The 144,179-nt window shown below is 33.3% G+C and overlaps 2 protein-coding genes across 2 annotated transcripts; one reads left to right on the top strand and one right to left on the bottom strand.

Moving 5' to 3' along the window:
* Nucleotides 1–63,299: 63,299 nt before the first annotated feature.
* Nucleotides 63,300–125,803, bottom strand: LOC126888570 (dnaJ homolog subfamily C member 2-like). Its single transcript, XM_050656919.1, has 3 exons — nt 125,785–125,803; nt 101,985–102,618; nt 63,300–63,510 (listed from the first exon to the last, which is right to left on the bottom strand). Exons 1-3 carry the CDS (start codon nt 125,801–125,803, stop codon nt 63,300–63,302), a joined length of 864 nt encoding a protein of 287 aa, XP_050512876.1.
* Nucleotides 125,804–130,135: 4,332 nt separating this feature from the next.
* Nucleotides 130,136–130,412, top strand: LOC114333785 (40S ribosomal protein S12-like). The gene has a single exon (XM_028283790.2). The coding sequence runs from the start codon at nt 130,191–130,193 to the stop codon at nt 130,410–130,412; it is 222 nt and encodes a 73-aa protein (XP_028139591.1). The 5' UTR covers nt 130,136–130,190.
* Nucleotides 130,413–144,179: the final 13,767 nt, after the last annotated feature.

The raw sequence follows: 144,179 nt of genomic DNA, 5'->3' as shown, positions 1-144,179 counted from the left end.
CTCCTAATCCTATTACAAAGTCATTTGTATTTGAACGGCGTCCTTCAGTTTTGAGATTTAATATACTGATTAAGAGGTATATTAATTAAAGGGACAAGAGATTAAAATTTATTAATCGCCACCTGCAGTGCTGCATTATAAATATAACTAAAAATTCTCTAAAATATTTCTAGTGGCTCCCCTTAATTGCTGGCGCCTGTGTGCACCGCACACATTGCACACGTGGACTGGCTACCTGTGCCGAAAACTTAATTACACCATTCAAATACAAATGACTTTGTAATAGGATTAAGATTAAGATTTTCTAAAATAACTTTGTAAGTATACTTTACATTTTGTAGTTATCTAAAGGCGGGCTCAAACGTGTGTCGTGTATTTGGCTAGTACAAAATTATTCGCCTACTTCGCAAGTATATAAGTTTGCGATTGCCATGGCAAGCAGGGCACTCACACGACGTGTACAATTTACAATTTGGCTAAACGACCTTGACAAATGAATCAGTGGTGTGATTAATAATAGATAGACCAGGACATTTAGGAAAAAATAAATCGATTTTTAAATACAGCACCTAGACAGTTACAACTTTTCTCATTGTGTTCAGGATGCCATGAAAAAATCTAGAATAGAAAAATGGGTGGAAATGCATACTTGCAGTTTAAAGTGCATAATATACATCCAAGAGTGCATAAACATATCAAAATAAGTGTATTAAGGCCAGATTTTGTTACTCAGTGGTTTTTGGGGCCGCTTAGGACAAATACGTTCGGGGGTGACACCCGAGAGACCAGATCACAACAGAGTGAATCGCTAATTTGTAGCTTTACTCACTTTACAATCAAAATACAATTCGATATTATTTTGTGAACACACGAAATCGAGAAAAGTCGAGGTCAAAGAGGCATTTCTTGGATTTTTTCCGTTAAAAGGAAAAAATCGGTTGATCTAAGTAACGAAATTCTCAATAAGCTTGAAATTGATGGTTTAAATGTGAAGGTCCATTCACAGAAATAGCTGTTATGAGCCGCATACATGGAGGAATACAAGATATTATTAAAGCAAAACACAAAAAGGCTATTTTCGTTGGATGTATTGATCATTTAATTAATTTATGTGGCCAGCACTCTTTTGCATAAAATACATCTTATGTAACATTTTTTGGAACTGCAGAGGCAATTTTAATTGTTTTCCTGTTTCCACTAGCTGCTGGGAAGTGCTTATTAAACACAGCAAAGCATCTGTCAAACGACTTTCCACAACGCGTTTTAGTGCTCACTATGCTGCAGTTAAAGTACTGGTAGATCATGTTGATGGTGATGTTGCTGCAATTGAGGAATTATGTCATCAACCAGAAAATTTAGACATCAGAGATGCTGCACAGTATCTTATGTCCGCTGTATGTAATTTCACATTTCGTTTCTTTTAGAACGATGTAGGTACTAAGAAAAATAAATTTTGCTCAAATTGAATTGCAAAGTAAAGGCAGAATCGTTGATCAATCAGCGACCAAAAGAGGGGCACGTCGTCTTTATATTGAAGAAAAATGTGGTCATATTATACTTAGATGAAGCAAAAGATTTTGCCATAAAAAATATGGGGACGACGACATTCCCACCGAAAAACGAATTAGACGTCAAAAACGAATGGATGGTGAGTTAGCTACCGATATAAGGCTCACACTTCGAGCCGAACTTCAAAAGGATATGTTGGAATGTTTTGACCGATTCACTGTTGGACTCGAAATCAGATCAAAGTTCATTCATGATGTGGTTTCATTGTTCTAGGTTGTACAGACACACACTTTGCTTTTCACGAACAGTGAACAGTTGAAATTAGCTGTTTCAACATTTTGTGACTTTTACCAAGAAGGGGTATCAGAAACAGACCTCTTGCTAGAAATACCAAGTCTCAGTTTCAATACAAGCGGCCAGTAATACAGCCTCTAAATAGTTAGCTGTAAACATTTTAAAATTCATTGTGAAATAGGATTTCATGGAATCGCTCCCAAACTTAATAGTCACATTAAAATAATTGATAATGACCATTTGTGTCTCGGTTGCTTCATGTGAGACAAGTTTTAGTAAGCTAAAATTAATCAACAATTACTTGAGAGCAACAATGGTGCAAATAATAAGGCTAAATAACCTCGGTTTATTAACTATCGAACATGAAGCAACACTAAAAATACATCCTATAGAAAATCTGATTTCATAGTTTGCAGCTAGTAAAGCTAGAAAAAAAAATAGTTTAATTCATTCATATAATGTAAAACAAAAAATAAATAAACTGCTTTATCCTATTTACTTCAATTTCATTAACTAAAGCTCTTAATTTTTCCATTATTCAGAATATACGTTTATCGGATTTTCGTTGAATTTAACAATCTTTATTTTTAGGATTTGGGGTGACACCTTCGATTACCGCCCCGGGTGTCAACCATTCTAGCTACGCCACTGAAGGCAAGTAAACTCTTCCACTCTGTCAAAACTGTATATGTAATCTTTCTCCCCTTGTATTTTTATAAACTCTTCATTGTCTTGCTGTGTATCACCCATTATCATGTATTTAGTTTTCTTCAGAAGATAACGTGCTATTATAGCAGTGACACTGGGCACGGTGCTCCGGGGGTCGGTTCTGATGGCGTAGTCGTATTCAGAGACTCCACAAACCTCCAAGTAAACTGATTGCATCAATTTAGTGCAGATAGCCCTCGAATTTCCATATGACGTGCCTTAGGGGATAGGTTCTCATGGTTTTAGTCATGTTCAGCGACCCCAAAAGCCCCCCCGAGTAACAAAATTTTGCCCTTAATATGCTTATTTTGACATGTTTATGCACTTTTGGATGCATGTTATGAATTTTAAAATGTAGATATTTCCACCCATTTTTATATTGTAGACTTTTGCCCTGACATCATCCTGAACACAATGCAAAAATTTCCAAGTCTCTAGGTAGTGTATTTAAAAATCGATTTATTCCGGTATTTTTAGTTCTAAATGCACTGATCTAAATGAATAGTCGCAGTAAATGCCAATTATTTATACATTTCGTTTGAGCACCTTTGCAATTATAGACAGGTATGTACGTGAGAAGTGTACGAATCATCGTGATCACTTTGACTCGGGTCATTTTAACCGACAAGAAATGGAAAACCAACGAGTGGCAACGAGTGATAAATAATTTTATTATAAGTAACCCACTCACACGTCATGGCAAGTACACGCAAGTGACGATTATTCGTCAAGTACACGAGTCGTTTGAGCCCGGCTTAAGGAAGATACATTTTGAATAGTCAAATATGTGAGCTAGGAGATAAGCTATATATATATTTAAACTTCAGTTCCTTCGTATTGATTTCGTTAACTTCGGGTAGTTTTCTGTGTTAACACAGCGGGATCTATTGAAATTTAGAATGAGATTGAGGAAATCCATTTGCGATTTGTGCTCATTTCCCGTCTTTTGAATTTTTTACACCCTTATTGAAGCATACCCAATTTTGCACTTAGTAAAATTCGACAGGAAGCTAGTGGGGAAAACTTAAGTGTTATTAACCATGTAAGTCTGAGGAAGTACAATGTACAGATAAATAAATAAATCACCAAACATTACAAACTTTATTGAAAATTTCATACAGCGTTTTCAATATTTACACATATTTAACAAGGAAAGTGGTTAATACTTTTTGTAACTACTCACAATATACATATCCGTTATCATTAAAATAAAAATTACACTTTGAAAACGTAATAGTCGAGTGGTCAAAAAATTGTTATAAACAATTTAATTGTTTATAAAACTCTGGCTCATAAACTAAAAGAGATAAAAATGTTTCAAATAAAATTTGTTCCTTAATAAAAACCGAAGAAAGAAACGTTTCTTCATCATCATCATCATTTGGCTCTACAACTCTATGTGAGTCTTGGCCGCGTTTACTACTTCCCTCCATTGTTGTCGGTCCTGAGCAGCTATTTCCCATTGCTGTACTCCCATTTTGCGTAGATCGCTGGCTACTGCGTCCTTCCATCTCTTTCTTGGGCGACCAACTGACCTTTTTCCATCGGGCCTTTCCCAGAATGTGGCGTTTAGAAGTCTTTCGTCACTTGATCTTAGTACGTGACCCGCCCATCGTATTCTGTTTGATTTAATGTAGCGTACTATGTTTTCATCTCCGTATATTTTCTGGAGTTCATCATTGTGTCTTCTTCTCCATTCTCCTGTTGTCTCTTCTCTGCAAGGCCCATAGATAGTTCGCAGTATCTTTCTTTCAAGTACCAGTAATTTTGTTGTTTCCCGCTGATTCAGAGTCCAGGTTTCGCCTCCGTACGTTATTGTGGGACGAATTATTGTCTTATATACTCTTATTTTTGCTGGTCTTGACAGTATTTTTGATTTAAGTAGGGTCCTTAACGAGTAATATGCCCTGTTTCCTGCAATAATCCTGGCTGCCACGTCCTTTTCATAGTTATTTTCAGATGTTATGATCGCTCCCAAGTACTTAAATTCTTTGACGACTTCAAAATTGTATTCATTAATTGTTACGTTTTGTCTAACCCTTGGTCTTGGGTTCTTCGTAACCACCATGTACTTGGTCTTGTCCTCGTTGACCTTAAGACCAACTTCCTTGGCTCCGTTCTCGAATAGGGTGAAAACTTCTTTTGCATCTCTGGTGGATTGTGCAATTGTGTCCACGTCATCCGCAAAGGCTAATAGTATTTTTGATCCTTGGGCGGCAAATCCGTTTGTCAGTTGTGGCTGAGCTTTCCTTACTGCATGTTCCAGTGCGAAGTTAAACAGCAGGGGGGCGAGAGAATCTCCTTGTCTAAGTCCTGTGTCAATGAGGAATTCCTCCGACGTGTTGCTGCCAACTCTGATTCGTGCGGAAGCGTTCTCCGTGCTCACCTTTGCTAATCGTACCAGTTTTCCAGGTACTCCCATTTCTACCATAGTCTCCCACAATGCTTCTCTGCTAACAGAATCGTAAGCTTGTTTGAAGTCCACGAAGATTTGGTGTACATCGCGGTTGAATTCCCAGTTTTTTTCCAACACCTGGCGTAGGACGAAGATCTGGTCTATAGTCGACCTTCCCGGTCTGAATCCGCTTTGGTAGTCGCCTATTATTTCCTCTGCGTATAGAGTTAATCTTCTAAACAGTATTATGGATATAATCTTGTATGTTGTATTAATTAACGATATTCCTCTATAGTTCCTCTATAGTAAAGAAACGTTTACTAAACTTAAATCCAACAATTAGAACTCAAAATATTGTAAAATTAGTGCACAATGCACAATGAAATGGCAGCTAATCTGGAAAGCTCAACGTAGGTGGCGCTTGTGTAGTTGGAGGTCACGTCAACTTTTACTGGAGTATTTGAATTTAATTTGAGAAAATAAAATGCCTCAATGTTGTGCTGTGCCTTATTTGAGCTTATCGAGAACATCAGGATACAGGTTTCCCAAAGATATTCTGATAAGAAAAAAAGTGGATGGTAGCAACAAGACGGGATAAATATCTGCCGACAATAAATGCACGTATCTGCAATAGACATTTTGTTGAAAGAGATTATACTTATTGCCCCTGGATTCGACTGTAAAAAATCGAATACTTCACTATACAGGGTGTAACAAAAATACAGGTCATAAATTAAATCGCATATTCTGGGACCAAAACTAGTTCGATTGAACCTTACCTTAGTATAAATATGCACATAAAAAAAGTTACAACCCTTTGAAGTTTCAAAATGAAAATCGATTTTTTCCAATATATCGAAAATTCCTAGAGATTTTTTATTGAAACTAGACATGTGGTACTTTTATGGCAGGAGCATCTTACAAAAAAATTATAGTAAAATTTTGACACCCCATACAAATTTTATGGGGGTTTTGTTCTTTAAAACCCCACCAAACTTTTGTGTACGTTCTGTTTTTAAAACTTTTTTGCCTCTTAGTACTTTTTCGGAAAGTCAGTTTTTATTGAGATATTTTGAATATTAGTCAAATCCACCACATATTTTTAAATGGTTAAGTACGATTATGGAGACTTGGTAATCGTATGAAAGTTTATTTATAATTTACATTTTTAGGCATATTTTGAACCATATTAAAAAAGAAGCCACATCTTGATAAAAGGTGCCTTATGGAAAAAATACTAGGAGGCAAAAAAGTTTTAAAAATAGTGAGTTTAACTAATGGTACCACAATAATAATTTAATTGGAACGTACACAAAAGTTTGGGGGGTTTAAGGGAACAAAACCCCCATAAAATTTTATGGGGTGCACAAATTTCACTATAATTTTTCTTTAACAGATTCTTGCCATAAGAATACCACACGTCCATTTTCAATAAAAAATCTCGAATAGTTTTCGATATATTGGAAAAAATCGATTTTCATTTTATAATTTCAAAGGGCTATAACTTTTTTTAGGTGCACATTTGTACTAAGGTAAGTTAGGTCCAATCAATCTATTTTTGGTCCCAGAATAAGCGATTTAATTTATGACCTGTATTTTTGTTACACCCTGTATAAAACTCAGATCAACATAAATATTTTTATTTTAATCTGAGCTATAGAAATAACATATTAAGACGATGATTAATATAGCTTACCCTTCGATACGGGCTTCCTTTTTCCAGTAATTCTCGCATTCCAGCAAAAATAATATCGAAAGAAAGTGGAAGAACTGAAACTTATTAATGAAAAGGCGCTTCAAGATATTAACCAATTACGAAATGAATTAAAGATCTCCAACGAAAGAATACAATAATTAGAAAAAGAGGGAAAAAGGAAAAATATTGTGATTCAAGGACTGCAGATTGACACCGATCAACCACTCTTGCTAGGAAATGAAGTAGAAAAATTCATAGAAAAGGAAATGCGAGTAAAAGTAAACGTTAATGAAGCAAGAAAGCTGGGAGACAAAATATATTTGGTAGAGATGGATAGCAAGACAGAAAAGACCAAAGTAATGCAAAAGATGAAACTCAAACAACTGAGAGAAAGAATATACATAAATGATGATCTGACGAAGGGCGAAAAGGGAAATAATGCCCAAAATTAAAAAAATTGCTAAAGAAGAGAAAATCAAAGGAAATAGCACAAAAACAGGGTACCAAAGACTGACAATAAACAATGAATTATGGAAATGGAAAAAAGGAAAAGGAGCAGCTGGAAAGAATAGAGGGAAACAGCAAAATACCAGAATTGAATGCAGTATTAGGAGACCCAACAATGATGACCTGGCAAAGAAAACGGAAACGAGAATCGAAAAATAATAAACGAGATAATGGTAATAAAGAAAAAGAACTAGCTAAAATAGCGACGTGGAATATAAGAGGATCATCCAAGGAAGGAAAACTGAAGCATCTAGTAAACGAAGCCAAACAATATAAATTTGATCTTGTGGCAACAAGAGACTAAGAAACTGGGACAGGGCAGTTAGGAAATAAATATGGCTATATAAACAGTGGAGGCTGTTAAAGGGCTTCCTTTTTTCCAGTAACTCTCGCACGCCTTCTCCTCAATTCGTTTGTCAACGTACAAACAGCCCAAGATCCGTATTTTTGCTATAATTTATTATTTATTAAATCGTAAACAAAAACACCATATACAAACTTCACGAATTGTCAAAACGTTGACCCCCAACTACACTAGCGCCGCCAAGCGGGAGCAACGGCTTACATAGCTGCCATTGCAAATTGCAAAATAAGTATTTTTCGAAGGTTTATCGATTGTAACTCGGCCTCCACGCATGCAAATGAGCCTTTGAGGATCTTATTTTAAAGCTTAATTAATATACTTACAAACAAAGTTTATTATATTACTTTGTCTTCATTTGTTTTAAAGTTATACCCGTTGGAAGTTATAGTTTTCTTAAAAAAATTGTACAATAATTTGTTTATAAGGGTTTCAAGCAAATTTGAGTTATAAACATTTATACTTTAATTAACAATAATGATAGAAGAACTCAAAAGAAACATTTTGAGATTAGAAAAATGTTCGTAGATTTATTTTTGGCCAACATATTCGTATTTTAATAGCGCGCTCTTAGCCCAAGATCGGCTCACAGTTTTTAAAAGTTCACGCGCTAACTTCTCGATGCAAATTATAATTTCTATGTATATATACGTTATCTTCACTTTTCATTTTTGAAGATCCTAATAAAATGTTATCATATAATTCTTATAATTAAATCATCATACTGTACCTCGTTTCACCTTTCGTTCTATTTACTTTGTGTTCTATTTTTTGTACTACTTAAATGAGAAAAAAAAAACATTAAAAACTACTATATCAGAAATATAACTAAAAAGTCAGTTGATATTATTTATTAATACTATTTTTTTCTACGAGCGTGCAAAAATGTCTACTTTCGCGCACGCATTTTAGTTTAGAAAATATGAAAATAATATTTAGATATTATTTACTAATTTATTTCAAATATATTATTGTGTTCATGTTTTAATGAAATTAACGCGAGAATTCGATGAAATAAAATAATTTTGGCAAAGTCAAATCAGTAGACAATAACAGTGGTTTTGAATCGTCGTTATGGAAACCAAGATCGTCGTCATGCTAACCAGTTATGCTGAAACTTTGGTTTTGACAACCTTGTCAAAGAATTAATTTGTGTATGTATTTTCATATTAATTAAATTAATTGATTAAGATTTGGTCATTTTTTAAAGACTCATAGAAAAAATATTGTTCCTAACTCTTGCAGAAAGTCATACTTGTCCGCACCCGACTGCTTGCCGAACTCCCGCTTCGCGTCGTTCAGCAAACTGCAGTCGCGTGCGGAAAAGTATGACTTTCTGCACTTGTTAGGAAAATAACTATTACAAACATTTTCTTTCACGCATCTTCATCGAGATATACAGGGAATCTCAGCTTTTTTACATCTGCATAAGTTCTTAGAGCAATTTTTACAGATGCATGGTGGTACTAAATCTGATCTTGAAGGCATTAAAATTAAAACTTTTTGGGGCTTCAGAGTTTCCTTATCTATATGATATCCATATACAAGTGGATCCAGTTTTTTTGCAGTATCTTCGAGGCACGTTAATTGTGTGTACACCACATAAAATGCTCGTTTTATATGCAATTGGATTGAGTTCGAAGTTGTTGGCATATCCTCAACAAGAGAGACGCCCCATGGTCATATAAACAAAAGCGTAATTCATCAAAAGTTTTCACGTTTTATAAGTTATTCAGAACATTTACCAAAAATTTTTCCGCTAGTTTAAGGTTTATTTTAAATAGATAACTCTGAGCGATATATAAATGAATTTTGTAAAAATGTAATTAACTAATAAAAACGTATCAGTATCACAAAATGCTTCCTCAAAATGTACTATAATATAACAGTTTTATTATGTTGTAAAAAACCTCTTTTAAAATATTGAAGATTATTGAAAATTGATAAATTATACTTTTCTCAAAATGTTGTAAATATTTTTCAGGGTCTGCTTTTAATGCTTTAGCCTTTGCACCAGTAAGATGGTGCAAAGCTGGTAGTACTTGACATAGTTCTTCACCATAAAATGAAGCCAAAAAATGAATTGGTATATTTCTTGTAGTTTTACCAGTTCCCGCGCGAACCCGTAAGGTCCGAAATAAAGTACCTAGCTTATGTTTATTTTTTAAGGAAATTATAACTTCAAACGAGTATAACTTTAAATCACATAAGATAAAGTAAGTTGACAAACTTTGTTTGGAAGTCTATTAATTAAGCTTTAAAATGTGACCTTGAAAAGCTCATTTGCATGCGTAGAAGCCGAGTTACGATCGATTAAGCGTCGAAAAATAATTAAGCACATTTTCATACGCTCAAATTGTTCCTCTTGTGTTATTCTATCATTATTGTTAATTAAAGTATAAATGTTTATAGCTCAAATTTGCTTGAAACAATTATACAAAAATTAATGTACAATTTTTTTAAGAAAATTATAATTTCAAACGCGTATAACTTTCAAACAAATAAAGATAAAGCAATTTAAAAACCTTCATTTGGAAGCCTATTAATTATGCTTTAAAATAAGACCTTCAAAGACGTAGAAGACGAGTTATAATCGATAAAGCTTGGAAAAATACTTATTTTGCAATATGCAATTTGCATTGTGCACTAATTTTACTATTTAACATCTTGAGTTCTAATTATTATTGGATTTAAGTTTAGTAAACGTTTTTTCTTCGTCTTTTATTAAGGAACAAATTTTATTTGAAATATTTTTGCCATCTCTTTTAGTTTATGAGCCATAAACAATTAAATTGTTTACAACAATTTTTTGACCACTCGTATCGAAATCCACCCTACAAATTCGTAATAAGCAGCCAAAAATCCATAATAAACCGTTGAGTTTGTCCATCAGAATTGAAAAGGACACGGTGACCCCTCTGGCGCCTAGACTATAAATGGCGATAGAGTGGCCACGTATTAAGTAAATCAATATCAACTATTGCAAGGCAGGCTCCTCATTACAAGTCTCTAGGAAAAAGAACAAGAGGAGTCCGGTAAACACAATTAAAAGATCATATGAAATAAAAATATAGAGACCAGACTTAGTAAAACGCAAGATTAATTCAAATATAAATATATTTAAATAAAGAACAAAACTAAAATCAACTTCTGTACAATACGTAAAATAAAAACAATTTCAAGTAAAACAAATGGACTATGGTCCTCATCGTTGATGCCGGCGAATGGAAAATAAATATTAGCGGCGCTCGGATTAGCAGCATGAAGGAATATCTTTAGTCAACTGCCAAAGACCGGAGATTAGGAGATCAATACTCATCCAAGGAGTGGTCTATTATGGAAGCGATCAATAAATACTCGATTCCAGAGACGGGAAAGGTCGGTGGACGTTGATCACTACTCAAAGACCGGAGTTAAAGATCTTCACGGCATTTTATACTTTGGCCAGAGACTCACTTCCAGCGCACGTCGGTGGTAGTGGTTGGTTGTTTATGGGAGTCGGAGGCGCCGTATCCCCAAATGGGGATCATGGTACATAATGGGTTAAATTCATTTCTTTTTTTCTTATTTAAATGTATCATATGTGAAGTAGACATTTAAGAGAGAAATCAAAAAAATTAATAGTCCGATTAAATCAGGATTTGTTACCATAAAAAGATATACGTAAGAAAAAATAAAAAAAAATGATCATAATTGTAAAAATAAATAAATGGATCTGTAAGAACAAAGAAATATCCGTGCTATGTACCTATCCCTGACGAATGTTGGCGATATTATGCAATCTTTATCTTACCTGCAGCAGCGCGAAAAAGCTGCACAGTTGTGGTTTTGAACCAGGTTCTAAGGTTCTTCAACCAGGACGTTCTTCTTTTTCCTGGACTTTTCTTTTCACATAGTTCTTCTTGCAGGATCGCTTATACTATTGTGAATTGGATGGATAAAATTTGTCTGAAGTATTGTAACTGTCGAAATTTGGTGGTGGTCAGTACCTCTCGGTTCTTCTTCATTCTTCTGAGAATTTTAAGTATACTCTACTTTAAGTATACATACTTTAATATTTAAGAGTTTAGTTCTAGCAGCCGTAGATTTAACATGGTTAATAGTCGCTTGTGAATTCAAACAATATAAGTTAAAAGTTGAACAGTTTTTGCTATAAATACAACTGTAAGTAGAAAAACTTAATTTTTAAACAAGAAATACAATTTACATTTCTACGATCTACTTAATCGAAACTTGAATATTCCCTTAGACAAAAAGTTAAGCAATTAGTGGTACCTATAACAGTACGGTTAATATTATTATAATAGATTTAAATTGTCAGGCATGCCGCAAAATTATAACACCGACAGATTGTAGCAAACTGGAATGTTCTGGATGCAAAACAATATGGCACAGTGTTTGTGCTCAACCCCAACCCTTAAATTTTTCACCTGCAACCTTGTTGATATGGAAGTGTAAAAATTGTACCACAGAAGCAGATGCTAGCACAATGCACTTCAACGCAATTATGGCTCAGCTTTCTAATTTGAGTAACGCTATTGCTACATGTAACACTCAAATGTCTAACTTACATAATTTAGTAAATTCTCAGTCGACAAAAATTGACGCTTGCATCTCGGAAATAGCAGTTCTAAGAAGAGAAAACGAACAACTAAAAATTAAAAACCAGAAAATAGAATCTACTCCTTCCGAAAATATCCTTATAGAGCTGGCTGATAGGAAACAAAGGGAAAAAAAATGTTTTGCTAATGGGTGTTCCAGAAAATAATACAGAACCCGATGAAGTTATTGCACAACAAATATTGAAGCAGGTAGCTCCTAACTTACAAATAGTTTCGCATCGCCGGCTTGGATATCCTCGCCAAGATATGAAACCAAGACCGCTGAAAATCACTATGATGTCCAGTGAAGACGTCCTTTTTGTTCTTAAAAATAAATCTAAACTAAATCAAAACTCAAACTCCAACATATATATAAAACAAGATCTGACACCCTGCCAATCAAAATATATGGCTGAATTACGAACAGAGCTGCAAAGTCGTATAGATAATGGGGAGAAAAACTTAACGATTAGATACATAAACAAAATAACTAGAATTACTACCAGAGGAACAACAAAACGTGGTAGAGAGGAACAGGAAGGGCCCAAACGTGAAATGGGACTCAAGACTTCAAAGCCTGATGTATATGGCGCAAACTCATCTGGACCTGGATAACAATCATTCAAAGTTTTATTTTGGAACTGTCGAGGATGTGCTATTTTCAATTTCATGGTTTGTTTCCGTTTGTACTTCGTTCTTATTTAGCAGTCCTGTAAAATAATTTTGCCAGTTTCTCATTATTTTTTCTGGCTCATTTAGCAGTATCCCTTTATCATCTCTCATGTATGGGTTGTTTTTCTGATATCCTCTTTCCTTTAATGATCTTATTTTATTTTATTTTTAACTTTCCTTCTATTTATTTCAGTTTTTTCTCGTTTTGCTTCTTTTCATGATTATTTCAATTCTCTGTATTCTTCTCTATTGCTATCATCGTTATTAGTGAGATTTTTGGATCTTGCCTTTCTTATTGACTCTGCTACTTCTTGACATTCTTCATCATACCAATATGGCATGTTTTAGAATAACTATGGCATTTGTACCTATCTATGTCCAAACCCTGTATAACTATATTTTCTCGCCTTTTTTCATTTTCCAAACTTTCCAGCCCTTCTTCTATTTGAAAAAGTGCCTGTTTTAGTTTTGTGTTTTCTTGTCTTAATGTTATATTATCTTGTCTTAATCCTCTTATTTCTTCTCTATATTATTTCTGTTCTCTGCGAATCTTACTGAGTTCTCCTGATTGTTCTTCTACCTTTAAACTTACTCCTGCCATCATTTCCATAACTTTTTGTACATTTTATTCCATTTTCTCCCTTCTACAGGTAGGAGATCTGCCTATTATTCCACTTTTGTTAAAAGCCCGTTGCAATTCTCTCTCTTGGTCTCCTTTTCTCTTCTTGTCGTTTTTCGTCTGTCGTAGTACAGTCACTTTATATTCGAAATTGATCTTCGTATTTCAGTTCTCCATTTCAGTTAGTGATAGCGCTTAACTTTTTGTTAAATTTATTATTACTTATGTACTAGACTATTTATTATTACTTATGTACTAGATTAATTATAACCTATGCTTATTAAACTCATTGTTATAAAACTGTAGTATTTAAAAACAATAAATGTCTATCTATCATCTATCTACTCCGATATAACCATATCTCAAATACTTCCAATTTTCTGCACATATCTTCTTCAAGGTCCACGGTTCATCATCATCACCATCATCATCATGCAAACTCGTCTATCCCATTTTGCACCACTCTCGACGGTTCTGTGCGTCTTGTTGCCATTTCTTGGATATCCGTTGAATCTCGTCCATCCAGCGTGTTGCTGGTCGTCCTCTGCTGCGTTTATTTTCCCTTGGGCGCCAGTCAATTAGTTTTCTGGTTCATCTTGAGTCTTTTAGTCTCGATATGTGACCTGCCCAAGTCCATTTCAGCCTGGCTATACGTTCGACGACATCAGTGATACCTGTTCTTTTCTTTAGGTCTTGGTTCCTTATTTTGTCTTTTTTTGTCATGCCAAAAATTGATTTTTCCATGCGCTTTTAGGCCAGTCGCATTTTTAGTGCTGTTGTTTTTGTGAGCGTGAGAGTTTCTGCTCCGTATACATAGCACTGGACGAATATCTTCCGTTTCATGGCTATCAGGATGTTGCTCTTAAATATATCTCTTAGAGGTAACACAGACGGGGCGGCGTACGTCGACTGAACCCCCGCTGAGATGTCGACAGCGACGCATCCCTTACTATACTTTGATGCAGTAACACACACCAGACGCTCTTAAAATTTTCGATGCAGCGGCTTACTGGCGACATATCCTGGAACCCAATCACCGCCAATCGGTTTTATGACTTCGACGGCATATCATAAGGGCAAGGACACACCAGGCGGCGCACGTCGAATCGACGTCGAGGCAGCGTAAAACACATGGCGCGGTATAACAGCGGCAGCTATGCTACGATTTAAAGTATTTGTATTTCGTTGTTGCCAAATTTAGTCGCGTGTTGGCTGCTGTACGATACGATATCTGAAAGTTATGACGATTTGTCTTTTGTAATAAATACAAGTTTATTTTATCTTAGATTAAAGAAAAAAAGAAACGCAGATATTGGATACATCCGATAATAAAGGAACGAAATTATAAGGGATTTTTTACACATTATATTAACTAAATTAATATAATAAAGGCCCAGAGATGTTTTTTAATTTTACACGAATGTCTAAATAATCTTTTCAGGAGTATTAGTGAGTATTAATAAGCCGTGTTCAAGAAATAACACCGTTATGAGGGAAAGCATATCACCTAATAAAAACTATTTATAACGCTAAGAGGCATTCCATTCTATGGTACGCCACTGAGCAAATACAGGTGTTAAATTGATTAAAAAAATTATTCAAATTAAAGCCAAAGTACGTATCAAGAAAGACGAAAACCAGAATATACAAAACCGTAATAAGAGCAACAGCCACCTACGGATGTGAGACATGGGTGCTAAATAAAACAGAAGAAAAAAAGATATAGAGTTGAGAACGAAACGTTCTAAGAGCTATTTTCAGGAGAAAGAATACAGATACAGAAGACGGCTGGCATAGAAGCACCAATCAAGAATTAAGGATGCTTTACAAGGAACCAAGTGTAACAAGATACACAAAGTCATAAAGAATCAGCTGGGCAGGTCATATCGAGGGGATGGATAAAGGAAGAATGCCAAAGATGGTACTGCACAGAAGACCAGTTGGGACTAGGAGACGAGGTAGACCAAGAAAAAGACGGCAAGAAAGTTTCAGGAAGGTGTAATATCGATGGAAATTACACACTGGAAAGAGGAGGTGAAAAACAGGATATAGTGGAGAACCATAGTTCCGCAATTTTTACATAGACATCAAATAAAATTATATATAAATTATTAGCATAAACTGTATTATCTAAAATTGTAAATACAAGGCCTGTAGAGCATAATAAATAAAATAATAAATAAATAAATAAAATAATACATAAGGTTTTTTTATTATTTTGTTTGAATATTCATCAATGCGCATATCCCAAATAGCTGGTCTCATCTGAATTTCATTAATTAATTTTTCTACTGTGTATTTCCCATCCCAAAAACACGATCTGACAACACTCACTACAGAATTCGCTAGAAAACAGCTCAAACGTCTGTGTTGCAGCACGATACACGCATTTATGATATGCCGTCGAAGTCATAAAACCGATTGGCGGTGGATGGGTTCCAGGATATGTCGCCAGAAAGCCGCTGCATCGAAAATTTTAAGAGCGTCTGGTGTGTGTTACTGCATCAAATTATAGTAAGGGATGCGTCGCTATCAACATCTCAGCGGGGTTCAGTCGACGTACGCCGCCCCGTCTGTGTTACCTCTACTGCGTCTATCGTTGTATGACACACACGTTTGAGCTGTTTTCTAGCGAATTGTGTAGTGAGTGTTGTCAGATCGTGTTTTTGTGATGGGAAATACACATGTAGAAAAATTAATTAATGAAATTCAGATGAGACCAGCTATTTGGGATATGCGCATTGAATACTCAAACAAAATAATACAAAACCTTATTTATTATTATTTATTATTTTATTTATTTATTTATTATTTTATTTATTATGCTCTACAGGCCTTGTATTTACAATTTTAGATAATACAGTTTATGCTAATAATTTATATATAATTTTATTTGATGTCTATGTAAAAATTGCTGAACTATGGTTCTCCACTATATCCTATTTTTCACCTCCTCTTTCCAGTGTGTAATTTCCATCGATACTACACCTTCCTGAAACTTTCTTGCCGTCTTTTTCTTGGTCTACCTCGTCTCCTAGTCCCAACTGGTCTTCTGTGCAGTACCATCTTTGGCATTCTTCCTTTATCCATCCCCTCGACATGACCTGCCCAGCTGATTCTTTATGACTTTGTGTATCTTGTTACACTTGGTTCCTTGTAAAGCATCCTTAATTCTTGATTGGTGTTTCTATGCCAGCCGTCTTCTGTATCTGGATTCTTTCTCCTGAAAATAGCTCTTAGAACGTTCCGTTCTCAACTCTATATCTTTTTTTCTTCTGTTTTATTTAGCACCCATGTCTCACATCCGTAGGTGGCTGTTGCTCTTATTACGGTTTTGTATATTCTGGTTTTCGTCTTTCTCGATACGTACTTTGGCTTTAATTTGAATAATTTTTTTAATCAATTTAACACCTGTATTTGCTCAGTGGCGTACCATAGAATGGAATGCCTCTTAGCGTTATAAATAGTTTTTCTTAGGTGATATGCTTTCCCTCATAACGGTGTTATTTCTTGAACACGGCTTTTTAATACTCACTAATAATTATTTTATTAATGTTAATATAATGTGTATAAAATCCCTTATAATTTCGTTCCTTTATGATCGGATGTATCCAATATCTGCGTTTCTTTTTTTCTTTAATCTAAGATAAAATACACTTGTATTTATTACAAAAGACAAATCGTCATAACTTTCAGACATCTTATCGTACAGCAGCCAACACGCGACTAAATTTGGCAACAACGAAATACAAATACTTTAAATCGTAGCATAGCTGCCGCTGTTATACCGCGCCATGTGTTTTACGCTGCCTCGACGTCGATTCGACGCGTGCCGCCTGGTGTGTCCTTGCTCTTAGTGAACCATACGCTGCCCAAGCAAGTGTTAAGGTCAGGACACACATATCCGCACCGAGTCAGCTCCGCGTCCGTACCGCGTCCGCACCGAGCAGGCTGGCCAATGGCCATGCTGTCACTGCAAGGCTGGCCAATGGCCATGCTGGCTCGAAAGCGGTGCGGATATGTGTGTCCTGACCTTTAGTCGTCGTCCATGATTTAACACCTTAAAAAAGAACAGAGACGACGTAGCATCACAGTATTCTTACTTTAATATATAATATCAAGAGAGAGGTTATGGCTTTGAAGAAGGCCTCAATCTGGTTGAAGGTAAATCTAGCTTTTCCGATATACTTATCTTTTGGTTGTTGGCCATTCTTCATTTATCATACCGCCGAGGTAGTTGTAGTGCTTACTCTTTCTATAGGGGTTTTGTTAACGTAGAGAGGACCTTCTCGTATCTTTTTCTTGCTAATGATCATAAGCTTTGTCTTCTTTACGTTTTTATTGAGTTCATATTGTTGACTGTAATACGTGATTTTGTTCCTACGGACCTGCAGGTCTTCTTGGTTATCCTCAAATACTGTGGTGTCATCTATATATGATGTTGTTTAGCCGGTACCCGTGTAGTAGAATACCTTTTTCAGTTTCGTGCAAAACTTCGATAAATATTTTTTCGATAAATATAAAGATTAAAGAAGACAAAAGTATTGCCTCACTCCACGCATGATTTTCACATTTTCTGTGTGTTCACCTTCAACTCTGGGTTGAAAGGTTTCTAGTTATGTTCAGATCTTGGTTGTTAATTCTTGCTTATTTTAGTATTTGCATCATCTTGGCGTGCTGTACTGGATCAAGCGCTTTCTCGTAATCAACCAGAAATGTACAGACGTCGTAATTATTAACGTCTCTGCAACTTTGGAATAAGACTTGTATTGGGAACAAAATAACAACAGAATATGAACCTGAACTAGTTGGGTAAATTCGACTTCTGCACAATATGTAAATATTCTCTTATGGATTATCTTTAGGAACAATTCTAGGAGATGACACACGAGGCTTAACGTACGATATTCTTCGCATTTTTTGGTTTTCAGTTTTTTTGGGAATGAAATGAACTCATACTTCAGCCATTCTGTTTGTGTTTCTTAAGAGTTGTATATTTTGTTGAGTATCTATGTGATTATTGCTATTGATTTGTTGTCCATTAGTTTGAGAAATTCTGGGTGTAGGTACATTATTTGGGCCTGCTACTTTGCCGTCCTTTAGCTGTGTTATTGCAAAATAAATTTCTTACGAAAAACTTAAAAAAGTAGTCTTGGTCCATTGTTTAAATCTTCTTCTAGCTAAAAGGTGTGATCTCTTTTGTCTTCAAATAATTTCTCTGGGTATTCTTCTCATGTTTTATTTTACTCTGTAAAAACAACCAGTAAATAAAATGTAAAAGAAAAAATGCAATATTATTATGGCCTTGTAAATATCTTTTTAACATTTGTACAATATATTCTTATTCATTAAATATTCAATAAATTTTTATATAGAGAAACATTGTTTAGTCATTTCACTCGTGGCGCTATCTGACATCTGGATATAATACAACGAAATATTACAATTCTTTCATCTCCGTTGTGATTATTTCGTCACGTACCCTACTGTTTCCACATGATCAAATCCTAAATACTGTCACAAAATATTCAAAACTAATTCTCTTTTCTCGTTCATATATTGCAGTTTTGTGTGTCATAGAAAATGATTGACACTATTTGGTCAGTGAAAGGCGAGATTAGACCTACACCGTACTATTATAACAAGCCCTAAGCAAACATCTTTTCTGTGTGAAATACTCGAAAACATGCATGTTTCAACATAAGGTTTCACTGGTATTAGGATGCACAAGCAGCTTGTTCTATTCAAGTTTACAGGAAATGGAAAGTGGTAGGATATTTATTATAAAAGTCATAACATCCTGTATTATATTATGGTATTATATTTTTAGGTGTGAGAATGAATTTTGATTAGATATTTTAGGAATTCCTTTGGGGAATGATTGGTAGAAAAATATTTCTTATAAAAGACAAGTTTTTATATAACATATATTATAACGTATATTAAGGAAGAACTGCTTAAATAAATATTTGGAATAAAATTCATCACAAATTAAGAATGCTATTATATACCATCATCCTCTTACTTTACATTCCAGAAATCCCATTGTCCAGTGTTATACTCAATTATTACATCTGTTCTTTACATCCCAAACAATTTGTTTTGCTTATAATGTCTTCATTTTCTTTACTTTTTGCCCTGTTTTTTTTTTAATTTTCTTATATATTTTTTATTTATAATTGTTAAGGTTTCCAGCTCTTAAATCATTTTCAAAATGTATGTTTTTGAGTTAAAAATGTGATTTTGTCTTTTAGTAGTGAGAAATCAATGTTTTCTTATAGTTCAGTTTTTTGGGCATTACTTACAATAATAATCAAGTATATTCAAATGGGAAATAAGCCACAATTTTACCTAAAAATGATTTTATTAACGTTTCGACGCCCAAGTCGGGTGTCGTTGTCAAAATACAAAATAATACTAAATAAACTTGTTATATTAATAAATATGTTACCCATATTAAAGGAGGAAGTCAATAGAAAGAAAATACCACAATTAGTAAATCAGTAACATATCGAGTTAGTACATATTTAGTATTTTAGTATTATTTAAAATTTAAAATATCAAGTCAGAATTTGGTATTAGTTTGAGAGTAAACTAAATGTAAACCCAAATACTTACGATGTCGGGATAGTATCACGAGGTTTTTCCTGGTTTTCCCTCGTGATTTACTATGGAATCTCTAACGCGAGAGTTTCAGTGCCACCGTTGCATTTGGTTGTCTTTTTAAAGACAGATCACATGCTATGATTTTTTGTGGCGGATATTCTTGAGTTGGGATTGATTTCATGTAATCGAATGAACTATCTTTTAGTAAAGTCGTCCCAGGAACGCAACTCATCAATATTGGCAATATCATTTTAAAGTCGTCTACTTTAAAATGTATAATTCGTGTCTGAATTGCCGATATAAATGAGTCAGATTAAATAAATTATTAGAAGAATTTTTTACTAAGCAACAACATTTTTGTTTATTTAGCATTATTTTTTATTTTGACAACGACACCCGACTTGGGCGTCGAAACGTTAATAAAATCATTTTTAGGTAAAATTGTGGCTTATTTCCCATTTGAATATACTTGATTATAAAAATGCCACAAGAAAATAGCTTCAGAACAACATTACAATAATAAGTTGGATAAAATATTATAATGTAGAAGAATTTAGAAGACATTGGCGAAAATGGACTGGAACTGCGGACTACAACACGCCTCTGGTAACAGCGGCAAACTATCTTTTAAGGCTAGTTAAAGTACCATAGCATGTGTTTACTGTGTGTCAAGTTTGAACAAAAAATATTAAAAGGTGCTTTAACTTAACCATGGGCTAAAATCATTTTAGAACATTTGTAATAAAACACTCTGTATCTCGGTACGGAAGAATATTTTATTTAAGTGTTTTGGGGTAAATCTTCGTGTTTTGTGCTAAGGTTTCTCCAGCTGCGATATGGGCAATTGTTAATGAAACACCCTGTATAAATAAATTCACAAACAAATAAGAAGACAGATGGTGCAAGTACATTTGAAATAGCAGAAACATGTGAAAAGAGACAGAACGGAAGACTAACAAAGAAAACAAAATGACAAACTTCTCCACAAGAAAATAAAGGATTTAACTGGAAATAGAAATAATAGACGGTGTGGTATACTAACGAGCATAGATGATTGGGCCCTGAATGTACATCCTGAACTGATTTCAGTAAAAAAATAGACTCCTGTGAAAATTCTCCAATTCTAAACAGACGGTTCTGTTTAGAATTGGAGAGGTTACAAGTTATCTTTAAAGCGTCGACAAAATATAAAGAAAAAACTTCAAGTTTTGCATCTTTTTTCCCAATTAGTGCTAGATTTTAAACAATAAACATTAAATTTTCAAATTCTAGCTATAATTTTTTTTTATAGAAACAATATATTTTGGCAATATCTACAAGCGAAAATATAGACGCCAAACGCAAAAATTTGCGATTTTTTTCAGATTTTGTTAAATAAAAAATTAAGCACAAGTCTGCTTTTCGATAGATACCGCCTGGACTATGGATTACTGATAAAATACAGTGGACTCTCTCTATAACGCACACGAATATTACGAGGTTTTACGTATAACGAGGTACATTAGGTGTCCCATAAAATTCCTATTGAACTATAACCATAAAAATAAAATAAAAATTCCATTTTTATTCAGTTGCAATGCGAAGGCAAAACAATCTTATTTTTCAATTAGAATACGGAGCGCAGTCCAGCTTTCTGAATCAACGATTTTCGACTCTTGTTGGAGTCTCATTGGAGAGAACGTAGACCTGCTACTCCATACTCCAGTTGACCAACACCAAGAGTTTATCCCCCACACCGCAACTGACGTGAATGGACTAGGTGACTAGCGTCATCTGGCAATTGAGAGATGAAGTAGTTTTCAATCCTAACAGCAATATTAATAATATTTAAAAAATATTAAAATTTTACTAAAAGATTTTTAAATTGAAAACCTATTGGTCCATTTTCTTGGTAACGCCTCCAAGGCTTCTAAAATTTGCAATCCAGGTGGATGCTGAAGCGAAGAAGACAAGAGGGAATTCAAAAACTTACAATTCACGACCCCGTCTGTTCAGCTGGTAAATTCCAACAGAAAATGGACCTAGTTACTCTAAGAAGTAACGACCAATATAAAAATAAAATAAAAATTCCATTTTTATTCAGTTGCAATGCGAAGGCAAAACAATCGTATTTTTCAATTAGAATACGGAGCGCAGTCCAGCCCTCTGAATCGACGATTTTTGACTCTTGTTGGAGTCTCATCGGAGAGAACGTAGGCCTGCTACTCCTTACTCCAATTGACCAACACCGAGAGTTTATCCCCCACACCGCAACTGACATGAATGGACTAGGTGACTAGCGTCATCTGGCAATTGAAACATGAAGTAGTTTTCGATCCTAATAGCAATATTAATAATATTTAAAATATATTAAAATATTACTAAAAGATTTTTAAATTGAAAACTTATTGGTCCATTTTCTTGGTAACACCTCCAAGGCTTCTAAAATTTGGAAGCCAGATGGATGTTGAAACGAAGAAGACAAGAGGGAATTCAAAAACTTACAATTCACGACCCCGTCTGTTCAGCTGGTAAATTCCAACAGAAAACATTATTAGGATTGAAAACTACTTCATCTTTCAATTGCCAGATGACGCTAGTCACCTAGTCCATTCACGTCAGTTGCGGTATGGGGGATAAACTCTCGGTGTTGGTCAATTGGAGTATGGAGTAGCAGGCCTACGTTCTCTCCGATGAGACTCCAACAAGAGTCGAAAATCGTCGATTCAGAGGGCTGGACTGCGCTCCGTATTCTAATTGAAAAATAAGATTGTTTGCCTTCGCATTGTAACTGAATAAAAATGGAATTTTATTTTATTTTATTTTATTTTTATATTGGTCGTTACTTCTTTGAGTAACTAGGTCCATTTTCTGTTGGAATTTACCAGCTGAACAGACGGGGTCGTGAATTGTAAGTTTTTGAATTCCCTCTTGTCTTCTTCGCTTCAGCATCCATCTGGCTTGCAAATTTTAGAAGCCTTGGAGGTGTTACCAAGAAAATGGACCAATAAATTTTCAATTTAAAAATCTTTTAGTAATATTTTAATATTTTTTAAATATTATCAATATTGCTATTAGGATTGAAAACTACTTCATCTTTCAATTGCCAGATGACGCTAGTCACCTAGTCCATTCACGTCAGTTGCGGTGTGGAGGATAAACTCTCGGTGTTGGTCAATTGGAGTATAGAGTAGCAGGCCTACGTTCTCTCCGATGAAAATCCAACAAGAGTCGAAAATCGTCGATTCAGAGGGCTAGACTGCGCTCCGTATTGTAATTGAAAAATAAGATTGTTTTGCCTTCGCATTGCAACTGAATAAAAATGGAATTTTATTTTATTTTATTTTTATATTGGACGTTACTTCATTGAGTAGCTAGGTCCATTTTCTGTTGGAATTTACCAGCTGAACAGACAGGGTCGTGAATTGTAAGTTTTTGAATTCCCTCTTGTCTTCTTCGCTTCAGCATCCATCTGGCTTGCAAATTTTAGAAGCCTTGGAGGTGTTACCAAGAAAATGGACCAATAAGTTTTCAATTTAAAAATCTTTTAGTAATATTTTAATATTTTTTAAATATTATTAATATTGCTATTAGGATTGGAAACTACTTCATCTTTGAACTGTAACGCTCTATAACGACGAATATTTGGTTATAACGAGGAAAAATTAAACCGAAAAATATGTTTTTTACCTGTTTTTAGGGCAGTAATGGCTATAAATAAACACCCCAGCTGCCTGTATACAGAAATTCCCAACATCTGTGCTATTATCGAGGCAAGTGGTATCGAATATTGTAGAAAATTTACAATTTACGATGGCGAGGTCTCATTGTTCACCATCGACCCCTAATAAACTACGTAAGAGGCATCAAAAGATTTCAATATTATTGTTGTCTGATATAACGAGATCCACTTATGACGAGGTATTTAGGCCGCCATTTCAGTTCTCGTTATCGAGGGAGTCTACTATATTACAAATGATGAATTTGAGAAAACACAGGAGTAAGGATAACAGCAAATATAAAAAAATTCACAAAAAAATAAGAAGACCGATAGTGCATGCACAGGTGAAGTGGCTTGCAAAAACATGTGAAGAGATACAGAGCAGAAGACTTACAGAAAAAACACGATGACAAAGTTCTCCACAAGAAAATAAAGGAACTAACTGGAACTACAAATAATAGACAGTGTGGCATACTAACAAGCATAGGTGATAGGGTCTTGAGCACATTAGAAAACATAAACAAATGAAAAACATAGACACAAAACCTATTCTTAGATAACACGGAACAAGATATCAAATGATGTTTAAACATAATAATTTACCCATTATCAGAAACAGGACTCTCATTGAAAACTGGAAAAGCACCTAGTTCCGATAACATTCACAATGAAATAATTGTAAAGCGCTTACAAGATGAAATCTTAACTTTGCTTTCAAAAATCTTTAATAATATAAATAAAATTTCTTTATCTTAGTCGGGCAGTTTATTTCAAGGATGTTTACTATATTAATATCCCAAATATTTACAATTAATCATATTCGGCTATGTGTTCGAAACCTGTGTTACCTAAATATTCCTTCATATATTTTAATTAATGCATAATTACTTTTCTATCTTAACCCGGCACCTGCAATGTGGGGTGCTACTAGCACCCCATAACACATTTTTATCAAATATTTGTTATTTCAAGTTTGGTAACCGTGCTGTGCGTCATAGTAGCTTTCCTTAATATTATATAGCATAGATGTGTTAACGTTTAAAGTGGTTATTTTGTGTCATTCTGAACTTGTAGCTCTAAAGTCGAATTGGGGTGTTATCATCTGACATTTTAAGTTTTAATTGTTTTTTTGAATTTTTGATAAACAGGTCAAATTTACATTTTTTATTGAAATAACTTATTTAAATTATTAATATAGACTCTATACTCCAGTGGCGGCTCGTGGAATTTGAGCAGGGAGGGCGCAGATAATATCAATTGCACACAAAAATTTGCCCTCAGGGATTTAGTAGGAATTTGATCAGGGGCAGCGGGTTTTCATTTTTCTATCGGGTGCAAAGTGGATTTCCATTTACTATTTGAACGGTGTCTTTGCAATTTTTTCCCTAGAATGTTTGCTGAGAACTATTGTAGGTTTATATACGCAGATGGGCAAATATGACGGCAAAGCTTTTGACGCGGCAAACGGTTTCAAGTTCGTAGAAAACATTAAATTGGCGTTACGCAGGTAAACGCAATGAAGGGCAATACTCAAATAGGGGCAATAATTTTTACGATGGGCTGGTCGGCAAATTTCTCAAATTATGGGAAAAACCAACTTTACCGACTTTCGGCTCTGGTCAAAATAAAATAGTTAGGTACAACTTACAGGAACTAGGTACCTACTACATATTTAAATTTTCAAATACAAACAAATTTGATTTATAATAGTTTAATAGTTCTATTCAAGAAATACACTACGACATTGCGTTCATAATAATTAATACATTACAATTACTTTTTAAAATTAAAATCGGCTCTACGGTCTTTCATAGCAATAAATTTTTCCATAACTTTTTCCTCGAAATCATTGATCCCATCATGAAGTAAATTTCGGTTTATGGACATCATAGCTAGGGCATTTAGTCGATCATTAAGCATTGTGTTTCGCAAAAATGCTTTTATGCGCTTAAGGGTTGAAAAACAACGTTCCGATTCTGCAGTTGTCATTGGAGTTGTCACAATAATTTTTAACACCATTATTGTTTCTGCAAAGGTTTCGGCAAGATTATTCTCTAACATAAACGTGAGAATGTTCATAGCTCCAACAATTTCTTTTAAGTCTGGCCTCGAATATATTACTTCTAATTCAGTCTTTAATCTGGTCTTGCATAACACGGGATAACAAGTAGTTACAGCATCTAGAATATTAACTGGAAAAGTTTTCGAATATTTTGAGTACATGTCTTTGTTGAATAGTTCAGCCGCTTGCAAATGGCCCCGATAAGAGAACCTTTCCTTCATTTGTGTTGTTATTACATCACACACCTCCTTGGCAATAACACTTCGCATATTATCATCAGTTCTTCTTCTTTTAGCACTTTCAAAATTTGATTCAACATTTTCTTTAATTTCATCAGTATCATTTCGAATGTTGGTAATACTTTGCTCAAAAATTTCTAAGTCCTTCTTCAATTCAACACTGTCCTTATTTCTTGATTGAAGTTGATTATAAAGTATATCGACTTGCGGCAAGACTTTATGGAAAATCGTTAACCAAAACATAAATTCTGGATCTTCTAACGCTCGCCTCAAGCCAGAAGCCTCATTGGAAGTAACACTCTTTTCACATCTGTGTTCGACCTCTTCAAAAACTTCTATAAGTTTCTCACGATTTTCATATACAGAATTAACCGTACGAATATTATAGTTCCATCTAGTGACGGCCACTCTCGGTAATCTTTTATTTACTATTTCTTCTAAAATATCGCATCGATGGGAAGAATTTGAAAAAAACGCTGGGATAGCTGATAGATTATTAAAAAACACTCGCACTTTAGGGTTTTGCGATGCGGCTTTCTGCATAATTAGGTTTAATTGATGGGCATAGCAATGTATAAAATGTGCACTGGGATATTTCTGTTTAATTTGGATTTGAACACCGCTGGTAGAACCGCTCATAACATTTGCACCATCATAAGTTTGCGCTATTAGTTTTTGAGGAGTTTTTAAAATTAACGGATCTATTTCGTTTTCAATGCAGGTTTTTAACCCAGCTGCTGTTTTATCCATAACCCTTAAAAAGCCCCAAAAATTTTCATAAATGGAATCTTCGTAGAAATACCGTAATATCAATACCATTTGACAATTATTTGAGACATCGGTGGTTTCATCGCATTGGATAGATAAAAAGTCGGCCTTTTCAATTTGATGGGAAATTTCTTCCCGACAAACTAGTAGCAAACAGTCCAAAATATCATTTTGTATGGTCTTGGAGGTTACTTTAAACACAGTTGCTTTCTGTAAATGTTCTTTAAGTGTAGCATCCAACTCTGCAGTAAAATCTATCAACTCTCTAAATATTCCTCGATTTTCAGATCCCTCGCTTTCGTCATGACCTCTAAGTGCTAGTTCAAAAGAACCGCAAAATTTTACACAGCTAATAATTCTTTTCAAAATGTGTCGGTTTTTTCTGACTTTATTATTGTGTAGTACTAAAGACTCCCTGTATGCAGAACTCAATTGTGTTAAAATATTGACTTTGCCAAGCAATGCGAACCCTGTGCATAAATTAATATGACCACGAGACGATTCATGTTTTTTTATTTTTGCAGGAAGGTGGTGAAGATCTTTTATCCCTGTTCTTGCCCAATTTCGGTCCATCCCTGATCCGGCATTGTAAAGTAATAAACACGGGAAACAGTACAATAAATTCGAAACGTCACAACCACAAATCCAATTATTTCTTGTATAAATGTCTCTTGAAAAATGGCGGGTGAAACTTCTGTTTTCTGCTTTGCGTTCACTAATTTGCGTTAACTTCAAATTTGGCAACGGCCTGCCCAATTCTTTAATTTTTAACTTATCTTCAAGTGGCAGATTGGAAAAGTTCGTATTTAATATATTATGAACAGTATTCATGATGCTAAAATAAATTCGTTCTAATTAGCCCATGTGTTATAATATGAAAAATATGTGTACTTACGTAATAAGAATAAGTGAAACTTTAAACACTACTACTGCAAACTTTTCCACTGCTTTCGCTTTATTGTTGTCAGAGATAACTGCTTGCAAAGCTTCTTGCCGCGTGCTTTCTTGCTCACTGAGGCCGCTAAAGAAGTGCGGCCAAAATGCAACATCACGCAACGTCTGAAGATGAGTGGGAGTGTTGGTCGACCGTCCTCGATTGCTATGGTTACGTGGCCGCACTTCTCTTGCGCCCAAATATCGTGCGTGCCCTCTCAACGTGGTCTCAACCATCGCCTACGTCCTATAAAGCTATTACAAGCTGGTTGAGCGTCGGAAAAATATCAGACAGTGTTTTTATGTGAATTTCAACAAATTAAAATTAGAATAGAAAATGTTGAAGTTGGTTGTATCAGAATTTTTTAACCAACATTATATCTGGGAGGGCGCGCGGCCATGCGGCCTCAAAGAGGAGCCGCCACTGCTATACTCACTAAATCTTAATTTTTTTAGATATTTTACTTCACTTCATTTGCTACGTCTTGGTACTTGCTAATTTGCTGATAACACCTTTTTCAGTTTATTTTTTAACTTTTAGAACATATATTAGTGGCTAATAAGTTAATAAAACATGTTTTTTTATATTCTTGTGTTACTTAACACATTATTTTGTTTTTTAAACAAGTAGATCACAGAAAACTTTTAAGGGGTGCTGTGAGCACACTACGTGGCGGGTGCCGGGTTAATTTTCTAATACTCATTTACTGATAGTTTTCTTTAAGACTCATTTGATAATACAGTGGAACCTGCTTAATTCAAACTTCCATAATTCGAAATCTTCTTTAATTCGAATTTTTATTCTGGTCCCTAGCATTTCCTATAAAAGTAACGGTAAAAAGTCGTGAATAATTCGAAATTTTCTGCTATCTTTTCTGAATATCTTAGAATCTATTGTCATTATTGAGAAGCTAAATTCTAAAAAGCAGCTAAAAATTTCGGATCTCTGGAAAAAAATAAAGTCGGTCTTTTTTATAGCTTGCAAATGTTTTAATTGGTATTTTTGGCCGATTTTTGTTAGCCAATTTTTTTAGGTTTACAAAGCTCGGGCAAGAATAGGAACAAAAACATCTCCAAGCGATAAAAATGATCAACTACTGTTTTTTTGCTGATCAACTACTGATATTTATCATTTGCAGATGTTTTTGTAGGTAATCCTTGTTTTTATAGATATATTTTTTAATTCGAATTTTTGGATAATTCGAATTTTTTTAACGGTCCCCTGAGATTCGAATTTTCCAAGTTTCACTGTATTTTAAGTTTCACCTTTTTCGGTACTAAATTATGATTATATTAAATTAATAATATTAAACAATTATACTGGACTACTGCTGCGACCTAACCCCCAAAGAAAGCCGAATTAACAAAACTGATGAATTAAGAATATCACAGGGGTAGCGGTATCTGACCAAAGAGTATCATCAAGAGAGTGATGGCATCAGAGACATCAGGACACAAGGATATCGACCAACATATCGGTTAGCGTCGTTAACGGCAGCTGACTAATGACGGAAGCATTAGCCACTATCAGTACTAAATAAAGGCGATCACGCCGTATAATAGCCACTTTTCCGGTCGTCTTCTTTTCTATTCCCGTTTCAATTATAGGCCAGCCAAAGGGAGGTCTCGACGAATATTGGAGACATCATCAAAATATACTATTTAATCATTAATAAAATATCGGATTGAAAAATTAAAGTTGCAGAATAATAAAGAACTAAAATATTACAAGAATAAAACAATATGCGACATGTAAAGCATTTTTATCAGACAAAGATGGATTAAAGATAAGATTTTGGTGTAAAAAATGTATACATCTACATTATACAGTGAGGACGTTTGAGTTGGAGTAAATTCATTATCTCGAGAATGAGCAAATTGGGAGAGAAATACTGAGACAGGTCGATTTTTATTTTTAAATTATGACTTTTTGACATATATATCATACTAGTTACGTCATCCATCTGAGCGTGATGACGTAATCGATGATGTTTTTAAATGAGAGTGGAGGTCATGTGATAGCTCATTTGAAAGGTTATTTTATTCTCTATACACGTAAATATAATTATTTAGACAGGGTGTCGAAAAAAATTATTTTTGAATTAAATTAATTGAGAAGAATGTATGTAATGTATTTAATTCAAAATATATTTTCATGCTGCCAGAAGACAGACAGAAATGTTTATTTGACAAAAAAATATTGTTTTCACTTAAACTCAATGTTAAAGCTGCAACCCACTTGTGTCTTAGCAGTTTGAACATTGAACTTAAGCAAAAAGCAACGTTTATTTGTGAAATAAACGTCTTTATCAATCTGTTTTCCGACAGCAGTAACATGTATTTTGAAATAAATAAATTGCTTACATTCTTCTTTTTGTGTCAATTAATTTAATAAAAAAATATTTTTTGGCCACCCTGTATAAATAATTAAGTTAGTGTTTATATTACTGTATAGAGAATTTAATAACCTTTCAAATAAGCTATCACACGACCCCTACTCTCATTTAAAAAAAATCATCGATTACGTGATCACGCCCATATGGATGACGTCACTAGTATGATATATATGCCAAAAAGTCATAATCTAAAAATAAAAATCGACCTGTCTCAGCATTTTTTTCTAAATTCACCCATTCTCGAAATAATGAATTTATTCCAACTCAAAAGTCCTTACTGTATATACAGGATTCAGATAATACAGATAAATAAAAAACGAAGAATCATGCTCTAGGTATACTCTTCACTCTTTTTCTTTTTTCCTTGGGATTTTTCATGAAGCATAGGGCCCTCATATTTATATCGCAGTAGTCGGTGTAATATTGGCTTTGTTTGCTATTCATTCGCAGTAGTAGTAATTTATCAACTAGGTACTTTCTATATTTCCTGTCCTTTGCTAACCAGCACCATTCTCTATGTTTTTTCTTCCTTTCCAGCTTTCTCTGTGTAGTGCTTCAATTTGTTTAGTGTTTACCCACTTTAATCTCTTCTTTGCTATTTCAAAATTCAGGGCTTATCTCGACATGTTTTTTTGGTCGTATGAATGTGTGAAATTCGAAACAAAGGATAGTGATTTTCGAGGGTAAACTATTATAGATGTATGTATTGTCGGAATAAAAGGTTATTCCTAAACTTCTTCTAATAGTTTCTACTAGACTTGGATTTGCTGTTCTCCTGACTAGCTATCGAAAATAAATATTTTTCATGTCTTATATGTATTATGAAGTTGATACTGAATTGTTCCCTAGATTTTGTACTCCCTATTTGCACATTTTATATATCATAGCTTTTGCTGCACATAATTTGAAAATTATCAATAATTAATGTAGTCAGGCAGGAGTTAATGGTTTAGGTGAAAACATGTCCCAATCCTGTTCTCCACCTAATCTCCATATAATATATCCTGCCTTCCCATACCTTGACCGGAAGGTAGTTAAATATTGCGACCGATAGTGCCTAGATAAGGGGACATCCATAAACTACGTCGTTGAGAAGAAGGTGGGGGGGGGGGGGGCTTGCTTATTTCGATGAAATACGACAGGGGGGTGGGGGGTATGAGTGCACATTCGACGTCGTTTAATATATTGGTATATTTAAATTTGTCGCTATTGTCTCTATAAATATAATTTTTTACTAGCTTTTACCAGCATTAAAGTATCAGATATTCATATAAAAACGTATAGTTTTTGAAATGAAATTGAAAATAAAACAAAACGTTTACGAATAAATACACTTTTGTCAAAAATTAAAAAGAATTCTCTTATAGATACTTTTATCGCATAAATTTCGTTTTTATCAGTCACAGCCTTAAAATAATATTAGGTAGCACTTTTGTACAGGACAACAAACAATAAGACATTGTTCTTTGGGTTTAAACAAGCGCTTCTATATATAGGGTGAGGCAGATAACTGGACTATTAGAAATATTTAGAGAACTAAAGGCAACATAATCATGAAAATTGGAATGAAGGAGTTTTGAAGGGTGATCTATTTAATGAAAATATTTTCATCAATTTGCCACTTCCGGTTATACCGGAAGTTGCTTAAAACTTCGTTTTTTTTTAAATGGGGCACCCTGTATATTTTTACATTTTTAGATTCTACTCGATGTCTTCTTTCTTAAAATATGTGGTTTTGTAATGTTATACAGGGTAGTTTAAAAGCTAATTACGTTTTTTTATTAATTTCGTAGCAACTTTCACACTCTGTAGAATTATAGTAGTTGGATACCAAAAACTCTATTTATGTTAAAATGATTTTTAATATAGTCTACTATTGGTCTACAGGGTTGGTCGAAACTCGGAATGAGGATTTTCTGAATTTTATTAAATGGAACACCCTGTATTTTAGTATTGCAATGAAAAGACATTTTATGGTACTTTTTTATTTCTTAAGCATTCCCTATACCGAAATGCTTTAATTTGTGCTTAATTGCTAATAGAGCCAAGAATGTTAACTACGTAGGTATTTTGATAGCTCAACCATTATTGGCGATTTTAAAGATCAGTCAAGATTAATATGTATTTATTTCCGAAAAATTATTTGTGATTGAATATTTTCACGGCCAACCTAATAAAATTTCACGTATTTTTTGTTGAAATTAATATTTGGCTTGAATCACCAATAACTCACAAATTAAAGCAGATAGGTATAGGGAATGCTTAAGAAATAAAAAAGTAGCATAAAATATCATTTCGTTACGATAATAAAATATAGGGTGTTCCATTTAAGAAAACTCAGAAAATACTCTTTCCGAGTTTCGACCAACCCTGTATAGTACAATTCAACATTTAGCTATACTAACAATTTTTAACAATAGTAGACTATATTAAAAATCATTTGAACATAAATAGAGTTTTTGATGTCAAACTACTACAATTCTACAGGGTGTGAATATTGCTAGGAAATTAAGAAAAAAAACGTATTTATCTTTTAAACTAATAAACCTCATATTTTAAGAAAGAAGACATCCAGGAGAATCCAAAAATGTATAAAATATACAGGATGTTCCATTTAAAAAACGAAGTTATAAGCCACTTCCGGTATAACCGGTAGTAGCAAATCGATGAAAATATTTTCATTAAAGAGATCACTCTTCAAAACCCCTTCATTCCAATTTTCATGATTCTGGTTCCTTTAGTTCTCGAGATATTTCTAGGACTTTTATCTGCATCACCCTGTATACAGAACAACGTCTGGAAGCAAACAATATTAAATTGTTAATTCACTTATGTGCTGCATACTGTGTGTGAAAAAATAGTTCTAAAAGAATGAATGGAAATAAAATATTGTGTTCTATTTAGTTAGTAAGTCGTATTTATACTTAGAGAAGATTTATACGCAAAATCTTGATCCAATGCTATTTAAATGCATTCATTTTTTTCGAATACTCAGAAAACGAATAAAATTTTTTGAAAAATTTAAACCCAGATTGAGAGATTACATTATTACAGAGGGCCAAAAGTTTCTGAAAACATCTATAATGTTTATTTTAATAAGTTACAGGGATAAAAAAAGAGAATATTTAGTCTGATTTTTAAGTTCAAAAATTTCATTCAAAAGAAACCTTTTGTTTATTCTAAAGGACTTTCAGCCCTCGGTAATAATGTAATCTTTCATTCTGCCTTTATATTTTTCAAATGTATTTATTAGTTTTCTCAAGATTCGAAAAAAGAATGCATTTAAATAGCATTGGGCCAAGATTTTACGCCTACCTCCTTAATTGTTATGGTTATGATACATTCGCAAATAAAGTTTCAAGGTTGATTAAAAAAACAGAAATAACATTGAATTTTTTTAAATCACTGAAAGGGGGGTCGTGAATCGTGAACTGCAATGACGACGTCGACATGGGGGGGGGGGGGTTCGTCTGTAAACGACGAATTACGACGGAGGGGGGGGGTATTGGAAAGTTCAAATTTTTTACGACGTAGTTTATGGATGCCCCCTAACGTGTATAGGAAATGATCCTGACCGACCTATCATTGGATTTTAACAAGCGGAGCTGTATTCGCGGAAAGTTTGTAACACTGTGACGCAGCAGGGCAGGTAAATCCATTGCATTATCATTTCCAAGAAAGTTATGAGTGATATGCAAAAGAATGCCTCGGATGTTATAAAGCAGCTTAGGTGACTACCGGTGCTATCTTAAGTTTGAATCAAAGAGTGCGAAATTGTCTCCACGCCAATATTAGTGATTAAGCATCGTGTGGAAATTCAGCTACTGGTGCACAAAAATTAAAACTTAGAGAATTAATTAACGTCAGTACATGGAACATACAAGGGCTAAAGGCAATCACAGTTAAGCTGCGAATTACTGGAAAAGAGCTGCCAAGGTGTAACACTGAGATCACAGGCCTAGCTGAGACGCATCGGTTAATATGTATAGTGCCAATTTAAAATACACAATGGCAACCAACCAGCACAGCAGATGACATAAAAGTCGAGGAATTCTATGAAAAATTGGAAGCACCAGTCATCAAGATTCGAAATAAAGAGCTAACCTTAATATGCGGTGATTTTAACGTAAAAGTCGGTAACACTACACAGAATGACGGCCAAAAGGATGTACTGGGAAAGTTCGGCATAGGTCAGAGAAACGAAGGAGAAGACCGCTTATTCGAGTTTGCTATCACAAATAACTATTATAATATAGTAAAATTCGATTTAAACACGATGTACCTCGACTTTATAATTGGAAAGGTCCTGGAGATAGATCTAGAAATCAAATCGAGTACATTCTCACCAACAATAGCTGTAGATCATCAATCCAAACAGTCAGAAGGAGGCCGATATCAGGCCGAGTCATATCCAGGGGCGATATTTGGATCAGATCATACTCTCCTTGTAGCCAAAGTAAAGTTTGAACTTAAAGTGTCTGACAAACGGAGAGCAACAAAGAGGATATAACTAAGCACGAAGGACTACTTTCTTCAAAAAGTGCATAAAAATATACACTCTATTATAACAATCGCTCAAACTCAAAGCTAAATAATCCTGTGAAACAGAAACACTGGATAACAGATTAAACTCTTAAAATAATTGGGAAAAACAGAAATTCTTGTCAAAGTAGGGAACATGCTGAAAGAAAAAAAAACTAGTTTAAGAAAGTTCAATAAAGACATAAAATGAAGGTGCAAAGCTGATAAACAACAGTACTATCAGTCGAGAAATCTATATAGAGAAATACGTTACACAATAAGAGACTTTAAAGATAGAAGCCCATAGACCCATTGAAGACCACATAGGCTTCTTGAGAACCAACAGAAGAGCACAGACATGATCAATTTAATAGAATTATAGAAGTTGGACAAATGCCAGACGAATGGAGAAGCAGTATACTGGTACCTGTTTACAAAAACAAGAGAGATATACAACAATGTACAAACTACAGGGCTATAAAACTGCTAAGCCACACCATAAAAATATGGGATAGAGTAATTGATAGACGGATACGTGAAGAGACCGAAATATCCGAGAATTAATTTGGCTTTATGCAGGCAGATCAACAACAGATGTAATTTTCATTATAAGGCAGTTGGTGGAAAAATACAGGAGTAAAGAAACAAACACTCATATGGTATTCATTGATCTTGAGAAAGCATATGATAGAGTTCCTCGAGAGATTCTGTGGTGGGCACTCAATAAAAAAGGAGTCCCTGGTGAATATGTAAAGATTGTGAGGGATATGTATGAGGCAGTAACGACTAGTGTTAGGACAGGTGTGGGAGAGACTGATAAATTTCATGTGAAAGTAGGATTGCACCAAGGCTCTGTGCTTAGTCCGTATTTATTCTCATTAGTTTTGGACCAGATAACAGCGAAACTACAGGGTAACATTCCATGGTGCTTAATGTATGCTGATGATGTCGTGTTAGTAGGAAATAGTGAAAGAGACTTAGAACAAAAACTGGAACAGTGGAGGCAAGCTCTGAAGGAAAGAGGTTTAAAACTTAATAGGACAAAAACAGAGTTGGATTGTTGATTTAAAGATGGAGTTACTACAAATAAAATGGTATCTTTGGATGGTGAACTGGTTGTAGAAAGCAACAGTTTTAAGTACCTGGGATCGGTATTACAAAGTAATGGAGAAATAGATGGAGATGCATGCAGTAGAATTAGGGCTGGATGGATGAAGTGGAAAGAAGCGAGTGGTGTGTTGTGTGACAGAAAAATTCAAATGAAGCTGAAGGGAAAATTCTATAAAACAGCTATAAGACCGGCTATGATGTACGGAACTGAATGTTGGGCAGTGAAGAAAAAAGAGGAACAACGAATGCATGTGGCGGAAATGAGAATGCCAATGAGTGGAGTGACAAAGAAGGATAAAATTAGAAATAAGTATATTAGGGGAAGTCTAGGTGTGGCACCAATTGATACCAAAATGAGAGAGCATAGGTTAAGATGGTTTGGTCATGTTCAACGTCGAGACGTTAGTCACCCAATACGAAGAATATCTGAAGTGCAGATTCCTGGAAGGAGTAGGAGAGGAAGACCAAAGAAGACCTGGGGGCAGACGATAAGGCAGGACATGTTGGTAAGGGGATTGACATTGATATGACCCAAGATACAATTATGTGGAGAAATGCAATTAGTGAAGCCGATCCCGCATAGGGATAAGGCAAAGAGAATGATGACGAATCAATGAGAAACTCCTATATTATGATCCAGCTTAGCTCAAATGGTGTCTTTTGAATTTTTTTCTCGACTTCTACCGATATAATAGAAATATGTATATTTACCAGTGAATTTCACTTCATGTTGTTTTTTAATATATTTTGGACAATATAGGTAGATTTCACGTAAAAACTGTAAAACCTTTCACTACACAAAAAATAAATTATAATTGATGTATGATGATTCGAGTAAATGTCAACATTTTATGAGCATCCTTCATAGCATCTGGCCTATAGTTTAATTGTATCTTCATTGGCTGGCCTGTTCCAACATTAATTAAATTAGATGGACATTGGTACTCACCATCTGCAAAATGGAAAACAGTAGTTAATGGATCTTTTATCGGCCTTTCCAACTAAGCAGATAACTTTCAAAGGCATTAGCTGCTATATGCTTGTGTTGAACGATGATAGTTTTGTGTTTTAATGAAACAAACAGTCTTGTTTATGACAGATGGAGAATTAAAAATAGTCTACGTTTGTCGACTAAACGACCATTTAGATAACAAATAAATTGTAAATTGTTTTACGAAGAAACCATAAAATTGTTACTTAATACAATTTTAGTTTAAAAGCCTGTAAATGCAGTTTACAGTGTTGCTTTGTTCAAGCCCGGTATTTATAGTCTGGGCTGATTATCGGAGAATAGGCCATTTTTGGAAAAAGTTATTTACCAGCAATTTTATTGTTTGAATCGAAGCTTATGATTATATATATAAATAATATAGGTATGCAAAGTCCGCAGATAGTGTGCTACTTTTTTTATAAACAAAATGGCGCCCGAAAATAGTGTTATTTTCAATTATTGCTCTATAACTCCGAAGATTTTAACTCTACAACAAAAACACTCAAATAAAAATTCACCGCAATTAAATTATGCATAGAGATATGTTTTTCCGATCGGCTCCGACGAAAACTTTTCTCGGAAAATCCGGGTTTTCCCAACAAAATCTTTAATTTGCAAATGAAATTTTAGATAAGTAATTATCTACCAATAATTAAATAATTTGGTGACTTAAAAGCCTTCTTGGTTTGGATTATAGTTCCAGAAGCTGGTGAAAATTGAAGAAATATTTTAGCAACAATTCAATTGTTAATTAATAATATACGGTCGCAATAATAACCAAAATAATTATGATACACTGATCAAACTTTGAAATCTTATAAAAATGAGATGCCTATTTAACATTTTGTCGACAAAATATAAATTTTTTGCATAATCTTTAAATGTTTAAAAAAAATAGTTATAAACAAATTAACGTTTATCATAAAGTTTTTATTATATTCTAATTTTAAAGAATAGTTAAAATGCCTAGTTCAAATATCTTGAAAATGAATGTTTTAAAACTTTTTTACAACCATTTGCAAAGAAGTTATGAAACAGCAAAGTAAACATACGATTACTGCGTTGTTTATAATTTTTTTTAATTCTTTCAAAGCGTAAAAGTGAGTTTAAAGTACAAGCTAATTACTTACAAAAAATATCGATTATTAGTTTAATGGTTATATTTTAATTAAAGACTACAAATATTTTTTTTTGTAATTTACACGCGCGAGAGTAGACTAATACAGTACCGTAGCTATATATTATGTTATACCCGTCCACATACACAACTCGCGCGAGTTTAAAGCGTGTCAGTCACTTCGAGTGAACATCTCCGGCTCTGTGTCAAGCCTACTTTCGCGCTAAAAATTACAAAAAAAAGTATTTTTAATCTTTGATTAAAATAGAACCATTGAACTAATGTTTGATATTCTTTGTGAGTAATTCGATTGTACCACAGACTCACTTTTAAGCTTTGAAACAATTAAAAGAAATTATAAACAACGGAGCAATCGTATATTTATTTGCTGTTTCATAACTTCTTTGCAAATGGCTGGAAAAATGTTTTGAAGCATTCATTTTCAAGAGCTTTGAAATACGCGTTTTAAGTATTTTTTAAAATTAGAATATAATAAACAATTTCTGAGAAATTTTTATTTGTTTATAACTATTTTTTTAAACGTTTAAAGATTATGCAAAAAAATAAGAAATTTATATTTTGTCGACAAAATGTTAAATAGGCATCACATATTTATAATCTTTCTAAGTTTGATCAATGTCTAATGATTATTTTGGTTTTTATTGCGACTGTAAATTGTTAATTAACAATTGAATTGTTGCTAAAATATTCGTTTAATTTTCACCGGCTTCTGCAGTTATAATATATATATAAAGAAAGCTTTTATTTCACCAAGTTATTTAATTATTAATAAATAATTACTTGCCCAAAAAATTTATTTGAAAATTCGAGATTTTGTTGGGAAAATCCACATTTTCCGAGAAAAATTTTCGTCGGAGCAAATCGGGAAAGACATGCTTATATGTAGAATTAAATTGGGGTGAATTTTTATTTGAGTGTTTTTGGTGTAAAGTTAAAATCTTCGGAGTTATAGACCAATAATTGAAAAAAACACGATTTGGGGGCGCCATTTTGTTAATAAAAAAAGTAGCACACTATCTGCAGACTTTGCATACCTATATTATTAATATATAGGATCATAATATTCGATTCCAGCAATAAAATTGGTGGTAAATAACCTTTCTTTGTACTTTACTAATTAGACCCGCGTATTATAACTATTTTTTTTTAATTTAATAATTATGCAAAAAAACGACAAATTTATAATTTGTTGATAAAATATTAAATAAGCATCTCATCTTTATAATCTTTAAAAGTTTGATCAATGTAATTTGTTAATTAACAATTGAACTCTTGCTAAAATATTAGTTTAATTTTCACCGGCTTCTGGAATCTATACCAAGAAAGCTTTAATGTCACTAAGTTATTTAATTATTGATTAATAATTACTTACATAAAACTTTATTTGAATACTAGAGTTTTTATTGGGAAAACCAGCATTTTCCGAGGACAATTTTCGTCGTAGCAAATCGGGAAAAACATACCTCTATGCAGAATTTAATTTCGGTGAATTTTTATTTGGGTGCTTTTGTTGTAATGTAAAAATCTTTAGAGTTATAGAGCAATAATTGAAAAAAATACGATTTTTCGGAGCCATTTTGTTTATAAAAAAAGTAGCACACTATCTGGGGACTTTGCATACCTATATTATTAATATATAAGATCTTATAATTCGATTCCAGCAATAAAATTGCTGGTAAATAACTTTTCCATGAATTTTGCTGATTAGCCCAGAGTATTATAGGTTATTGAAGTTATACTTATTTAGCCGCGTTTGAGAGTAAATGTATATGTGCGCAAATTGATTAAAAGTCTTGGTCCTGAGTCCTGGGCGCCGCTCAAATGTTATACGCACTGGCTGATCCAGGGGTGTGTCATGGGGGTCATGACCCCCCCCCCATAATTGTAAATCCATGTATCCTAAGGTTGGTAAGACTGTAAGACTAAGTCACCTTGCATCAGAGATAGGTAATTAAATCACCCTCAAGACCCATGACCCCCCCAAACAAAATTTCTGGATCCGCCACTGGTTATACGGGCTCTGATTGGGTGTTAAAATGATCTGTCAATAATTGTTCAATATGGAGGTTATGGATATATTAGTATATGAGTGCATATTAGTTTTTATTGTTGTGAGTACAGAAACAAAAGCAAGTTTATAATTATTATAGTGACTTTTTAAATAGTTTTTAAAAGCAACATGTACATAATTGTACATGTTTCAGTATTGTAATAAAAAATTTTCTGCATACCTATTTGGAAAATGTAAAAAAATAATAATACTTACCTATTAGTAGGTAATGCTTTAATTTACATAATTTGATTACAAACGTTTTTCCGATCGGCTCCGACGAAAACTTTTCTCGGAAAATCCGGGTTTTCCCAACAAAATCTTTAATTTGCAAATGAAATTTTAGATAAGTAATTATCTACCAATAATTAAATAATTTGGTGACTTAAAAGCCTTCTTGGTTTGGATTATAGTTCCAGAAGCTGGTGAAAATTGAAGAAATATTTTAGCAACAATTCAATTGTTAATTAATAATTTACGGTCGCAATAATAACCAAAATAATTATGATACACTGATCAAACTTTGAAATCTTATAAAAATGAGATGCCTATTTAACATTTTGTCGACAAAATATAAATTTTTTGCATAATCTTTAAATGTTTAAAAAAAATAGTTATAAACAAATTAACGTTTATCATAAAGTTTTTATTATATTCTAATTTTAAAGAATAGTTAAAATGCCTAGTTCAAATATCTTGAAAATGAATGTTTTAAAACTTTTTTACAACCATTTGCAAAGAAGTTATGAAACAGCAAAGTAAACATACGATTACTGCGTTGTTTATAATTTTTTTTAATTCTTTCAAAGCGTAAAAGTGAGTTTAAAGTACAAGCTAATTACTTACAAAAATATCGATTATTAGTGTAATGGTTATATTTTAATTAAACACTACAAATATTTTTTTTTTGTAATTTACACGCGCGAGAGTAGACTAATACAGTACCGTAGCTATATATTATGTTATACCCGTCCACATACACAACTCGCGAGAGTTTAAAGCGTGTCAGTCACTTCGAGTGAACATCTCCGGCTCTGTGTCAAGCCTACTTTCGCGCTAAAAATTACAAAAAAAAGTATTTTTAATCTTTGATTAAAATAGAACCATTGAACTAATATTTGATATTCTTTGTGAGTAATTCGATTGTACCACAGACTCACTTTTAAGCTTTGAAACAATTAAAAGAAATTATAAACAACGGAGCAATCGTATATTTATTTGCTGTTTCATAACTTCTTTGCAAATGGCTGGAAAAATGTTTTGAAGCATTCATTTTCAAGAGCTTTGAAATACGCGTTTTAAGTATTTTTTAAAATTAGAATATAATAAACAATTTCTGAGAAATTTTTATTTGTTTATAACTATTTTTTTAAACGTTTAAAGATTATGCAAAAAAATAAGAAATTTATATTTTGTCGACAAAATGTTAAATAGGCATCACATATTTATAATCTTTCTAAGTTTGATCAATGTCTAATGATTATTTTGGTTTTTATTGCGACTGTAAATTGTTAATTAACAATTGAATTGTTGCTAAAATATTCGTTTAATTTTCCCCCGCTTCTGCAGTTATAATATATATATATATATATATATATATATATATATATATATAAAGAAAGCTTTTATTTCACCAAGTTATTTAATTATTAATGAATAATTACTTGCCCAAAAAATTTATTTGAAAATTCGAGATTTTGTTGGGAAAATCCACATTTTCCGAGAAAAATTTTCGTCGGAGCAAATCGGGAAAGACATGCTTATATGTAAAATTAAATTGGGGTGAATTTTTATTTGAGTGTTTTTGGTGTAAAGTTAAAATCTTCGGAGTTATAGACCAATAATTGAAAAAAACACGATTTGGGGGCGCCATTTTGTTAATAAAAAAAGTAGCACACTATCTGCAGACTTTGCATACCTATATTATTAATATATAGGATCATAATATTCGATTCCAGCAATAAAATTGCTGGTAAATAACCTTTCTTTGTACTTTATTAATTAGACCCGCGTATTATAACTATTTTTTTTTTAATTTAATAATTATGCAAAAAAACGACAAATTTATAATTTGTTGATAAAATATTAAATAAGCATCTCATCTTTATAATCTTTAAAAGTTTGATCAATGTAATTTGTTAATTAACAATTGAACTCTTGCTAAAATATTAGTTTAATTTTCACCGGCTTCTGGAATCTATACCAAGAAAGCTTTAATGTCACTAAGTTATTTAATTATTGATTAATAATTACTTACATAAAACTTTATTTGAATACTAGAGTTTTTATTGGGAAAACCAGCATTTTCCGAGGACAATTTTCGTCGTAGCAAATCGGGAAAAACATACCTCTATGCAGAATTTAATTTCGGTGAATTTTTATTTGGGTGCTTTTGTTGTAATGTAAAAATCTTTAGAGTTATAGAGCAATAATTGAAAAAAATACGATTTTTCTGAGCCATTTTGTTTATAAAAAAAGTAGCACACTATCTGGGGACTTTGCATACCTATATTATTAATATATAAGATCTTATAATTCGATTCCAGCAATAAAATTGCTGGTAAATAACTTTTCCATGAATTTTGCTGATTAGCCCAGAGTATTATAGGTAATTGAAGTTATACTTATTTAGCCGCGTTTGAGAGTAAATGTATATGTGCGCAAATTGATTAAAAGTCTTGGTCCTGAGTCCTGGGCGCCGCTCAAATGTTATACGCACTGGCTGATCCAGGGGTGTGTCATGGGGGTCATGACCCCCCCCCCATAATTGTAAATCCATGTATCCTAAGGTTGGTAAGACTGTAAGACTAAGTCACCTTGCATCAGAGATAGGTAATTAAATCACCCTCAAGACCCATGACCCCCCCAAACAAAATTTCTGGATCCGCCACTGGTTATACGGGCTCTGATTGGGTGTTAAAATGATCTGTCAATAATTGTTCAATATGGAGGTTATGGATATATTAGTATATGAGTGCATATTAGTTTTTATTGTTGTGAGTACAGAAACAAAAGCAAGTTTATAATTATTATAGTGACTTTTTAAATAGTTTTTAAAAGCAACATGTACATAATTCTACATGTTTCAGTATTGTAATAAAAAATTTTCTGCATACCTATTTGGAAAATGTAAAAAAATAATAATACTTACCTATTAGTAGGTAATGCTTTAATTTACATAATTTGATTACAAACAAAATTTCTACCAATCTTCATCTAATATATTGTTTTCTTACTCTATGTTTTGTTGTATTTTAATAATTCCACAAAAATCAAAATATGTAATTTGATTAAATTCATATAAGCAATAAGTAACCGTCAAAAAGTTTATGGTGTAAACGTTCAGTTAGTGTATCTTCCCACATGACTGATACGTCTAGGTGGCTAAATGGTAAAGCGCTTTGATTTCAAATGCAAGTTTTTATTTTTTCTTATTTTTTTATTCATTTTATGATTGTAAGTATATTATTATATAATTTTTTTCATAAAATACGTATTTAGTTAAAATTTTTGGCAACAATTATTGTTCAGAAATCATTTCTTTGTGGCATTTTTCAATGTGTTTGTGTGTGTTTTATTCTTTTATTTTTTAATTTTTGGTATTGTTTACATACATTCTTTTTTTTTTTCAGAGTTTGTATGTGCAACTAGCTGAAAAACGCTTTTAATTATATCTCTTTTTTGTAACGACATACTAGGAGCTCTTGTTAACGTATCGTTTTCCAGTCGATGGATTATTGAATCTGATCTGACTCTCATACTACAGGATTACCCCAGGAAAGGAAGCCGAAAAGCACTTAAAGAATTGTAAACTTTTTGGGCCATATTTTTTAACAGTGTATCTGAGGGAAGTCAATAGAAAGGGCGTACCATCTCGTTTGTGAATTGGTTAAAAGAAAAACTGCTTCCGAGTTTACATGAACTATCTGTTATAGTTTTGGATAGTGGTCCACATCATTAGAAATTTTAAATAAGCAACCAAAAGATTTCTGGACAACCCAAGTAGCACAATAAATACATTTTAGGTTTATTTAAGGTTTAAAAAGGTTTTATTGTGGTAAATAAGAAGATAATGGTTTTGAAGTTACCCTGTAGATACACTGCAAGAACTTTAAAACTGTTAAGCATTTGTCACTAGTTTTTAAGTATATAATAAGATTATCAAATAAGACTAATTAATCTTAATAGATAATTTGTCTTATTGTAGTTTTAAATTGGCTTATTCTCTTCTTCTTCTTGTGCCACTCCTATCGGAGATTGGAAATCATCAAGATCCTGATCTTGAATACAGCTGGCCTAAAAAGTTCATTAGTGGTGCAGCCAAACCACTCTCTCAAATTCCTCTACCATGACATCCTTCTACGGCCTAGATTCCGTTTTCCTTCTATTTTTTTATTCTCAGTTCACTTTAAAACCACTTAGTTTTATGAAGAAATTTCGGACTGTTTTTACTGGTTTTATTAGATTCTAGTTTGTGACGTTGTAGTTTTTTTTGCAGTTTTAAAGATTCTCTTAATATGAATAATAAAACCTATTATTACATCTACTTGATATCAAGACTATTATGCCAGTAAATTATATGCCTTAAAGATATTTTTTTAGTTTTCTTTAAAGTTGCTTATTTAAAAGCAATTAGTAGGCTATATTAAAACCGATCGATCTTAACTGAATATATTTGGTTATCGTAAAGACTAAAACTATGATTTTTGTTACTAAACTCATCCCCTCTTCTTTAATGTCCATAGTGGTCGGCCAGTTGTTATAGAGCGAAACAGTGGTGTCGTGTGTTGTAAAAAGTGGAAGAACACACACAAAGCACTACGGCGCCTCAATTGTAAGATTATATTCACATTAACACCGAGTAGCATTATAGACAGCAGCACTAAAACTACACAGTTTTAATTCCAAGGCGACCATGCTTTTATGTAGGAGATTTTCCCCCTTGGAAACGAATAAAATTAATAATACCCTTTGATCTTATCGAAATGGTCTAATTTTAGTTTACGAGCATCAATTTTTTCGGTGAAGTTGATAATATTACTTCGGACTTGATTGTCGTGTATATTATTTGGACTAAATATATTATGTTCTCGATTAGATGAAAAGAATGTGATTTCCTATAATCTGCTTTTTAAAATAAAAGCTAAAATTGGCAATTCTGGGTCAAATTTTGTACAAATCAAATAAACAGAAACTATATAATAATGTAATTTTGATGAGAACCCATTAAAAACATTTATAAGCTTGATAGCTTTCTCACAATTAATATAATTATTAGAAGTACTGACTGAAATTATTGTTGGCGTAGTTGCTGTTACGTTAATAATTGCCATTGTATTAACCAAAAATAAATTAAACAAATAAAAAAATGCAAATACTAGATATGATATCTTAAAAGTTTGAAAATAGCTAAACACAGTAAATAAAAAAAAATGAAAACAAATACAAAATGAATATAATTCGACTAACCTCAAGTACTTCCGTGAGAACGTGGCTTTCCACCGCAACGGGTCGAAAACGTTGCAGCTTCCCAGATCTAGTGGCTTTACACTGGAACGGGCAGAGAACGGGTGTGAGCATGTTTTGTACCATCCAGATCAAGTGGCCTTACACTGGAACTGGTCGAAATTATAAATTGTATGTAGTCGGTATGGTAGCCGGGATGTTGTTACTTCTTCTGTGCAAATGTTTCACCGTTTCCAGGGTCGAGTGGCTTTTCACTTAAGCTGGTTGAGAAGATTTCACGAAGTTGCTAGTTGCGCCTTCCCAGAACTTCCGAATTATTTTGTGGCTTTACACAACAAGTGGCCTTACACTTGGAATTCTTCAAAGTTGCTTACGGGTTCCTTGAGTCTTCCTTCCTCGTGGCCTTACACTTGGAACTCAAATACTAAGTCACTAATTCTCTAATTTCTCAATTAACAATCAAAATCGATTAAAAAAAGGCTAACGAAACTTTGAAGGAAATGCACACGTTTATTGAGTTGTTAACAGCTTAGGGTACAAAACGATACTAAATTAAAGAGTACAAACTATTTTTTAAAACCTTTCATAGTGCTGGAACATATCACTGACACCTCGAAATTATCAGCGTGGGTATTTATCATGTCCGCTGTAGTCTAGATATTGAAATAAAAGCACACACAGTGGTTGCTCGCCATAACATATATGGTTTCATGACATCTCGTAACGGTGTCAGTTCGTAACGACAACACTTCGTAACGGCGACAGTTCGTAACTATACATATTCGTAACGGTACAATTCGTAACGCCAACATTTATTTTTTTTTTGGCAAAGTTAGTATTACTAACCGGCCGGCGTAGTCGAGTGGTAGTGTGCTAGGCTAGCGTGCTGGTGGTCCGGAGTTCAAATCCTACCGCCGGCAAGAACAACTAGACATTTTTAAAATGTTTATAGGCCCCAGGTCGACTCAGCCTGAATAAAATGAGTACCTTGGATAAAACCAGGGGTAATAATAGGCGGTTGAAGCGTAGCACTGGCCCTGTTACCTTCCTTGTATACCGTAGGCCCTAGATATAGCAGACTACCCTGCTATACTCCCAAATCCACGTGAGCGGTATAAAACGGGAGATTATTATATAGTATTACTGAAATTTATACAAAAATGCATTTTGCATACATTCCTATATTAAAAGGTACTTTTTTTAAGACTACTTTTTAAATATGTTTCACATATTTATATTTTTGCATATATTCTTGTTAATATGACAACTGAAGTATTTTTCATCTTGAATTATCACTTTAAAGTAGTAAAACTAAGTGTGAAAAATAATCAAACAAGAAAAACATTTTAATAATAATGTATGTACTACTATAATAATTAATACAAATATGTTCAATTGGGTTAAGATCTGGATTGCGTGCTGGTCATGGTAAAACTTCTCCGAATACTACGAATGAATCTTGTGGAATGGCCACGTGCATTGACATGCATTAATCTAAAGTTTTCACCAATTAACGGTACGACAGGTATGACATGGTCTTGAAGAAGTTCTTTAACGTATTTTTGAGCATTTACATTGCCTCTATCGAACACAACAAGGTACATACGAGCTTTGTAAGGGATATCTCCCCAAATTATTATTGATCCTGCTCTGTAAGCCACTATACCGGTTATAGTGCATGGAGCAAACCCTCTTTATTTTGATATCTGACATACACGCTGACGTCCATCTGGACCCTATAGGGCTATTCTGCTCTCATCTAAGAATAGTATTTTCTTCCATTCCGCCACAGTCCAGTCATCATATTCTCACACAGAACCAAGTCTAGCTTTACGGTGTTGTGGGAGCAGTTGTGGGGCACGAGCTTGACGGAAAGTCCTCAAATTTCTTTCTGTCAGTCTTCTTCTAATGGTAGGTTCACTTACACTAATATTTCTCAGCTCAAAAAGACTTCACACAAAAAGCTTCAGGAGAGGTGCAAAAGCGATTTCTCAACACGTTGCTCACAATGAAGCGGTCATGCTGAATTGTAGTGTATCGATGTCAACCTTGTCCTGGCCTGCGGGTGTATGAACCTGTCTCCCGAATCTGATAGTATCCCGTACGCATCTAAACATTCCGTATATGTATTTGGAACCTAGGAGTTTTCTATTGGTTCGTTGCAGCACGCGGTCATATTTTAACCAATAGGCGGCGAGGTCCCAAACGCATATACTGAATGTTATTCGGTTCCAAATTCATATACAGAATGTTAAATATTCGTACACCGAAAAAGATAAGTTTTTGTTAGAGTCTGTTAAAAGGAGATTAATTTTGAAATACTTGTTACTGTATTATTAAATAAAAATAAAACAATTATAGTATTTAAAATGTTATTTGGTGCAAAATTCATACACGGTATGTTAAATATTCGTAGAACAAAAAGACGATTTTTATTAAAGCCAATTAAAATGAGACTGGCTTTTAATAGTATATTATACAACGAGCATTTAATGATGGTCATTATGAAGCGAGTATAAGGGATAAGAAACGAGCCGCCTAGCGGCGAGTTTCGTATAGAATACGAGCTTCATAATGATAATTAAATGGAAGTTGTTTACACGATTTTTTCTATGATCATTCACAAAAAATATATTCAAATTTATTAATTTTGTAACGCAAACAAATTAAGTAGTTTGTCAGTCTGACAGTTTGTTTACATATTGAGAACTGTCAAAGAGTATGTATTTGATTCGCCATTGGTTACTGCACGTGTGCCACCTTTATCGCGAATGTCATATCGCGATTCTATTGGTTAAAAATCCGTATCCTAATGAAAATATGTATCATAATGAAATTCATTATGATACAGGTAGTGTCATTATGATTGATATTTTATAGTGTGAGAATAGAAAAATTATTGTTAATGTATTATTAAAGATCCACAAGGAAAAAGGTTTTCCTGTAGTTGGCTGTATACCATATAATAAAAAAAACGAATAAAGTCCTTTATAAAAAGTCTATATTTAAAATCCTTAAAAATGGCTACATCACAGAACTAGTTTTAGATTGATTGACCAATCATCATCAGTGCTTTCCTAAAATGAATATAACCTGATAAAATGATTCAAAAGTTTTAAAATTTTGACTACGTTTAAAAAAAGTCGTAGGTTATACCTACTCATGTGTCCTTACCATTCTAACCACCAAAATATAATATTACAAATTTTATTTACATATATTACATAATTACAAATATTTTGGTGGTTAGCATGTAAGATCACGTGAGTATAACGTACAACTTTTTTTAACCGTTGTCAAAATTTTAAAACCTTTGCACCATTTTATAAGGTTATATTCATTTTAGGAAAGCACTGATGATGATTGGTCAACCAATCGAAAACTAGTTCTGTGATGTAGCCCTTTTTAGGGATTTTAAATATTGACCTTTTATAAAGGACTTTATTCCTTTTTTTTGTATTATATGGTATACAGCCAACTACAGTAAAACCTTTTTCCTTATGGATCTTTAATAATACATTAACAATAATTTTCTGTTCTCATACTATAATATATCAATTATGATGTCACTACCTGTATTATAATGAACTTCATTATGATACAGATTTTCAATATGATACAGATTTTTAACCAATAGGATCGCGATATGACATTCGCGATAAAGGTGGCACAGGCGCAGTAACCAATAGCGAGTCAAATATATACGCTTTGACAGTTCTCAACATGTAAACAAACTGTCAGACTGACAAACTACTTAATTTGTTTGCGTTACAAAATTAATAAATTTGAATATATTTTTTTTGTGAATGATCACAGAAAAAATCGTGTATACAACTTGCATTTAATTATCATTATGAAGCTCGTAATCTATACGAAACTCGCCGCTAGGCGGCTCGTTTCCTATTCCTTATACTCGCTTCATAATGACCATCATTAAATGCTCGTTGTAGAATATACTACTATAACCCAGTCTCATTTTAACTGGCTTTAATAAAAATCGTCTTTTTGTTCTACGAATATTTAATATACCGTATATGAATTTCGCACCAAATAACATTCGAAATACTATAATTGTTTTATTTTTATTTAATAATACAGTAACAAGTATTTTAAAATTAATCTCCTTTTAACAGACTCTAATAAAAACTTATTTTTTCCGGTGTACGAATATTTAACATTCCGTATATGAATTTGGAACCGAATAACATTCCGTATATGCGTTTGGGACCTCGCCGCCTATTGGTTAAAATATGACCGTGTGCTGCAACGAACCAATAGAAAACTCCTAGGTTCCAAATACATATACGGAATGTTTAGATGCATCCCGTACCGTAGTTCAGCGTCTACATCCTTCGGAGAGCTCAAGACTGCTGCGGTAGAGGATTGGCACAATATCCCGCAATCGGATACCCAAGATATCATGAATGGATTTCCGAACCGACTTCAAGCAGTTATATGGGCCAGAAGCGGCAACACTTATTATTAATACTCATATTTTTTTAATTAGACTATGATTTTCAAAATTATGTTTGTTTGAATTTTCTCCGAAGATTTTTAAACATTGGATATTGGCTAAGTATCCCTTGATAAATGACTTTTTTTAACAATTTTATTGTTTTCTTTTATTCAAAAGTATAGGCCTGGATACCGCGTACCAAAAAAAGTTGATTAAAATAGCAAGCTGAAAATTTGTTAATAGCTTAACAATGTCTAGTCGGTGTCGGACAAACTTTAATGTATGGGAACACTGGAACAGGGAAGTTTTAATTGTGGAACAGGTTAAAAATTTGGAACGTAAGACTACGAAAACGTCCCATGTATTTTGTCGGACAGAACTTCCAATTAATTTGTTACCCTTTCATTAAACTCTCATGGAAAAATCAGACTGGTATTTATCACCAACTAGGCATTTTAATATATCCGACACGGAATTATGTTGGTGATAAATAGCAGTATGATTTTTGCATAAGAGTTTAATGAAAGAGTAACAAATCAATTGGGAGTTCTGTCCGACAAAATACATGGGACGTTTTCATAGTCTGACGTTCCAAATTTTATTTTTAACCTCTTCCACAATTAAAACTTCCAGTGTTCCCATACATCAAAGTTTGTCCGACTAGACACCCTTAAGCTATTAACAAATTTTCAGCTTGCTATTAATAAACTTTTTTTTGTTACGCGGGATCCAGGCTTAATAGTTTTCGTTCATAAAATGTGGTCCAAGATTGACAATTCCTGCAAATTGGAAGAAATTCAAGGTGGGCGGTTAATTGCGCCGGTGAGTATATGGATATAATTATAAAAACAAAATACTAAAATCTTGTAATGTTAAACTTGTATTTAAGCCATCATCAGCTTAGTCTAGGTCTACACAATATAAACAGGGCGAGACGTAGTCATTTTTCATGTTAAGATTAACTCAGTGAGCCGAACAAGGTATTCGAATGAATTTATCATGTACGACAAATTTACACAATATAAAAAATATTAGTATACTTTTTGTGCTGTCGTAATAAATTTGTGCTAGTGTTCGAATCTCCACAAGAATTTTATTTTAATGTTAGGTACGATGTCCATAGGTACTAACATTAGGCACTTATAAGTGGTCTCTATTGATTTATGGTGGCATTTGCATATCATAAATATGAATAACTATGTAAAGACTTAATATATTACTTAACGTGGTTATTTGAGCATATGTCCCGTACAAGACCACGGTTAAAAGTGATTAAGTCTTCATATTTTCAGGATTGGAATAAGGTGAATTTCTCATATTAAAAAGTTTATTTGTATACTGATTTTGAGGGGATAAGAATTTATTTTAATAATGAAGTATATGATTACAATTTTTTAACGTAGATACCTACATATAAAATAAAAGGACAAGATTTTTTTCATGTGACTCACAACTAACTTTGCTTTTAAATCGTTTCAAGTCTCTCTAGGTCTTCCTTTCTTTTTTTCCGTTCTGCTTTAGTTTCTCATACCTTTCTGACCGGTATTTCATTTTTTAGTCGCTGCAAGTGACCCCACCAACCTTATTTCCTTTACTCAACATACTCTACCATTGACTCTGTTTTTAATTCATCTCTTAACATTGTTTCTTACCCGATTACCTGTATCTTACTTTGCTCTGACTACGTAGTATGCAGGCTTCGCACCCATATTTATGTTAGAATTGGTCTATATACTATACAGGGCGTTTGGTAAAGAATGGGCCATAGCTTAACCTTAGATTTCTAAGCTTAAAATAGGTCGATTTAAACTAACTTATCTTGGTACAAAAGTTGATAATAACCGAAATACAGGGTGTCAAAGTTAAACTTGTATTTTATTTATTTTTGAATATTTCCTGACAGGCATGCGACAACAACACAAAATTTGGTAAGCGATGCTGGTACTATCTACCCTACTAAATTATGTTAAACAAACGTTTCTGGCTACTACCAGAGGCGTACGACGGAGGAACGTGAATGGTCGACCCTTCCTAAATTCTACGCCACTGGCGGAATTGCTATTTTAGTGCAATGTTTTGATTCTCCATACTTTCTATGTAAATAATATACTCTTCATTCGTAACGATAAAGCCATTAGTTTTCGAGATATTTGAAGCTAAAAACGAAGGAGCATAATACATTAATCAAAATAAGTGTGTCTTTTCATTTTTAACTTCAAACATCTCGAAAACTAATGACTTTATTGTTACGAATGAAGAGTATATTATTTGCGTAGAAAGTATTGAAGAATCAAAACATTGCACTAAAATAGCAATTCCGCCAGTGGCGTAGAATTTGGGAAGGGTCAACCATTCACTTTCCCCTGTCGTACGCCTCTGGTAGTAGCCAGAAACGATTATTTAAGATAGTTTAGTGGGATGTACAGTACCTACACTTTCTGTCAAGTATCATAAGGATATGTCAAATAGTTTTATAGTACCGGGCACACATTTTAAAGTTTTAAATAAAGAATAAAGTACTTATATAAAAAAAAAGAATACTTTAAAATAATTTGACATATTCATGTCATACTTGTCAGAAAGTGTAGGCATTCTACACCCTACTAAATTATGTTAAATACTCGTTTCTGGCTACTACCAGAGGCGTACGACAGGAGAAAGTGAATGGTTGACTCTTCCCAAATTATACGCCACTGATGAAACTGCTATTTTAGCCTAATTTTTAGATTCTCCAATACTTTCTATGCAAATAATTAGGTATACTCTTCATTCGTAACGATAAAGTCATTAGCTTTCGAGATATTTGAAGTTAAAAATGAAAAGATACACTTATTTTGATTAATGTATTATGCTCCTTCGTTTTTAGCTTCAAATATCTCGAAAATAATGGCTTTATCGTTACGAATGAAGAGTATGTTATTTACATAAAAAGTATGGGAGAATCAAAACATTGCACTAAAATAGCAATTCCGCCAGTGGCGTAGAATTTGGGAAGAGTCAACCATTCACGTTCCCCCGTCGTACGCCTCTGGTAGTAGCCAGAAACGTTTGTTTAACATAATTTAGTAGGGTATACAGTACCAGCACCACTTACCAAATTTCGTGTTGTTGTCAAATACCTGTCAGGAAATATTCAAAAATAAATAAAATAAAAGTTTAACTTTGACACCATGTATTTCGGTTATTATAGTATTTTTACTACAAAAGCGATATTACGTAGGTCAAAATTTTTGACGTAAGAGAACTGTCAAAACATTAGAATGTGACTTTTCATTATTGCCATGTTTATTATAAACATGGCAATAATGAAAAGTCACATTCTAATGTTGAGAAAATGTAAGAGAACTGTCAAAACATTAGAATGTGACTTTTCATTATTGCCATGTTTATTATAAACATGGCAATAATGAAAAGTCACATTCTAATGTTTTGACAGTTCTCTTACGTCAAAAATTTTGACCTACGTAATATCGCTTTTGTAGTAAAAATACTATATCAACTTTTGTCCTAAGGTAAGTTAGCTTAAATCTACCTATTTTAACCTCAGGAATCTAAGGTTAAGCTATAGCCCATTCTTTACCAAACACCCTGTATATAGCCTTAAGAACGTTTGTTTCGTTATTTCTTTCTTGTTGATGATTGTTCTTCCTATTGCCTGGTAAAATTTATTAGCTTTATCTATCCTTTTATCTATATCTACTCCTTTTCTGCCAGTTTTCTCAATTGTCACAAGTATTCAAACGGTTTGGCCTGTTTAATTTCTGTTCCTTGAATGTGGACTTGTATATCGACTCTATGACTATGACCATTAGTTTTGATTTTTTTATTCTTGTTTATAGCTATTTTGTTTAAAGCTTTATTCCATATTGTTGCAGTTCTTGGGATGCATACATAATTTACAAAGACTCAATCTGATATCTTTTTTATTTGTAAATTTCGATACCCTATGTGTAGTGGCTTAGTTTTTGTTTTGGTTTCTTTTAAAATGTCATCCATAAACGTAATAAATAATAAAGTACTTAAACTTTTCCCTATTTTACACCCTCTATGGTTCTGAATTTTTCTGATATCATATTTTTTACTCATTACGCGATTTTTTATGTTTTTTTTTATAACGATTGACTAACTATCATATTATGATTCATTCCACGAACATACGACTATTTTGGATTATCGCTACAACGAATATGTTAGTGTACAACATAAGATGTACGAAAGTAAGTGGCTCTAATAATTATTCCAATAAACAACAATGTAATTTGCAATTAACTTTCGTTCTTCATATTTTGCACAATAAAATATTCGTTGTCGAGATAATCCAACACAGTCGTATGTTCGTGGAATAGGGTATATCAGATCTGGTATATGCCTCCTTCACAAACTGACCCACACATTTGACCTTGGCTACTTTATAAGATGCTTTTTCCATATCTAGAAAAGCTAGGTATGTCTTTTGTCCTCTTGTTAGCCTTTTAATAATTATCCCATTGATCGGAAAAATATACTTACTTAAAACCACTTTGGGATGTAGCTAATGGCCATACTTGGCCTAAAACAACTTTGGAATTGATCTACTGTTGGATCTTCCATACGCCTTAGTTTATTTTATAATATTGTTTCGTATATTTCCGTAACTGTGCTAAGCAATGCCATTCCTCTATCGCTATGGCAATTCTTATTATCTCCCATCTTTAGAATAGGTAAAATTAAACCTATTTCCCAGTCGCTAGGTACTTGTTCTTCTGTCCATGCTATATTGAGTGATAACAGTAATTTTCGTTTTATAAGTTTTTTTTTTTTATTTAAATTAACACACCCGCAGGAAGGTATTATTATTGCTGCAGTCTGATCACAACATTTGATAACTTACATTACTACAGGGGTTTATAAACTTTCGCATTCTAGAACGCATTCAGTAGTGTTCCTTTGGTACTAACGAACTTATAACTACACTAAGCCGCACAATGCTCTGCTTTTATGACTGATTTTACACCAAAAGAAGTGCTTGTAGAAATAAAGAAAAATATTAACCCGAAGAAAATTCATCATCAATGGCGTTACAACTCTTCGTGAGTCTTTGCCGCGTTTACTATTACGTTCCATGTTTGTCGGTCCTGTGCCACTAATCCCCATTGTCTCACTCCCATTTTCTCTAGATCTTCTTTGACCGCATCTATCCGCCTTTTTCTAGGCCTTCCTACAGACCTTCTTCCATCTGGTCTTTCCCAGAACGCATTGTTTATAAGGCGATTGTCGTACTGCGTATCACATGCCCTAGCCATGAAAGTTCCAGGTTATGATTTAATCACGGGTGAACGGCTGAAAAATCTTCCCCGAGGAGCTATCGTAAAACTAACATACCTAATAAATATTGCTACATTCAGATTTAAATATGTGCCAATGATATGGAAAGTGGCCAAAATAAATATGACTCCTACACCAGGAAAACCAGTACATGATATTTCGTCATACAGATGGATGTCTCTACTTCCTGTGATATCGAAGCTGTTTAAGAAACTTCTGAATAGAATCCTTCCACTCCTACTTTGTTCAAAAGTTTATGTAACATTTCTATTAATTGCTCAGTATCTGCTTGCATTAGGTCATTGGGTATATTGTTGATTCCTACAGCTTTGCCATTTTAACAGCTCACGTGGTGACATCAAAAGAAATCTTAAATCCCTTACAGCTACAGCCACGGAAACAGAATAATCCAGCAGTTTTAATGTGTATCCAATTTCTTCCCTTGTAATATCTCCAATATTCAATTCTAGCTCAAGTGATTCTGCTTCGTCTTCTACGACTTGTGTTATTTCATCTTTAGCGTATATTTTCAAAGTGTTCCTTTGATCTTTGTACTATTTATTTATTTCTTATTTTTATTCTGTTTTCTTGTTTATCCTTTACTTCTCGTATTTTTTTGTGCTTTTCATTTTAGGCTTCGTTTGATTTTATATTGTATTCGTAGGTCGATTTCTTGCGGTGATTTTTCTGATATATTTAGCATCTCATTTTTATAGTTTCTTTTATCTTTCCTGGTTTGTTTTTTCACTTCTGTGTTTTTTGCCTTGTATTGCCTTTTAAGTGCCCTCTCTTCTTCCAATCCTTCCTTATGTAGGATTTCTTCTTTGATTTTTTCCTTTCTTCTAGAAGTTGTAAAGTATCTTTAGTTATCCATTTTTTATTTTCCTTTATTTTTAATCCGATTGTTCCTTTTACTATATTTCTTTTTTTACGTTTCTCGTATGTACCCTCCAGTTTATCGCAATACAGGTTAATTGGCTGTTACTAGTTAATTGTGTTCTGAAAATTATGATCATCAGTTATTGTAATTTGCATTGTTGTTTGTCTCCCCTATTCCTCCTTTCCCATCACTTGTCCATGTCACGTTTGATTCCTATTTTCATATCTTTTCTATACTTAATTATTATTAATACTATTATACGTTGTTTGTAATCATCCGTAAAAAATATAATTCGTCCATAAAATTCTTCCTTCATTCCTGATCTTTGTCGTTTTTATTTGTAGGAGCATATATAATATTCTTTATTACTTATCTTATAGAATCTTGCCTTTAGTCTCACCCAAATGCTCGTCCCATAAACTTAATAAATAAAAGGAAATATTGTAGTAGTAAAAAGACGAAAATTAGAAATCTTCGAATACGGGAGAACTAAACTTAAATATGTTGGGGGAATGTATTTTATAGAAGGTCAGGTTAAGATGAATATCTCGGCTAAATGATGTTAAGAGCTTGTCTACACCAGCCTTTATTAGCGACAATACCCCTCAAACCTCAATACTCTGAAAATTATTTGAGCTTTTTTTTTCAATTATTCTTCTATGGAAAACGATATTTTCCTATTGTATTTAATTCCATTTTACATTTTTCTACAAGGAGAATCTTCTAGTTCCTAGTAAGTAGTATGATTTGACTATAAAAGTTCTAATATCATTGGGAAACACTTACTCCAGAAATGGCTACGAAAACAAAAATAGGGTAATATGTAAATAATGCATGTACTCTTTGAAATGTAGAATAGTCCCTGAAATACGTCCCTGGTAATACCCCACAAAAACCTCTCACGTCCAGTAGCCCACCAACATAAAACATACAATTGTCTCTTATTAGTCGCTATATCTAAACGACATGTGTACAATAACAAGATTCATCTCTCCCGAGATGACTTTTGTAGTCTATTATTATGTAGAGCAGGAAAATGACATTTTGGTGGAACACGTATACAGGTGTAGTCTCGACATTTACATTACAAAGAAGAAATTATGTAAAGAAGAAATTCATCTGGACGCAAGATGTCGTTAAGATATGACTATTGGTCAGTTGTGGGTTAAATGACTTTTTACTAGATGTTAGATTTACATTCTTTGTTTTTTGTTAGTCGGACAAGCGTCGGGTCCTTTCTTCAAGATATTTTCATAAGAAACTTAATATTCTTAATTTATCAGATGACCTGTGCGGCTACTCATGTTTTAACTCGGCAAGAACTATTTGGGTAACATGCTAAGTTTGATGAAACATGAGTACCTACCGGTAGTCGGTACTGTCTTATTATTATTTGTTTTCAGTACCTGGTTTAGATGAGTGAACTTTGTAGCTAAACTGAAAGTCTAAGTACCCATATGAACTCGGCGATAGCCTTCATTTTAACAAGAAAACTCAAATACATACTATGACTACAAGCCGGCAGTGGCGGCTTGTCAGGGTCGGCAGGGTCGGCAGTGCCGACCCACACATTTATGGACACATTATAGATTTTTTTAAATATATAAGTTAATTAGAGTTAACGATATTCGTTTCTGTGAAATAAAAAAAATATCTGTGAGATAATACATACTAAATTATATTCATTGTTTTTAAAAGAATTCGATCGATCCGATACGTTAAGTGAACCCTGTGCGCTGTGCGTAAGAGACTTTTCAAATTAATGATCCTAGCCATGCACCCAATTGTGATTGTGTGAATTCTTTTAAGGCCCGCTTCGGCAAGCCGTCCCCAGATTGACCATTTGCTTGTAAATAAGAAGCTATGGAATATTAGCCGACAGGCAACCAATTATACATTCCCCGTATTTATTTAAATGGCAAGTGCGGCAGATAAACAATCTGCCGAGCGGTGATCTGCAAATGGCAACAAGACACGTACCTATAGACCAGGGCGCATGTGTAAAAATATTACTAATATAATTTGGATGTTGAGAGGTGAGAGGTGACTCATATTTGTTTGCAGAAATTGCTTAAAAATAACTCATATAATAATATTTGAATTATCCTCCCACTCAAAAAGGTCCGGAACATTGTTTAAATAATCAAAATGTCAAAAAATGAAGGAAAAATTCGATTTTTTTCTTCATTTTTTGATTATAACTTTAAAAGTATTCATTTTCGAGAAAAGTTGCACTAACATAAAAGTTGCCTAATTAAATTTCCTACAATATAGGATTAATTAAAAATTTTAAAAATTGTCACCCTTGTTGCAAAATAGCAATAATTGCGAAAAAATCATAAAAAAAACAAGTATTCGCATTTTACGTTTTTCAAACGTTTATGCTACACTTGGACCTTCATAATTTAACCCAGAAAAACTATATCATATAATAAAACAATACTGTGAATTTCATTAAGATCGGTTCCATAGATTTTGCAAGATAAATTTTGCAATCCAGCTTTCGCAAAAAAATTCATTTTTTCAAAATGTTGCAGAACTGAAAATAAAGCAGAGAGCAAGTTGAATTTATTTTTACGTATAGAAGAATACTGTACCTTTCATCTATATGTAAAAAAATCAACTTGCTATCTGCTTTATTGTCAGTACTGCAACATTTTGAAAAAAATAATTTCTTTTTGGCAAAAGCTGGATTGCAAAATTTTTTTTGAAAAATGTATTAAATCGATCTTAATGAAATTTACAGTATTGTTTTATTATATCATAAAGGTTTTCTGGTTAAAATATGAAGGTCGTAAGTCTAGCATAAATGGTTGAAAAACGTAAAATGCCAATACTTATTTTTATCTTTTTTTTTTCGCAATTATTGCTGTTTTGCAACAAGGATGACACTTTTTAAAATTCTTAACCAATCCTATATTGTAGGAAATTTAATTACACAACTTTTATGTCAGTGTATCTTTTCTCAGAAGTGAATACTTCACAACAATGTTCCGAACCTTCTTGAGTGGAAGGATAACTCAATTATTATTTCCAAATAATTTTCAAAATAATTATTAGACAAGTTCATTAAAAATTATCCATCATTATTTAATCAAATAAAGTAAGAACATGGATTAACAGTTTTATATGCTGATCTAAATATTTTCGGAAGGTGGGATAAGTTACAAAATATGTTTAATTTTATATACTGCAATTCATTAGGTATAACAAACTGTTCCCGAAATTAATAAATTATTGTGCTCAAATGTGGGCAAATTCTGCCTCAAATGAACGGGATTTCTCTTGTCTCAAAAGAGTCAAAACGTATTGTCGAAACAGCATGAAACAAGAGAGAATGTCAAACTTGTCTTAAATGTCAATAGAAAAAAACTTTTAAAACCTCTCCAAAACAATAATAAATTTTACAATGACGTTATAACCCATTTTGCTACTTCGAAACAACATAGACTGGAGTTAATTTATAAACAGGTTTAGGTTCTAAATTTATAGGAAAAAACAAAAAAAAACAAAAAGAAAATAAAAAAAAATAAAAAAAATAAAAAAAAACCAAAAATCTTCTATGAAATTGAAGCTTTTTAATTAGATGGCATACCTATCTGAGGAGACAAAACCTTGCCGACTGCCGACCCTGTCCCTAAAGCCACGAGCCGCCACTGCAAGCCGGTATAGGTGAAATTTGCTAATCATTTTAGGCACGATTTAAATAGTAAAACCTAAAAGAAAACGTATGAACACTGTGCCGTCACTTTTTAGTGACACATGCGTCGACAGTGGCGCATTACGTGTTTGTTTTGTAGTCTTAGGTTTAGCGTAATTTTAGATTTACATTTACATTTATTTATTTATATTTACTAATTTTGTTTTCTAAACTGTGACTGATCCCATACAAATTGTATTTGTCAAAAAGGAAATAAAGTATTATTATTATTATTATCAAACTTTCCACTTATGGACGGGATAAATAAATTAAAGGTACCCCGCATCACTACAAGAATTCATTTTTTTTTTCATTTTTTAAAGTTCTATGTGATTAAAAAATAAGACAGCGTAATTTTAACCCACCACCCGTCTCCCCTTCCTCCACCACCAAAAACTTTATTTTTCGTTTTTATTTTTTTAGGTGGGATGCAATCAATTTTAATATTCCAAAAAATTCCCAGGCATAGATGAGGCTTTTACAAAACATGGCTATTTTATATAAATCCGTAGGTTGAGTGTACAGTGTACATAACCGCAAAACATTTTTTTATTTGGAAAAAAGCGTATAACTTTTTTTTGAGGTGGCTAGGTGCTAATTTTTTCTATTTTTCGTACTTTATCAAACCCTATATTTTTAATTATTTTTCAGATTTTTCCGTAATGTTCCCCACCTTTAAAGATCCAAAAAAACTGTTTCTTTAGGGTGTTTTTGGTGGTTTGAACATGTTTTCCTCATTTTTAAATGTTCCAGAGGACTCAGTTACTTCAATTTACATATAGCCTATAAAAAAATATTGATATTATCTATTTTGAAGTGTATTAACTAGGAAAAAATCCCCCAAACTACAAAAAAAAACAGTTTTTTGGAATTTTAGGTGGTGAACCTTAGGAAAAAATCTGAAAAAAATTAATCATCATTGACAACCCATGGTGGGTCTTGGCCTGCTCCAGAATCAGCTTCCACTCCTTCCTGTCCCTCGCCTTGGTTTTCCAATTTCGCACTCCTAACACTCACAAGTCGTCTTCCACCTGCTCCTTAAATCGTGCTCTTGGCCTGCCTCTTCTCCTCATTCCATCCGATCTCTGGCTATAAATATGTTTCGACGGCTCCGCCCCATTCAATCTCTCCAAGTGACCTAGCCACCGCAGCCTGTTTATTTTGATTGAACTTAAAATTGATTTCATCCCACCTAAAAAAAAATAAAAACGAAAAATGAAGTTTTTGCTGGTGGGGGAAAGCAGAAGGGGGTGGTGGGTTAAAATTAATCACATAAAACTTAAAAAACGAAAAAATTTAATTCTGGGAGTGAGGGAGGGTACCTTTTAATTTATTTATCCCGTTCATAAGGGGAAAATTTGATGCGCCATTATCGACATGTGCCACTAAAAAGTGACGGGACAGTGTTTATGCGTTTTCTTTTAGGTTCTACTATTTAAGTTATAGGCTCTTATCGTGCCTAAAATGATTAGCAAATTTCACCTATACCGGCTCCTAGTCTACTATAATATAATTGGTCAACCAATCGAAAACTAGTTTTGTGATGTAGCCCTTTTTAGGGATTTTAAATATACCTCTTATAAAGGATTTTATTGTTTTTTGTATTACATGGTATACAGCCAACTACAGGAAAACTTTTTCCTTGTGGACTTTTATAATATAATTATTATAGAATAATATATTATTCCTCTTTGTAACTAACTCTACTTGTTTACTGGATTTTTACCTCTGTGGAAGGTTGTCACTCCATCTTTTGCAGGGTCTTCCAATACGTCTTCTCCAGATTGGTGATTTATCTCTTGCTATTTTGATCACACGGGACGCGCATAATAATTAACAATTAAAAAACAACGGTCTATATTGAAATAATAATTAAAAATAATAATTCACATATGAGTTTTCAAGCATGGAAAATGCGTATTTTCGCCTTTTTCAGATTTTAAATCGCTTGTAACTTATAAACTATCAACTCTTGAGATAAATGGCAACAGACTTTTTTTATTTAGAATAATCCAAAAAACCTAAAAATACAGTAGGCGACAAAATAAACAGTACTGAAATGAATATTAAAATGTTTATGATTATTTATATATACGGTATGTCCCTGTAAGTTGTATCCATATGGAAAACATTTTTATTATTAATTTTACGAAAAAAAGTCATTCTTCATAAAAAGCTCTGCATGGTCCAAAACCTAAATTTCAACCATCAGATATAAAGTTTTATAAATATTATACGAGGTATGTCAAAAAGTTTGAATTTCACTCAAGAGTAAAGTAGCTTTATTTTTCACAATATTGAAAATTGCTATTATGAGAAGTTGTTTGGAATTAAAAACTATATTCTAATATGAAATTACATCCTTCTAATTGAAATTTTTTTTTTTTTTTGAAAAATTATGGATAACTAACATTATTTTCAGTTATGTCAATTCTAATAACTATTTTATTATTAATTTTACGAAAAAAAAAGTGATTCTTAATAAAAAGTTCTGCATGGTCTGAAACCTAAAATACAACCATCTTATGTCAAATTTTATCAATTTTATACAAGGTATGTCAAAAAATATCAATTTGGCTCAATAGTAAAATACCTTTATTTTTCACAATATCGAAAATTGCTATTATGAAAAGTTATTAAGAATTAAAAACCATGTTTCAGTATGTAATTACATCCTTTTTATTGAAATATTTTGAACTATAAAGGTACTTTACTTTTGCTCTAAATTTATCTTTTTTGACACACCTCGTATAAAATTGACATAAGATGGTTGTATTTTAGGTTTTAGAGTATTTTAGACCATGCAGAACTTTTTATTACGAATCAATTTTTTCGTAAAATTAATAATAAAAGAGTGATTAGAATTAAAATTACTGAAAATAATGTTAGTTATCCATAATTTATCAAAAAAAAAATTTTCAATTAGAAGGATGTCATTGCATATTATAATATAGTTTTTAATTCCAAACAACTTTTCATAATAGCAATTTTCAATATTGTGAAAAATAAAGCTACTTTACTCTTGAGTGAAATTCAAACTTTTTGACATAGGTACCTCGTATAATATTCATAAAATTTGATATCTGATAATTCAATCGTAGGTTTTGGACCATGCAGAGCTTTTTATGAATAATAACTTTTTTTCGTAAAATTAATAATAAAAAAGTTTTCCATATGGATACAACTTACAGGGACATACTGTATAATACATGATCTTGCAAACATCATCCACGACGACGCACGTTTTCGATAAAACAGATGTTAAAGATGCCCTCTGGTGAGTGGTGGATCTACGGGGAGGAAAAATGAGGAATTGACCACCCTAACAAGGTCCAAAATTAAAGAAAAAAAAATTGTTCATACATAAAAATATATTAGCTCACATGAATCCGAAACCACAGAAAGACAAATTCAACCCAATAAACACGCTAGTTAGAAAAATTAGGGGAACTTAATGCCTATAAGTTATTATTTATGTCTTTTATGTAATCTGGGTTTATCTTTTTATGTCTTTTGGTTGGTTTTTCATTGGAAGTCCCCCCCCCCAAAGCAAACTTCCCCTCCCAAGGCAAATTTCTAGATCCGCCACTGCCTCTGGCACGAAAAAATCTTTAATTTTAGTCCTCAATTCCGAAATGGCAGACTGTGACCCCTTCAACATTCTCTATGTGTACGCATCTGATGGCGTTAGTTCTGGTGAGTGTAAGTTCCAAAAATGATCGCACAGTATTCCAAGAGACTCTCTGGCAGTGTGACAGGCTATCTTGTCCTGCTGAAACCACTGTTGATTTTAAGCTTGGACCATTTTCGTGACCTTTTCCGTATGGCCTAAAATAGTACTCCATTATAAAAAATTTTTCTGCAAAACTGAAAACAATCCTGGAATATCTAACATTAACATGATATTGACAAACGTTATAACAAAGTTCAGGAACCACAAAATACGTTTCGGCACATGACACATACAAATTTGAGGCATACGAATTTCAGTACTTTTTATTTTGCCGCATACCGTATATGGGTTAAAAAAAGGTTATTAAATTTATCATACAGGAGTGGCCTCACAAAATGGACTATCCTTCAATTCAATTAAATCTTAAAATTGTCATAACTTTGGTTTCGTAAACGCTAGAGACGAGCGAGCTTAAATAACTAATGGCCCTTTTTTTTCTACTTTCATAATTCTTGATATATGAAAGTGCTGAATACCCCCTGGATTGGCGAGAAAGGTCAACAGGCATATTAGTAGCTCACGAAGGTATCAAAATTCCCGATTCCTAGAGGTTTAGACGAGAAGTTTAAAAGCAAATAAGCAAAAAAAAATCTTTTGGGTGTTTGTAATAGGTGTAAGAAATTTTTTTGTCCAATTCAAGCTTAGCAGAAAATAGTGCCACCTTTTTCAAAATGCGAAAAAAAGAGTTTTTTGTAAAAAGGGTACTTTTCAAACGTCCGTGGCTCAAAAAGTTCTAAATGACATTCAAAAGCATGAAAAAAATTTATGACAAAGGTGTAGATCTTTTCTAGATCTTTCGGTTCGTTAAACCTAGATATGGCTGCTTTACTTTTAAGCTCACTCAACGAAAAAGGTACGTAATATCAATAAAAATGTTAATTCAGACAACAAACGCAATACTTAAAATTTGTCCAATTCTTGGTTTTATTGGGACAACAAAACGATGTTCATCAATTCATTATTTTCGTTCGTTGAGCCAATGTATTACGTTTATTAAATGGATGAACATTCATTATGTATACCATAATATCACTTTATTGGTATTACGAACTCTGTTTACTGAGTCAACGAACACTATTTATTGATATTACGAACTCTGTTCACTGAGTCAACGAAAACTATTTATTGAAACAACAACGTCGTTAATTGACCGACGAAGACTATTCGTTGTGTCAATAACAGTGTTATTTCTCCTAACGTATTTCGTTTATTTCTACAATTATTTTCGTTTATTGTTACAATTAATTCCGTTCATTCCCACAATAAATACGGTTTTTCTTACAGGCAATTCTATTCATTCTTACAATGAGTTTCGTTCATTCCTACTATGAACGTATTTTATATTAATAATTACTGAATGCAATAGCCCAATGTATGATATTAATTGATTAATAATAATTTTTTAAATCCCCTTTTTTGTCCTTAACCTAAAGGACTTTACACTGTGTGATTTTTCATATGATTTCACTTATACAGTGTACTGGAATAAGTGTTACACTCCCCCCACCCCTTATTAACTTATTTATTTTTAGCACATAAGCAAAACGCTCGGAGAGGTAGATTTTTAAAATAATCAAAGTCTATTATAACATCAATGTTTCGAACTGTACACGATTCCTCTTCAGGTGACAGACGCGGCTTAACTTTGATTTTTTTTAATGGGAACGTACGTCATGTGACAGTTTATTTAAAAGCGTTTGAAATATTGATTCCAAAAATGTATAACACTTTAATCCTTTTGAGAGCGCAGGTGCAAAATTTCGATCGAATTCTTTTTAAACGCATTCATTTTTTTTGGAATTCTGAGAAAACTAATAGTATTTTTGAAAAATTTAAAAGCAGAATAAAATATTACATTATTATCGAGGGCAAAAAGTCCCTTAGAATAAACAAAAAGTTTCTGTTGAATGGTATGCCAATTTAAAATTAAAAATCATACTAAATTTTCTCTTTTTCACCCCTGTGACTTAAAATAATCATTATAGAGGTTCTCAGGGACTTCATACCCTCGATAATACTGTAATATTTTATTTTGCCTTTAAATTTTCAAAAATAATAATTAGTTTTCTCAGGATTCAAAAAAAATGAATACATTTAAAAAGAATTCGACCGAAATTTCACGATAATAGACACACAAAAACTTCCTTCTACTACGGACTACACTTGAAAACGAAATGCAATTATTATTCGGCACTTCGGTAACACAGAGAAGCTAGGGGTATCACGATAAGGAAAAGCCGTTAACTTTCAAATGGTCAAGCAAAACATTTATTTTCTCAACAACTACGATTATTGTTACAATAAACGCATTGATTGTGGGTATTAAATGCAGTAGTAGATTGATTAATGCATTCGTTGTCACAACAATCAATTTACATCTATTCAATAATCATATATTACTCTATATTAACAACATTTGTACATTGTTTTAATGGAATCTGTACGTTGTCACGATAAACCAAGGTAATTGCTTGTCATCTACGAAATCAAGAACGTGAGTTGCTGCGAGAATTAACAGTATTTATTAAATATACGAAACTAAGTTATTGGCTGAATAAATTGAGTGTTATTGATTAATGTACTCTAGTTATTCTCACAATGATTATTCAATCATTGTGACAATAACCAAATACATTCGTCAATGTCTAAAAGTTCGTTGAAACAACAAATTAAATTGCTGTAACAACGAAATACTATTCAGTAATCACTGTTAATCAATATTACGAACTAATTTTTTTTTGAGTGCTGTTTTATATCTGTTTGAATATGGTCTTTTTTGGTAAAAGTGGGCAAAATTTAATTTTTGTCAAAAGGGCGTTTTGACATTTGACAAGTTGAAAAAATTTACATGAAAAGCAGGCGTCATGAGCTAAAACAAAACGTTTTTTAAATCATTTTTGGTAAAGAGAAACCCGAGAAAAAAAGTCTTCAATATGCGTTAAAAAGAGCAATGTTTGGTCATTTTAAGACCTCACAGGCTCTTCTGACTCACAAAGTAGGCTCAAAAAAATCAAAAAAAAATTTAGGAAGTCCTTATTTTGTAGTACACGAACCTCATAATAAAATTTGGGCAATAATTTTGGAAATTATATACTACAAATTAAAAACTATACAAAAGTATAGAAAAACTAAAAATATTGCCCATATATAAAATATATAACCTGTATACCTACATATTTACATATTACAAGCAATAAATTACAGAAGCAAAGGTCAACTACAATGTACCAGACAAGCCACTTTAAACTAAGACAAGTTTTACAGAAGATTAAAAAAAGAAAACAGTACAATTAATTAATTAACAGAAATTCAGAACACCTCCGCTCCAACATCCGTTTTACTCACTGCGCTGATCCTTTGGCGATAACAATCATATATTTGTTGTTAATTACAAAAAGCTTTTAAAGTAGCTGTCACAAGTTATGCGAACTAGCCTTTCCGGCTCTCAGAACCTTATAAAATATCGACTTCTTTGAGATGGCTCGATTCGATAAAAATGATATCCTTGTTGGAATTTTTTGTGTATACCGAGAAAAGTATTTGTCACGGAGATGATATTTCATTAATGTCGGAGAATCTAATCGTAATTAATTGTTTTCCGATAATATATGGTTATTTTATTTACCAAACACATTTCCACTATCAAGTTAACTCTTTCAAAAATTGGTAAAATCCAACCTTGTACATGGCAATGTAATTGTCTATATATTTAAAAAACATCCATTCTTGGAAGGCCTAATATGTTTAATATAAATAGCCATTTGAGGCTGAGATTATTTCTTGGTTATAAAAAAATTTTGACACACTAGGTTAATTATTAAAAAAATTATTTTAACTATATGGCAAACACTAAATATAGTACAACTAGTAGAAAAAATTGTTTGCATCGGACAAGACTGATCATCAATGATCACCTATGTGGAGAAGGCCAAACAGGACCTTGTATCCTTAAATCGGAGATAGAAGATGCCATTGCAGCACTAAAAAACAATAAGGCAGCAGATCCGGACAATGTACCCTGCGAAATGTTAAAAATCCTATGTAAATCAGACACACAATTCCTTAATAATCTAGTTGTACCTACATTTTAACAGCATTTGTACAATCTAGTTGTACCTACTTTTTAACAACATTAATAGCGGTAAAATACCGGAGAACTGGCTGCAATTGCAGTCAACATTTATTACAATCCCGAAGAAACCAAATGCCCAGCTCTGCGTGATAGCTACCGACTTGTGCTGTGTGATAAGCTTGATCAATCATATCACTAAAGCGTTCATTAAGATCATTTATAGAAGAATATAATATGATAAATGTGAGTCAAATTGTCAAATATTGATAGATCGCTGTTTGGCTTTCGGAAAGAACTTGCAACTAGAGAGGCAGTTTTGGTTCTCCAGCAGGTACTTATACAGCGGTGTAGAGACGTTGATAAGGATGTGTATTTGTGCTTTGTAGATTTTAGAAAAGCATTTGATAATGTTAATGTTAATAATGAACAATTAATAGATATTCTGCGAAAGACAGATATTGACGACACGGATATTCGTATTGTGGCAAACTTATGCTGTGGCAAATAGCAAGTGCAAAAATTGGCAATGAACTTACTGAAAGTGTGGAGATCAAAAAAAGTGTCCGGCAGAGGTGTATTTTATCCCCACTCCTATGTAATATTTATTCCGAGGTCGTATTTAAAAAATGTACGTATAATGCAAATGAGGGCATAAAAATAAACGGTAAGTACGAAAAATATAAGATATGCCGGTGACACGGTGATACTTGTCAGTAGCATAAGTCAATTACAACAGGCAATGGAAAGGATTACTTTAGTTAGTAAGGAATTCGGCCTGAGCCTCAATTTCAAGGAGACAAAATTGATGCTGATAAGCAAAAAGCATCAATTTGCTCGACAGTTACAAATAAACAACATACCCAGGCGCGGATACAGGGGGGTCAACGGGTCCATGGACACCCCTATTGTATTTAGTCTATAAGTATTTTTTTATTATTTATTATTTTTTTCTGTTAACTCTAAACTTTAAGCCATCAGTACAACACTAAATTACACGACAACCGCTTCCAAAGAATTGAAAGAAGCCATAAAATCTAATAAAACACCCTGCTCTGAAAAATAATCTGCAGGCGCATTTGTTTGGGTACCGGTGGAACAATAAACAACGGAAATATTTTTCTCAATTCAAGGAATAACAAAAATGATATTTTATAATGCAAATACATTACACTGGGTATAAACCATATCTCATGAAAAGTCACGTTTCAAATTTGGGATAAAATAAAATTATAAAAATTTGTATTTTACTAGATAATCATGCGTACCTACCCTTTGATGGTAGAAAGGTTAATCTTTATGGTAAAGAACGACCAGTGAGATTAATAGTCGTGAATTGTCTCAATCCTTTTAATACCGTAGGTATCTGGGATTATATAGTGTATTTTATCCTTAGAGTAAGTGTGAGTCGTATGGCTAAATCTGGAAAATATAATATTTGTTGAGGTAAGTCTGTTCCCCCCCCCCCTATTATGAATTTCTAGAGCCGCACCTGGACTAATATACCATATATAATCTTATGTGTACTTTGTCATCAACATAAATGCAAAATGGAAATATTTAACAATATTTAACAATATTTAACAGCATTTAACATAATGGAATAGTTCCTCATGAGCAAGGATTTGTCTTTTTCCCTAAAACTACGTCTAGTTAAATGCTACATTTTTCTGATCTTACTATATATGGTGTGGAGATCCCGACGCTGATTCGTAAGCACAATTAAACAAATAAAACTTCAATATCTAGACCACCTATTGAGGCACCGTAAGTACCGTGGCATTTGATTATCCAGTTAATAATATACAGTAAGCGGGAACCAGGCAGGAAAAGACACTCGTGGCTCCAAAATCTGCGGAAGTAGTTCAGACCAATCGAACTGTTCAGAAGTGCCGTAAGCAAGATCAGAATTGTCATGTTAATAGCCAACGTTTGCAACGGACAGGGCACTTGAAGAAGAAGAACTATACGCAAGTTATAAGCAAGTATCAATTTGATAGTTGTCCCGGGAACAACCTCGCGTCTCATGCTGTGTTTTTTCGTTTCGTCGAGAGATAAGTTTTAGGTCTCTGCTATAGCTATAGTGTAATTCTAACATTCAAATAAATATTCGGGATAAGTAGGCGACTCTTCATAAAGTTTTCGGACAACGCATGGTATTTATAATACAACATGGTTGAATAAGTCGAGCTGTATCTCATTCTTATTTGCTTCTTTTCATAATAACTATATCAGTGATACGGGTAGCCGGTAGGAACTCCTTTGGAATCTTTTGGATTCTATTGGATAGTCCCATCAGGGATAGTGAATGAATCCCTGCCCTCCACAGATTCCAGGCGCTTCTTGACCCGAGAAGCTAGCATCTGCTAAGGATCCCTTCTCCAGGGTCGCGGATGAAGTCCAGAACGGCATTCAAGGCGAAGAAGAATACTTTCGGTACGGCGAAGATGGCGGAGTTGGCGACCCTTGATTTTAGGGATAGTATAAGATCACAACTGCGGAGTCTGATCCAGAGTGGGCGGCCGCAAACAGCGTCGGACCCAGAATGGGCGGCTGAAACCAAAACTTACCAACTCGTCTAGCCAGCGTGGTGTTTAAAGGCTAAATACCCCTCATGAAAATGTCAGTTGAAAACAAGCAAATACCCAGGCAAGTAAAAAATTATTTCCAGAGTCTTGCACTGATAAATTATCAATCAGTCGATCAGGAAAAAGTTACCCGAATAAAACGACACTTTATTACAATAGACGAAATGAAAAGCTAAGAGTAACAAATCTCCAGGCGAAGATTGTGTAGTTACTGATGCAATCAAAATCGAAGGCACTTGTCTTCTTAAGAAAATACTTCTATAACAGCTATAACTTCTAAAATGCTGCAAAAGCTCAGAGGAAAATGGAAAGATCAATGCTGAGTATATCGCTTCGTGACCGAGTTGAAATAAAGACTTAAAACGAAGAACAGGAGTTACCGATGTAATTTCCCAAATTGCCACCCTGAAATGGAACGTAGGAACGTACTCGTTGAACTGACGATCTCAAAAAAATATCAAGAAATTGAGGATGCAAAGTGCTCAAAATAAAGAACAATGGACAAAAACTCCAGCAGTGGACGCAAAGGGCTGGATGATGATGATATGAGTGATAACTTGTAATATTATGCGATCTCCACTGACAAAAACCTACAAACCAAGTTTTTTGCATACCTTCTCTGGCCATCTAGCATACCAAATTTAAACTAATCTGGGAGCAGAATCTTTTAATACCGCTAGATTTTCCAGCCAGGATATTCTTTCAAATATTTTAATCTTTGAAATTGTGCCATTTGACATTGACGGATTAAAGGATTTGACATCAATTTTTGACATATTTCAAAGTTTTCAGATAATACATGATTCTCTCATAATTTTTTGCAAACTATCATCATCATCATTGTTTGATTTGCTTGTATAGATATAATGCTATGTAGAAATGCGTTCAATGATTGTCCCCGTTTAGGATTTAGTCCTCTTCAGGGTTTGCAAACTATTCAATAACACATATCTTAATATTTTTATTCTCGTGGTAATAATAATAATATCGTATGGCATTTTTGCCGGGGAGATCCTTTCGGATAGTTCCAGCGCCAATTACATCTTTAACCCTGTTTCAAGTAACTAGTGTCGATGTACACTAGCCCAGGGGGACCGACGGCTTAACGTACTCTCCGAGGCACGGTGAGACGGCTCGTGTCATTATTGGAAATGAAAATGGTTTGTCTTTGGCAGGGATCGAACCCACGTCTACTGGCGTATGAGGCCAGCGTTTATGCCGTTACCCACGGCCGCTCACTATTCTCGTGGTGATAATTCTACATGAAAAAATAATGGCAGTTTGCTCGATAAACGTATGTCCGCAAATGCTTTGTTTCCGAGATACAGGGTGTTGAAATTTTTATTTCAAACTGTTAATTTTGTTATTGCTCTAAGACTGGTTGAGATATGAAAATTAAATTTGGTGAGTTTTAAGAGGTAGTTATTGCGCATGTTTTGGCAAAAAAATACCAATTTTATATTCATCATTCACGCGCCTACGGGTAATGGTCTAAATTTTTTTAAAGAAAAAAATGGTACGCCACTGAGGTATTTTAAATTAAAAATTATTTTTGTATTCCACGTTTAATTTATAAAAAAAGAACCTTTCTTGTATTTTTTTCCTATGGTGCACAGTTTTTATGCGAAAAAATAAAACATATTCGAGCGTATTTTTAATTTCTTAATACATTATCAAGGACTCTCCCATATAATAATACCAAAGTAGAACAATAACTAAAAAGATTTTAACTAGGTGCAAAGCTACAACAATTGTTCAAAATTACCTCCTTTAAAGGTGACAGAATAATTTTATATTCACCATTGGCGCCCGTACAGGTAATGGTCTAAATTTTAAAAGAAAAAAAAATAGTACGCCACTGAGAAACGTCAAATTAAAAATCATTTTTAAATTCCTCGTTCAATTTACGACAAAAAATCATTCCTGTCTTTTTTTCATATGCGGCGCCGTTTTTATACAAAAATATAAAACACCTTAAGGAAGCTCTCATACCAAAAGCGATATCCGATCGATATATGTAACACGCAACTTCCCATATAGTCCAGACTGTATCGTCGCCCCCGTTAGGTAAATTATTTCGATCCGTCTTTTTTTGCACAAACGTTTTTACTTAAAAAAAGGTCCTTATAACAAATACACGGTGCCGGGAGGTGCTGCGGTCGGATAATTGTTTAAACAATTTTTTTAAACAAATTTAAAAAATAAATTTTTTCACTTCGTACCAATTTTTTTAGATTCTTTGGGACATTATGAGCAAAAAATCTCTTATGATTTTTCTCTAGAATTAATTGTTGTCGAGTTATACGCGATTTAAAATTTGAAAAACGCGAAAATAGTTATATTCAAGGCTTTAACTCTGTTAAAAATTATTATTATGAAAGTCAGAAAGTGACTAAATCAAAGTTTAAAGCCCCCTTACATGATCCTGAAGAATTTTGTGACATTAATGTATTAAAAAGCTGTTATTTTTAATTATTAACAATGAGCGCTAACAGCGTATTGAGGCGGCCATCAATGTGGGTACGAGTAAGATGCACCATTGGACTGCCGGAATGGTGCATCTTTTTCGCACTCACATTGACAGCCGCCTAAATACGCTTTCAGCGCTCATTGTTAATAATTAAAAATAACAACTTAGTAATAAATTAATGACACAAATTTTTTCAGGATCATGTAGGGGGACTTTAAACTTTTATTTTTTCACTTTCTAACTTTCATAATAATAATTTTTTCCGAAAATCGGTCAGGAATGTAGATATTTTTGAAAGAAACGTTCGATATTTCCTTATACTTAGCCATTGCCTGGAAATGAAAAATAACTGTACGAAAATGTTATTTTCCACCCACCTCTACCGAAAGTATACTTTTCCGGACCTGATTGTAGGGAGCAAAGTTGTACTTTTCCTCCCTAGGGAGGAAAATATTTTTCCTCCCTAGGGAGGAAAAGTAAAAGTGACGTCATAGTATTTCATTCATGAAATATAACTTATTGACGCCCTGTGCAATATCTTTTTTTATTATTTAAGTATCTATACATTTTAACGTTTATTTATAAAACACCCAGTAGTTTGCAGAATGGTAAAAAACAGTAAATTGTTATTTTGATTTAACAATGTTTACATTAATAATTTTACTTATATTTGACAGTTGACAGTTATATTGTACCTACTTGTTAGTTTTAGTTTTAATAAATTTTGTTGGTTAGTTACATAAATAAATTAAGTAAAAATGAAAAAATGACTTGTTATTTGAGGAAGGTGGAAAAACCATATGTATAACATGGGAGTAAAGTGCCTTTTCCTCCCTTGAATGATTACTGCCCTCCGCTACGCGTCGGGCAGTAAACTTCATTCTCGGGAGGAAAAGTAGCACTTTCCTCCCTTGTTATACAAATAGCTATTCCTTACTATACATAAGGAATAGTATATTGTACAACAGGGAGAAATATGTCATTTTCTCATGTGTATACTGTACTTTTTCTATGGATGCGGTTGTGTCATGACGTCATGAGTTTAAACTTCAAAATTGAATAATTTAGGTGCTTTTACGTATATTATATACATAAATTGAAATAAAATACATATACATGTAGTTATTTAATATTCTTAAAATTTATATATTTACCTTATTTATTTAAAATTCTAATTAACAGTTATTTTCGAACAGTTTTGAAAGGTAATTCCTGGTAAGTTTTGCTCCAACACATTTTATTTGACAATATTAAATTGTGCTTGTATTGTGCATGTTACCATGGAAACATCGATCATATATCGTCGCCTTAGTACTATAACTTAATAACTCCAAAATTGATGTTTTTGAGATAACTAGTTCACAAGATGTATTTTATTTGCCTCCATATTGTGTAAAAACTTAATAGCTCGCTCCAAACGGGTTAAGTATTTATTTATGATTGACGAAAGTTGATAAAACTCAAATGCCCCTAACATTCAGTGCTAAAAGTTGACAAAGATAAGTTATCAAGCTATTATTTAATCGAAATAATCGTGAATACGACATACACTGAATGCTATAACTAGATAACTCGAGTTATCTAGTTGTAGCACATGTTTTTCTGAAACCATTGAGCTTACCACATAATTGCTATCTGTTTATTCGGTTCATTTTAATGCAAGAATTCGAGAATTGTTAGCAGATCTGGTAACCCCCATGGCAGGGGGCTAATTTTCAACAAAATAATGTATAAAATATTAGTTGTGTTAAAAAGTTCACTTATATGCAACTTGACACAACATGCGACATTACCAAATGTTAACATTATGGTAATGCTAAAAGTTGATAACTTTAATTTTTCATAGTTTTTTCCATATTGGAAAACAAATTTGCACCGTATTCCCAAATAGATCAGTTGCCAAAAAGTTAAGGAACAGTATTTGAGAGCCGCAGAGTGAATTCCGTATTTACCAACATCATGGTAGCAGCACAAATATCTTTAAAATCTTTAAACTCGTTTATCTCAAAACTACTAATTTCGTGTTATCAAGTTATAGTATTAAGACGACGATATGGAAAACTGTACGAGAACCCGTGAGAAAAAATATTTCCCACTGCAATGGCCGACTTTTCTCACTGCATGAGAAATTGTTCGTTTTGAATGTATGTAAGTAGTGAGACAGTTGCACATTGTATAACATCCATAGAAAAATATTTTTTCCTTACAGCAGATTCAGAACAAATGTATTATAAGTACTGTCAAAAATACACAAATACGTCAAATTTGACAATTCAATATTTTTGTTTCTATAGTTACAAAACATGTACTTGGTGGCATCACGAATATTTGAGTCAGAATATGTCTATTTGAAAATTTTAACATATTTATTTTAATATAATTTAAATGTTAGATTTTCGAAAAAATAGTATGTATACCTTGCAGGAAAAGCAACATTCCCGGACTCTGTATTCCCTTGTTTCGGCTTGCGCCTCGACAGCAATCTTTACATCGTCCGGGAATGTTAAACTTTTCCTACTAGGTACACAATGTACTATTAACCGAGTTATTAAGCCTTAAAAATGGCCATTTTCTCTCGTTTTTTAACTTTTAAATCGCGTATAACTCGACAACAATCAATTTTGGAGAAAAATACAACCGACCTTTTTTGCTTATAAGGACCCAAAGAGTCTAAAAAAATTATACCTACGAAGTGAAAAAATTGATTTTTTGAATTTGTTTAAAAAAATTATTTAAACAATTTTCCGACCGCGCCACTTCCCGCCACCCTGTGGATTTGTTATAAGGACCTGTTTTTGAGTAGGTTTGTACAAAAATACGAATCGGAATAATTTACCTCACGGGGACGATGACATAGTCTGGTCTAATATGTTTCAACGGTTAACAGGCATCCCTTGAACGCACTTAAACTAAAATTCCTAGAATTCCGATGCAACGGCGATCGGATTCTCAAGAAAAGGGCAGTAAAGAGTGCCCAGATGTGCAAATGTGTGTGTTTGGAATTAGGGCGTAGAATATAATTAGGGATAATAGGATAAATTTATTTAAGTTTTGAGATAATAATACGTTTATTTAATTCAATTTTTTACAATGATTTGTTTACTTACAAAATAAACGTAAAAAAGTCTTAAAAGGATAAACGTGCTTGTTGACTTATCTATCTAATGTTTACAGATTAATACCTTTTTACAGTTTTTTGACAAATCATTTTTTTAGAGATTCTAACTATGTTGGACCGCAGACGTTCGGATACAATTAGCGTCTCTTTGCAAAGACAATGACGTCGACTTTGCAAAGTAACAAGACATTTACTCAACACACACACTACACATTACATCTGAGTTAGTGATAAGTTATCCAATTACGTGGCTAAAGGTTCTAGTTCTAAATCAAGGCCAGAATCGGAGAAAAAAAAACATGTTATTTTCTAGTATAATTTAAATTTATTAAATTGTTACACAGATCCCATTTTTCTTTAGTGCAAGTAGTAAATAATTTTATATGTTCATAATAACATAATCTAAATCTTTCTACTTAACGGTGCAAGGTGTTTAAAAAATACATTTCATGTATCTATATCATATACAAATCGTCTCCACTTTGTTTATTCTTAGCCCTTCGCTTCGCTTCAGTCCAAGTTGTGTTCTTCTCTTACAATGCTGTTTCTTATTCTATCGCGTCTTGTAATTCCTTTTACTTTTCTTGGGTACTTCATGTCCATTGAGTTTATTCTACTTTTCGATGATTGTGTTAGCACCCAGCTGTCATTACCATAGGTAAGGATTGGCCTGAAGATCGTTTTATATACCTCTATCATTGTCCTCATCTTGCCTCATCCTTGCCTCATCCTGCTGCTTACTCCTTTTTTCCAATGAATGCTCTGTTTAAGCTGTAGTAGATTCTGAACGGCATGGTTATCCTTTCGTTGACTTCTTCTTCTGATCTTCCTCCATTTTATATTTTCACACCCAGGTATTTATATGTTGTTACTTGTTATAATTTCTGGTTATTTATCTCTATATTTACTTGTTTATCCTCATTTCCCATGACCATTATCTTTGTTTTCTCCATGTTTATTTTCATATTTCTTTCTTTAATAATATAAAAAAAAACAATTTTTATATAAATAAAAATTTGTGATATTTTTAAAGTTAATGCTGACGGTAAAATATTGCAAAACCTATACATTTGTAAAGAACCCTTTAAAATAACATGAAAATCTGGCATAGACATATGTAAGTAGGTAGAATGTGGGGCGAGTTTCATCCCTTCCCGAGGGTGAAAATTATACGTTCAAAATAAGGCCGGAAATGGATAAACTGCGTAATTTTGAGCAATTTTTGTTCTATAGCATTTTTTCACTAAGTTAAAACTTTTCGAGTTTTTGAGAGTAAATATGTTCATTAAAAAAAACACATTTTTATACGGTTTCTTGCAAATAACTCAAAAAGTAAGTAATTTTATCAAAAAAAAACACTCCTAGCAAAAATGTTCATGTCTGTTCATGTAAAACAATTGCTGGACTATGAATAATGTTAAATGCATTCAGTGGGTGCGTCATCGACGCATTTTTCTTTCTTTTCTCTGACATCTTCTTAAAAATTGCCAAGCTACAATAACATCTTTTTCGCTTGAAGACATTTCAAATACTGATTGATATTCGGAAGTTCCAAAATTGGCACGCTCCTGTATTCTACATAATGATAAAATGTGTTATGGGACGTTATCTCTGTTGAGTATAAACAGATGTACGCTATTATGAACTGTGCAACATTTTACGTATGAATTTTATTGTATGTGTTGCATTTGGTCTGAGAGCTTCCTAACACTTACAAATTATTCGAGTTAGATTCCCTATGCATAGAAACTTATTTCAAATACTTTGTAAACGTTAAGATATTTTATTTTTCTGCATAAAAACCGCGCCTCACATAAAAAAAAGACAAAAACGATTTGCTGTCGTAAATTAAACGAGGAATTCAAAAATGATTTTTAATTTGACATATCTCAGTGACGTACTATTTTTTTCTTTAAAAAATTCGGGCCATTACCCGTACGTGCGCCAGTGGTGAATATAAAATTACTCTGTCACCTTTAAAGGAGGTAATTTTGAACATTTGTTGTAGCCTTGTACATAGTTAAAATCTTTTTAGAAATTGTTTCTGTTATTGTTCTAGTTTGGCATTATTATATTGGAGAGTTCTTGATAATGTCACAGTATATTATAGAGGTTCCCTCATACTGTGATAATGTATTAAGAAATTAAAAATACGCGCGAAGATGTTTTATTTCTTTGCATAAAAACGGTGCACCATGTGAAAAAACGATAAGAAAGGTTCTTTATCATAAATTAAATGTGGAATACAAAAATAATTTGAATTAATTTGAATAAAATTGTTATTTGTTTGCCAAAAAATGCGCAATAACTACCTCTTGAAACCCACTAAATTTTATTTTCATAGCTTAAAAGGTCTTAGAGCAATAAAAAAATGCGCAGTTTGAAAAAAAAATTTCAACACCCCGTATCTTGGAAACGAAGCATTTGCGGACATACGTTTACAGAGCAAACTGTCATTATTTTTCATGTAGAATTACCCCTTAAAGTATTCCATACTTATTTACTAACACTTTGTAATGGGTTGTCTACAGCTAATGCCGTTTCCCTTCCGTCAGCCAGGACTTACATTTTTTTCGATTTTCCCAGTCTCCGTCTTCCAATCCTTTCTTAGACATGGCTTCGTCGACTTCATTTTTCCAAGATCTTCTCGGTCGTCCTCTTCTTCTCGTTCCTCTTGGGCTCCATTCTGCAACCTTGTTTATCCAAGTGTTTTCTGCTCTGCGTACGTGACCGTACCATATTAGTCTTCTCTCGTCTATATATTGCAGGGCATCTTTTTCCACTTGCATTCTTCTCCTTATCTCCTCATTTGTTATTCTGTCTCTTCTGGTGAGACCACAGCGTCTTCTCCAGTATTCCATTTCTGTTGCCAGAATGCTTTTTGGGTTTTTTTGTTTATGACCCAAATTTCTGCGGCATATGTCATGATGCTTCCTACTATTGCTTGGTATATCATTTTTTTGTCCCTTGATGTTCTTATTCCAGATTACATTATGGAGTTGTCTGATGCAAGATCTTGTTTGTCCCAATCTACTTTTTATTTCTGCTTCTGTTGTTCCGTTTTTCGACATTATAAAGCCCAAATATTTAAAATTCTTCGTTCCATTTATTTCAACTTGATCTTCTACTTCTAAGTTTTTTACGTCTTCTTCTGATATTGCTAAGTATTCCGTTTTCTTCACATTTATTTCCAGGCCCATCTTTTTGAATTCCTCTTTCAGTTTTCTTACCATGTAACTGACATCCTCTTCATCTTGAGCCATCACTACCTGATCGTCTGCGAAACATAATGTGTAGAGATAATCGTCCCTTATCGATATTCCCATACCCCTACATTTTGTCTTCCAAGTTGTTAGTGCGTGTTCTAACAATATTTTAAATAGAGTTGGTGACGTTGGGCATCCCTGTAGTAATCCTTTTGTTGTTTTGAAGTTAGCAACTACCTTGTTTCCGATTTTTATATTTACTTCATTTCCACTGTACATGCTCTTGATTGCTTGTGTTAGGTTAGGTGGTATCCCTATTTTAGTCATTGCTTTGTACAGTTCTTTCCTTGGCACGGTGTCGTATGCCTTCCTAAGGTCTATAAACGCCATGTGTACATCTTTGTTCTTAGCTCTTTTTTTTCTTGTTTTAACAACCCATTAATCATTCCGAATTAGTGGATGGATATTAGTACAGTTAAAATAATTAATACGATAATGATTTAATGAGTGAAATTTAAAGTTTTTTCTACTTTCATGACAAACAAAGCAAGCTCATTAGCAGAACCCAATTAAAAATTATTTTGCACATCATATTTGAAACATTATTTGGTTGAAAAATCTCATTTTTGTTGGCAAAAAAAATATTAATTTGTCTGGACTAAATTGCAGGTCTGTTTATCTTAAAAGAGATATGTTACTATCAACATTAACACAGTGCTGCCAAACTGAATTTTGTTATTTTGAGTGTAAATTTTCTTAGCGATCTCCGAGGGTACAATATCTACTTATTGTTTCTCAGTATGTAGCCTAGGTATGATGTTTTTCTAACTTTCACTGTTTTGAAAAGTTTTTGTTCTTTGCCTATTCTATGCAGCACTTCCTCGTTTGAGGTATGCGATAAACCTGAAATTTTTTAGGATTCTCCGGTAGATCCACATTTCAAATGCCTTCAATTTATTTACAGTTGCTGTTTTAGGTATCCACCTTTCAACCGCAGAGAGAAGAGTCGACCAGACGTATGTATAAAAAAATAATATAAAAAAATAATTAATTAAAAAAAATTAAATAAAAAAAATACCTATATTAAAATGAATGAGGAACTTGGACAGTCCATAGTAAAATAGCTTTCGAATTAAGTACGAGGACAAAATAAGAATGTTGCTGTTTTTGCTGTGGAACTCTGAGAACATCATTAAAAAAATACAAAATAAAATATGTTATAAAAAAGTTATCAAAAAATACAAAGAGAATTATTTATTAGTAGAATTATTTATTAGAGATTAATATTAGTATTAGTTTTAGGATAAGATACGAACAAATGACTAATAAAGTAAAAAATTGTAAAATTGGCAAATGGATTTAGTGTCCGCTGTCACATACACCCAAACAAACAACAAATAGGAAAATTCATATTATTATAATTAAATTAAATATTTTTTTCGGTGTAGAAATGTTTATCAAAAAGCAGATGACATTTCATTCTGAAAATGTCTATTAAAAACAACCCATGAAATTGTGGAACTTCCTAACCCGAAGGTAAAGCCAGGTAGTTGTTAATGTTAGTTTATCCCAATTAGACGCTTCCAAGCCAGCTGTTGTATGGCTGCAATAAATCATGGCCTAATCGCCGCTTAAACAGTTATCAAATAGTTTTTATTTGTTGTGCTACCGAAGTCATAATATGATGTTGCTTAAAAGGGGATTTAGATTTGTCATGGCTGTAATAATAAAAAGAACCATGAGTTGGATATTATAGAAAGGTAGCATAGTAATTTGGATTAAAAATTCGGTAGTACACTACAAAAAAACAGATTTAAAATTAACATACCTCTTTTATATAGATTCTTATTTAATTAACCAAGTCAGCCGACGGTTGATATATAATTACTTTACGTATCGATAGTTTTTTATAAGAATGTATTAAAATTGGAACATTGAAAAAATTATCCATTGTCTTATCTAACAAATCTTAAGTTTATAATATGTGAGTTCGTAAAGAACCCGACAAGTCCTTCTTGAAATAATAGCGTGTCTTTCGTGTCTTTTGTCCCTCTGTAATAGCCAATAGTTTGTAAACACTTGAAATTTGGTTGATGCATAAGTAGGATGTATGGGAAACTTATTAAGAATAAAATAGAAAATGACTATAGAGATTACGAAGTAGAGGAGCAAGCTGGCTTTAGACCTGGGTGGTCCACGAAAAAGTTCTGTACTTCTTCTTGGCAACCTTTCACCTTCGAAAGAAAGTGCATTTTTTATACTCCCTTCATTACGGTAGAGCAGTGTTTCCCAAACTGTGCTCCGCGGAGCACAGAGTGCTCCGCGAAGCATCCATAGATGCTCGGCTATATGGCGATAATAAACAGTTGGTATTTGTTGACCGGTAAGTTATTCTTATGGTGGCTACCAACAGGTGGTTCGGATCCACATTCTGGTCCCCGGTATACCCTCATATCTGTAGTCTTGAGTCTAGACCAATTATGGACCGTATTTTTTTTGTAGGTTGTGTCCATGTGAATTTGTGGATATTCTTGTGTGAGAAGAACCCATTCATTATTTTTAGCGATCGGAATTGGCAAAAATCTCTCAGAATCGTTGAAAAATAAAAACCTGGATGGCTTTCCACTAATCACAGAATTTAGAGAAGAACTGGGATCGGGCATACCTGAAGCTGTCTTAAACGAGTTCCACACTCATCTAAATTTACTTGAAAACTTCCAGAATTACCTATTTTCCTGAGTAATTCCATGACAAAATTAAAGAAAACTTCTGGGTGGCAGATCCATACCTTGCAATGTTAAAAAACCATCTTCCTTAAAATCTCAGCAGTATGAATGCCTGATAGATTTGACATCGGATTCTGTGATAAAAAACATTTTGAAAGTAAATCGCTAGTAGATTTTTGGCGTTTCCTGACCTGATTGTAGGGAGCGAAGTCGTACTTTTCCTCCCTAGGGAAGGAAAGTACTTTTCCTCCCTAGGGAGGAAAAGTGAAAGTGACGTCATGGTGTGTCATTGATGAAATAACTTATTGACACCCTATACAATATTCTACTATCTATAACGTAAGTATCTATACATGTTAACGTTTATTTATAGAGCACCCTGTATTTTGCAGAATGGTAAAAACAGTAAATTGTTATTTTGATTTAACAATGTTTATATTAATAATTTGACTTATATTTGACAGTTGACATTTATACTGTACCTATTTGTTAGTTTTTGTGCTCTAATAAATTTTGTCAGTTAGTGACATAAATAAGTTATTTAAAAATGAAACAATTACTTCATATTTGAGGAAGGTGGAAAAATCATATGTATAACATGGGAGTAAAGTGACTTTTCCTCCCTCGAATGATTACTGCCCTCCGCTACGCGTTGGGCAGTAACCTTCATTCTCGGGAGGAAAAGTAGTACTTTCCTCCCTTGTTATACAAATAGCTATTTCTCCCTTTTGCAACACCATACTTATGTGAAGCAGCATTATCTGCCTATGTGGCTACTAAAACAAAATATAGATCTCGACTGAATGCGGAACCCTGACATTCGATTGCAGTTATCCCAAATTCAACCGGATATTACTAACCTGTGCAAATCAAAGCAGCCTCATTCTTCACATTAAAATGAAGACATTATGTTTTTTAAGATTTCAGAAATAAGATCTGTGTGTTCATTTTATTTTTGTTTTTCGTTATACGTAAGTAATTAAGTTTCCTATGTGTGCGATTGAAAAAAAATTGAATAAAGTGAATAGAAAATGTAACGGTTAATATTAACCCGCCTGCCTAATATCTCTTGTTCTCTGTGGCACCTATATAGGTTTCAGGTGACATATTATGATAAGTGCTCCCTACAGAATTTCTGTTCTGAATAGTGCTCCTCGATCAAAAAACTTTGGGAAACACTGCCGTAGAGTATCTATTATTACGGCAAACTATTTCTGGTCTTACTACTGAATGTGTAGGTATTTATGCCTGTCCAATCTTCCCTATTGTATAGCCAGGAGTATTTTCTTCCTACAGGACCATTTTTTAATACTATTTTTCGCTCTATTATGAGACATCTTCTTCTTAATGTATCTATCCGTGACGACTGTTGGCGATCATCATGGCAATCTTTATTTTATCAGCAGCAGCGCGGAAAAGCTGCACAGATGTTGTGTTGAATCAGGTTCTGAGGTTCTTTAACCAGGATGTTCTTCTTCTTCCTGGACCTCGCTTTCCAAATATTTTCCTTGCAGGATGGCTTGTAGGAGGGCATATGCGACATAAGCATAGCATGAGACATAAGATTGTAATTTATTTTATTAATGTATTTTAGATAATACAATATTTTATAATTATTCATAAATATTTTAGATAATAATAATCTAGATTCTAGATAGCCTATTTTACGTATTTTCCGAATATATAGAAGCTCCGTATACAGGTTTCATTACTTAAGTAGGATTAAAGGACATCGCACACATCTTATGGAAAATATAATGTCACTCAAATTCAATAAAACTTATACGAATAGATTCGTTTTAAAGTAACGGTCAAATCTTATCATTGCGCCAACTCTTAATTACATATAATTACGGCGCAAATTGCAATTAAAGTTTATCGAAATCACATTTTTTGAGTCAGTAAAAGTGTCAATTACCATCACTATTGCTCTGGGTGCTATTCAAAAGAGCTTAAAACCCCCGCTGGGCCTAAGCGGATTAGTGAAACTAATCCGCTGATTTATGGAGTACCGACAATTTGGGTGTTTTAAAATATTTTTTCTCTCTCTTACTTATGCACGTACCCATTTGATTTCAGATTTATTTATATCCATTTCTGCTCTTATTATTGAAAATATAGAGTTGGCGCAATGATAAGATTTGACCGGTTATTTAAAACGAATCTATTCGTATAAATTTTATTGAATTTGAGTGACATTATATTTTCCATAAGATGTGTGCGATGTCCTTTGATCGAAATTCTCACAAAATTTGTCACTTAATATTTATATATACACAATATAAAGACAGTCAAAAAATAGTCCTACTAGGAGACCCGTATCTCGACGTGGAAAGTTGAAAGTTATCTAGGTCTGTTAGTACCAATAAAACTCTTTGGTCTTAAATCGTACGTTTGATTTGTAAGTGGTTCCTCGCAAAATTAATGGAAGCTGCAATTGAGGTCACAAGTGTGCGGCATATCTAGGTAAGAGATACCCAGAAAGAATATAAAGTAAGGGCGTATATCTTATGAGCTCGTATAATATTTACCGTTAAAGGCCTGATGAGAGAAATATCAGACTGTATTAGTACATGGAACATTATGCAAATACACTATCGTAGTTTTAGTTTCCGGTCATTTAATTAGTTATCCTTTATTATTATTTACTTTTAATAATTATATACACTCACCGGCACAAAATTCCGCCACGAAAAATAATTTTTGATTAAATTTGACAACTTATAACTTTTGTTATTTGTACTACGATTTTCAAGATTCTTGCATCAGTTTGTAGGTACTTACATATTATACAGTGCGTCCATAAAGTAACGCATAAATTCATTATTTCGTAAACATTCCGAAACAGGTCGATTTTTATTTTTAAATTACAATTTTTTTGCCATATATATCATACTAGTGACGTCATCCATCTGGGCTTGATAACGTAATCGATGAATTTTTTAAATGAGAATAGGGGTCATGTGATAGCTCATTTGCAAGGGTATGTAATTCTCTATTTGCTAATATAAACAATAACATAATTATTTATAAAGGGTGTCCAAAAAGAATTTCTTAATTAAATTGATACAAGAAGAAGAATGTATGTAACTTATTTAATTCAAAATTCGTTTTACTTTCGTCAGAAAACAAGAATACATGTACATGTTATTTGACAATGTTGTACAATATTTGACAAATAATAAATATTGCTTGTCGCTTAAATTCAAGCTGCGTCCCACCTGCCTCTTGGAAGTTTAACATTACGCTTAAGCGAAAATCAATGTTTATTTTTTAAATAAAACATTTTTATGTTTTCTGGCACGAATAAAATATATTTAGAATTAAACAAATTACATACATTCATCTTTTTGTACCAATTAATTTAATTTAAAAAAACATTTTTTGGACACCCTGTATAAATAATTATATTAATGTTTATATTATTGAATAGAGAAATACATACCCTTTTAAATGAGCTATTACATGACCCTATTCTCTTAAAAAAAATCATCGATTACGTCATCACGCCCAGATGGATGATGTCACTAGTATGATATGTATGCCCAAAAATCGTAATTTAACAATAAAAATCGACCTGTTTCGGGATTTTTTTCTTAAAGTCTCCGGTTTACGAAATAATGAATTTATGCGTTACTTTATGGACGCACTGTATTGATATCGTTTGCTATTATTCCGGTAATAAGAAAAAATTGCTTAGTAGATGGCATTATACGGGGCTGAATGGAAGCGTTGTATTTTCACCTAACTTTTAAAAAATTCTGTGGAAGAGCTGATGGAATTCTGTGAAACACTGAAGAGCTGATTTTGTTTCATAATCCTTTCGTATTATTCCGAAGGTATCACTAAGATTTAAATTTTTTTAATTATCCAAATATCTCTTTTCTTGTAAGAGCTGCGTAATTTTTTGTAAATAAAAACAATGATTGACTCATAAACATAAATGTCTTAAATAGAGGTTGGCTTGATAAGATTAGAATGGCCCGCATGCAGCCCAGATCTCAATACTATCGAGCATTTACGGGATGAATTGAAAATAGCTATTCGCCATCATCCTAGACCTCCAGAAAATTTGGTACTATTATGGCGGTGATAGAGGAATATCGGGCTATTCCTGAGGCAAGGACAACACATCTTTTTATTCGATGTCAAACAGATTGCGAGCAGTCGTTGCTGCGAAGGGAGCGTTCAAGTATTACGTAACGCAATTTTTTAAGATTTTTTACCCACCCTCCCGCCATGTAACGCACCGTAACGTTTTTCTGTACCCCCTCCCCCTACCTTAACGTTACGTATAAGTGACCATTTGAACCTAAATGGAAATCTAGGTTGCGCAAAGTACCGGAAACTCGGTAAAAGAACTTTGTTATTATTTTAATCGCATTTGAGGTAACAATAAAAACTTACAATCATCATCCAGCCTCAAATTTCCACTGCTGAACATAGGCCTCCTCCCCTCGTTTCCAATAGTGATGTTGAAAAAGTAACTATTCGTTATAAAGTACTCGTTACTTACGAATACCGAAAGTAACGATTACTATACAGAGACGCAAATCGTTACTTTGATTACTCTGATTACTTCGTTACTTCGTACCAATCGTATCAGAGCTAGTATCGACCATTGTATCTACTTTGATTACTCTGTTTACTTCGTTACTTCATACCAATCGTATTAGAGCGATTAACGACTATTTATTTTGATTACTCTGATTACTCTGATTACTCTACTTCGATTACTCGGATTACTTCGTTACTTCGTACCAACCGTATCAAAGCGAGTAACGACTATTATATCTACTTTGATTGCTCTGATTACTTCCTACCAGTCGTAACAGAGCAAGTAACGACTATTGTATCTACTTTGATTACTTTGATTACTCTGATTACTTCGTACTTCGTGAAGGTCGTTATTATATCGGAATATATATATAATATCGGTTTACAACGTTCTTCGACGTCTTCCGATTTCCAATCTCCATCTCGTTCTTTCATTCCATAGATCGTCCTCGAGTTCTCTGTCCCTGATTTCTCTATCAACTCCTTCTCTCCAACTTCTTCTAGGTCTTCCTGGTCTGCGCCTTCCTCTTGGTTGCCATTCGAGGATTTGTCTTGGTATTCTATTCTCCGGCATTCTCCTTACGTGTCCGTACCAGCTGAGTTGTTTCGTCCTGATGTCGTCAACAATAGTATGTGTAACCCCCATGATTTCTCGGACTCTCTCGTTTGTTATTCTGTCGCGTCTAGATATTCCCGCTGAACGGCGCCAGAAGTCCATTTCTGTTGCTCTATATCGGAATACCTATACAAAATACTTACCTACTGAGAAATACGATTCTCGATATGATTACCGGTACTCAAATGCAAAAGTAACAAAAGAAATCATAGTAATCAAATCATTCTTATCCCTTAAACAGATTGGTGAAGGTCGTTGTTATATCGGAATCCCCATACAAACCTACCTACTGAGAAATACGATTCTCGATATGATTACCGGTACTCAAATACAAAAGTAACAAAAGTAATCATAGTAATCAAAGTAACGAATACTGTAAATGATTACTTTATACAAAATACCTACCTACTGAGAAATACGATTCTCGATATGATTACCGGTACTCAAATACAAAAGTAATAATAGTAATCAAAGTAACAAATACTGTAAATGATAACTTTATACAAAGTACCTACCTACTGAGAAATACGATTCTAGATATGATTACCGGTATTCAAATACAAAAGTAACAAAAGTAATCATAGTAATCAAAGTAACGAATACTGTATATGATTACTTTATACAAAAGTAGCGATTTGTAACGAATACTCGAAAGTAACTATAATCAACATCACTAGTTTCCAACCACGTCTATCCTGCGCCGCTCTCATCCAGTTTTTATTTAGATTTCTTACGTCGTCAGTCCATCTTTTAGGCGGTCGACCGACGCTTCTCTTGTCTTCTCTTGACCTCCATTCCAATAACCTTTTTGTCCATCGCCCATCTGTCATTTTGGATATGTGTCCTGCCCATTCCAACTTCAACCTGGCTATCCTTTCGATGACGTCAGTCACCTTTGTTCTTCTCCTGCTTTCTTCGTTTTTGATTTTGTCTTGCAGAGTTATTCCTAACATTGATCGCTCCATTCTTCCCTGCGTTACTATTAGTTTGGTAGCCGAGGCTTTAGTTAAGGTAAGTGTTTCTGATCCGTGCGTCAAGACTGGGAGGACGCACTGATCAAATACCTTTCTCTTTAGGCATGTGGGCAACTCACTTTTAAAAGTTTCTCTCAGTTTTCCAAATGCTGCCCACCCAAGAACAATTCTTCTATTCAGTTCATGTGTCTGGTTATCCCTGCCAATCGTGATTGCATGTCCCATGACATGAAATATGTCCAAAACTTAGAATAAGAATCTTTTATTACTAATTTTACATTTTCCCTACTTGGCTTCATCATTACATACATTTTTGGCTTCACCCTTTATTGTTCTTCTCATGCATTCTTCTATTTTATCTTTTTAAATGAAAGCTTAAAATAAAATAACATTATTTATTATTTCAACATTTTATTTTGCTTAGTAAAAATTTTTGTATAACGAATAATATACGATGTTGCCGGTAGTTTCGGAAAAATAGTGAAAAAAATATGTAAAAGTTGTATTAAACGCCCTGTATCGTGAAAACGCATGCCGTTACAAAAATTATTTCGTAAGCTAACCCCTATTGTTTTTCAATTTTTTACCTATCCTAGAGATCGTGTTACCTTTTTCTGAAACACCCTGTATATATAAGAGGGCACTTATGGAATAAAATTGTTTCTGTCCTTGTTTTAAACAATTTTAAAAAACGTTGAGACCAGTAGATTTTCATATATAAAAATGTGTGCCTTTTAAACATAAATTTAAATGTACAGGGTGATTCATGCAAGCCTACCGTAGTCCATAAGCTTTATTTTTGATGGAACACCCTGTATATTTTTATATTTTTAAAAGCTGCTAAACAATCTGATTTCATGGTCTTTATGAATAATACAGGGTGATCATTTAAATTATAATGTATGGAAACCATTTATGGAATAAAATTGCTTGTGTCATGTGTCATTATTTTAGAAAATTATAAAAACGCTAGAATACGTCAACTTTTAAATTCAACTATGGACTATTTAAACATAAATTTGAATATACAGGGTGATTCACTTAAGTCTAGCATAGTCCATTATCTTTAATTTTAACTAAACACCCTGTATATTTTTGTTTTTAGAAGCTGCTTAACAACCTCATCTCAAAAATGTGTATTATGTAGGGTCTATTATGAATAATGCAAGGTGAAATTTTGAAATTATGTATAATTTTCGCCAAGATATTAATCACATAAAACTTTGAAATTAATAATTCAGGAATCACACTTTAAATAAGGGTATTATTTTTTAAAATATCTATCAATTTTCTAAACTAAGTATCAATATAGTGAGTTTTGTATTTAATGCTTTTTATTTAAAGACATTTTTAAATAATTTGAAAATTCGCCTATTTAAAACATTAATGAATACCTACTGCAGAGAACGATACTGCATGTTATTGACTTCAGAAAACATACATGATTTATGAACATGTAGTTCCCTCTGCAACCTTTTAATCCCATCTGTATCTTGTCATCTTTTGTTGTGGAGAAAGGTCCAGCTAATTATTGCAAACACATGTTACTACTGTGCTTCATCTGGTTATTTTACAAATTTTAAGATTTTTTCACTTGAATACTATTGTCCTGTTGTCGGAACATGAGCGGAGCGTGAGGGTGCAAGATAATGCAATTTAGGGGTCTATGTAAAACATAAAAGAAATTCTGTAGTTTTTTTTATTTAAGTTAAAAAAAATGTTACGTAACGCGCCGTTCGAGCCCCCCTCCTCCATGTAACGCGCCGTAACGTTTTACAAGATCCCCTCCCTCCAAGCTGCGTTACGTAATACTTGAACGCTCCCGAAGGTGGACATACTCGCTATTAAATTATTTTGTTGTTAATTTTGTTTTGTGTTGTTGATTATTATTGTGCGTTTGATAATTTTAATTAGATAAACCTTCAAATCAATGATTTTATTTACTATTTTACAAAAAAGGGATATTCGTATAACTCAAAATCTTAGAATCTTAGGAATGCCTCCGTGATAATACAGCCCTTCAATTTTTCCACAGAATTATTTACAGTTAGAAGAAAATACAACGCTTCCATTTACCCTCCTATAAAGCCACTTAAGCAAAAAAAAATTTGTTACCTGAATAATAACAAACGAAATCAATACATGTACCTACAAACGGATGCAAGAATCTTGAAAATCGGAGTACAATAAAGTTATAAATTGTCAAACTTAACACTTTGGCTACTAATGCTACTGTGATGATTCTACGTTTTGGTACCATATGTATCACCAGTGATCAAGCTTCTTGGTTTATTTCTGAACCATGTGTATCACCGATGGTACCATGCAGAGTATAGTTTAAATGGCCATTATTATCGTTTTCGTTGGTATATAAATTCGGGCAAACGGCAAACTTGATGTGCCGATGGGATGTAAGTGAACCTAATAGCATGTCGGACAAGTGGGCATTAGGGGTGATTCATCTTAGTCAAGTTGCTAAAGTAATAACAAAATAGCATTATTTAACGACTATTATTTAAAACTTAAAACAATCACGCATTGTTTGCTGAAAATTTTATTATAAAAAGTTACAGAAAAAAAAAAGATAAATTTTTACAGATACAAAATAATATCTTAGTGTCTTTTTGAAAACATTCCAAACATAGCGCCGGAACATTTGGGCAACTATTTAGACCATGCTGTGAGGTCGCCCTAGTATGAAAAATTTTCTGATTCGGTTTCTTTGCGGATTCCTGTTCAAAAATGTCTCCTTTAACCAAATCAGAAGGGTCTCAGGCGAGAAATACGAAAACTAGAATCTTCTGGTTCATTCATATACCATGTATACATAATAGTTAATCCGGTATGATATTTAAGTCGTCCAGAGGAACAATTAATTATGAATCGGATAATAAATTTATAACCGCAGTGTGCTTGGTACCAGAAAGAAGTCTCTGCAGATTTATGGCGGTATATAACAGCGACTGAAGCTGATGTATCATCGGTGATTCATATGGGAGCCAGAGTGTTAATCAAAAATTTTTAATGGCGAAATTTTGTGCCGTTGAATATATTTACGTATCATTTTCTTAGGTTTTCGTTAGAATTAATGTGTTAAAATGACTTCTCTCTTTATATTAATTGGGTTAAATTTAAGACTATTAAGAAGCAGTCTCGCTGGTACCTTAAGTAGATACACAACTAATTAACTTTTCTCAGCGAACCAGCATATATAGAACCTGAGAATGAATAAGTAATAATTTCATACAAGTGGGGTCTATTTACCAGCCTCCCAACAAAATTAATAAAGACAGCTACTTTCTTTTAACTAAGCTACTTAGACAAATTTTAATATACAACATGTAAACAATATTCCCAGCGTAAGTTCCTACAGGGCCGCGCCGTCCATAAGGGTGGACAGGGGCGGTGCCCCCCGGCGCCGAACCTAAAAGGCGCAGGCAGTTGCCGAAAAAAAATTTGGCAATACCGAAATTACCAAAAATATTAGTAATATTTTATTATCTTGTAAAATTGAAAATTTACCAATCGTCGGTATATATACAAATAGCAGTTATTATTACAGTGGAACCTCGATAACTCGGATTAATCGTGACCGCGGCCGATCCAAGTTATCGAAAATCCGGGTTAGCCGGAGAGCATGGTAAAAATTAATAAAGTACGGTATACTTATAGATAAAGTCCGCTATAATTGAAATAACATGATATATATATGCACAGTACACATCTAACTTATCTATACATAGTTGTATAGAGTATAGTATTATAGACAGTATAGAGTATTGTTCATTTCTAGGTAAAAAACTCAGTCAGTTTCGGTTGTGTCAATTTCGTCTGCCATTGGAACGATGTTATGTTATTTAAGAACAGTGGCTCTTTCATTGTTTAAAAGACCATTGTTTAAAAAAGAATTTTTTAAATAGTCTTTTTTAAACAATGCTAGTTGGAAATAAATAAAGGAATAACAGGTGTTCGTTTGTTTCCGATAGCCCGAGATAATGAACGTAGCTCTGCCGCCGCCGTATGCCATGAGTCATTTTTACTATCGTATATTTAGTTCAAATTACACAAATACCCTTTATCTTCCCAAATATTATATTATGGTCGAAGCGAAGATCGGTGGGATATGCGCATTTTATCAATGAAATTCGATATTTTTAAGACATTCCAGAAGCGGATACAGATAAAATGTTTTAACATAATACATACATTTTTATTGTTGAAATGTTGGTCTGATGAAAATGGGTCCGGGTTAGCCGGACTTCCGGGTTATCGGGGGCCGACTTATCGGTGTTCCACTGTACTTTGATCCCCTAAAACGTTATTTCTCTCATTAAACTGAACTATTACTCCATTCACTCACAGTAAAATATTGCAATACATCTGATTTTACAGAACAGCTTGAATTAACATGAAATTTGGCATACACATAGCTAACATGTCAAAGAAGAAAATGCTATTGTGTCGACGTGTGCTTTTGCCCTAGGGGAGTAAGAGTTCAAAATAAGTTCGGAAGTAGATAATAAACTGACGAATTGTAAGTAACTATAAAGTTAAGTTGTTCTATAAAGTTTTTATATTACTTAAGTCAATATCTACTTTTCTAGTTATTTGCGAGTGAATATGTTCATTTTTCAACAAAAAAAAACACGTTTTAAGACGGTTTTTCACAAATAACTCAAAAAGTAAGTATTTTATCAAAAATATATTCTTAGGAAAAATTTTGAAAATTTTGAAAAAAAGGGATTTCCTTCAAAATTTCAAATTTTTATTTTTTATTTCAAACCATTTTTTTTCAAAAATAAGCATTTTGAAATGGTAAGACTTCCAGATCATATAAATGTGTATAAGTGAAGTACATTGTAAAGCTGTAACGATTAATTTCATTTGGGGTGCTAATTAAGCGGATATTTTTACGATATTTTTTACGAGAAAATAAGGGACCAACTTTATTTTCAGCGTTACTGGCTTACTTTTGCTGCTAGAAACTTAAAAAAAAAACAAAAAAAATAATGTGTGTGTACTTTGTACGCACGTAAGAAGTTATACTTCTATTATATGATTATATGATTATAAACGAAATTAATATACTTTTTATTTATATTTTATTTAAATATTAAATTAATTTATACTTACTACTTCTCAAAAATTTTTATTAAAACAGTGCCAAAAAACACATTAAAAATGCCACAAATGATTTCTGAACATTAACTGTCGGAAAAATTTTTAACTAAATACGTATTTTCTGAAAATAAAATTATATAATAAATATACTTACAATCATAATATGTATAAAAAAAATAAAAAAATAAAAGTTTCTATTGGGATTCGAACCAACTTACCACGCGGCTGGTATTTGCGTTGTATTCGGATTCACCCTCATTAAAACTTCGCCACAGAGACAGCTTGTCATTATGTGCGAAGATCGTCTAACTAAACAGATTAACCTTTTGACATTTTTAACTTATGTAAATCAAATTATTTTGATTTTGAATTGAAATGATTTAGAATTGAAAAAATACAACAAAACATAGAGTAAGAAGACAATATATTAGGTGAATATTAAGGTGTAAAATAAAAGTATTACATACTACTTATGTATTTTGGTAGGTTCAAGGTAGGTATCGGAGCCCGTATAACGACTAATAAATTTCGCAATCACTTGCGTCGTGCAAAGTGGCTATGTTCAAATATCATAACAAAATTTGATCAACTATTTATAAAACACTTACCAGTGAAAGATTCTTTAGCTTTGAATAAGCGAGATCTGCGGCACTCATACTAGGCACAGTTTGATTAGCTTTCACATTGGCATGCAACAATCATCTCTTCTATGTAAATAAGTCCAAAAATATAATATGAAAACTATTTAAAAAGGCAGTATAACCATTAACTAACTTTTTGTTTGTTGTTTCTCTTCCTACAAATTTTAAAACGCAACAAGCATACATTATAACCAAACCATGCACAGTCCCACAGCTGCCATATTGGATAATTTTTGTCATGTCATTTGAACATCCAATCAGAACAAAGTTATAATGCGCATGCGCCCGGTCGCTAGGTTTTCCCCTATAAAATTTCACCGTCATTACGCCCGTAAAGAAGTATAACTTCAATAAAGCTTTTTCTAAATATTTTAAATAAGTCATAACGAGTTTTGCTCGAAAAGTGCTTCATTTTTTAGTTATTTCACGTTGAAATGTTCGATTTGGAATTTGACGAATAAGAACCCACTTTTCTCGAGCTATAACTCTTCCTCTACTAGATCTAGCGACTAAAAACCGACTTCATGCGTGCACAAGTTTTTTTAAATTTTTTTATAAACTATATTTTTGCTAAGAATATTTTTTCAATAAAATACACACTTTTTGTGTTATTTGCGAAAAACCGTCTAAAACCGTGGTTTTTATGTTGAAAAATAAACATTCACTCGCAATTAACTCGAAATAATTACACTTCTATAAAACAGAACTTTTTATAATAAAACGTTTTGATTATTTATAGGATCCAATATAAAATTATAAACTATTTTGTTGTTTCGATTTCTATGTCATAAAAGAATTTTGTAATCGACTTTTTTAGAGGAATATATTTTCTCTAGTGAATATAAACTCATATAAATCAAAGAAAATAATTAAAATAGCACATATAATATTTATATATACCTAATAATTAACTTATAAAATATGAATTTTAAGTATATTACCTTTTAATTATTTATTAAAAAAATTAAAAAAAGATACGTAACAGCCGGGTTTCGAACTCGGGACCTATCGATTTATTAACGTACTTTAAAATGGAATTTAAATGTAATTACATTAGTCACATTTTTAAAATAGTTTGAAATTAAAAAAAATCGATTTATTCCTATAATAGCAGTTAAATATTCCATTGTTAGCTAGTTCTGAGCTATTCTGAAAATTTCATGTGCCAAGATAGCATAGAACTATTTTTAAAATGGATTACAAAATTTGCAGACATAGTGACAAAGTTACAAATACCAAGCCAAGTATATAAAAACGTTTTAAAATATTGACTTAGTGAAAAAACTGTATATGGAACAAAAGTTGCTTATCAGTCAGTTTATCCACTTCCGGACTAAATTTTATCGTATATTTTTTCATCCCCGACGACGCAATATCAATTTTTTCTTTGTTATAAATTAACTATGCGCTATGCGTATGCCAAATTTCATGTCAATCCAAGCGGTTCTTTAAAATACGGAGCAAAAACCGTGAGTAAATGGACTATAATAATAATTATTTGTATATTTATTTGTTCTCAGATAATGTAATCATGTTTTTTTGTAAATATTTATAGTATTCATAATAACTTATCAGTATATTACTTTCCTGCTGCTGAAAATCTAAGAGCAGAAAATAAGGGTTACCCAGAGGGCCATGCTAGGAATCACAAGGAGGCAAAATACCAAATAATATCAGGCAAAGAACAAAAATCAAAGACATAGTAGAACATGTAGCAAAAATAAATGGAGATGTGCAGGGCATGTGGCAACAACACCGAACAACAGCTAGACTAGAGGATTATTGGAATAGCGATCGCGGGCGGACAATCGGATAAACGAAGCAGGGATCGACCACCAACGAGCTGGAGTGACGATGTAAAGAGAACTGCCGGGAACTGGATAGCTGGTAGCTCAAGATAAGGAGACATGGAGAAACTTAGAGGAGGCCTATGTTCAGCAGTGGACGGTAACGGTTAGATTATGATGATGATAATAATATTTTCCTAACACGTAAAAAATAGTTTATAGGTATACCGTATAACGATTCACTAAGCTACAAAAAACTACTTACAAAGGGAGGAGGAAGGGGGCGCCTAAAACGTCTTGCCCCGGGACGCTTGAAAGCCTTGGCGCGGCCCTGAGTTCCTACATTTGTACAAACGAGATTTAGATAGCGCATACGATGTAAAGTTAATGATAATAAGCAAATTATCTTTTTATCTTGCAATGTACCCGCAGCACAAGTGTATAAAGTAGAAAGTACCTATATATTTCGATTCGAACGGTATAGCGGAGGCGGATTAACCCAGTCGCTGATGCGATATCACAAGAATGATAATCCTTAAATGGGCGAGACGTAACTACCAATACCTGTACCATTATCTGGACATACTCAGTGATTGGTAAACAAAATATCAAACAAAAGTAAACAAAATAAAATCGACTCAAATAACAATCACCAACCACCACAACACATATGCCTACTTATAAGAATGGACAATGTAAGAATACCAACAGTAACAGACGCTAGATACCTTGGCCTCTATCTTGACCAACGTCTCACTTGGAAGAAACACATCCAGACCTACAGAAGACAGCTCGACTTAAAATTCCGGCCAATGTATTGGCACCTTGGACGCAAATCAAAGCTCAGCATCCAAAACAAAATCTGGTGTCTATCAGATACTACGGATAGTGTTGCCCAAAATCGGTCTTGGTCTTGCAGTCTTGGTCTTGTTCTTGCGCTTTCGCAAGACCAAGACCAAGACCAAGACCGCCTAATTTTAGCAAGACTAAGACCAAGACTTACCGTGCAAGACTTGAACAAGAACAAGACTTAGCCTGCGAGACTCTTGCGTCTTGCAGTTAGAACTGAGGGTCGTTTTAGGCAGTATGTATATTAGTTCGGCTATATTCTTACATACTTTATGAGAAACAAAAAAAATTTGTAACAAAAATTTTGAAAATTGGACTTATGTTCACTACGAACAATACCATAAACATACATAGCGAGTCAAAATATCCATTTAAAGAACACTCGACACATATGACACGTACTCAGGTCATTATTACAATGTAAAAATAAAATATTTTGTACTTTCCTTCCCATCAGACGACTTCTCTGAAATTAGTTGTCCAGGTTATAGGTCTGGATCCCGCGTATGAAAAAAAAGTTGATTAATAGCAAGCTGAAAATTTGTTAATAGCTTAAGGGTGTTTAGTCAGACAAACTTTGATATATGGGAACACTGGAACAGAGGAAGTTTTAATTGTGGAACAGTTTAAAAATTTGGAACGGTCAGACCACGAAAACGTCACATATATTTTGTCCGACAGAACTTCCAATTGATTTGTTACCCTTTCATTAAACTCTCATGCAAAAATCAGGCTGCTATTTATCACCAAACGGGCATGATAATGAGTGGAGCACGTAGAACATGTCAAATGACAGGAATTATGACAGGTGATAAATAGCAGTCTCATTTTTGCATGAGAGTTTAAGGAAAGGGTAACAAATCAATTGGAAGTTCTGTCGCACAAAATACATGTGACGTTTTCGTGGTCTGACCGTTCCAAATTTTTAACCTGTTCCATAATTAAAACTTCCTCTGTTCCAGTGTTTCCATATATCAAAGTTTGTCTGACTAAACACCCTTAAGTTATTAACAAATTTTCAGCTTGCTATTAATCAACTTTTTTTCATACGCGGGATCCAGACCTATTATAAAAATAGTCGTCTTCTAATCATAACATAACATTCTTGCTTTGCGACGCCGATAGTAATATCAAATATCGTATCCAAACTTTTTAAAAATATGTCACCTTGCTGATAAAAAATATACCTAATAAATTTAATCTTATCGGTATATAGAATAGTAAGACTATTATGTATTGTTTTTGCTGAATGTGCTATGACCTATGTTATGAGATCACTGGGTTACAGAAAATTTGCCGAAACAGCGAGACTATTATTTAAAAGTGTGATTACGAGACAAAGGAACAGTGTAAATAAAATACCGAAATTAACGATATACACTTCTCCAAAAAATTTACTCACCACCTTAAAAACAGGTCATTGTTAATGTCTTGAATTTCCTAAGCCTTTTGTTCGATTTAAGTGATTTTTTAATATGTTGTCTTATTTTTATAAATACCGCTGTGTAATATTGTTGCTAGACAGGTCAATTATTATTGTCACTGTAGACCGGGTGTACCAATAAAAGTGTGTTTTTTCACAGAGTTTTCATCACTCTGTGGAATATTCTTGCATTTATAAAATACTGGAATTACAACGATAACCTCATATTTTCGCTTATATTGGACATTATATTCGCTTATATTGGATAATAAAATACAGTACTACTACTATTACTATCGGTTTACAGCGTTCTTCGACGCCTTCCGACTCCTAACCGCCATTCTTCTCTGTTTAACCATGGACCTGGAGGAATTTCTCTTTCCTCTAGTTCTGTTTCAATTCCCTCCCTCCAGCTTCTTCTCGGCCTTCCTCTTGTTCTTCTCCCTTGTGGTGTCCATGCAAAAATCTGCTTAGGGATCCTGTCATCTGACATAGTAGTTGTTTTGTTTTTATGTCGTCAATTATTGTAGGTGTGACTCCCATCATTTTTCGTATTCTCTCATTTGGTATCCGATCTCTTCTTGATTTGCCTGCTGCTCTTCTCCAGAAGTCCATTTCTGTTACTAGTTTACTAGTAGCATTTTCTCCTTTCTTTGTTTCAGTGGCCAAACTTCACTGCCATATGTGATTATACTTTTAAGTATGCTATTGTATATGAGCTGTTTGTTCGCTTTAGATATTGTCTGGTCCCACAGAATGCCGTTCATCATGGATATGGCTTTTCTACCCTGTATTAATATAATAAAATATATAAGTTTCTAATAAACTTTAGTTAGTTAGAACATAGGCACGGATTACTTAGATCATGAGTTCAAACTCCAGTTGTCTAGATCAGTAATTCTCAATCTTTTTGAGTCATGAACCACAAAATACTTTTTATTATTTTGGTTACCAACTAACTGAAATAGGTATCTAGCTAGGTAATCTAATTAAGTATAATAATAATTGTGGTGCTGATTTTAGCTGTGTTTGCGTTTTGTGTACCACCGCAAATAATGATATGTACCACCAGTGGTACATGCACCCCAAATTGAGAACCGCTGGTCTAGATATTTATTAATTTGGCTGATCTTTACTATGGCTATGAAATTCTAGCTTAAAATGTACATCTCTGTCACGTTCGTTCAAAGATATGTAATAGGCTAATAGGCAACTGCGAGACTTGCAAGACTCTTGCTGCAAGACCAAGACCAAGACCAAGACCGGGAGCGCAATACCAAGACCAAGACCAAGACCAGGTGTACTGGCGCAAGACCAAGACCAAGACTGTCTAAGTCTCGTCTTGGTCTTGCATTTGGGCAACACTAACTACGCACTCCACTTATGGAGCTATGTAAAGCCAACATAACTGAATATCATCCAAAGAATCTAAAGTGCTAAGGTCGATAGTAGATGCACCATGGTACGTAAGTAACCAAACACTTCACTACGACTTAAACTTTCCTTTCATTAGAGAAAAATCCATCGAGCCACGAAGTCACAAAATGAACGTACTATTCACCACGAAAATGTCACAAGTCGCCACAAGAACACTAGATAGAACTTGGCCCTAAGACCTACTTCAAAATAGAATAAGGTGAGATATCCTTCGCGTCCAAAATCAGTAACACATTTACTTCTTAATATTGTGTAATGACGTAGATTAAATAAACAGAGTTATAAAAAATACTAATTTGTAGAAGCTCCCTACCGGTTTTGATCATTTTAGTACAATTAAATTCCTAAAAAGAGGGCTAAAAAGCTACCTTCTTATAAATAGGCTACTTTATAAGAATAGATCAGTTTTATTATAAATATGCAACATGTTGTAAACAATGTTCCCAGCATGAGTTCGTACATTCGTATAAACGAGATTTAGATAGCGCATACGATGTAAAGTTAATGATAATAAGCAAATTATCTTTTTATCTTGCAATGTACCCGCAACACAAGGGTATAAAGTACCAACAACAAGGCAACGGTATAGCGGAGGCGGATTAACCCAGTCGCTGATGCGATATCACAAGAATGATAATCCTTGAATGGGCGAGACGTAACGAGCGCTACCGGCCCATCGCACCATGCCCATCCATCACCGGACCACCAGGTAGTCGACCATAAAATTATACTAAATCGTGCGTCCGTCTGGACTCCATTCATGAGAATATATGAGAATCTGTGTAGATATGATACCATTGTTAACGGATTACCACTCGGTGCTACCAGTCTTGTACAATATCCTGAGTGTTAAACATTAAGGTTGTTTTTTGTTGGCGTTTTAAGCCCATTTTTCTTCCCTACAAGGAGGTAAATGGCTTTTATGACTCGGGAATATACACATCTCTGAAGGATTAACAGGATATAAATTATAGATTAAAGTACGAAACGGTTTGGCTATTGATTATTTGTCATTTTTGAATTACTTGAAAATAAGAAGAAAAAAATATATATTGTCGAAGGATTACAAACTGGCAATAATTTGCGGTATAGGCACAGTATATAGAGGTTCCATGGTATAGGTATAGTGGAAAATATCCTTTCGAATTATTTTGGCGACTTAAAATTCATAACTGTATAGGCTGCATTAGACTAAAAAACAAAAAGGTTGAAATATATTGTTATGATCTGCTTCTTATTAATTTTATATTAATTATTATTTATTTGATTAATTATTTGTCGCAAATCATACATAAAAAATGATTAAAAAATCTCAGGGTGCCTTTTTATACTATTAAAAAAAAATCCAAATTATCTCACGTTATACTTATCTTCCCTCGTGGGTTCAGTATCTCTTAGTTGATCCTAATCGGGATAAAATAGGGAAAAGAAATAAAGCAAAATATTAAAATAAAAATACAGAATTGTCTTTTATGTATCAAAATCAATATTCTAAAATCTATCGAATCTAAAAACCTGTGGACACAGATGTCCGAATGAAATTTTTACCACTTAAATTTATTATAGTTAAAAAAACAATTTATCGGTTTGTTCCCGATGACTTTGGTAAAACAAACTAAACAAAACAAATTTATGTATTCGCAAGATTAGCTATACTTCCTATTTACTTTTAGAAATATTGGAATTTTAATTCATATGCTTTTTACTCAAAATTTTAGTTTCCGAACATAAAAATATCTTTCACATAAGTTGACTGACCTTTTGCTTCAATCACTCTGATGTCTTCTCGTGACCCAAAACAGCTCTCCCTCGTTGACTATGTTGAAGGCTACTCATCAAAGCCCTCTCCGTTCTCCAGCTTCAAAACTATCAGCATACCAGCACCAATTCTCCAACAAGCCGGGCCTCTTTTGACACGTACTCGATTCAAACAAAACTCCAAAAATTCTCTGCTCTCCTTCTCACAATAATACAGAATCAAAGAGGTATTTCGTCTCAATTTGATCTGTCTCTCGTTCCACTTTTCAACACTATTCTCCACTATCAAACAGCCACTGGTATCTGCTAACTATCTATCCACGAAAACGTCGAACTGCTCCTCAGCGATGCCAAAAACATAATGACTTCTTTTTCAAACTCTCTCAATCATTCAAACTACCTTTCCCCTTCCAACTTGCCAAGAATCAGAAACAATCTTTTCCATTCGACAAACAAACAAGTCATTTTCAAAATTATTCCGACCATCCTAATTACTTTCGGGGAAACTCTACAACATTTACTCGTGTTGAACAAAGATATTAACACTCCAAACTTTCTTTTTAAACCACTTTTCCAGAAAGTGATAATTACATCTACCTGTGGATTCTATAGTTCTCGTAATAAACAATCTATTTTCATTTTAAGTCTAAATACATCGTCCTTTTCACTTTAATTATTCACAAAAGTCTTTAATGGTTCATCGAAAAGCTCATTAAAAAGAGAAATCCACTTACATCCAAACTAAATTCTAATAAATATTTACAGCTCAATATACAGGGCGTATCAAATTTATGTGTCCGCGTTATTAAAAAAAATTAATTTAATTTTCATTTTGCCTTTGATTGATAAATTGAAAACACAATAACATCCCTGCCTTGTTTTGAGATAAAATCAGTATTAATAAGTGCAACAAAAATATGATTTTCTCTCGACAACAACACTTTTCTATTGTGTCAAAATATTGAGTCCCACCTAAAAAACAATTGCTTTCTTTTTCCCAGTGCCTGTACTTAGATGGGATATGGTAAGTTTTCGATCGAAAATTTCCTAAGTCTTTAGTCTCAAATGAATTTTCATACTTTTTGGCTACTCTGTTTTCTTCATTTATTAAATTTTCACATTCCCTCAATATTACACGCAGTTCCTTCTCATTTTTTTCTCCACATATCAATTTTATTTCTTCTTTTTTCTTTCTTAATCTCTCAGCTTTGTTTAACTTATCCACATACCTTCTCTCATCACGATCTTGACATTTATCTTTATCCTCTTCGTCGTCATAGGAATATTCCCTCCATGATTTAAAATCATACCAAAACGAATAAAAGTGTTCCACCTCTTCCTTTGTCGAATTTTCAGTTCCTAATTTGGGCACCCGTGTTTTTTCATACCATCGGAAGCTTAAGTCAAAATAATACGTAAACGCTTTATCAAAGTCTTTTTTTATATCACTAGTACAAGGTAGATCATTGTCGAATTGTGGATCAACAGAATCGTACGCTCTTCTCCTACTTATATTTCCTAGAGTTTCATAAACCATTGTTATACAGGTAAAATAGTCATCATCTGTTTTGATTTCTTCCCCTAGCGCTTTACGTTTGTCAGGATGTTGCTTTAAGACTTTCTTCCTGTAGGCAGTTTTGATAATGTCATCTGTTGCTTTGTATCTTATATTTGGGATACCTAGGACTTTGTAATGATCTTGTGACTTCCATTCTTTAGGGTCTAAACTTCTCAAATATTCTACATCGTCTTCATAGTCCACGTTTTCTGGAGTTAGTTCTTCCTCTTTCTCCTCTTTTGGAATATCAACTTCTAGTTCGATTAAGGGATGTTGCACAAAACGAAGTTCAGGTTCTCCTCCGCCTACATTTTCGTAAATAAAATAATATCTCAGCGCGACTGCTGTGCAAATACCACTTTTTTCAATTCTGGCTTCTCCCCTGTTTACTTCTTCTTCAAATAACACAGTTTTAAAGGTATCTCTTTCGCCTTCTTTTTCTATTCTGATCTCTTCTTCTTCTGGGCTCATCTCATCTTTTGAGGAATCCCAAGCTTCATTTTCCTGTGTCAATCTTTTTTCTTCCTTTTCTTTTTCTGGGCTCATCTCTTCTTTTGAGGAATCCCAAGCTTCATTTTCTTTTGTCAATCTTCTTTCTTCTTTTTCTTCTTCTGGGCTCATCTCTTTTTTCGAGGAATCCTAATCTTCATTTTCTTTTATCCATCTTATTTCTTCTTTTTCTTCTTCTGGGCTCATCTCTTTTTTCGAGGAATCCCAATCTTCATTTTCTTTTATCAATCTTCTTTCTTCTTTTTCTTCTTCTGGACTCATCTCTTTTTTCGAGGAATTCGAATCGTCAATTTCCTTTGTCACTCTTTTTTCTTCTTTTTCTTCTTCTGGGCTCATCTCTTTTTTCGAGGAATCCCAGGCTTCATTGTTTTTATTTATCTTCTGTTGAAGAAATGGACGTCCTGTCAGAACGTAGTGACCCTCTATATGTGACTATACTAATATTGGTAGCTTGCTCTCTCTGTTGCTGCGATCCTGTGTCAGATGGACGGCTTCATGTAGTAATTTTCCCACCAAAGTCTTCATTAATTTGGTCTGCTCATCGTGTTGGAGATCTTCCTCTTGGTCTTCGGCCTTCTACATTTCTATGTACCTTTCCCTTGTACTCTGTGCTAGAGATGTTGATTATAGTTACTTTCGAGTATTCGTTACAAATCGTTACTTTTGTATAAAGTAATAATTTACAGTATTCGTTACTTTGATTGCTATGATTACTTTTGTTACTTTTGTATTTGAGTACCGGTAATCATATCGAGAATCGTATTTCTCAGTAGGTAGGTATCTTGTATAGGTATTCCGATATAACAACGACCTTCACCGATCTGTTTAAGGGATAAAAATGATTTGATTACTATGATTATTTTGTAACTTTTGTATTTGAGTACCGGTAATCATATCGAGAATCGTATTTCTCAGTAGGGAGGTATTTTGTATAGGTATTCCTATATAATAACGACCTTCACGAAGTACTAAGCAATCAGAGTAATCAAAGTAATCAAAGTAGATACAATATTCGTTATTTGCTCTGATACGATTGGTACGAAGTAATCAGGGTAATCAAAGTAATCAAAGTAGATACAATAGTCGTTACTCGCTCTGATACGATTGGTACGAAGTAATCAGAGTAATCAAAGTAATCAAAGTAGATACAATAGTCGTTACTCGCTCTCATACGATTGGTACGAAGTAATCAGAGTAATCAAAGTAGATACAATAGTCGTTACTCGCTCTGATATGATTGGTACGAAGTAACGAAATAACGAAGTAATCAAAGTAACGATTTGCCTCTCTGTATAGTAATCGTTACTTTCGGCATTCGGAAGTAACTAGTACTTTGTAACGAATAGTTACTTTTTCAACATCACTACTCTGTGCTCGGTGTAATGTGACGAGTACATTCGAAAGAAGCATCAATAATCATGAAAGAAACAGACATGAAAACAAAAAAGTTAAAGAAGCAGCCCTCATCCTACTTGACGAAAAAAAAATGTGTAGCAAACCTATCAGCAGAATGTAGCAGTCCTTGATTGACAATACTGAAAGAAGAAGTTAATAACAGAAACATATCAACAATAGCAGAATAAACGCAAACGGAGAACAAGTCATTCAATTAAAACGCAGACTAACGATATTGAGGTTGGAAAAACCTCTTTTAATGGAACATAAAACTTTACGACACTTATTAAATGTTTCAATCCAGAAATCAAAATGTTCTGTTTATTATACTGCAACTTGAAATCAGCGAGATTTAAACTCTTAAATACTTAAACATTTAAATTTAATTTCAAAACAATTACAGGTTTTACCTTTCAATGCGAAACTCAGATTGATGTAATAGCTACATTTATAACCTTTGTCAAAATCTACTCTAAGCGAGCTTTTGCCCTGGGGTGAAAACAACCCCATCTGGGGGATTAAATTTTTTTCAATCAAAATAACTATGGAAGTTAATGGATGGACCAATTCTGAGTAAATTTCGTTCTATAATTTTTTTTCCAAAGTTGATACTTTTAACTTAAGTTATTAGCCATTGAATCTATGCATTTTTCATTGAACAAACTCAGGTTTTATAGCCGTTTTTCATGAATAACATAAAATTCAATTTTGTAGAAAAAATCATTTTAAGAACAAAATTGTAGCTAATAAAAAAACAAACAGGTTTGCATCAGAAAAATCCAATATCGATTGAGTTATTGCTCTTTGAAGGATGGTTACTTTCCAAGAACGTCGAAATGGAGAACCTTCAATTTCAAACAACTTAAATATGATGCTCGTCATACAATCCTAATAGAAATGAATAGCTTCCCACTACAATCCTTTAACTTTATTTGGGTATAATTATTGATACGATCCATGTGATTTGACCGGTTTGGAATGCTTAGTTTAGAAAAATAGTTGATTAAATCGAAAATGACTTTTTTATTTTATTTAAAAAAAGTGCATTTTTCTTAAATAAACCTAAAAGTTTTCATGATACAAAAACAAAAATAAAAATTTTTCGTAAAAAATCCTATAATTAATATTTGAAACATTGTTTCATATTATGAATATGTACTTTTAGATTTGTTTAAGAAAAATGCACTTTTTTTAATTATAAAAATGTCATATTCGGTTTAATCAATTAGTTTTTCTAAACTAAGCTTTCCAAACTGGTCAAATCCCATGGATCGTATCAATTATACCCAAATAAAGTTATGTAATTTCAAGTTGGAAGCTATTCATTTCTATTAGGATTGTATGACGAGCATCATCAAGATTGTAATGACAAGGGTTTAATTGTCATATTTCAAAAAAAAAGAAAGGCAGGGAGCGACTTTATTTTCGTCATGAGTCAGTCAGTTCGTATGAAAAAAAAACTTTTATGAGAGCTCATTTGAAAGGTTGTGAGCTTAATGAGCTTTAAAAGGTGTGTGTAAAGTTTTCCCAAAAAATTGCACCACATTCGAGTTATTTGAGATTGAAGGTTCTCCATTTCGAGGTTCCTCGAAAATAACCATCATTTAAAGCTAAGAACGTTTATAAAACGTGTGCTTTTTCAATCAAAAATGCAGTTTCAATCGCTAATAATTTGGAAAGTATCAACTTTGCAAAAAATTTTATGGGACAAAATTTACTCAGAATTGGTCAATCTATCGACATTTATTTAGTTATTTTGATTGAAAATATTTTCATCATTTTCAGATTGGGTTGTTTTATTTTACCCCCAGGGCAAAAGCCCGGTTCGGCATAGAGTAGATTTTAAAGAAGAGGGTTGACCCCGTCAACCAAACTTAAATCCAAATTTTCATTAAAATCGGTGTTGATTCTCAAAATTCCACGGTTTTACATTTTTTTACCGCTGATGAATGGTCTATAGTTTATATTATAATCAATTTTAAATGTAAAATAATGGGCCTTGTGTTTAGTTTAAAAGTATATGCATTTTATCTTTTATCTGGAACAGTATTAATGTTAGTAATTTTAAAATATTAAAATAGAACTCAAAACTAACCACAAATTTTATAAATAAGCTCTTTTTGCATCTTTCATTCTATTAAATATTATCAAGATATATCGAGTTAAGCCACATAATCAATCACCGTGTATAGAGGACTATGTATGCATAATTCAGCTTTTATCTTGAACTGTTAGCGAAATCTAGTCTAATCGTATTAACAATAAAAGAAACAATGAAATTAATAATAATTAATTTAATAAGAAATTTGCATATTTACTTTTAACTGTTGAGTATATATATTATGTACACAGCAACTAAATAGATTTTAATCTTTATAACTAACTGTGATATACGTATGTATAAACTCACTAAACGATTTTACCTCCGGTATGTATCCTTTATCTTTGTGCAATAACCGGAGTACTCGAATAAATAATAAGCACTCCCACACGTGTTATCTCTTTAAAATCAATCTGATTAGTAGCGTACAAGAGTTGTACGTTTCACACTACATTTCGCAACCTAAATAACCGACCGTCTTCGCAGTAATACCAGCAGTAAACAGAAGAAACAAATGATGGTGTTGCTTGTACGTGGGTTTCGTTAGGTATAAGAACTGATAGACGGAATAACTTTGATGGTAACGTACGTGACATAAGCTTTGAATTAAAGCTTCTAAAATATCCAATTGTGATCTTAGACTATTCCCATTAATAAATGTCAATTTCTTAACAGTTAAGTCCAAAATTCCCCACGTACCAACCTGAGCTTAGTATTCCTTGTTATTGTTCGGTTTTCCATATTGTTTTCACCCATTTTGAAAAAATGAGAAAACGTTGAATTATCCATGTCTGTCTGTCCGTCCATAAACACAACTCCACTGTCATTAGACCAGATAGAATGACAAATGAGGTGACAAATGAGAAGAAATCTTATAACGCAAAGATGGTAATAAAGGTGTGAAATTTGATTTCGGACTTCCGGTTTTGAAGTTGCAACAAGAAGTACTGTTTTAAAGTAGCCGAAACAGAATAAACGATATAATCAAATAAAATAATAAAATTCGACGCGCTTTATATAGCAAGTCGCGAACTAATAAATACTTCCGGTTTCATGCCTGTCTGTCCGTCCGTCACTCTGTCCACGAATGATAGAAGGACAAATGAGGCATGTCGAGTGAGAACTTATAGTAATTAAATAATGGTATTTAGACTAGTAAATGAACGGGAAATACGGCGATACCGTGTAATTTTCAGGGGCAACTCCGAATTTCACGAAAATTTGGATTTAGGTTCTACTTACCCTCCACTTCAAAATTGAAATTGTGCCATTGGTTGCTTTTACTTGGAGGGTGACAGACAGTTTTACTTGGGGGGTGAAAAAACATACGTTCAAGACAAGCCCGGAAATGGATAAACTGACTGATTATAATCAACTTTGGTTCAATTGAGTTTATATGTAAGTCAATACTTTTCGAGTTATTTGCTATTGAAAATGTTTATTTAAAAAAAAACTCATTTTTCAGACGGTTTTTTGCAAATAGCTCAAAAAGTTTTAAAATATTTGAAATAACTCAAAATTTTTATCGAAAGAAATATTTTTAGCAAAGTGCAGCTTAAAAAAAACGAAAAAAGTTGTGTATTTGTGAGGTCTATAGATCCAGCAGAAGCAAATTTGTAGCTCATGAAAAATATGTTTTTATGCCTCCAATTTCAAATTGCATATTTCATCGTGAAATAACCAAAAAATGAAGCACTTTTCAGGAAAAATCCATACAAAATTTTCTAAAGTGTTTAAAAAGAGCTTTAATTTAATTGTTTATAAAAGTTTCTAGCATTAAAAATAAGTCAGTTACGCTCAAAATAAAGTTGGCCACCTTTTTCCTTTGATAAAAAAAATTCATGAAAATCTCCTGGTGTTTGCTCCCCAAATGAAATCAATCGTTACCGCTTTACAAACAATTTAATTTACTTATCTATTTTTTATATGATCTGTCAGTTTTATCGGTTTAAAGTGCGTATGTTTGAAAGGGTTATAGTTGAAAGGGTTGGAATGAGTCAATAATCACGAGTGATGGCAAAATTTGAACAGCCATATCTTAACCATTTTTTTTATAGAAAAGCAAAATGAAACTAACATATTTATATCAGCAAATCCTCCATTTTTTTCCTCGTTAGATTTTTCTTATTTCTAATACTTTTTAAGATATTTTGAAAAAAGGAAATTTTTCCAAAATTTTTATAAAAATTTTTTTTACTATAAACCGTATTTTTTAAAAAATAACAACTTCAAACCGGTCAAACTTACAGATCATTATAAACAATACACATATACATAAAATAAATGGTGAAGCGGTAACGATTAATTTTATTCAGGGTGCTAAATAGAGGGAGATTCTCACAATTTTTTTTCCAAAAAAAGGCCAACTTCTTTTTTAGCGTTAACTCATCTATTTTTGATGCTAGAAACTTTTGCAAAATAAAAATAAAGCTCTTTCAAAACACTTTAAAAAATGTTAATAAGTTTTTCCCGAAAATTGCTTAATTTTTAGGTATTTCACGTTGAAATATTCGATTTGGAATTAGACGAATAAGAACGTATTTTTTATGAGCTACAACTTTGTTTTTACTCGGTCTATAGACTTTACTGATACCCCATTTTTTGGTTTTTTTATAAGCTACACTCTTGCTGAGAATATTGTTTTTAATAAAATATTTACTTTTTGAGTTATTTGCGAAAAACCGTCTAAAAACGTAGTTTTTTGTCGAAAAATAAACATTTTAAATCGCAAATAACTCGAAAAGTATTGATTTACATAAAAAACTTTATACAACAAAAGTTGCTTATACATAGTTAGTGTACCGAGCGATAAGGAGTATTCACTTCAATAATAATAATTTATATTTTTTTAAAACAGACAAAACTTCGATAAAAATGTATCTATTAAAATAGTCAAAACTACATATTTTTTGTCCCATTCTGACAAATAAAACTCAAAAAGCCTGTTTTTGCTAAAAATTACACTCACTTACAAAAGAACACTCTAAAACACCCACCTTTGGTAAACGTAGTAAGAAAACATTTTTAAACTTTTCTTCTCAAGAAAAACTTGCCGGAATCGATAAACCCCTGTTCGCAAGCAAGTAGAAAATAATATGGAGCTCGAATAAAAATTTGCAGTCAGATCAGCTTATAAAGCTGTGAACAACGCTCCCAGCGTTGTTGACGGCAAGGAGGGTGCAAGGGTAAGAATAAACATTTTTATCAGCTACTTTGTATTCATAGGTTACCGCGATGTCATAATTCTGTATACAGAATCTATAACACAGTCGCTTTATCAGAAAACGAAATCCTCGGAGGAGGTTCTTTTTAATTAAGTTTCTTAAAGTATTCTGTCAATATTTTCTTCTTTCAGAAAGGGCGTATCAGTGTTAAATTGATTAAGCGTTTTTGTCGATAGAAAGTAATTTGGTGTCAAGAGATAGTCCCTTTTATAGGAAGGTTTGGCGTGTAATAACACTTCGGGGTAATTGAGAAAAGGTATTTCTGATTTTGTTTATTTCGTTGTTTTAATTTAACAGATAGTGAATGTAACAAAATGTACAGGGTTTACAGAAATTCTGTATACAGAAATAGTCTACAATAAATTTAAGTTTATTTGCTTAAAGTATTTCGAATACTTTGAATTAAATTCGAATTAATTTCTATCCGTCTATATAGGCTATTGATTATATTCAAAATAAGATAGCTAAAAGGAACCACAACGTTAACGGGGTTTTATTGTTTCATATGGTCAATGCACATCTATATATGAAAACACCGCGGAGTGCTACCATTTAAAGGGGTGCGTTTTTGAGAAATGGGTGAATTAGTCCCTGGGCACAAGTTACATTAGGGTGAGTTCTATGCACTTTTGGTACAATCATACCTACATAAAAATTGTTCCTGGTTAAATTTACTATCTAAATATCACTTTTTAAAGTCAATGATACTTTTTTTTATAAAAATATATTCAAAAGAAAAAGCACAAAGAAACCAAAAAGAAAGAAATTTTGTTATTTGTCCCATAACTTTTGTCCACGAGGATATAGGTAGAGACATTGCTTTACAGAAAAAAAACCTACATATTTCTTCTTTAAAATGTTGTATAGTAGAGGTAATTAAGATTTACAGTTTTCGAAATATGATTTTTCAAAGTTCGCCACTCACAGCAATTTTGGGCAATTTTCCTTGTTATTTTTGCAAATATTGTTCTGTAACTTTTTTCTACGTAACTTTAGGAATATGCAATGGTACACGTAATAGAAATAAAAATCAATTATCTTTAAAATGGTCTACTGTATAACGTTGTACGACTTTCTTTTAAAGAGATTATGGTTTTTCAAAGTTTTATACTTTTAACGATTTTTTATAATATGATATAAAAATAAAATAATATTATTATATAATATATTATATATTATATCATATTATATTATATATTATATAATACCTAATATAAAAATATTATAGTTTACGACTATTTTTGAAATTTCTCATTATAACTTTTTTTCTTCTACATTTAGGTATATATTATATTTATTATATAATAAAAAAGCTTATTTTGTTTACTTTAATGGTGTGTTTCAAAAAATTCAAAAATACAAAAAAACTACAGATATTATTTTTCAAAATGTAATAAGTACTTGCAACGATTTTTGATTTTAGCATTATTTTTTAAATTTCTCATTATAACTTTTTTTCTTGTGTATGAATATACTATATATTCCTCAATGAAGAAGGCTTACTTTCTGTTCTTTAAAATGGTGTATCATCTATATTTAAATAATGGAAACCGAGTGATTCTTTGATATTTTTTTACCTGTATTATTTAAAGTTATTTCTTTTACAAAAATTACATTAACATTAGTCTTAGAAAACGTCACTTTAGTTAAAATTATTTAAACGTTGACATTTAAAAATTTTTCAAAATCAAAGTCCATCTCTTCGTTAGCATTAGCTTCAGTATCTTCCTCTGACACCTCAGTTATCTTAGAGTTCCCACAATTAGTAGCCATGCACATGCACCTTTGCAGAATATTGAACAACTAATTCTTATCTTCCTACAACCGTAGTTGTTTGTATTCTACATCCTTTGGTACATTTACATGCTATTTTTTCAAGCAAAGCTTGTGGTGCAGGAGCTTTGACAGTAAATATTGGAATTAATCCATATTTTGAAGTATGCCGGCCGGGTCAAGTGGATCCAAAGTATTACCTATAAAAAATAAGATTCAATCATAACATACAATCACATAAAAAAGTTATAATGAGAAATTTAAAAAATACTCCTAAAATCAAAAATCGTTACAAGTACATTTTGAAAAAGCATATCTTATTCAAAAATAATCCTAGAATTTTTTATAATACACCATTTTAAATTAAACAGAATAAGCTTTCTTTTTGTTATATAATATATACCTAAATGTAGAAAAAAAAGTTATAATGGGAAATTTAAAAAATAATCGTAAAAAATATAAAAACTCATTAAAAGTATAAAATCTTGAAAGAGATAACATCTTTAAAAGAAGTCGTATAACATTATACAGTAGAACATTTTAAAGGCAATTGATTTCTATTCCTCTTATATGTACCATTGCATATGCCTAAAGTTGCGTATAAAAAAGTTACAGAACAATATTTGCGAAATAACAAGGAAAATTGCCCAAAATTGCTGTGAGTGGCGAAATTTGAAAAATCATATTTTGAAAACTATAAATCCTAATGACTTCTACCGAACATCATTTTAAAGACAAAATGTGTAAGTTTTTTTTCTGTGAAGCAATGTCTATACCTATATCCCGTGGACAAAAGTTATGGGACAAAAAATAAAATTTCTTTTTTTTGGGTTTCTTTGTGCTTTTTCTTTTGAATATATTTTTGTAAAAAATAGTATCTTTGACTTTAAAAAGTTATATTTAGATCGGAAATTTAACCAGGAACAATTTTTATGTAGACGTGTTTTTACCAACAGTGCATAGAACTCACCCTAATGTAACCTGTGCCCAGGGACTAATTCACCCATTTCTCAAAAATGCACCCCTTTAAATGGTAGCACTCCGCGGTTTTTTCATACATAGATGTGCATTGACCATATGAAATGATAAAACCCTGTTAACGTTGTAGTTCTTTTCTTTAGTACATAATCAATAGCCTAATAGTAGCAGTAAACATTGCCACTTTCTGTCAACTCGTCCTGATTCTGGCGATTTGAAATCGCTTGTCGCCTCTGCTTGGAATTCAGTTGTTTGTGACCAGCTCAAGCTTTGTAAGTATTACAGTTTCTTTAATTCTTTCGTTATGATATTAGTTTTCGTTTTTGCATCATCATCATCATCATCATCATCATCATCATCAATGCGTTACAACTCTTCCTGATCTTGTGACAGGATTTCCCATTGTCTCATGCCCATTTTCTTCAGATCTTCTGTGACTGCATCTTTCCATCTTTTTCTACATCTAGCCTTTCGTCGTACTACAGACCTCCTCCCATCTAACCTTTTCCAAAACACATTGTTTATAAGGCGATTGTCGCTACTGAGTGCCACATGCGCTACCCATCTGAGTATATTGATCTTTGTATATCTGACTAGATTTTCCTTTCCGATGGAAAGGACTACTCTAACTAAGGAAACTCTAACTCTTTATTGTATCTGCGCCTCCATTATGTTGTCACACTGTCTCTGCAAGGGCCATATATCATTCGAAGGATTTTACGTTCCCGCACCAGCAATTTGTTTACTTCTCTTTTTGTTAGCATCCATGTTTCGCTTCCAGATGCGACTGCTGGTCGTAATATAGTCTCATATATCTGGATTTTCGTATCTCGTGAGAAAAGTTATGACTTCAGTAGATGTTGCATCGTAAAGAAAGATATGTTTTCTGCCATTATTCGCGTTTCAACTTGTCAATCTATTTTGTTGTCATTTGTGATTTTTTCTCCTAGATATTTAAATTATTTAACCACTTCCACGTTATGATCGTTAATAGTAATATTTTTCGTTATTCGCCGTCGTTCTTATTTTGAGGCGACCATGTACTTTGTTTTTACTTCATTTATTTTTATACCGATATTTATTCTTCAAAGCTAGCGAAAATATCCTTAAGTTTTAATATTGATTGTGCCAATGCATCTACGTGATTGACAAAGATGAGTACGATTTTTGCTCCCCGAGCAGCTATGTCTGGTTTAATTTTCGGATAAATTTGTTGCATGACATATTATAAGGCCAGGTTAAACAACAATTAGGGACAACGGATATCCCTGTTTTAGTACAGAATTTACGCAGAAAGCGTTTGATATTTCCCCCCTATTCTAACATGTGCAAAGGAGTTACTTACACACATTTGCGTTACCGCAATTAATTTCTTGGTTACGCCCGGTTCGACCATTGGCTTCTATAGTGTTGAACGATTAATTAAATCATGAGACTGTTTAAAATCTATAAATCTCTGATGCACGTCTTGATTATACTCCCAATGCTTTTCAAGCATACCTTTTAATCAACTCAGCATCGATGTTGTCCATACCAGGGGATTTAACGTTTTTAAGCGTTTATCTCATATCTAATTTCATCTATGCTTGGTGGGGGTATTTCTAATTCGACCGTTTGATACTCATGTTTTCCGTTGATTTCACCATTTTCAGTTTTTTCATCGTTTTCATCCTCTTCGTTTTTCCCTTCTAGAAAAACTCATCCAGGTTAGGGCGAATGCCCATGTATTGTGCAGGTCGTTAAGTAGCCTATGCAACATATCTAGACGTCACCTATTGCAGGTGGAATTTTCTGATTCTGGATGGATGGATAGATAAAGTTTGAGGTTGTGAATTAAAGGTTTTCTGCTAATATAAGGCTCCAATACAATCTTGCAGACAGATTAGCTTATAAAGTTGCTCCCAGCGTTGTTGACGGGAAGGAGGGAGCAGAAGGGTAAGAATAAACATTTTTATCAGCTACTTTGTATTCATAGGTTACCGCGATGTCATAATTCTGTATACAGAATCTATAACACAGTCGCTTTATCAGAAAACGAAATCCTCGGAGGAGGTTCTTTTTAATTAAGTTTCTTAAAGTATTCTGTCAATATTTTCTTCTTTCAGAAAGGGCGTATCAGTGTTAAATTGATTAAGCGTTTTTGTCGATAGAAAGTAATTTGGTGTCAAGAGATAGTCCCTTTTATAGGAAGGTTTGGCGTGTAATAACACTGCAGGGTAAATGAGAAAAGGTATTTTTGATTTTCTACAAGGAAGAAATTCCTGTAGCTGGCTGTATACCATTAATTACAAGTAAAATTTAATAAAAAAATTTTGTCCTGGTAAAAGGTATATTAGTTTAAAAAGCCCCTATAGGGCTACAAACATATAAACAAAACGTTTTCGCTCTGTAACAAGAGCATCATCAGTGTTACAAGCACATGGTAAGCCACCCAAAAATACAAAGGTTGAAACCTTTTACAAATAGACTAAAAGTCTTATAAAAATGTAAACATCCTAAAATCCAAAGAATGGATAAAATTCCTATGGATGTCGCTTTAGGGCAACATATGACTCCCACAGGTGGTAAGTGGGTTAATTAATTAGGTCATTGTGTTATAAGACGTGACAGGCAACTAATTAATTAACCCACCTACCACCTGTGGGAGTCATATGTTGCCCTAAAGCCACATCCATAGGAATTTTATCCATCCTTTGGATTTTAGGATGTTTACATTTATATAAGACTTTTAGTCTATTTGTAAAAGGTTTAGCCGGAGTTACGAAGTTTGACTGATTCAGAAATGAAGATATAAGAAGAGAGCTGGAACAAGAACCGATAATTAGGAAGATCGAAAACAAACAATTAAGCTGGTTTGGACACATACAACGAATGGAGCAAAATAGACTTACAAAGAAGGTACATGAAGCCAAAATGGGAAACAAAAGAAAAAAGGGAAGACCGAGGAAGACATGGATGGACCAGATCCAAGATATAGGTGAAAGGAGACACATCAGTATGAGGGATATGAAGAACCTGGCCACCAATAGAAACAATTGGAAGAAGTGGATAAAAGGCGGAACCCGACATCCGACGCCCTGAAGGACACTAAGGATTATGAGAAAGAAGAGGAGAAGAAGTAAAAGGTTTCAACTTTTGTATTTTTGGGTGGCTGACCATGTGCTTGTAACACTGATGATGCTCTTGTTACAGAGCGAAAACGTTTTGTTTATATGTTTGTAGCCCTCTAGGGGCTTTTTAAACTAATATACCTTTTACCAGGACAAACATTTTTTATTAAATTTTATTTTTGATTTTGTTTATTTCGTTGTTTTAATTAAACAGACAGCGAATGCTACAAAATGTACAGGGTTTGCAGAAACTCAGTGCATATAAATAGTCTGGAAATTTTGAATCGATCTATGACAAGTTAGTTGGAATTAATCAGTGAATACATGGGTGTATTTTTAATTTACATGGTGAGTGATAAAAGAGAAAATAAGATAACATGTATGATACTGGGAATAAAGATGACAATCAAATAGGCCATAAAAAAATCAAATAATTTCGAAATAGTGAAGACAAACTGTACAAGATATAAGATCTTATAGAGGATAAAAGGCGACACTAATCACATACTACTATTGACAATTGACAATGAAGGACTCATGAGCAAGAGTCAAAACAACCGAAGGTGGTACAAATTACATTAGTATAGAACAGTAAGACAAAGAGTCATATATAAAACAATAACCAAAACAATTTACTAAAATTATCTAAATCGTTAATATAAATATAAAATAATGAAGTAAACCAAAAAAGCAATACAGTCTATGGCAGAATTTAAAAAAAATGCAAATTGCATAATCTATTGTATAAGTTAAGTTCCTGCATATGACACTCAAATATATTAAAATTCTACTTATACGTAAGAATACTGTAATTTCTTAATTATTGATTAAGAAATTCTGCTACTGAATGATATGGTCTTTCAGATAGATAGGATTTTGTCATTTTACGAGCTTGGGGAAAAATTTTGCAGATTTAAGTTGTAGAGGGAGATGGTTGTATAGTTTTTTTTTGCAGAATATAATATAGATTTCTTTACTAACTCAGTGGACGGGATCCGTAAATAGATGTCAAAGGTAGAATTTTTGGTGGAATAGTCATGACTAAGTCTTGCTGGAATGACATGTAGATGTTTATGAATTAAGCAATCAGTTTATAAAATATATAAAGAAGGTAGTGTTAAAATCCTGTGATCTTTGAAGTAGCTCCTGCAATGTGTTGTTCTTCTGAGGCCAAACAGATATATATTATTATTGCTCTTTTTTGTAATTTAATAATAACATCGGATTGGGCAGCTGTACGAGAACCCCAAAAAGGAAGACCATATCGAAAATGCTACTCGAACAAAGAAAAATATGTTATTTTGGAAGAGGCTAAATTGATTTCCTTCGAAACAGATCTTATTGCATAGCAAGCTGAGGATAGTTTCTTACTTAACACATCGATATGAAGCGACCATTTACGGCTGCTATCTAAAAAAATACCAAGAAATTCTACAGAATCAACGATACTGATCTGGCTGTTATTAAGGGGTAAGGATGAAAGAGCTCCTTTGCAGGATAATGCTACTGTTTTATCTACGTTAAAAGAGAGTAAATTAGAATCGTACCAAATATTTATTGTGAGTAGATCAGAAGTTATAGTTTATAGTAGCATGAAGAGTTGCGATATTTCAGTTGCTGCAAGTGATACTGGTTTTATCAAGAAAAAGAAAAAATTTTCCATTTTAAACTAGTGATGTCATTAATAAAGACAAGGGAAAGTAGAAGACCCAATACTGAACCTTCTGGTACACCACATACAATATTTTTGAGACTAGAGTCTGTATAATTTGCTCTAACCAGTTGCTTCCTATTATCCAAGTAAGATTAAAACCAATTCAAAGAGATACCTCGAATTCCGTAGAAACTTAATTTTTTTTTTTCAAAATCTGATTTGATGAAAACAGTAGCAGTGTGCAGATTATTGTTTAGTGCTTGATAAACCTTATGTCGTGCAGAGAATATGGCACCAGTGGTACATTTATTATTTAAAAAGACGAACTGATTTTGTGATAAAATTTTGTTTTCAACGAGAAAGGATATAAGTCGGGCTTTTATGAGTCTCTGGATAATTATTTTGAAGAGTACCGGTAGTAATGCATTAGGTCTATAAATATTGCAGGCGTTAGATTTTTCACCATCCTTATGAAGAGGAATAATATTGGCTGTCTTTAGGCACTCTATAAATTTACCTTTCTCAAAAGAATTATTAATTAGTGAGATGAGGACTCCCAACACATTTTCTGGGAGATTTGAGACAATTTTTTGAATAGTCCATCAGTACTACAGAAATATTTGCTTTTGATACAATTGATTGTTTGGATCCGTTCAGATTTATCAACTGGTTTTATAAAGAATGAATTAGAGACATTTCTTGAATTAGGCAGATTGGAAATGGGATCTTGTGACAAAATAGTTGATGTTATATTTTTACTCACTCTAACAAAGCATTAATTAAGATTTTCTGGGTCTGGAAGAGAAAATGTTTGAGCTCTGTGAGTTTTATTTCAAATATCGTTAATTATGGACAAAGTTGTTTTTGCAACACTTTTAGAGCTTCTGAGACGATTTTAATAATACAATATTTTAGCTGATTTTATAAGTTTTAAATAGGTTGCCCTGTACTTGGTGATATGTATTATTGTGATTTCAATTTATCAATCAAAGGCAAAATGAAAATTAAATTAAATTTTTTTTAAATAACGCGGGCACATAAATTTAATACACCCTGTATATTGATCTGTAAATATTTATTAGAATTTAGTTTGGATGTAAGTGGATTTCTTTTTTAATGAGCTTTCCGATGAACCATTAAAGACTTTTGTGAATAGCTAAAGTGAAAAGAACGATGTATTTAGGTTTAAAATGGAAAAAGATTGTTTATTACGGGAACTATAGAATCCACAGGTAGAGGTAATTATCATTTTCTAGAAAAATGGTTTAAAAGAAAGTTTGGAATTTTAATATCATTGTTTCAACCCGAGTAAATGTTTGTAGATTTCCCCGAAAGTAATTAGGATGGTTGGAATAATTTTGAAAATGACTGTTTGTTTGTCGAATGGAAAAGAGAAATGTTTCTGATTCTTGGCAACTTGGAAGGTGAAAAGTGGTTTGAATGATTGAGTGAGTTTGAAAAAGAAGTCATTATGTTTTTGGCATCGCTGAGGAGCAGTTCGACGTTTTCGTGGAAAAGTAGTTAGCAAGTACCAGTGGTTGTTTGATAGTGGAGAATAGTGCTGAAAAGTGGAACGAGAGACAGATCAAATTGAGACGAAATACCTCTTTGGTTCTGTATTATTGTGAGAAGGAGAGCAGAGAATTTTTGGAGTTTGTGTGAATCGAGTACTGGTCAAAAGAGGCTTTGGCTCGTTGGAGAATTGGTGCTGGTATGCTGATAGTTTTGAAGCTGGAGAACGGAGAGGGCTTTGATGAGTAGCCTTTAACATAGTCAACGAGGGAGAGCTGTTTTGGGTCACGAAAAGACATCAGAGTGAGTGAAGCAAAAGGTCAGTCAACTTATGTGAAAGATATTTTTATGTTCGGAAACTAAAATTTTGAGTAAAAAGCATATATATATTAAAATTCCAATATTTCTAAAAGTAAATAGGAAATATAACTAATCTTGCGAATACATAATTTTGGTTTTGTTTATTTTGTTGTACCAAAGTCATCGGGAACAAACCGATAAATTGTTTTTTTTAACTAGAATAAATTTAAATGGTAAACATTTCATTCGGACATCTTGGTCCACAGGTTTTAGATTTGATAGATTTTTAGAGTATCGATTTTGATAAATAAAAGACAATTCTGTATGTTTATTTTATATTTTGCTTTATTTCTTTTCCCTATTTTATCCCGATTAGGATCAACTAAGAGATACTGAACCCACGAGAGAAGATAAGTATAACGTAAGATAATTTAGACATTTTCTTGATATTATAAAAAGGCACCCTGAGATTTTTTATTCATTTTTATGTATGATTTGCGACAATTAAATAATTAATCAAATAAATAATAATTAATATAAAATTAATAAGAAGCAGATCATAACAACATGGCGAGCCAACGTAGGACATTAAAGTATCTCTGGTTGTGAATTTGAAGGGAACAGGAAACGGAAAAACAGGTGAAGGAAAATTTATTTGCCCGTCGGAGAAGTTTGATATATTTGAAAATTTTGAAATATTTTGTTTGACTTATATTTTTATCTAGGTACAGTTTATTTTTACATATTTATTTTATTTTTGATTGATTTGAATTTTGAAATATTTAAAAATTTGTGGGATAAATTGATTATATTTGGGGAGAGAAAAATTTTCGTCTCGACAGCATACAGGGTATTTTCGAATTTCATATTAGGCGGGGATAAAATTTTAACTACATGTCGATAACAACCAGAAGCAAAAGCAAAGAAAACAAAAAACAAGAAAAACATTTGGAACAAGAACAACATATAGAACAAGAAGACATTTTAGAAACAACAATCATGGCATCAGAACAACAGGAATTATCAGGAATAGATAAATTATTACAACTGATGCAACTCCAGTCACAAAAAATGGATGACAATCAAAGAGAAACAAAACAAGCAATGGATGAAGCAAAACGAACAATGGATAAAAATTAGGAAGAAACATCAAAGAAAATGGATGAATCACAACAAAAAATGGATCAAAAAATGGATGAATCACAACAAAAAATGAATCAAAAAATGGATAAAAATAGGAAGAAACAAAACGAGCAATGAAAGAAAATGAGGAGGAAACAAAACAAGCAATAGAAGAGAACAATAAGGAAATAGAGGAACGCATACAAAAGTATGAAAAGGAAATAAAAGGATGTTTGACAACAATGAAAAACGAGATAGAACAGCAAGAAATGAAAATTAAAGATCACATGCAAGAAGAAGAAATGAGAATGAAGGACCACATGAAAGAACAAGAAATGAAAATTCAAAACAAAATGGAGGAGTTAACAAATTGCCAGAAAAAGGAACTAGAAAATTTGGAAAATAAGTTGGAAAACGCATTACAAGAGGACAGACGAGAAATAGAAAGACAAATGGAGGAAATCAAGAATCAACAAAATTCCGGAGAAAGAAGGGAAACGATTATCCATAGTACAGAGGATGTGAAAATAAGATTTGGCGGGGATGTAAAAAAATTACACCCGGTAATTTTCATAAACAATTTAAAAAAGAAATTACGATACATCGGTAATTTCGAGACAGCCAAAGAAACGATAAGGAACCATCTTAAAGATGAGGCGAGTTTATGGTTCGATAGCAAAGAACAAGAATTGGACAATTGGCATAAATTCGAACAAAAGTTCCTGAGTTATTTCTAGGGAAATATACAACAGCTAGAAATAAACAAGGAATTGCAAAATGGGAGGTACCATGATAGAATAGGTATTTCAGAGAAAACATATGCACTACAATTATATAATAATGCAAAACATCTACAGTACAATTATTCATCCGAACAGCTAGTAGAACTGATAGCCAGACATTTTGAAGATACCTTAGAAGATCACATAACTCTACAAAACTACAAAGATATCGACAGTTTGTGCCAATTCTTACAAATACGAGAAGCAAAAATGAGAGAAAGAGAAATAAGAAGATCGCAAGATAATTATAGACAACGCGAAAATCGAGACTATAGAGATAGAAGACAGAACTTTAGGAGAGATTATACAAGAAGAGAAAACGAAAGTAGAGACAACGGAAGAGGAAACTATGAACAATGAAATCGGCAATGGAACGAAGACAGATATCGAGAAAACCAGAATAGAAATAACACCCGCACAAATCAAGAAGACAGAAATGGTAAGAGAAGGAATGAACAGGAAAATCGTGGAAACCGATACGGGTCCGACAGACAAAGAGAAAACAGAAGAGCGGTAAACAACACGCAAATATATGAATATGAGGATGAGTGACAAAAACACACGAAAGAAAATACAGTGTGACTGAATTAGAGTTTGCTAGCGTACTTTTTTGTGTAAATAAATTAAGGTTTTATCTATTGGGAGCAAAATTTACAATTGAAACAGATCATGCAGCTTTAGTGCATATCATGAAAAATCGACTGGTTAACAATCGTATACATCGAGGAATTTTGTTGCTACAGGAGTATGATTTTGAGTTTCGATACATAAAGGGAAAAGACAACATTATAGCCGACGCTCTCACACGTGATGAAGACACTGGAAAAAAGGAAGGAATTGTTTTTCAGGTGGGACTAAATATCTTGACACAAGAGGAAGGTGTATTTTCGTTGAACGAAATAAGAATAAATCAAGAAGAGCTGGAGGAAAAAGAAAAAAGAAGAGCGGAGAGAGAAAATGATATATTCTTCAAAAGAATCGATAGAAAGGAACTATATTTGGTAACACAAGGCAGAGAGGATCATACTAAAATTACACAATGATAATGGGCATATCGGTAGCAGGATGGTTTGGCTGGTTTTTCGAGAAAACTATATCTGCCGAAAGGATTACCGGATTGCCAAAGAAGTGACCCAAAAATGCGAAATATGTCAAAAATATAAAAGCAGAAATTTCAGAAATGAATATATTGCTAAAAATATTGTATCCCGTCAAAAATTGGATATTGTGGCAATAGATATGTTAAGTGATCTGATAATGACCACGCAAAGGAACAAGCATATTTTGGTGATGGTTGATATATTTTCAAAATACGTAAAGCTATACAGTTGCCGTACAACAAAGGGGGAAGAAATAATGAGAAAGATTGACAATTTTATAGCCACCGTAGGAACACCAAGAAGAATTCTTTTAGACAATGCGACGTATTTCCGGAGTGAGCGTTTCAAGGGACAGCTTCAAGACAGGGGAATAGGGACAAACTTCGTCAGTATCCGACATCCTCAAAGTAATCCTTCAGAGCGTTTTATACAGGAGACTACTAAATTCCTTCGCATTGCTGCAAATGGACAACATAGACGATGGGACAGGAAAGTGGCAGAAATAGAAAACTACTTAAACACCATTCCAAGTACGGTGACAAAAGAAACTCCGGAATATATCTTGAAGGGTTTTATGCCATTACGGCCATGGGAAGAACCTGAGCAGAGGGAATACCAACGAGTTTTGGAAACTGTGCAGAGGAGGCTGCAGCGCAGTAATGAAAAATATCTCCAAAGACAAAATCATAATAGGAGACGACGACCAGTGACTTTTCAGAAGGGAGAAAAGGTGCTTGTAAGGGCATTGCGAGTATCAAATCTCACTGGGGACGTTTGTGCAAAACTAATGCCTTTTTTTAAGGGTCCATACATCGTTCACAATGAAAATGGAATAAACAGTTATGTTCTGAGGCATGTGAATTCAGAAAAGATGCGAGGAGTTTACAATATCCATGATGTATACAAATACCACGAATAAAGACAAATGCATAAAATTTAAGGTAGGATAAGAGAATTAGGTTAGGATAATATGATAACAAGAGAAAAGTGTTGTTGTCGAGAGAAAATCATTTTTTTTGTTGCACTTATTAATACTTATTTTATCTCAAAACAAGGCGGGGATGTTATTGTGTTTTCAATTTATCAATCATAGGCACAATGAAAATTAAATTTTTTTTTTAAATAACGCGGGCACATAAATTTGATGCACCCTGTATATTGATCTGTAAATATTTATTAGAATTTAGTTTGGATGTAAGTGGATTTCTTTTTTAATGAGCTTTCCGATGAACCATTAAAGACTTTTGTGAATAGCTAAAGTGAAAAGAACGATGTATTTAGGTTTAAAATGGAAAAAGATTGTTTATTACGGGAACTATAGAATCCACAGGTAGAGGTAATTATCATTTTCTAAAAAAATGGTTTAAAAGAAAGTTTGGAATTTTAATATCATTGTTTCAACCCGAGTAAATGTTTGTAGATTTCCCCGAAAGTAATTAGGATGGTTGGAATAATTTTGAAAATGACTGTTTGTTTGTCGAATGGAAAAGAGAAATGTTTCTGATTCTTGGCAACTTGGAAGGGGAAAAGTGGTTTGAATGATTGAATGATTGAGTGAGTTTGAAAAAGAAGTCATTATGTTTTTGGCATCGCTGAGGAGCAGTTCGACGTTTTCGTGGGTAAGTAGTTAGCAAGTACCAGTGGTTGTTTGATAGTGGAGAATAGTGCTGAAAAGTGGAACGAGAGACAGATCAAATTGAGACGAAATACCTCTTTGGTTCTGTATTATTGTGAGAAGGAGAGCAGAGAATTTTTGGAGTTTGTGTGAATCGAGTACTGGTCAAAAGAGGTTTTGGTTCGTTGGAGAATTGGTGCTGGTATGCTGATAGTTTTGAAGCTGGAGAACGGAGAGGGCTTTGATGAGTAGCCTTTAACATAGTCAACGAGGGAGAGCTGTTTTGGTTCACGAGAAGACATCAGAGTGAGTGAAGCAAAAGGTCAGTCAAATTATGTGAAAGATATTTTTATGTTCGGAAACGAAAATTTTGAGTAAAAAGCATATAAATTAAAATTCCAATACAGTAGGCTCCCGTAAGTTCGGCCACCTCGGGACCGGACCCTAGGCCGAACTTAAAAGTGGCCGAACTAACCGATGCTTATCTAAAAAATGCTCATTTATGTTTGTATGGATCTAACAAAAACAAAAAAATTGTACATTAAGTTGAAGACAACACAGAGGAATACTCTGACATATATTTAACACATATGAAAAGATAGACCGTTACAAAAATACTATTAAACAATAGTTACAGAACTCTAGACCTAATAAAATTTAAAAATAGTATTGCACATGGGTTTTTTGGCTTCTTAAACACTTAAAAAGTCAGTCATTTTTTTTCTAATGATTTTTGATGTGCAAAGTCACGCCACTTTTTAATAATCATTCCATCGATGGCAGTTGCTTATTTTTGCTGTTTGACGTAGGTAGCTGCCAGTTGCAAAGCTGTTTTGCCTTCAGCGAGGCTCATTTTATTTTCTTTATCTTCATCCTCATTATCAGCAGCATCTGTATCGTTATCCTTCTCATTTTTTTGGCGAATGACACACTCGACGATTTCGTTGTCGTCCAAAACCTCGTTGTGTAGCTCCTTTTCAAAATCGATCCACTCCAAAACATCTTTTTCAACAATGGGACCACAGTTCGGTAGTTTCTGAAGGTCGTGCAATAGAGCTACATTGTCATCAGGTTCGTTAACAAGAATGTTGTTTGGCTCATCTGCTATATTTGGCCAAAAATTTTTTTCAAGACCTTACAAACGTCGATGGTGGTATTTCGACGTATGCCTCGGCCGACATGTACACAGCATCATTCATATTAACTGACTTCAGCACTTTTAAGAGGTCTAAGTTGTCATTAGCCTCCAGTTTGGAAAGAACTTCAGAAAGCAGTTTTCGGCGATACTTTCTCTTGAAGCACTCAATGACCCTTTGGTCCATTGGCTGTTGAGGACTGGTTACATTGGGTGGCAGGAACAGCAATTTAATTTCTTTTTCATCGTCACACTGAAGACCTTCCTGATGAGTAGGAACGTTGTCAAGCAGTAGAAGTTCTTTGATGGGCAGATTTAATTTTGTCAAATGGTGTTTCACTTTCGGAACAAATTCGCACACAAACCATTCCCTGAACAAATATGTGTCCATCCGTGCTGATTTCTGCGACCGGTAATACACTGGTAGATTTTACATGTTTATGTTCTTAAACGCTCTCGGTTTTTCTACTGTGCCAATGACAAATAGGGGTATCTTGTGGGTCCCCGAGGCATTTGAACACAAGGCGACCGTTATCCTCTCTTTACTAACTTTAAATCCTGCCGCAGATGTTTCTTGTGAGGTGGCAAAGGTTTTTCTGGCAGAAGTCTAAAACTTAACCCAGTTTCGACGATGTTGTAGATTTGCTTTGTACTCAAGTTTTAGTCACCAATGATTTTTAAAAATTTTGCAGAACAATTTTTGGCCGCTGTTGAGTCTGCTGACACCTTCTCGCCACAAACTCCAATAAAATGGACCCCGTGTCTCTTTTTCCATCGGGAGAGCCATTCCTCACTAGCCAAGAACGCCTCTTCTGGTTGAAGCTTTGAGTGCAAGATCATAGCCTTCTCTTTTAGGATTGGTCCAGTTAACGGGGTTCCTCGTCTTCGTTCTTGAACGAACCACAACCACAGAGCATCTTCCACCAATTCGTGTTTTGCTTTTCTCAGTGTGCAACGCTTCTGTAGAACTTTTTCCGTTTAAATCTGTGTACAAAAGCCTTCAATAGTTTTTCTATTACGCTGCCAGTCGTTGATTGTACATTTGCCACGTTTTTGTTTCTTTTGTATCACATTTAAATCTCTGCAAATACTTTGCACGAATTCACCTTTGTCCAATCTTTCCAGAGCTTCTAGTCTCTGTTCCATTGACTTGTACTTACGTTTACGCGTTTCACTCATTTTTAAGCAGTTTAATGCACGACGCGAAACAGTTATTGTCCACACACACAACAAGTATACTGTCTATATAAACAGTAAAAATTGCAAGTGAAACAAGAATGTGTGTGACTAATGCTCAGAGAGCCGGCCGGACTAAGCGGAGATCGAACTAACCGAGGCCGAACTTACGGGAGTCTACTGTATTTCTAAAATAAATAGGAAGTATAACTAATCTTGCGAATACATAATTTTGGTTTTGTTTATTTTGTTGTACCAAAGTCATCGGGAACAAACCGATAAATTGTTTTTTTTAACTAGAATAAATTTAAATGGTAAACATTTCATTCGGACATCTTGGTCCACAGGTTTTAGATTTGATAGATTTTTAGAGTATCGATTTTGATAAATAAAAGACAATTCTGTATGTTTATTTTATATTTTGCTTTATTTCTTTTCCCTATTTTATCCCGATTAGGATCAACTAAGAGATACTGAACCCACGAGAGAAGATAAGTATAACGTAAGATAATTTAGACATTTTCTTGATATTATAAAAAGGCACCCTGAGATTTTTTATTCATTTTTATGTATGATTTGCGACAATTAAATAATTAATCAAATAAATAATAATTAATATAAAATTAATAAGAAGCAGATCATAACAGTATATTCAGTAACAGAGACGTTGGTAGTCAATTTCTTGATCTACATTAGTGAACGCATATTCTTGGCTGATATGCGGATATCTTTGGTAGCCCAGGGTTTGCGATGTTTTGACTTAATTGTAATTACAGAAAATGCTTTATTGGAGATAAAAACAAGCTTATTAAAAAATCACTGAAATTATAGTCGACGTCCATAGAAGAAAAGTGTCACTCAGAGGTTAAACATAAATTTTGGAATTTACGAAAGTTCCAAGTGGAAAAAGTCCTACCTAAACGTTGAGTTTTCGAGGAAGACTTGCTGAAGATGTTTAACTTCGTATATACCGCTTTATGATTAGAGAGTCATTAACAATTGTAGATGTAGTTTTTGTAATTCTTGTAGGAGAATCAATGTGCATTGTTAGACCATACGATTCAAATATGTTTACCAGGGATATTTGTTTAGCACAAGCAGCAGCATAATTAATGTTGAAGACCCCGCATAAAATGTTTCTGCTTTTATGGGGCAGGTAATCTAACAAATTAAGCAGGTTCTGAAAACTTAGTTCCACAGAAGAGTCAGGTGATCTATAAATGCAAAGAATATAAAGATTAAGGTTCTTACTGTAAACTAAGAAAAACTCAAAGAAGGCTTCACTTAACAGATAGTCATATTTTGTTACCAGAGGAAATTCATAATTTGTAGAAAGAATTAGGGTGCCCCCATGAGAGTGGAATATTTTTCTACAAAAAAGGCTCGTTGACTTCAAGCCACTGGTGGATCCAGAAGAAGGGGAGTCACGGGGTCATGACCCCCACCCCCAAATATTTGAAAACCCGCTTATCCTATTGGTGGTAAGACTAAAAGTGACCTTACATCAGAGAACAGTAATCACCATCAAGATCCATGATCCCCCAAAAAAATTTCTGGATCCGCCAGTGAGCCAGTGCTCATTAACCGCAACTATCGGAGAAAAGATCCTAATTTCTCTAGAAACAGAAATAATTCATCAGTTTTTTATCTTATAGAAGGACTATTAATCAGAACCATGCTAAAGTTGTTATCACTAAAATAATTTGAGAATTCTAGTCCATCAGAACCCGTCGTGATGTTTAAAAATTACTTTTTGGAGAGGCAGCGGAATAGAGGTTTCGGTGGCATTCCCTTGATGTTTGCAGGTGAATAATTCTTTCCGAAGTGAGAAAGGACCTAAAAGCAGCAAGATCAGCGCCATCTGAATTAATTCCATAAGATCTTCAGTCTTATTAGGAAGTCCTTCGGAAGCCAGAACCAAATTAACACTTGTGTTTGCAAATCCATCATAAAATACTGAAGCAGGTTGGTCGTGTAGAAAAGCAAAATGAAGTTTAATGGCTTTTAAGATATCCGATTCCCTTAATCTGGCTAGAAGATATCGACTGTTAGAGTTATTCTTCTTCTTCTTTTTGTATAGACATGACTCTGCCTGTTTTTTCAATGTGCCTCTAGTAAGTTGTCGTTCCATCCTTTTCGTGGCCTTACTACTGATCATCTTCCTATTGGGGAACCGCCTCACGCTGTCATGACTACTCTATTTGTTGCCATTCGGCTTATGTGGTTATTCCATTCTATTCTTCTCTTTGTTACCCAATTATAAATGTTATCCACCTTGCATCTCCGTCTTCTATTTGTACTTCTAGCTCTGTCCAATAGAGTCCTACCATCCATTTATCGAAGGGTTTTCATCTCCGCTGTTTCGAGCAATATTTTTGTCCTCTCTGTGTCGGGTCGTGTTTCTGCCGCATATGGCTATTGGTCTGATGACTGTTTTGTAAATTCTGCCTTTCATTTATTTTCCGATATTTTTATTTCTCCATATTTCTCCAGGAAACCTGCGGCTCTGTTTGCTCTATTCACTTGATCTTCCAATTCTGTTTTGAGCCTTCCGTAGCTAGATAATATGATGCCTAGGTATTTAAACTCCATCACTTGTTCTATTATCTGACCTTCCAGCTTCAATTTATATCTTATTGGATCTGCTGTTATAACCATGCATTTTGTCTTTTTTGGGGAAATTAACATGTTAAATTTTCTGGCGGTTATGTTAAATTGGTGCAGCATACGTTGTAAATCATCTTCAATTTGAGAGATTAATATTGCATCGTCTGCATAGCACATTATTTTAAGTTGTTTTTCTCGCATTTGGTATCCTTTTTTAGTTCTTACTTTTTTCCTATTTCGTCCATGATCAGGTTGAACAATAAAGGACTCAAGGAATCCCCCTGTCTTATTCCAATGCCTACTTCAATTGGGTCAGTTAGTTCATCTTCCACTTTTACTTTTATTGTGTTGTTCTGGTAGATGCTTTCGATCGTTTTAATTATTCCTAGGGTTACCTTTCTCGAGTATAAAAAATGAATAACGTCCTTTAATTTGACCCTGTCAAATGCTTTCTTAAGGTCCACGAAACATAAATATGCCGGCTTGTTGTATTCCGACGATTTCTCTTGAACTTGCCTCATTACAAATATAGCGTCAGTGCATGATCTTCCCGACCTAAAACCATGTTGTTCTTCTGCTAATGGTATACTTTTATTCAATTTGTTTGTTATCACTTTGGTTGTTAATTTTAACGTTGTGATTAATAAGTTAATACCTCTATAACTCTATAACCTCATAATTCTCCGGGTCCGATTTGTTTCCTTTTTTTAAGAGAGGTATTAGGATACTTAATCTCCATTCTTGTGGTATTCTGTTTTGTTTTATTATTTTTTAATTTTTTGTATTAGTTTTAGTAGTTGTTTAGTTAGATCTTGTCTTCCGTACTTTAGGAGTTCGTTCGATATTCTGTCCTCTGCAGGAGATTTTCTATTTTTTAATTTTCTTAATGCTTCCTTTACCTCTCCCTCTTCGATGTTTATTTCTTCGTTTGTCGTAACTTCAGCTGTTGGTGGTTCAATAAAGTCGCCTTTAGCAAATAGAGATCGGAAGTAGTCTGCCCATATTACCTTCTGAATGTGTTTCGCTTATTTTATTAATTCGTTCATCTCCTTTCTTTGCCCTCTGATCATTCTCCATTCTCCATACTTCTTTTTGTGTTCCGTAGATGTCGTGTTCCATCTGTTTTGAGAAACTCTGCCAGTGCTTCCTTTTTATTTGTCTCACTAAAGTATTCGTTTCGCTTCTGATTCGGTTGTAGTGGTTGTATGCCTGTTGTGTTTGTTTTGTTCTGTATTGTAAAAAGGCTTTCTTCTTAGCGTTATTGGTTAATAGACCATAGTTATTGGTTAATCTAACTTCTAACTCTTGGTGGGGTTAACGGATCCAGATTTATCGATGGTTTTAAAGTATCTTTCTTAATAAAATTAATATGTGTATGGAAAGGATTCATAGATTTGCAAATTTCGATGGCCTGTTTGTCTGTACGTATGTTTGTGCTCTGTACTTTATCTTTTCAGCGAGCACACAAAGAACAGTTTGTCTTTTATCTAAAGCTTCAACATCTTCATGCAAACCATGAACGACTACATCTTCAATAAATGCTGTTTTTAAGGCCTTTTGGAGTGCTTTGTTTACGTACATGGGCCAACCAGATTGAACTTGTGGGGCTGGGGGTGCATCATAAACTTCGTTATCAGACATTGTGGTTATTTGGCTTCTTACTGAAGTTTTCAAAGAAAAGAATTGGCGTTTGACAGTGTTGATGACATTCAGTAGATGAAACAATACTGTCAATCGCCAATTCTTTTCTTTGAAAACTTCAGTAGAAACTCAAACAACCAAAATGTCTGATAACGAAGTTGATGATGCACCCCCAGCCCCACAAGTTCAATCTAGTTGTCCCATGGACGTAAACCAAGCACTCCAAGAAGTCTTGAAAACAGCCCTTATTCATGATGGAGTTGTTCACGCTTTGCATGAGGCTGCTAAAGCTTTAGATAAAAGACAAGCTGTACTTTGTTTGCTCGCTGAAAACTGTGACGAACCTATATATAAGAAACATTAGTGTCAGCTTTATACTTTATCTTTATTGTTGTCTAAACTAGTAATTTGATTTTCCTGGCTAACGGGACTTCTAATAATCTTCGGATTCTTATGTGACTCAGATGAAAGCGTTGGATCAGAATATGAAGATTCAATAGACCATTTAATGTTAACACTAGGTGGCCAAATTTCCTTATTAAATAATAAGTTAATAGTTGTTCTATACCTATTTTGAACAAAGAACCAGTTGCTGTGTCGGGAGGGCATAACATCTAATATATTCCGTGATACCTAGCTTCTCTTTAATATAGTGAACCACTTGTATAGGGGTCTTTATTGGGCTTAACTTACCAATAACTACATAGTGACATCTATCTTCTGTAATTTTTAATATTTGACATTTTTCAACGTTACTATTTAATATCTACTAGAGCAGTAATCAGAGACACAGAGCTGAAAAAGTCAATTATTATATATTAATAACGAATGTATATTATATACATTGTAAATTATGATTTAGGAGTGCTCCTCGTAACATTCAACGTCTTGGTTTGTTTATTTCTAGTGCATCTTTATTGTGATTGTAGTATAGAGACGTATTTTTAAAATGGAACGCATATGCTGTGACAGTACGTTATCACTTACTATCTGAACAAAAAAGATTAAAAGAATCTGTATATTTCCCTAACGAATATGTTGAGAAGCAGCAGAAGAATTTTGATCTTACCTACACATTTAACTATTTAGTCCTCATAGTGAATAATGTAGTACTATGCTCTTTTTATAGATCGTAATTAAAGCTGCTTAGAAACTAAACCTTGTACGTATCATGAAAATAGCTTAGCGGCAGTAGTTTCAAATTCACAGGAGTGTCACAGCGATATATATCCACTCTCCGCATGGATAGTCTTGAGGCGTCTCGAAAGCTCTTTAATTGCATCACGTCTGTCGGGGATGTGGACTCCGGAGTGTCTTTGATGTATCCTCCGTACTGTTTGTACACGGCGACATGAATGTTACATGAGCGCGTTGCCGATGGGCCTTTATACCAACATTGGTTCGCCATATCATTGTGGATGTTCGTCGTGTATATGAGAGAGTGGTTGTTTGCGGACTTCGCCTTGTTTACTTTGATGAAACTGTGTAACCGCCCCTTTGGATATATTGGATTTGTTGGAGAGGTGTTGACTTGCGAACGCATTAGGATAACATTTGATGAATCCGACGATATTAACTTCGATATTAATTGATTTTGATATAGGGAGTGTTATAGTCCACATATTATCATCATTTTTCGAAAATGATTACAAAAGTCTTCAAAATGGTTTTAACTGCTTCGTTTAAGCTCTAACACTTTCTGAAAAATTTCAGAGTGCAGGTTGGACGCGTTTCCGCACGCCCCACGCCTAATCCTGTAGCTCCAGCGCGGTTAGGTTTTGTTAATGCAAAACTATAATTTTTAATTTTAATCAGAAGATTATACGTTCAAATGAAATAAATTATTTTTGTCGGACAAAAAAGAGGGCTCGATCGTCGAGTCCGATACCCGCAAGATTAGGGTTCGACACGACAAGAATTCTTGTCTTGACAACAACTTCTTGTCTTGTCTTGAGAAACAAATCAAGAAATTTTAAAAAATCTTGTCTTGACGTTTTCTTGAGATCATATATCTTGTCTTGACTCAAGAAATTTCAAGATCTTGAAATTTCTTAATTACCCGGTCCGGTGATTCCCCGGCGACCTTTTTATTGCGTTGCTTGCTAACATGGCCTTCACTGCCACTGGGGGAATCCCCGATCTGCATTTGTTTCCTTGACGAAAGCCAAATTTGATTTGTAGTTGCATGCTTAAAATAAGCATTTTGTATGTTTCGCACATATTCTTAACTTAACTGTCCACGATTTCATAAAAATGATTGAACCAAATCATAACAGTGTCGACATCGAAAAGGATTTTGATTATTTAGAGGATAAGATCGAAATAGAAAATGATATAAATGATACTGCTTTGGATTTCAACTCTCCTGTAAGTCAAATTAAACATCTTCTCAAAAAATATCAAAAAGTCAGGGTTAGATGACTAATAGACTATGCTAAAATTAGATGTGCCTACAAAGTGGCATTCAACTTTCAAGATGCCAACATGGTGTTTAAATGTAAAAGTGTTTTAACTATATTTTGCGACAACATGAAAAATCTAAATAATTGCAAAATATTAGATGAGGAATGGGTTCTGATCAGTAAATTTTGTCAACATCTGAGAAGCTTTAAAACACTTTCTTCAATACTCGAAGGAAACATTGGGCTCATGAACTTGATAATAAAATTGATAGAGAGACGTTACTGCATTCAAGCTGCGAGAGATAAAATACTGAAAAACTATGATAAAACTAATTTGTATATTACGAGTATACTGTATAGTTCTTATTTTGGATCGTCGGCACAAAGTAGAGGCATTTTCCTCTTCATCTTGAGGAAAGCTTCTACAATCAGAGGCAGTACAAAAATTTGAAGAAATAGTTAAAGCTGACTATTGTAATAAATCCCAGAATGATCTACAAATCCAATACCAGAGCCAGCACTTAGTCTGAAAAAAGAAGATAACGAATTTGATTTAGATATTATTTAGAAAGATGATAATGATAACCTACAATCTTTGAAATATGAAATTGAAAAATACATAAATGGGCCTTTACTAAATTTACAATCAAGATGTATAGAAGAAATAAACAAACCAAGACACAAACGAACAACCAAGTTAAATGATACTAGGAGCACTCCCGAATAATAATTTACAATTAAATGTATATACATTGTAAATCCCAAATCATGATTTCCAAAGTTTATCCATTGTAAATTATGATTCGGGAGTGCTCTTAGTAGCATTTAACGTGTCTTGGTTTATTTATCTCTACTGCATCTTGAACGTAAACTTAGTATAGGTCAGACGATTCTGAGAATATACTTGATTGGTAGAGAAGACACGAAAATATCTATCCGTCATTATCGAAAATGACCAAGGATTTTCTGGAAACGCCAGTAACATCTGTACTTGCGGATAGACTATTTTCAAGCGCAGCTTTAACAAGAACAAAGCCAAGAAATCGGCTGGTCTTTGACTCCATAAGAAGTGTTATCTGGCTTATCAATTTCGATTTCAAAAAGGTGCTAAATTTGTAATTTAAAATAAAATCTATTTATCTAGTTTGCAATTTTATTTTCAACAGGATTAGGTAAGCATTAATTATTATTTTTAATTTACATTTTTGCAAATCGATTTAGCAAAAAAAGTGTTCAATAAATTAAAATATGTTATATTATGTCAAAATAATGTTATCTTTTTCACAAATAAATACGTTTTATAGTTTTCATTATTAGTCAAGATATTTCAAGATTTCTTGTTTTCTTGACAAGAAATCTTGGTATTGACATAAAATTTCTTGTCTTGTCTTGAAATCCAAAATTACTTCTTGTCTTAATCTTGTCTTGAAATCAAGACAAGATGTTGACATTTTCAAGAAGTTGGCAACCTCTACGCAAGATGTCACTCTGGCGCGGTACAGTTCGTTGACCTTCCCAATCTCGTTGAAGTTTCGAACAAAGTCCTTTCTATCTTTTATGATTGTATAACCATACTGAGTCACCTCTTTCGAAAGTTGTCCCAGTATCATACATGTCGAGCCTGGCCTTAGCGTTATCACTTAGACCGTTAGAACGTTATCACAAGTAGACAAATATGTATATCTTGGAACAATAATTAACTCCACAGGTGATTATTTCCAGGAAATCAAAATCAGAATATAAAAGACTAGAGCGACAAGTGTTCTGCACAAGAGATTTGAAGTTGGAGCTAAGAGTTAGTTTGGCTAGGTGCTACGTTTTCTCGACTCTGCTTTATAGAAAGGAAGCTTGGACATTGAATGCGGCATCACTGAAAAAACTAGAATCATTCGAGCTGTGGGTGTACAGAAGAATTCTAAAAATATCGTGGAACACATCACAAACAAAGAAGTTCTGAGTAAGATGAATAAAGAACTGGAAATTTGAAATAACATCAAAACAAAAAAATTAAAATATCTTGGACATGGACACACCCAAACTTATATGGAATCACCATGTATTTCAAAGTAATATCTATTTCTTTAAATAATTGATGGATTCGACCGTTACTTGATGGAAGTTCATTTTAAATAACAATAAAACACTGACAACGTTTGTTTTCTATACTTCCACAAAATTTATTACAACTATGTGACTACACCTGTTTCGGCAGAGTGCCTTTCTCAAGTGATATAGTTTACAATGTGTTTGTCTTTTTAAATCTTTAACTGAAGAGGTTGAGGCGTGGGGAGCTGTTTGTCCCGAGTTGGTCATTCAGAATTATATTTGTATTTTTCAGTTTATTAATTTCCATAGATTCTAAAAAAGATAGCTTAAGGCCTTTATTTTGGATATGCAGGATTTGAAACTCTTCATTAAAAGAATGATTATGATCTAGAAGGTGAAGTGCGTATGTAGAAGTGTCTGTTTTTCTATTGCTGAAAGCCCTTTTGTGTTCTGCTATCCGTTTGTCAAAAGTTCTGCCAGTTTGACCGATGTACGTTTTCGGACAGTCACCACAAGTTAGTTTGTACACACCACTCTGTAATTGCGTTCTCTTTCGGCTTTTATTGTTCTTAATATATTTGCTTAAGTTGTTGTTAGTTCTAAAAGCTGGTGTTATTCCTTTCTTTTTTATGTATCTCGCTATTTTTGTTGTTATCTTTTGTTTATAAACCTACCCACACTGACACAACTATACACAATTTATCATCCCATCCTACACAACACAAATTAGCAGCCTACCATAGTGTGATACATAGACTGACAGAAATTTACATGACAAAAAATAACTTCGAGATAGAACTAAACATCATTAAACAAATAGCAGTAAACAACCGCTATAACGAACAAACAGTTAACAAAATTTTAAACCAAAAACTCCATAAGAAAGCCCTGAAATTAGTGTATCCACCACCACAGAAAGAACCCAGTACCTTCTGCTCTCTCACATATACTGGCAAGATAACAACAAAAATAGCCAGATACATAAAAAAGAAAGGAATAACACCAGCTTTCAGAACTAACAACAACTTAAGCAAATATATTAAGAACAATAAAAGCCGAAAGAGAAAGCAACTACAGAGTGGTGTGTACAAACTAACTTGTGGTGACTGTCCGAAAACGTACATCGGTCAAACTGGCAGAACTTTTGACAAACGGATAGCAGAACAGAAAAAGGGCTTTCAACAATAGAAAAACAGACACCTCTACATACGCACTTCACCTTCTAGCTAGATCATAATCATTCTTTTAATGAAGAGTTTCAAATTCTGCATATCCAAAATAAAGGCCTTAAGCCAGGGCTTCCCAAACTTATTCGTACTGGGACACCTTTGGGACTTTGCTATTTTCTTGCGACGCCCCTCAACCCAAACCCCAATAATACTTACCAATTTTAGTACTAGCCTAGTAACAGGTTATAGTTATGACAAAAACACAATTTGAACATTTATAATTTTTAATAGAAATTAGGAACGAAATCAAAACATAGGCACAAAAATAAAAAGGGATATTTATTTATGAAACCAGCTTGTTAATGTGAGGGTTGTGCTTGTTTTTTTGAGCACAGCTTATGAAACCGGGGCACCAGTTTGGAAATTACCACTCACATTTCTTTTTCTAAGTTTATGTTTGATTTGTACTTGTTTTTAATTACTGCAACTGCAGGGAAGCGCGTTTCGCACAAGTACGAAGTCACAAATAGCAATAAACCCTTTAATACAGCAGTGTTGATGGCATGATATTCATGAGAAACTGAGCTCCAAAATTCAAACAGTTTTTCTGAATTCAAAATGCAGTATGAACGACTGAAAAGGGTTTCTGACCTAGTGATATTGCTCCAGATCTTCGGAAAAATATTTCTCAAAGTGTTCGCTCGATGATAACATGTGTTGTGTAAACATATTTTTTAAAGAGGGATCGAGGATTACCATCGATTTTTCGTGTAGAATACCTTGTAAAGCAGGGAAACAGTCAATTTCCTGATCTTCTAATTTTCTCTTCTATAAGAGCAACTTCTTCTAAAACCCAGTAATTTTATCTGCCAATTGCAGGATATGAGTATTGTTTCCCTGCAAAAACTTATTAAGATTATTTAGTTTGTTAACCCGGGAGTAGTCGCGCTCACTTCTGTAACGTCGATAGTCGCGTGTGAGATTCTATCTCAAAATAAGAATTTAAAACAAATTTTTATTTTGTACTATTTTTATCTACTTTTTATATTGAAAATATATATTTCTAACAATTTTATTAAAATAACCTGTGTTAACGGCCACCTGCCAACATCGGCCACCTGGTCTAACGTCCAGTTTAAAAACTTCCCAAACCAATTATATGTAGACTATGAAAACTGGCAATACCGTCCACCTTTCTATATCGGACAATAGTTCTTTCATTTTTAGTGGCCGTTACTGACAAATTTTAATGTACAGTAAAACGTATGTTAACGGCCATCTGCCAACATCGGCCACCTGTAATAACGGCCAGTTTAAAAATTTCCCAGACCAACTATATGTAGACTACAAAAACTGGCAATAGCGGCCACCTTTCTATATCGGCCAATAGTTCTTTTATTTTTAGTGGCCGTTACCGACAGGTTTTACTGTATTACGAAAAAGGATGAAATGTGAGATTCTATCTAACGGCGCGACTACTCGCGGGTTAAAGCTAATTGGCTATAACCAAAGCCATAAATTCCACAAAAAAAAAAGAAGAAGAAAAGAAAAAAAATTCCTACGCATTACTACACCCTTCCTCGAGGCACTTACGAAATTTTTTCAAAATTGCAAAATTTGTCATCAAGTTATCGCGAAAAAGGATAAAAATTGAGATTCTATCTCACCGCGCGACTACTCGCGGGTTAAATATGTCACAGAGGTATGCTAATTTTATTATAAACTCTGAATTAATAAAGTTTTGGGCATCATTATGTGATTCTGTATGTAGATACGTGTAAAATTCATTTCTTAATTTGTATACACGTGCGAGTACGTTGCCTTTGGACAGCCAACGAAATTTGCAATAAAAATTAAAGAGGAGTGCTCGGCCCCCACATCTTCACAAAGTTTATGAAAAAGTTTTGATTTCACAGGTCGTGTTTTAATGTAGTTCACCATTTTAATAATGCTATCCATCACAACACTTAAGTCAGGTGTAATGTTTTGCTGCTAAGGCCTCTCTATGTATGACACAATGTGTCCATTTTACACTTGGAGCCTTGGTTTTGATGAGAGCTTGTAGTCTTCCATACTGTTCAGACATCGTTCGGGCACCATCCCTACACACGCATACACAGTTATCCCAGTTAAATCTCGAATAAATCAGTAGCTTTACAACTTTCACACATTTTTCTGCAAAATAACAAATCCTCACATATATTTGTTTCTTGTTGTACCGTACATCACATATCAATTGCATCGTCGCCTCGTTCAGTTGAATGGTAAATAAACCTGAAAGTTTCCTCACAATTTGCTCATTAATATCTTCTGCCATGTCGTGAATACGACGAACAATTATTTGAATAATTTCGAATAAGTCAAGTGTCTATCGACTTGATGTTATATTTTTTATTTGATTTATTTATTAATACATATATTTTATACTCGTTTAAAATCAAATAAGTATATTTTCTGTATTAAAAATCCGCGATGGCACGCGACGCCCCTGGGATAACGCCGAGACGCCCCAGGGCGTCGCGACGCACAGTTTGGGAAGCCCTGCCTTAAGCTATCTTTTTTTAGAATCTATGGAAATTAATAAACTGAAAAATGCAGATATATTCTGAATGACCAACTCGAGACAAACAGCTCCCCACTCCTCAACCGCTTCAGTTAAAGACTTAAAAAAGCAAACACATTGTAAACTATACCACTTGAGAAAGGCACTCTGCCGAAACAGCTGTAGTCACATAGTTGTAATAAATTTTGTGGAAGTATAGAAAACAAACGTTTTCAGTGTTTTATTGTTAAATATCTATTTCTTTTGAAAAAACTTGTTATTGTTCATTGTAATTGTATCAAATTTTAATCAAATTGTAATTTTCATCCAATCAACTGCTCATTCAACTACTTTCAATTTGTTTGTTAAATACTTTATTATTTAATTTCATTGTTATGTATTTGTTATTAAATTGCTTGAAAATAAATATTGTTTGATTTCGTGTGTTCGTTTCTTTAAATTCGCACGAAATAGTAAGAAATATCAGATGATTCCATATAAGTTTGGGTGTGTGTATTACAGGTGGAGAGAGATACAACTTGCCCCAATTGTTTATGCAGGGAAAGATTCAAGAAAAAAGAAGCATAGGGAGACGCAGAATATCGCAACCTGAGGGAATGGTACCTACGGATGTACACCAAATTAGCTTTTCAGAGCAGCCGACTCTAAAGTCCAAATAGCTATGATGATTGCCGACCTCCGTCGCGGAGATAGCAAGAAGAAGAATCTTTTTGATCAGCGACGAACATTGAAAGGCATTGCCAAATAGTTCTATTATGTCTTTCGACCATTCCGACTGATTGATGGAAAGGCGTAGTGCAAGTTTTCTTAACCCAAGTTTTTGATTAATTGTTGCCATAATTCTGATTAAAAATTTCGTCCTTTATCAGAATATAACTGAAAACTCCATGTCTTGAAACGACGTGCGTTATGAATGCTTCTGTCACTCTAGGTGTGGAGTTTAAGGACATTTTGAAAAATAATCCATTCCGATCATTAAGTACAAATTTCCTTTCTCTGTTATCGGAAATAGACTGAGAATATCCACTACAGGTCGTTCAAAAGGCTGATTGGAAAGATGTTGTTCCATTTTACCACCACCTCTCAGTGGCGGCTCGTGGCCTTGGAGACAGGGTCGGCAAGGTTTTTTGTCTCCTCATATAGGTATACCATCAAACTAAAAGGCTTAATTCATCATAGGAGATTTTGTTGTTTTTTGCTTTTTTTTTATTTGATGTACTTGACATTCTCTCTTGTTTCATGGTGTTTCGACAATACGTGTTGATTCTTTTGAGACAAGGTAAATCCCGTTTTTTTAGGCAGAAATTGGTGTTAATAAGAAAATTGATAAACAGTTTGTTGTAATGAATTGCAGTACTTACTACATAGAATTATACATACATATTGTGCAACTTATCCCACTTTCTGAAAATATTTGGACCAGCATAATTTTTAAGTACCTAACTTGTAATAATAAATATCTTGGAAATTCTTTGGCGAACGTAACTTTTAAATTTTAAATCGTCAAAGAGGTCAAAAATTTGCAAAATCTTCAAAATTCGAAAAACGAGTATCTATTTGCATATAATAGTAGGTATCCAAAATTTCAAGATATACTTACTCGTTTTTCGAGATATGTATCATGTCGTTGTCTTTTTTGGGGTGGTTCGGAAATATCAAGCGAATCCAAAACGTCACTGCGTATATATTGGAAACTACTATCATTACGAAAATCTCTGAGATTTTGCACCAGTTTTCGTATTCTATTTTTAGAATAAATAATGTCAGTTGACTGATTTTGAACAACAAGGAATATCTTGGGCAAACTCTGTCTTAAAAATATTTAAAAAAATATTGAAAGAGTCATTAGTATTTAATAAAGTTCTCAAACCGATTGCTTCACGGATCGAGGTATCGCCACTTTCAAAATCATCGCCTTCGATAATAAAATCAAAAACTTCCAAAAGCTGTTCACGAAAATCTGCTACAGATACTAAAACTATAAGAGATAATCTGCTTAGATAAAACTAACCGAGATTTAAAATTTCATCGCGTCTGACAAACTGTTCGCTTTTTTTTTCGAAACAAATTTGTTCTAAAGCAGTAATCCGTTTAGGTGAGCTAAACTGGCAAGAAAAGACGATATTGTTTATTTTTTTACACGTATCATGTAAAACTAAATTCATTATATGCGCATAATAGTGAGTAAATAAAGCTTGTGATGCAATAGTTTTAACTTTTGCCTGGAGACTATTCAATTCACCACTCATCACAGCAACGCCGTCATAAGATTGCCCCAGTAGTCCAGGAACCGAAGCATTTCACCTCGCAATTTTTACAGAATGGATCGATTTGCTTGAAAATTTGAGAATAAGTAGTGGATAGTTCAAGAATCAAAATCTATATGATGCCGAAAGGCGCTTTTACCATGGGGTCGGTTGCCATCCCATCTTAGGGGTGGAAATTTTTTATTATATTTTGACTGCAAAAGTTGATAAAAACATTCATTCTAAGCAAAAAATGTTCTATACATTTTTTTGATAAAATTAATACTATTCGATTTATTCGCTATCGAAATTGTTAGTGTTATATAGAAAAAATCAATGTTTTTCGATATATACTCATTTACCATTCACTCAATTTTTGCCGTAGAAAAAAATTTTTCAAACCAAGTTCTTGGGAATAAAATAACCTACAATTTTATATAAAAACATTTTTTCGTATATCTGATGCTAATCTTCTATTTTGAAGAAAATGGCATTTTTTACCAATCTACAAAAAGTCGTTATTCGTTTTTAATTCTAGTTTTTCAAAAACTAATCATTCTAAGCCAGTCAAACTTTTAAAATCTATTAATAATACATAAATAAAGAAGAATGAATAAGACCAATGACTAAAAGCAAAGCTAACTTACATTATTATGCTTCCAATTGGATTTCTTTTTTTTTTAAATATATTGATTTTTTAACCGTAACCTTTTTAATTTTTATCTTGGAAAGTTTGTTAAAAAATAATTTTGTAGGTTTTTATAAGATCTATAAGACTATTAATACCAAATCCTTTTAAAATCCTCAGTCGCAAAAAGTGGTGACTTTGAAAGGGTTGGTAAAGTTGATTTTTCCATGTTATTACAAGTTTTAATTGTCATTATCTCACTCAATTTTTATCGCAGAGAAAATTTTTGCAAACCAAGTTCTTGAGAATTAAATAAGCTACAAGTTTATATTTAAATATTTTTTTGTATATCTGATGATAATCTTTCTATTCTGAAGAAAAGGGAATTTTTTACCAAACTTAAAAAATTCGATATTTGCTTTTGACTCCATTTTTTTAAAAACTAATCATTCTAAACCAGTTAAATTTCTAGAAATTATTAATAATACATAAGTAAAGAAGATGAAATAAGGTCAATGACTAATTTTAATCAGGGTGGTGATTAGGGGTTTGCTTTCGATCACTTTTTCGCTGAAAAATATAGGGTCTGACATTCTTTTCATTATAAGCCACGTAATTTTTGAGCTAAAGACTTTTTTTTATTTCTGAAGATAAATATTTTTAAATACTTCAAATTAGTTTAAACAAGTGATCCTTGAAAAATGCATAGTTTTCCCGTCTTTTGACTTTGAAACTTCAATATTTAGCATTTGCCGAAAAAGACCTAACATATAATAAAGTATAGCTCGATTACTATTGGTCTTAAAGAAAATTTAAAAAAAAACTGTTTTGTTGATTTTTTCAAAAGGTACATTTTTGTTAATCAAAGTTGTTTTGATGAAACAAAAACTTTTTGAGTTATTTGCAGAAAACTGATTAAAAACATTAATTTTTTTAATATAAAACTAACACTTTCGATAGCGAATAAATAGAAAACTATTAATGTTATCAAAAAAATGTATAGTACATTTTTTGCTTAGAATGAATGTTTTTACCAACTTTTGCGCTCAAAATATAATAAAAAATTTTCACCCCCGACATGGGGTGGTAACCACCCCCATGGTAAAAGCGCCTTTTGGCATCATATAGATTTTGATCCTTGGACTATTCACTACTTATTCTCAAATTTTCAAGCAAATCGATCCATTCTGTAAAAATTGCGAGGTTTTGTCCTATTTTAAGCATCATTACTTGGGCTACAGTTTGCCCTACCAATTTATTTTTGGTAAAAAAAATTTGAATCTGTTCTTTAAAACACCAAAAATATATTCTGCCTTATTGCTTTTACTCACATCTCTAAAACCTAAAAACCTCTCATAAATATTACCACGTAACGCGTATCGAACAAAATAATTGATAATAATTGTGAATGACATGATAATCAGAAGTTTCATCTACTTTCAGTGAAAAGCAAATGGTTTTCTAAATCTCAGATTCAATAACGTTATTCAAAATTTAACTATTTGATTATAATATGTATTATGTAGTTCATTCTGTATTACGAATACACTTCGAATCAGAAAGTAAATAGGTATTTCTAAAACAATTTTATTAATTCTCTATAATTACTTTGATTTTTAACAAATGCTTCGATCCATCATGTCCACTAAATGATAATTCCTGACAACTTAAAAAAATTACAATATCAATTAAACGACGTAAAACGGCGTGATTATTTTTGACAATTTCTACCGATGCATGCTTCCAAATGAAACACCGACCGGCAGATCGAAATGTGCCGTAATTGGCGCGTAACCTGCCATGCCGTATCTTCTATTGCCCAGGGAGAAAAGTAATGTTCGCTTGCTCATCGACTTGTTACGTCGTCGTTGAGTTTTACGTGTAAATTGTCAAGCTACGGATGTTAGGGACGGCTAGCCGAAAAGTCAGATAAATGGCTCGGATCATTGGTTTTTTTGAGAAGTCTGTTATGCGCAGGGATCACTTAACGCTCGGATTGATCAAATTCTTTTAAAAACCGTGAATAAAATTTAGTCTGTATTATCTGATAGATTTTTGTTTATTTCAGAGATACAAATATTTAAAAAATCTATATCTATAAATGTGTGGGTCGGCACTGCCGACCCTGCCGACCCTGACCGGCCGCCACTGCCACCTCTTGCTACATATTCTACGCTATATAAATAGCATTTATTAGATCAATCTTCTACATCTCGACGACAGCAGTTGATCCAGTAAAATATGTTTCGAACTACTCTGGCAAGTGTTCTTTTGACCCCAAAATATCCTTCTGAAATGCTACGATGAAATACTTGGAACACACTTTGATGTGTGATTCTAACAGTACCAATTATTATAGATCTTACATACTATATCGTGATTTTTCATTTCAGACGTAATATTTCCATTAAGCCCAGTACGCCTTTATACTTCCACTGCATTTGATTATTTTCTGCCAAATTGGCCTTACTCCATTTTTTACCCATTCCTGTAAAATTATTATCTTTTTTGACTCTTTTTAATGTTTTCAGGAGAAGTCTGATCATTATCTTCTTTCTGTTTTACTGTAGTCGTCAGAAGCCTTACTTCTTCGGTTGTATTTTTTTTGCAAGGTGGCACTGGCTGTGAACCTGTAATTAATTCAAACATTTTGGAAATCCTATGAAATTGTTCATTTTACACATTCTTCTATATATATTGTCGGTTTATAACGTCCTGCGACGTTTTCCGATGCATAAATGCCAGCTCCCTCGATTGTTTCAGTCTTCATCAGATAATCCTCTTTTGCTCATTGACCTCCGTAGACCACGAATTTAAGATTTTTTTGGTCTTTATCTTTTTCGTTTTTCTTTTGGTATCCATCTCATTGCCTTTTTAGGGAGTCTTTCCTAGCTCATCCTTTGGACGTGCCCGTACCAGAATAATTGTTTCTCCTCTATGCAGTCAGTAATTGTTTTTGTAACACCCATTCTCTCTTTTATTATTTCATTTTAAATCCTTTCCAACTTTGATGTTCTGTTTGATCGTCTTGTACGTTCATCTCCGTAGCCTCTAGTTTTCTCTTTTGATGTTCTTGA

This window comes from Diabrotica virgifera, chromosome 7, assembly GCF_917563875.1.
Source record: "Diabrotica virgifera virgifera chromosome 7, PGI_DIABVI_V3a".
Lineage (NCBI taxonomy): Eukaryota > Metazoa > Arthropoda > Insecta > Coleoptera > Chrysomelidae > Diabrotica > Diabrotica virgifera.
Note: the sequence above shows the minus strand (reverse complement) of the source record. Positions and strands in the feature narration are given on the sequence as shown.

What these genes read in the sequence shown, in the direction of transcription:
- LOC126888570 (XM_050656919.1), bottom strand. An exon ending in CAAGATCGTGATGAGAGAAG is followed by an intron (nt 63,511 to 101,984) that starts GTATGTGGATAA and finishes GTACTATTTTAG; the next exon opens with GCCATACGGAAAAGGTCACG.
- LOC114333785 (XM_028283790.2), top strand. Translation starts at nt 130,191, where the DNA reads ATGTCTGATAACGAAGTTGATGATGCACCCCCAGCCCCACAAGTTCAA.